Source organism: Homarus americanus, unplaced genomic scaffold, assembly GCF_018991925.1.
Source record: "Homarus americanus isolate GMGI-L3 unplaced genomic scaffold, GMGI_Hamer_2.0 scaffold367, whole genome shotgun sequence".
NCBI classification, from domain to species: domain Eukaryota; kingdom Metazoa; phylum Arthropoda; class Malacostraca; order Decapoda; family Nephropidae; genus Homarus; species Homarus americanus.
The window spans coordinates 3,720,133-3,864,311 of record NW_024743709.1 but is presented as its reverse complement, the minus strand read 5'-3'; the positions used below and the strand labels follow the sequence as shown (position 1 = coordinate 3,864,311).

General features: G+C 41.3%; 9 protein-coding genes across 16 annotated transcripts in view; 5 read left to right on the top strand and 4 right to left on the bottom strand.

The window, feature by feature from the left end:
* Positions 1-10,136: 10,136 nt before the first annotated feature.
* Positions 10,137-18,891, top strand: LOC121877341 (probable glutamate receptor). The gene is made up of 14 exons (XM_042383052.1): positions 10,137-10,235; positions 12,603-12,686; positions 12,850-12,974; positions 13,180-13,296; positions 13,402-13,625; positions 14,119-14,238; positions 14,430-14,579; positions 14,804-14,894; positions 15,080-15,383; positions 15,716-15,933; positions 16,246-16,426; positions 16,763-16,862; positions 18,265-18,394; positions 18,496-18,891. The coding sequence occupies exons 2-14, from the start codon at positions 12,611-12,613 to the stop codon at positions 18,568-18,570; spliced, it is 1,911 nt and encodes a 636-aa protein (XP_042238986.1). The 5' UTR covers positions 10,137-10,235; positions 12,603-12,610; the 3' UTR covers positions 18,571-18,891.
* Positions 18,892-30,445: 11,554 nt separating this feature from the next.
* Positions 30,446-38,000, top strand: LOC121877448 (probable glutamate receptor). The gene is made up of 14 exons (XM_042383212.1): positions 30,446-30,516; positions 32,911-32,994; positions 33,158-33,282; positions 33,480-33,611; positions 33,734-33,957; positions 34,081-34,200; positions 34,383-34,535; positions 34,796-34,886; positions 35,238-35,517; positions 35,898-36,115; positions 36,347-36,527; positions 37,109-37,208; positions 37,602-37,731; positions 37,836-38,000. Exons 2-14 carry the CDS (start codon positions 32,919-32,921, stop codon positions 37,914-37,916), a joined length of 1,911 nt encoding a protein of 636 aa, XP_042239146.1. The 5' UTR covers positions 30,446-30,516; positions 32,911-32,918; the 3' UTR covers positions 37,917-38,000.
* Positions 38,001-38,624: 624 nt separating this feature from the next.
* On the top strand, positions 38,625-46,844 carry LOC121877383 (probable glutamate receptor). The gene is made up of 14 exons (XM_042383122.1): positions 38,625-38,696; positions 41,493-41,576; positions 41,740-41,855; positions 42,109-42,225; positions 42,374-42,597; positions 42,775-42,894; positions 43,071-43,223; positions 43,741-43,831; positions 43,959-44,238; positions 44,380-44,597; positions 45,113-45,293; positions 45,518-45,617; positions 45,875-46,004; positions 46,700-46,844. Exons 2-14 carry the CDS (start codon positions 41,501-41,503, stop codon positions 46,778-46,780), a joined length of 1,887 nt encoding a protein of 628 aa, XP_042239056.1. The 5' UTR covers positions 38,625-38,696; positions 41,493-41,500; the 3' UTR covers positions 46,781-46,844.
* Positions 46,845-48,316: 1,472 nt separating this feature from the next.
* On the top strand, positions 48,317-61,858 carry LOC121877381 (probable glutamate receptor). The gene is made up of 14 exons (XM_042383121.1): positions 48,317-48,661; positions 52,960-53,067; positions 53,377-53,501; positions 53,755-53,871; positions 54,656-54,879; positions 55,637-55,765; positions 57,664-57,813; positions 58,970-59,060; positions 59,270-59,573; positions 59,851-60,068; positions 60,453-60,633; positions 60,755-60,854; positions 61,070-61,199; positions 61,623-61,858. Exons 2-14 carry the CDS (start codon positions 52,986-52,988, stop codon positions 61,734-61,736), a joined length of 1,965 nt encoding a protein of 654 aa, XP_042239055.1. The 5' UTR covers positions 48,317-48,661; positions 52,960-52,985; the 3' UTR covers positions 61,737-61,858.
* A 2,288-nt stretch (positions 61,859-64,146) lies between these two features.
* Positions 64,147-89,228, bottom strand: LOC121877325 (probable glutamate receptor). 2 transcript variants are annotated; one of them, XM_042383022.1, is made up of 14 exons: positions 89,167-89,228; positions 86,970-87,053; positions 86,682-86,806; positions 86,264-86,380; positions 69,159-69,382; positions 68,655-68,783; positions 67,916-68,065; positions 67,236-67,326; positions 66,823-67,126; positions 66,476-66,693; positions 65,963-66,143; positions 65,450-65,549; positions 65,219-65,348; positions 64,147-64,417 (listed from the first exon to the last, which is right to left on the bottom strand). In XM_042383022.1, exons 2-14 carry the CDS (start codon positions 87,043-87,045, stop codon positions 64,301-64,303), a joined length of 1,962 nt encoding a protein of 653 aa, XP_042238956.1. In that variant the 5' UTR covers positions 87,046-87,053; positions 89,167-89,228; the 3' UTR covers positions 64,147-64,300. The 2 variants fall into 2 exon arrangements, with proteins under 2 accessions (XP_042238956.1, XP_042238955.1); XM_042383021.1 differs by lacking the exons at positions 86,264-86,380; positions 86,682-86,806; positions 86,970-87,053; positions 89,167-89,228 and adding an exon at positions 69,501-69,550.
* A 25,153-nt stretch (positions 89,229-114,381) lies between these two features.
* LOC121877330 lies at positions 114,382-119,147 on the bottom strand. Its single transcript, XM_042383029.1, has 5 exons — positions 118,323-119,147; positions 117,751-117,955; positions 116,637-116,829; positions 116,297-116,460; positions 114,382-115,073 (listed from the first exon to the last, which is right to left on the bottom strand). Exons 1-5 carry the CDS (start codon positions 118,643-118,645, stop codon positions 114,771-114,773), a joined length of 1,188 nt encoding a protein of 395 aa, XP_042238963.1. The 5' UTR covers positions 118,646-119,147; the 3' UTR covers positions 114,382-114,770.
* Positions 119,148-123,016: 3,869 nt separating this feature from the next.
* LOC121877306 (renalase-like) lies at positions 123,017-130,823 on the bottom strand. 6 transcript variants are annotated; one of them, XR_006090962.1, is made up of 9 exons: positions 130,770-130,823; positions 129,260-129,380; positions 128,692-128,797; positions 128,118-128,276; positions 126,811-126,962; positions 126,301-126,480; positions 125,992-126,161; positions 125,337-125,652; positions 123,017-124,278 (listed from the first exon to the last, which is right to left on the bottom strand). XR_006090962.1 is itself a non-coding variant. In XM_042382985.1 (9 exons), exons 1-8 carry the CDS (start codon positions 130,779-130,781, stop codon positions 125,500-125,502), a joined length of 1,053 nt encoding a protein of 350 aa, XP_042238919.1. In that variant the 5' UTR covers positions 130,782-130,823; the 3' UTR covers positions 123,017-124,278; positions 125,471-125,499. The 6 variants fall into 6 exon arrangements, 5 of the variants coding, with proteins under 5 accessions (XP_042238919.1, XP_042238920.1, XP_042238918.1 ...); XM_042382985.1 differs by having other exon boundaries at positions 125,471-125,652; XM_042382986.1 differs by having other exon boundaries at positions 125,516-125,652.
* A 2,885-nt stretch (positions 130,824-133,708) lies between these two features.
* The window catches only part of LOC121877478 (rabankyrin-5-like), a 71,930-nt gene continuing 61,459 nt past the window's right edge, over positions 133,709-144,179 (top strand). For both annotated transcript variants that reach the window (XM_042383243.1, XM_042383242.1), the window contains exons 1-6: positions 133,709-133,778; positions 134,934-135,112; positions 135,825-135,945; positions 137,204-137,348; positions 139,044-139,167; positions 140,648-140,797. In XM_042383243.1, the coding sequence (XP_042239177.1) occupies positions 133,763-133,778; positions 134,934-135,112; positions 135,825-135,945; positions 137,204-137,348; positions 139,044-139,167; positions 140,648-140,797 (735 nt within the window). In that variant the 5' untranslated portion in view covers positions 133,709-133,762. The remainder of the gene's footprint in view (positions 133,779-134,933; positions 135,113-135,824; positions 135,946-137,203; positions 137,349-139,043; positions 139,168-140,647; positions 140,798-144,179) is intronic.
* LOC121877479 overlaps positions 141,738-144,179 on the bottom strand; it is a 12,918-nt gene continuing 10,476 nt past the window's right edge. Inside the window, exons 2-4 of the mRNA XM_042383245.1 lie at positions 144,131-144,179; positions 143,547-143,714; positions 141,738-143,111 (exon numbers count right to left, since the gene is read on the bottom strand). The exon at positions 144,131-144,179 is cut by the window's right edge and continues 120 nt beyond it. Of these exons, the coding sequence (XP_042239179.1) occupies positions 142,855-143,111; positions 143,547-143,714; positions 144,131-144,179 (474 nt within the window). The 3' untranslated portion in view covers positions 141,738-142,854. The remainder of the gene's footprint in view (positions 143,112-143,546; positions 143,715-144,130) is intronic.

Here is a 144,179-nt window from a genome sequence, read left to right as displayed (position 1 = left end):
AGAATTTAGAGGAGAATGACAAGACTAATCCCAGGCATTATAGGAACCTTGAGTACAGAGACGGGTTAAAGCATCTTAATTTGCACTCCCTCGAGGGAAGTAGAGTGAGAGGCGATATGATCGAGGTGTATAAATGGAAGTCAGGGTTAAACAAAAGTGATATAATAAAGGTACTCAAACTATCCAACCAGGAGCTAACTTTTAACAATGGTTTTAAATAAGACAAATTTATATTTAGGCGCGAGATAGGTAAACATTGGTTTGGAAATAGAGTAGTGGATGAGTGGAACAAGTTACCAAACATCATCATTAACTCGAACACGCTGGATAGCTTCAAACATAGGTTGGATGGATATATGAGCAATAGGAGTTGGGTGTAAACAGGACTGCCCAGCATGAGACAATAGGCCCGCTGCAGTTTCCTCCATTCTTATGTTCTTATGTTCTTATGGGGGAGAATGATCTTACACAGTCTCTAACTCCACTGTTAATGTAAGAAGAAATTAAGCACCAGTAGATAAGAAAAAACAATATAATATAAGAAAACCAGAACGAGAGACTGAGAATGAACTAAAATCTTGTTGTCAATAATTTAACTTTTATAATATCGAATTATTTATATTTTCCATTGGATATTTTTAATAGTCGTCGAATTTTGAATTTCAGTTTGTAACGAATCAAATTTTCCAGGAGAACTTAAGAAAACAAATGTTAGAAGCGTGTTTATATTTTCCCGGTAAAGTCTTGTGTAAACTAATTAAACTGACAACACTAAACACAGAATACAGTTACCGTAAACATTAGTACATGAACAATACGGTAAACTAACTTAATACAACTTCATTAAGAATATTTTAAACGTGTATTTTCCCTTGTTTTCGCATGCAGAAAAAAATGAATAAAATAAATAGACAAATAAATAAACTTAAAATATACTGCACGTACTATTGAGTGTTCCAGAGATACACACACACACACATACACACACACACACTGGTTCCTTTTGTCATTGGTAGGTCACTAGCGTATTAATACTTTCTTCACGCTGTTGAATGTCACGTCTTTCAGAGTTGGAGGCAACAGTTAGTTACGGTTTGAGGATAATGAGTAGCTTCGTCAGTCACGCTAAATACCAGCCTAGTGTGTGTGCGGGTCTCTCATACCTCGCTTCATCTCTTATGCTCCACACAAACCCAATATGTTTAGCCGATCTGCCCGGGGCCACAAACAGGTCGCTTAGTAACCGTTGATGAGCTTTATTACATTTTATTCATCAGTAGCTTATGAGGGAAAATATTTGTATAATTTTTCTCTATATTTGAAGCGGAAATGTATTATGATAATGAGTTTAGTCATTATTGATGATTCTGATACGTAAATAAGTTGAAGTTTATGGTTGTTGTGGCTGACGTGGGGTCCTGGGAGTCTGGACCCCCCTTTCATAAAAAAAAATCCAATACTTCTTCTTTAATGCAGTATTGTACTCAGGCGCCTGTGTACAGTAAAAAATAATTACTATTGACCTCAGACTATCTCTTATATCAAGGGTACATGGCTTCAAAATGGCCTCAAAATCCCCATGATATTGGTCAGATTAAAAAAAAAATCTTAGGGGCTTACAGCACCACCCCCCAACTCCCTCGCTGGGTGGACTCGCTGTGCTCGCCACGTTCCCTCGCTGTCTCTTGGACCCCACCTTTTGATATTCCTTAATACGCCCCTTGTAACATCTTCACTCTATTGAATCCTATTTCATTCTAGTAATTCGTATTATTTTCATACAGAGAGTTGGTCTGTTTTTATTCAATTACATTTATTTTATTTTTCCATTAGTCAAACCACCAGATTCTTTTCCCCGCCAGAGGTAAATTAATAAATATCCTTCATTTTGTTACAATTTTGGATGGAAGACAAAGGTTACGAAGACGGAATTTCAGCTGAGATACAAGACATAAGAACATAAAAATGGAGGAAACTGCAGGGGGCCTATTGGCCCATACTGGGCAGTCCCATTTACACCCCAACCCCTATTGCTCATATATCCATCCAACCTATGTTTGAAGCTATCCAGCGTATTCGAGTTAATGATGATGTTTGGTAACCTGTTCCACTCGTTCCCTACTCTATTTCCAAACCAGTGTTTACCTATCTCGCGCCTAAATCTAAATTTGCCTAAAAAAACACATTGCTACGAGTTCGCTCCTGGTTGGATAGTTTCAATACCTTTGTTATATCCCCTTTGTTTAGCCCTGACTTCAATTTATACACCTCGATCATATCGCCCCTCACTCTACACCTCTCGAGGGAGTGCAAATTAAGATGCTTAAATTTAACCTGTCTCTGTACTCAAGGTTCCTAATGCCCGGGATTAATCTCACAAGCGCAAGATACAGTTTTAGGATGATCTCGCTAGTCTTGTAACTAACACTCCTTTGTATGAACCCAAGTACTTTGTTAGCCTTGTTTCGAGAAAATGCACATTGTTTACTTGGCTTAAGATTCCTACTTATCATTACTCTTAAATCTTTCTCACAGTCGGATTTCTCTATAACATCGTTGTTTATCTGATATCTGGTTTCTCTGTTAACATATCCTGGACTGAGTACTTTACATTTGTCCACATTAAATTTCATCTGCCATTTTTCAGACCATTCGAAAAATTTGTTTAGATCCTGCAGCTGGCCAGTGGCGGGTGTTGGCCAAACAACACTAATTTGAACTAAGACGCTCGGGCCCAAGGACTGTAGGGGGGGACAGCGGGCATAATACTCCTTTAAGGGATCACTCATGTAACAGGCGTCAATGTTAAACTGTACTGAATAAACTCATTTAAATATACAAACTCCCTCTTCGAATCTGTTGTTATTGTAACCTATCAACTGAGCAAAATTATGGAACTCTTAATTATGGATTTTGTTGTTGATAAATCAATTTTATTCATTGTGATTTAACATGATAGAGGTAAATTTAATAATAATAATGATCCCAGCTTCCAAAACGCCATAGTACAACACCTATATAAGGTCCATTTTTCCCTATAAACACCATATATGCTCCCTCTTCTGACATCTAGTTGTTATACAGTAACACGTAACCTAGTACAACTGAGCAACAATTATGGAACCTCTTACAGAAGGTTTACAGAAGGTTGACCACTACAGATTTTGTTGGGGACCACTACAGAAGGTTGACCACTAAATTACAAAATTTACTACAGAAGATGGGGACCACTACAGGTTTACAGAAGGTTGACCACTTTGGGGACCACTACAGAAGATTGGGGACCATAGAGGGACCACTACAAAATTTAATAAGGACCGCTGTAACACTATCAAACTACTACTACTTACAGATTTGAGAGAGAGACAGAGAGAGAGAGAGAACACAGAAGATTCCTGACCTGTAAGGAAGGTTGAGGACCACTACAGAATTGGGGACCACTAGAGAAGAGGAGGACTACTACAGAAGGTTGAGGACCACTACAGAAGGTTGAGGACCACTACAGAAGGTTGGGGACCACTACAGAAGGTTAGAGACCACTGCTACCATCACCATACACTGTCACTGTTCTTTTGGTATCACGTATAAGTACAGTACACCATCTGGAGTCTTATTACAGAAGATCTTGTGTCTCTCTCATGAGTCTTATTACAGATGTTGGGTATAGTTTACAAATGGCGCTATGACTTTGATTTAATTTTGTTTTTAATTGTTGTTTCTGTAATTATCTGTTTATTATCGATATAACTTTAAGGTAATACTGAACAGTTTCTACATTCAGTATGACCAGAGCCACACCGTTATCTCTTATACACACCCAGTATTACCAGAGTCACACCACCACCACCACCCCCTTCATTCATTATTGCCAGAGCCACATCACCATCGCCTGTACACTCAGTATTACCAGAACCCCACCACCCAACACCTGTCACCTCACCCGACGAAGGTTTGGGACTCCTGAGAGACACCAACACCTCCTCACACACCTATAATATTTAACACCCCATAATACTCCAGGTGTTTTCCTCCAGTAATTACTAAGTCAATGTTCTTCAGGCTTTTTGACCCATGACCTAGTGTAGGAAGGTCAAAGACGACTATGACTTTCTTCTTGTATGAAAATCTCAAGAAAATTAATCGATATGCGAATTTGGATCACCTGAAGAATCTCCATCCGATTTTATTTCAGTTTATAATTAATCACCCTAATGCTAACCTAACCTAACCTAACGTACAACCAACCTAATAACCTCACTTAAACATAAAGCATAAACATTAACTTAAAATAATTATGTTCTAGCAAATACACAGCAAAAAAAAGTAAAACAAAAGAAAACGGTTTAACATTTAGCTGTTCAGTATGACGACTTAAGACAGCGGTACACCGGGCGCTTTCCTCCAAACATGTTGGGCAAACACCGGCCAGCCAAACGAAGAGACGTTTTGCAACACACTGGAATCATTGGAACATTTTGTTGGAGCGACTGTCCAACACAACAACAAAGCATCTAGGCGAGGTTCACCATGGATCCCGTTACTACAGTTGGGGCCTTGAAGGGTTATGCTATAGTTCTTCAATTGCTGAAGCAAGTTAGGCGTCTGCAAAAGCTAAAGAAAAGACAATGGGTGTGACGTGAAGTTTATTTAAAAGTGGCGGCAGCTGGCTGGTCAAAGAAGACCCTGAATATTGATTAATAATATTAAAGAACTTTTAAAGTGACGAATACATAGAAATATGTCACCATTTATGGGTTATATTGTAAATTATTATTGTTTTATGATTTATTTCAAATTTTAATTGAAATTATATGAAGCTCACTTGAGCACTAATCCGGCCAGCAAAGGTCCCCACGAAACCGTTGTCCATTTCTAGCAACAGCCGAAATCCTGCTGCTTACTGGGAGTTTAAGCCAACGGGCAACACGTTTGGAGGAAAGGGCTCGTGTGCCACTACCTGATCTGGTTCACACGATGAGAGGCTACACGGATATTAACTGTGTTCCCTTGACTTTCTACCTTTCGTTTTTCACCTTGAGTAGAGGATCCAATTTTACTCTTGTAAGTTGTTGTAGATGAAATGATGTTCAGTCACAGGTGAGGTGAAGCATCTCGTTGTCTCGTTCAGGCGTCATCCAATGTTTCGAACTTGTATTTGTCATTCAGATAGATCAGTTTACTAAGAATTTCTGCTGATAACTTTAATTCCTGCTTCCTTCTTTTGGAAATAATTATTCAAGAGGTTTATCAAAGAGTTGTACATGATTTGTTTTCAAGTGTCTCTTTAGATCAGATATTTCAAAACCCTCATTGGTAAAAACTCCATTACAAATAATACACTGTGGCCCGAGTGCTTAGGTTCATTTTACACAATTGATACAGTTATCCCTAAATTATCATCACTATACAGGACTGCGTTTTCTATAATTTTGTTCGTTTTCTATGGGCAAGTGGTTGGTGTGACGATAACTTATGCCTTCCATTATTACTAACATTTTCTACTGCAGCTTAACTAAATTATTTTCGTTTTCGGACTCAATTGATAGAGTATATCAGCAATTTCTCTGGTAAGAAAGCGATCCATTCTTTTCTTGGTGTGGGGTACAGTTGTCTGAATCAAGTAGCAGCCGCACACTCACCTCCACAACATAAACAAGAGTTAAAAGACATAACCCGCAGTACATAAGAGTCTTAAACATACACAATATGATTCAAGACTGAGAATGGCTTCCGTGTTGCCTGGTGTTAGTGACTAAATTGACTACATTTATAGCATTACCTGATAAGCCTAATGTATTCTAAGAATATTTATGGGGAGATAATTAAGATTGAATAGTAATATTATAAGAAGGTCGTTCAAGAGTGAGGTGCTTCCCCGCCTGGAGTCTGGTCCCCAAGATATACTTGGGACTGTCAGTTGATTGAAAATGTCCAAAGGAGAGCCACCAGACAGCACTTCGGCACCTCAGCTACCCTGAGAGATTAGAACGCCTGCAATACAGACGGGCAAGGGGAGACCAAATTGAGGTGTATAAACATCTCAAAAGGCACTACTCAGTCGAGTGTCCATACCGGGAGCTGGCGGACGCTCGCCCCACAAGAGGTCACAACTCAAGGTTGAAGAAGCCGCAGGTCCAGAAAACTGTGAGGGCAAACTTTTTCGGAGTGAGAGTTGTGAACTCTTGGACCAACCTGCCAGAGAGTGTTGTGGCGGCACCGAGTGTGAGCTCTTTCAAGACCAGACTTGACCAACACTGGAGCAGGTTCAGATACATTCAGGAGCCGGTGCATGCCCAGTACTTGCCAACAGTGCGTAACAGAGACGTGACCGATCGCCTAAGCGGCTAACGAGCCGATCAGTGGTGAAGAGGATAAAAGTAAAAAAAAAAGTGCCACTTAACGTTTGAAACAGAAGACAGACGCTAAAGACGATGTTTGTTGACACCAAAATCAAGAAAATCTCGAAATATTGAATTAATGAGAGAGATTTAAATATAGGAAATAAATAAAGATGTATAGATGATTGGAACAAAATTATTAACTTTTACTTACGTTTATCCTCTTCACCACTGATCGGCTCGTTAGCCGCTATGGCGATCGGTCACGTCTCTGTTACACACTGTTGGCAAGTACTGGGCATGTACTGGCTCCTGAATGTACCTGAACCTGCTCCAGTGTTGGTCAAGTCTGGTCCTGAAGCTCGCTCACACACGGTGCCGCCACAACACTCAGTATTTGAATTGAAAGTTGGACAGATTTAGGAGTGATAAATGTTGGGTGTAAGTGAAGCTGCTACGTTATAAGCCAGTAGACATTACAACATATTTCTTAATCAATAGGTTATTAAATCACAAGCGTCTTAGACAAATTCGACCTCAATTTGACACCCCAACAGCCACCTCCAACTGAATCACTGGATGAGAAGGATTACATGAGGTCAACACGAAATAATTACTGACACTGTTTTTACTGTATTAGGACAGGTCATGTGAGGTCGATAGTCATAGTGGGAGGTCGGTCATTCAAGGCTTAACCAACAAAGAACGACGCTGTGATCTGAGTGGGTATAAGGAACATCAAGTTGCATCTGCTCGTAAGGATGAAGAACGTCCCTAAAACACATATTTGTTTTTATATTTCGTAAAACGATTCATTCTGTTTTTAATACGAATTGGATATAATTTGAACTGGATTATATTTATCGTCTCACTGTGATAAGGATAATGATGTGTAAGAAGATCACATTGCTCCACCATGGTCAACAAAGCTAGCCTATTCAACTCTTTGTAAGGCACAACGAATGATTAATACCACAATCAACCACAACAAAGAAATCATACTATGATACTCATAAACCTGTTTAATTATAACTAAAAGAAAAACAATTGTAACCAATTTCCCAAAGCACACTACAATACACACACCTGAATTTACTAACAGCAATTTTAAACAATAATCCAAAGTTGATATTCTAGCACGTGATGATATTCTTCAACAAACACACTAACCTAAATAACAGCTTAACATCCTTGGGTCAGTTCTGAAGTTACTTGACATACGAATTGTAGAAAGGTTTTAATTCGCGTCTTTTGGGTCCCTTGTGGTTCAGTTCATTTTACTCATTGGTTGATATGGTGACACAACGAGCCTAAAATATGTAAAGAAATTCCACTTCTTGTATTTTATCTTTATTTAAGCTATTTTCTTCCTGTTTTTTTTTTTATTTTCATCACATTAATTTGCTTCATATTTTCCTTAAATTCACGTACTAGGATTTATTACTTGTTTTCAGAACCAACGATAATGTCATATAACCAGAAGCTGACTCGCCTGCCGTATACACTCAGTGCTGTTCGGTAATTCTCCACACCTCTCTCTCTCTCTCTCCCATTTTCTCACTTCTTCCTGCCACAACCATAAGATTATTAAACAGTCTGGGTTATTTCACACATCCTTGACACAGCCTTCACACAGGGAACTAAACATCTCTTTTCGACAACTCTTGGCACAAATTTCGTTCTTATACAAGCTCTGTATGTATGTATGTATGTATGTATGTATGTATGTATGTTTGTATGTATGTATGTAATCATTAAAACACCTATAAAAAAGGCAGAAAATATCACAAACTAACATTACAAGACGCCCAGGTAACAGCGTTCATTAGTTAAGACACCTGAGGAACACACCTCCACCAGACCAACACACACTATAACAATATAAATTACTATATATATCTCACTACACTATAATTTACATATATATAATCTGAAGACCCTCACCTGTTAGTTATAAAAAAAAATAATATGCACCGTGTTATTGTTAATCACGTTGGTATAGAAATAATATTAATACACAAGTAGGATCTTTTAACCAATTATTATTCACTGTACAGGATTATACACACACAGTAATACTCGTCAGTGCTGTGTAGGGGCGTCCATAAAGTAACCATCATTGTATAACCTTCCTTAACCCGAGGAGACACGCTGCCAATTGAAAAAAAAATATTTATAACATAGATACACTTCCTGAGAACAGAATTTTGAACATAATACTTGAACAGTGACACAGACTTTACCTATATATGTAACACAGTCGATCAAAGTAACAGGCATTTGAGAATCTGTAGAACTTTAAGAGGTGTTGGTGTTGTTACGTCAGGTGGCAGTGTGGTGAGGGAGGTCTTCTTCCCCTGGTTGCCTGTCATAGTGAGATGGTCGATGTAGGGGAAGACTTATGACCCGCACAGTTGGCTTAGTAGGATATCTGTTAATACTCACTGTAAACATGTTCTGTGTGGATATCTGTGGGTAGTGTGTGAGAGAGCCTTCAGGGGTGTTATCTTACAGGTCTAGATGGTCTTAGTGTGAAAAGATATATTTTTATCTATTGTATTTCTTAGTAAGATCCATGACTGAAGAGGCCTGGAATATAACATTATTTTTATTACAGTCTCAATAAGGAAATTCTAATTTATAAAACTCTCAACAATAATGTCTTCCCTCTTCTACACATGTTTGAGATCACGTCATGGCCCAGTGACGGTATAACTGTGAAAAGAAGTCCTTATGCCTTTCAACTGTGTTTTTCAGGTTGATGATACTCGTTCACTTAGTCCATAAACTATCAAATCACAAAGTCCGGCGTTGGTAGAGTTGTACTCCCTACCCGAGGACCCAACCAATGTTCCCGCCGAGACCGCAACAACGGGACAATAAGCATCTGTTTTATATTGACACTAAATTATAATAATCAATAATAAAGCATTAAATAGACCCTCAAACACGTTACAACCTCGTATCTGTATCTGGTACCTGGACTAGTTCACAACAGGAAAAGTAAAATATGACCCAAAATTAATAATTATTTGAAGGAAATTCTGTACTCTGTCAAGTGACATAACAAAGATTAGAATAACTATTTTTTTTGAGTGTTTCAGTATTGATGGCTTGTATGGGAGTGAATATTACTTGTATCTGAGGCCTTAAACAGGTCCCCAAATCAATTGTTTAGTTCCTGTACAAACATCCAGCGGCGGTCCTTGATTATTTCAGATATACAAATACATAAGTCAAACATAAACAATTTAACACAATAAACAAGTCATTAATTAAAGACCTGGAAAAAATAATAATCCTGTGTTTTATCTACGTCTCTTGCCATAGTTGTCTCACCCGCCAACCACAGTAGTATAGGCTGTAAGTGTCCAACAGGGGCGGGAGACATCTTTGGGGAGAGGGGAGGGGAGGGGGGGGGGAGGGGTTAAGGGGAGAGTCATAACCCCTCTCTCTCTCTCTCTCTCTTAGTTTACAGGTGAGAGAGAGGGACCACAACACATACTATATAACGTATCCAAAGTCTCTTCCCTTATTATATATTCTTAGAAAAATAATCAACAAAATATAAAAACAATAATAAACTTAAACTATAATAATAATACTTAAGAACATTAATTACCTTATTTAATTATATGTGACGTATACTCCATCTAATTAGCCTCATTGGTCGGTGATTTTTACAAGCTGACCAATCACAGTTCTTTCCTCACAGTGTCGACCAATGAAAGGCGATGTGGCGTGTATTTCATGACAATATAAGGAGGAGAGAGGGTGGAGGAGGGCTCAGTGTGCTGTTGCTGCTGTTAACTCTCACCTGCCAGACACACACACACATGTACGCCACCTCACCTGTAATCAGTCTTACCATATATACTGACAGATATTAGCCTACAGGTGAGTATTGCATTATTACCAACTACCACCTGGGTCTCTCTCTCTCAGTGTAAGCTATTTAGTGATATGTATACAACTGGTGATTGTTATTATAATTTGTGTGTATAGGAGTGTTCAGGTATGTGTATTGGTGTATGTATATATGTAAGAGTGTATGTATGTATATATATCGGTATGTGTGTATGTATACGTGTGTATATATATGTGTGTGTAGGATATTTACTTACCGACTTCTCTTAGATTATTGTGAATTGATTTCATTTTAAACTGATAACATATACTGTACAAGTAACTCCTATAGCTATATTATACCTGGTGAAAGGGGGGCAATAACATGACCTGACCTAACCTGACCTATCCTGACCTGACCTATCCTGACCTGACCTAACCTATCCTAGCCTGACCTGACCTAACCTAACCTATCCTAACCTAACCTAACCTAACCTAACCTGACCTAACCTATCCTAACCTGACCTGACCTAAGTCCTCATTTACTCCCTCAATTATCGTCACCTAAAACCTTAATAAAAACAAAGGAAATATATAATAAACACAAATAAACAGTAGCAACGGTGAAGTTAAATCTACCTGTTGAAACTCTTCCATTAGACTCACCTGAGGTACACGTGAGGCAAAACTCATTAAGCACAGGTAAGGTCAAACCAAAATAATCGACAATAGATAAAATTGACTCGTAATATTTGTCTAATTTTTTCGAGGAAGAAAATTAAGTGTTGCATTTTCTCTAGTTTGTGTTGCGTAGAATAAAATAATTGATCAAATCTATCTTTGTGTTGCTGACAATTAAACAAACGTGTAGACAAATACCACTACTCCCACTAGGATGATTATGTAAATGAACTGGTATTTATTTCCTTCCATACAGAAAAAACATAAAAAAAAAAAATATGGTCCGTCGGCGCGCATTCAGACCGACGGATTTAAACGAGCGGGTGAAGTTCGTGTTGATGTGGCTAGATGGCGTATCGGTGCGGAACATAGCCCAGAAGACGGAAGCTAGTATCTCGACTATCTACAGGTGGATAAGACGATGGCAACGAGAGGGGAATTCTGGCTTAAAACGACGTACCTGTCTCTCTCTGAAGGTGGTGAGGGACAAAGAAATGTGGCGTGAACAAGCAATCATCAATCCACCTCCAAAGATCACCACCAGAGTTGATGTTCCTCTACGTCAGGTTTACCCCACGCTAAATACCCCCTTCTCCCGTGGCAGCCAGACGAGAGGAGATAGTCACTGTAAATCTGTCTTCACCAACGGTATAAATCTCCACAATACAAACCGTAATTACCGATATAATATGGGGTATCCAGATATCACTTCCAATTCATGGGGTCACTTCACAAGGAATGGATTTAGTGATGTGCTGCCCATAATACCCTGGCAGGAAGGTGTTGGGGGCATCACATCTCCATGTACCCACTACAGGAGTCACCATAACTTACTCTCACAGACAAAACAAACCAACTGATGTGGAAACTAGACAGTGAAGGAAAGCAGATTATAAATTCGTGGGAGACTGCAAGATAAAAAAAAAATATGTTAATACTATTCAGAAATAAAATAATGCAAGAGAAAAGAATTTATATAAACAAATTCTACGCCCGAGTCTACGGTGTATTGACAAGTGCTCGTAGTGACTAAGGCATAACATTCCCTCAGAGTTTAATAAATGTTAATAAAATAGAAATACGTCTTCTAAAAAATTATAATTCCTGGTTTAAAAAATTACTGTATTATGATTGGCTACTTACCCTAAAATATTATTCCTTTAGTTTATAGGTTTGACTTAAATAACCAATGACATTAAACTTCCCCCCAAAAAGTATCCTGTGATTGGTTGTGAAGTTCCCTCAATGTTATAATTATAGAATCAAATGAGAATTAATTAATATAGTTTTGCTATATATAAATTTATTACCTATTTTATTATAATTTATTAATATAAGTACTTCAGTAGGGTTAAATTGGGTTAATTGATCTCTATTTAACATTTCATATCAACTTAATTGTTAATGTAACTTGTTGAATTGTGTAACTGCTGTGTTAATGTTTGGTAATATTTATATATAACTGTGATGGTAAATAATGTTGTCTGAGAATGAATAAAAATGATTTAATATTATTTTGTTTTATAATCTGTTGTCCTGATTCTGTTTATCGTGGTGTGTGTGTGTGTGTGTGTGTGTGTGTGTGTGTGTGTGTGTATTTCCTCATTTTTTGCTAATTTAAGAGAGTCTTAAGTCGGAACAGAAGAAAAGGATGTGATGTGTTGATAAACAGTCTAGTGGTGAGGGTAGAGGCAGTAGGTGGCGTTAGTGATCTGTGTCTGTGATGTGTCCCGACAGCCGGGGTGATGACGGCGGCTGCGGCCTCACTGCTGTTGGTCCTGACTGTCTGCCTGACTGTCGCCCAGCTGCCTCGCCCTCAGGGTAAGTTATAACCTCTGACTGATTGATGAAGTTAATTAATATTTTATAAGTTAATAAAGGTCTGTAGTTGACAACAGTTGTCTCTACGTGTTGGTTGGTCTTGTCCATAATAGCGTAAACATCTTTCTCATGTCATCATCATCAACACTGTTGTGTTCCTCAGGTGCGGGAGAGACGCTGAGCGTGGCGGGGGCGGCTGTGGCGGCTGTGGCGGCCACAGTGTGGCGGCCTCGCTGCTCCGTCATCCTCCTCACAGACGGCACCACCTCCTCCACCACTGTGTTCACGGTGAGTCAACACTACTGCACCTTCACCTGTGTTCTTATATTACCTGGCCACAGGTAACACTACTGCACCTTCACCTGTGTTCTTATATTACCTGGCCACAGGTAACACTACTGCACCTTCACCTGTGTTCTTATATTACCTGGCCACAGGTAACACTACTTCACTATAATACTGAGCTTCAGTTGGTGTTATTTTGTCACTTCAGGAGCTGGGAGGGCTGGGAGCCCCCTGGGGGGTGACGGTGTTCCAGGTGGCAGCAGAAGGCAAAAGTCCAAACATGACGGAGGCGCTGCTGTCCCGGCTGGTGGCCCAGGCTCGACGGGTAGGTCAATCACAGTACTAGTGAGGCAGGACAGTGAGGCAGGACAGTGGGGCATGCAGGCCAGTTAGGCAGGACACATAACTAATAACAGGTACACATCAACAGGTGAGACAGGTGTCGTGGTGCGTGACGGTGGTGGTGGTGAGCGACGACTCAGCCTTCCTCGCCGCCTCGGCTGAGTGGATCTTCAAGGGCCGCCTCCTGGTGTGGACCAACAGGCTCCTGGCCGTCACCCGCCGGCCTCTCTCTCACCTCCGCCACCTCCACACCTCCTTCTCCATGATGAACGCCATGTTGCTCCTCCTGGACGACACCTCCGGTTACCCCAGGTAATGACCAGCCGCCATGTTGCTCCTCCTGGACGACACCTCCGGTTACCCCAGGTAATGACCAGCCGCCATGTTGCTCCTCCTGGACGACACCTCCGGTTACCCCAGGTAATAACCAGCCGCCATGTTGCTCCTCCTGGACGACACCTCCGGTTACCCCAGGTAATGACCAGCCGCCATGCTGCTAAAGCTGCCTCCCTCTGGTATAATACATTACGGTTCACTGAAGTTCCTTTCTCGTGAAAAGTTGAGGTATAACATTGTTATATGCCTAGAGGCCTTACTGGGTATTTCTACTTGATTATCACAAACATGAATAATTATTCTTCAAATCACTGTAACTACACGAGCTAACAAGTTACGTCTCTTGTTTGAAACTTCCCCTGAGAAGCTTAGTGTGGTCAGCCGTCATGAGCACCTGAGACGCGAAAAAATACAGCAGTCTCTTTCTCTTCCACAACAAGTTCTCAGATTTTATAACCCCCGTGTACAGGTGTGTGGTGTACGTGCACCTGCCCTACAGTCCTCAAGTAGTGGAGGTGGCTCAGTGGTCGCCCCGCCGTGGCCTCATCCTTACCTCACACCACACACTCTTCCCTGATAAGTTCGCCAGGTGAGTAAGTTACCTGTTCCACCACTGAGTTATTATTTATATTATCCTAATTATGTTTACAAATTACTATGCTTTTATTACGTAGAAAATATCTCTTATTATCATTACTACTACTACTACTACTACTACTACTACTACCACCATCAACACCGTCGTGGTTGTTGTGGTATTCCCGTCACTCACCTGGTCAGGCTGGTGTACGGGCCGGAGTTCGTTGTAGCATCTGAGGAGTTCCCGCCGCATGTAGTCAACAACATGGCCCCGTCACCTCAACACCCTCACGTCTTCACGGGTCCTCTCGTTTACCTCCTCGACCTGTTGGCTCAAACTTGTAATTTTACGTGAGTTGTTGTTATTTTGTTTGGTGTGTGTGTGTGTGGAGTGATGGTATTAAAGTTGTTTTCTCAAGCATGTATACAAAAAGGGAGAATGTAATATAAACAATGTATATAAACAAACAAGCTAGAATGTATTTAAACAAACTATAATACTAAAAATACTGTAGACTTAACAACATAATATAAGCGTAGACGTTGGTAGGAGTAACACACATTCATCTCTTCAGGTACACATTCTCGCGGCCTTCTGACGGTGCGTGGGGAACTAAACTCCCAGACGGGTCCTGGACGGGTATGGTGGGCATGGTGGGTAGACAGGTGAGTGTGACAGACCCCAATAGGTATGGTGGGCAGAGCAGGTATGATGATTGTGATAGTGTCTAATATAGTGGACAGGTAAAGTGTAGGCTGAGCATTATTGATATTAGTCTTTTTAATTTATTACTAAGTCTCTCTCTCTCTCTCTCTCTCTCTCTCTCTCTCTCTCTCTCCGGGCGGTGCAGGAGGCTGATCTTGGTCTGGGTCCATTTGGTGTAAGTGCTACCCGAGCCGAGATGGTTGACTTCACGAGGTCAATACTCATCGACAACCTGAGGATCATGGGTGGGTTAGGGCATCCAGAGGTAGACCCATGGGGGTTCTTACTCCCTCTGGCGCCCCTGGTGTGGGTGTCCATCCTGGTGACGCTGGCGGTGGTGCTGGTGGCCGTGTTTCTGCTGTCTCTCTGTTTTCTTCCTCAGCGTCATAATCGACTCGAATGGTTCCTGGACATTTTCTTCTCATTCATTCGAGTTTTGTTCCAGCAAGGTAAGTTAATTAGTGTTAAGGTAAGGTAATTAGTGGTAAGGTAAATTACCATTATAAAATATAATCACAAATCATACTGGTGGACAGAAAAGATGTACAAAATAGATCACATCCCATTATTATTTTTTTCATTCTCTCTCTCATAAATAACTTCTAAATGGTAACGTTATGCAATAAGTCATATTATGTAATAGAGTCAACAACAGGATGTAATAGTATTAATACTTTTAATAATATGATCTTAGAGTTTAGAATTTTTTTAGATAAAATAAGAAATTTCAATTGTATTAAAATTGGTGTAAGTTGGACCTCACATGATGCCGCTATGACAGACGCCTGGGTGACTGGTGGGTGGTGGTGGGAGAGACTGGTGCTAGGGGCGTGGATGTTGATGGTGCTCGTCTTGATACGGAGCTACGCGGGCACCCTCATGTCTATTCTGGCGGTGAGATACATCCCTCAGCCCTTCCAGTCACTCAGAGAACTCCTCGACGACCGCTCCACCACCATGATCTGGGAAGTCGGCACGGTCTATATGCAGTACCTTCAGGTTAGGTTAAGTTTGGTTAGGTTAGGTTAGGTTAGGTCTCAGAGTAGTTTTATCAAGTTTCTATTTGTTATTTTGTCACTCATTATAAAAAAGTTATACCAACACCTCCATAAAGATACTTTTTTTTGAGTGTGTGTGTATGTGTGTGTGTGTGTGTGTGTGTGTGTGTGTGTGTGTGTGTACAGTGAAGAAAAACAAAATCGAATCGTAACTGGGTGTTATAATCTGTTTCTTCATTAAATATAATACTGTTTGAAACGGATTAGATTTAATTCATAATGCTGAAATACTAATTTACTGATAATATTCAAGGCTGTCAAGACTGGTATATTTAGTGAAGTAATGGCGTCTGAGAATGACGGCAGACTCAAGCTGGTGCTAACGACGGAGTACTTACACATGGCGGATACCCTAGTAACGGAGGGACGCCACGCCCTTGTTATTGAAGACCTTACTGGGAAAGTCATCATGGCGGATCATTTTTCTCTCATAGGTGTCCTGAAACTAAAATCGTTATTCAGTTGTTTTGCCGTTTGTATACATTTGCCTTGTGTCACTATATATTCCCTACACTTTGTATATAAACTCAAATATGCATTCATTCTCCATATGTTGTGAATTTTATATAATTTATCAATGATTTCTGAACATTACATACGATTAGCATTTGTCCTTATCATCTAAATCTGAATTCCTAAGTCTTCCTAAAATTAAATAAAAGAAAAAGGGAAATGTGATGTATTAAAGAAAACTCATACTACTAGTTTAATGAGTAACTATGATATTTTGGTTGATATGTAACTGACGTCATTATAATTATTCATGACAGGTGAGTGTAACTTCTACCAGTCTCGGGAGGTGTTCTTGCCTGTGTTCCTTAGCATGATAGGACAGAAGAACCACCCTCTTGTTCCTGCCTTGAATAACAGGTGATGAGTTTCTGTTGTGTTATGTCTGATCAATCCCTTCAACTGTTTTTCTTAATATATCTGTTGTGTCTGTCTGGTGTCTGTTGTGTCTGTCTGTTGTCTGTTGTGTCTGTCTGTTATCTGTTGTGTCTGTCTGTTGTCTGTTGTCTGTTGTGTCTGTCTGTTATCTGTTGTGTCTGTCTGTTGTCTGTTGTGTCTGTCTGTTGTCTGTTGTGTCTGTCTGTTGTGTCTGTCTGTTATCTGTTGTGTCTGTCTGTTGTCTGTTGTGTTCTCCGTCTGTTGTCTGTTGTGTCTCTTGTCTGTCTGTGTTATCTGTTGTGTCTGTCTGTTGTCTGTTGTCCTGTCTGTTGTCTGTTGTGTCTGTCTGTTTGTCTGTTGTGTGTCTGTTATCTGTGTATGTCTGTGTGTCTGTCTGTCTGTTGTGTCTGTCTGTTATCTGTTGTGTCTGTCTGTTGTCTGTTGTGTCTGTCTGTTATCTGTTATCTGTCTGTGTCTGTCTGTTGTCTGTTGTGTCTGTCTGTTATCTGTTGTGTCTGCGTTGTCTGTCTGTTATCTGTTGTGTCTGTCTGTTGTCTGTTGTGTCTGTCTGTTGTCTGTTGTGTCTGCTGTCTGTTGTCTGTCTGTTGTCTGTTGTCTGTTCGTTGTCTGTTGTGTCTGTCTGTTGTCTGTTGTGTCTGTCTGTTGTGTCTGTCTGTTATCTGTTGTGTCTGTCTGTTGTCTGTTGTGTCTGTCTGTTATCTGTTGTGTCTGTCTGTTGTCTGTTGTGTCCGTCTGTTATCTGTTGTGTCTGTCTGTTGTCTGTTGTGTCTGTCTGTTATCTCTGTGTTTGTCTGTTGTCTGTTGTGTCTGTCTGTTGTCTGTTGTGTCTGTCTGTTGTCTGTTGTGTCTGTCTGTTATCTGTTGTGTCTGTCTGTTGTCTGTTGTGTCTGTCTGTTATCTGTTGTGTCTGTCTGTTGTCTGTTGTGTCTGTCTGTTATCTGTTGTGTCTGTCTGTTGTCTGTTGTGTCTGTCTGTTGTCTGTTGTGTCTGTCTGTTGTCTGTTGTGTCTGTCTGTTATCTGTTGTGTCTGTCTGTTGTCTGTTGTGTCTGTCTGTTATCTGTTGTGTCTGTCTGTTATCTGTTGTGTCTGTCTGTTGTCTGTTGTGTCTGTCTGTTATCTGTTGTGTCTGTCTGTTGTGTCTGTCTGTTGTCTGTTGTGTCTGTCTGTTGTCTGTTGTGTCTGTCTGTTATCTGTTGTGTCTGTCTGTTATCTGTTGTGTCTGTCTGTTATCTGTTGTCTCCTTTGTGTAAAAAAAACTTTAAATACCATAAATGAGTAACTATCAACAGTTTTCATAGTAGACACTAAAAGATAATTTAACAAGTAATAAAGATAATAATTTGAGCTTTACTTAAAACCCAGAATAAAATCGGTGACTGAAGCGGGACTTTACGGGTATTGGATGAAACATCTGAGCATCAACTCCACCAGATGTATAAGACCTCCTACCAAGATTACCGTTAATAATTCCCTCTCCGTCGCTAACCTCTGGGTATGATCACCTAACACTCATGATATATACAATTATAAATGACTTCAGATTATTAATATATAAATAATGGAAAATATACTCTCTTTTTTTTAATATTACAGGGAATGTTTGTGATGCTAGCTGGTGGTCATGTCCTAGCCCTGGTGGTGTTAGGAATCGAGTTACTTTCTCTCTGATTCCTTTCCACCTAGAGTTCTTCACCTTCCGTCTTTCTGCCTTGATGATCACCCTATAACTGAGTCTTCAAGAGCTAACACAGCACTAGTAACCTGCAGTGGGTAGTGGATATACCTCACCCTTCTCTCTCTCTCGGTCAACATTTCATTAATTTTTCCATTTCCTCGTCTAATAAATTCCAATAAAATGATAATTGTTTACTTACTATAATAAATCCTTCTATGTTGATCTATTCCGGGTAATGTTGGTTATATGAGCCATGTGAGACGGTGGTTGAGTTATGGCTTGTGTCTGTTGTCCCGTCCACCATATTGACGAGACAGTTCCTAGTACAGTATGTATTTAATATAGACTGTAAATAAACGTAAATAAGTTAGTGTGGGCTGTAACTATCCTCGTGTGTGTGTGTGTGTGTGTGTGTGTGTGTGTGTGTGTGTGTAAAAACGCCTTGATCTCAAACTATAACAAACTGTGTGTGGTGTGGTGGGGTGTGGCGGGGTGGGGTGTGGTGGGGTGTGGCGGGGTGGGGTGTGGCGGGGTGTGGCGAGTCTTCCCGCCCACCAACCACAACAATAACATCATCCTCACTACAGTAAATGCCGTGGGTGTCTATCAGTGGGGGAGGGGGGGGCACGGGGACACCTAGCGGATTTATAGTGAAATTAAATCAAACAAACCCCCCAAAAAAAGAAAAAAAATCCTTCTAAAATATGTATGTCTCTCCCTCCTCCCTCCCTCCGCCACCCTCATCCTATTGACCAATCTCTATCATTTTCTCATACTACCGACCAATGAGAAGTGTTGTGACATTTAGTATTTGTGTAGTGAGGTAATAAAAGGAGGAGACGGGGTGGACTATGTTTTAGTTTAGACACTGTTACCGGGACCTCCTCACCTGTGGCTCCTCACCTGTACGGCTCGTCGACATTACCTTCCGACAAATAAGTGAGAATTCAGTACAAGTTATGATATAAGAATACAATACTTAATGAACTGAATTAACTGTAATATAGTCATGTTACAGGATGACTATTTCAGTTGACTGTACCCTGGGATATTTATAAATCTACTTAAATACTGTTATATATATTTCAATATCTATAAAGAACTAAAGATTATTACCTGAAGTAGAGTTCCTAAGAATCTCCCTCCCTCACCTGTATCACCCCAGGAGAAGTGGTCATTAGTCGACAATTAATTTACCTGTGTTGATTTCCTGTATTGTTAATGTTATATAGGAGTTTATTAATAGTCCTACCTACACTGAGCAGCTGTACAAGACCTCTCGTGAAAAGTGAGAACAAAATATGGCGTTACAGTTGTACAGTAATGGATAAACTGTAGCTGTTCTCCTCCTGTTATGAGATAATACTGGGTGTGTGTGAGAGAGAGAGAGAGAGAGAGAGAGAGAGAGAGAGAGAGAGAGAGGGAGGTTGACACGACTAACAAGGGATAAACAGATGTACCGCCACCGCCTCATAACAACAGTTGTATACCAGACTAATAAACGATATCTTTGTCTCTCATTAAATATAAACATTAAATAAATATCAATTACCTTCACAATATGTTATTAGAATCCTACAACTGCTTAGAATCACCTTAGGTCGTTTAGTAACCGAAATATAGGAATCATCATCAAGTCAATTTAGCGTCTATAGTATTGGTATATGTTTATGTAATCTATGAATATAAATAGTTTTTTTATTTACTCCCTCACAGACTAGATGATGGTCCGTCGTCAGTCGTTTAAGCCGACCAGCACAGATGATCGCTTGAGGTTCGTGATGCTGTGGGTGAATGGTGTGTCAGTCCGTGATATTGCCATGAAGACCAGAGCCAGTGTGTCGACGGTCTATAGGTGGATAAAGCGCTGGCAGGTCGACGGTAATGTTGGCTCAAAACGTCGGTGTCTTTCCTTTAAGATACCGGGAGTAAATAATCAAATGAGAGTCCAAAATCCAGAGATAAATGATACACTGAATTTAGATCAAAGTAGAGGAGTATGTTGTGGGAAAAATACGTCATTTCCCCAAGAGTTTCAACCAAGGCAAGACACTTACTACCCACCTGTGATCAATAACTATCTGAACGTACAAAAACAATGCGATTATCAATACAGAGAATACACGGATGGTTATTTCAACTCAGGAGGACAGACAGTAATGAACAGCACAAGAAAATCTTTTCCTCTTTACCCTGGAGCTGGACGATGTTGGGGGACACACACGACAGTTCCTTGAGTTACTACGAACATAAAAAGATTACTTAGAGACGAATCTGACCCCAAGTGTTATAATAAATCAAAGATCTGTGAAGGAACATCTGTAGAGAAGAAAAAATAAATTAGATTCTTGAAGTATTGTAGGAGGTAAATAATGTCCTTTTATATTAACCCTGGGAATAAACCATTTCTTTTAAACTATAAGATTTAACCTTTTCATCGTATCTAATAAATTGCATCAGGCAGTGAGAGAAGATATTATGTCTTATATAACTAAAATAAATTACATCAAGCTTTACATTATAAGCTAAAAACTTTATTGAATTTATTACTGCCTGGTACAATATGGCTGATGTGTATTTAGAAATAATATTCAATTTTAAGTCTTAATTCCTCTTGTTGTCATAGATTTTAATAAATGTCATTGAAGATATATAATACTTTTAATCTTGATGTACCTTTATATTGATAAGTTGTTTATTATTTACAGATAAAGGTGTTATAGTCAGGTGGGTGGAATGTAAAAAAAGCGAGACATTTATTTCTCACGTTTCCTCAGGTGTAAAGTTGTTTCTCTCACTTCTCTCACTTTGTTTGTTGTTTACTTTCCTACCACGTAAATATTTCTCTTGATAAATTCTATAAATATCTTGTGTTTATATAAATTTATCGAGTTCTATTTGGTATTTCCCTTCATCTCTACACTCACCAGCCGCCATGTTGTTCCGCCATCTTTAAAGTAACTACGAGCTTAAATATTATTAGTTATTTTGAGGTGTTAATTCCTCTATTAATTAACTTACACCTCGTCAAAACTACAATTATGAATTATATAAACAAGAACACAAGAACACAATAATAATCTAATATAAAGAAACATTACCTAGATATTAAAATCCTCCCCCCTCTCACCCCCTACAACCTCCATCCTACCTTTATTACATGACCCTGAAATAGATGCCGGATGTTATCAAGAAGAGTAGAGGCAATGTTATGTATACGGGTTAGGTTAGGTTAGGTTTGGTTAGGTTAGGTAATTTGTCGTCCATAGAGTGTCTCTCTTAAGGTCTGAGGAAACTAGAATTCCGACTTGAAACTGATTATAGAGATGAGAGACACACACTGTTTATATTTCTCACTCGTCTTTCTGTGTCGCCATGTTGTCTCCAGAACCTCGACACTCCACAGCTATTAACATTGTCAAACGGAAGCAAAAAGATGCCTTAGTATATATATCAAAGCACTAACTCGAGAAGAGAAGAGAAGAGAAGAGAAGAGAAGAGAAGAGAAGAGAAGAGAAGAGAAGAGAAGAGAAGTATTATATCATGAATTAGACAACGGGCAGGAAGGATAAACAGACTTAGGTCGGTCTTATACACGTTAATCCACCTTAATGATCAATAAACAATAATATTCGTGGATGTAAACAACTAGATATATAATATAGATGGTTGGGCAGGGGGAGGGGTCACTGGTAGGTCACTGGAGGGTCACTGGGGGGTCACTGGGGGGTCACTGGAGGGGTTCACTGGTAGGGGTCACAGGTAGGTCACTGGGGGGTCACTGGAAGGGGTCACTGGTAGGGGTCACTGGGGGGCCACTGTAGGTCACTAGGGGTCACTGAGGGGTTCACTGGTAGGGGTCACAGGTAGGTCACTGGGGAAATGTACTGGTAGGGGTCACTTCGGTAGGGGTCACAGGTAGGTCACTGGGGAGTCACCGGTAGGGTCACCGGTAGGGGTCACTGGGGGTTACTGGTAGGGGACCACTGGTAGGGGTCACTGGTAGGGGGTCAATGGTAGGGGCTCCTGAGGGTGGTGGTGAGGGACAGGGGGTCACCTTGCCCATGGCTGCCGGCCTCGAACTGCTGTCTGTCAAATTACTGTCCTGAAAAGTTCCCGTGTATTTTCCAGCTGATAATATACTGTAAGTCTGTCTGTCTGTCTGTCTGTCTGTCTGTCTGTCTGTCTGTCTGTCTGTCTCTCTCTCTCTCTCTCTCTCTCTCTCTCTCTCTCTCACTTTTTCTCCCTCTCCCTTGGTCTGTCTGTCTCTCTACATAATAAATCTCCATAGTATTTAGTATCGCTGTTTGATCTGTATATAACATCGATATAAAAATACAAAATATAATGAAAAAAATAATGGTTTTCTTTCACACGAGTCATCCCCTAAGAAGCTGTGACCACGAGAGTAAAATCTACACTATACCTGTTTGGCTAATTAGATAAACAAACAAATACCTTTACCTTTATACACCTGTAACTAATTAACATATAAATAATTAAGTAAAAAGTATATTGTTACGAACCCTCCACCCAGCACCTACGAACCACGCCATCTATTGTCCTGATCTACCTACCCAGCACCACGAGCAACGCCATCTAGGACGAGACACGAGTATGACTCGTCTTAGTTAACACCCTGTTTCTCTCCATATCCTGGTTGTTGCGTCACTTCCTCCAAGTCTTCTTTGTGAGCTCCAATTCGAGGAGAGAGACTACACTCTGGGAAGTGACCACAGGATCATCTATCCTCTAAACCTACGGTGCAGTGACTACCTACCGTCTTCTACAATACTCAGCCTACTCGTCAGCCATCTCAGCTCCTCACTTAAGTATTTGTATCTTGTATTGCCTCCCCCACGTCCACTTGCTTCAAGATTGTTTTATGTTTTATTAATATGTATACTGTTAATGTTTAGGTTAAGTTTAAGGGTAATTTATAAGCTGAATATTTTGTTAAGGATTTATGGTACTTTATTATATACAACGAAAAGTCGCATCCTTTGTCTACCCTTTTATAGTCCGATTGTCTTTGTTTTGTTTTTTTGTTACCTGTTGGGATCTGGGTAGACGTATAACTATATTCTAAATCCCCAACTCGTAACAATGTAAACAACTGATGAAAAGCAATTAAGAAAACAATTTTACTCGTCTTTACCTGTATATATATATGTAAGTGAGATGGCGAGTCATATGTGCCACTATACTAAGGACAGAAATCATCTTTAACTCGAGATAGACTGATATGCGAGTCCCTAGTTCAGACACCACCTCCAAGAACTGTTAAAATGGCTAGGTCAACACAAACACGGATTTCTCACTAATAACTAACTCATTATCTCATTTAATTCCACAAACTTAGTATAATCGTGATAATGCTTAATGTATTTATAGATTTTTTTAAAGGGTTGATATAATGTTGGATGTAAATTTATATACATTTCATGGAAAATATGGGAGTTTGTTTTAATCATGGTAGGAGAACTGTTTTTAATCATGGTAGGAGAACTGTTTTTTAATCATGGTAGGAGAACTGTTTTTAATTATGGTAGGAGAACTGTTTTTAATTATGGTAGAACGTTTTTATCATGGTAGGAACTGTTTTTAATCATGGTAGGAGAACTGTTTTTAATCATGGTAGAACTGTTTTAATCATGGTAGGAGAACTGTTTTAATCATGGTAGGAGAACTGTTTTAATCATGGTAGAGAACTGTTTTTAATCATGGTAGGAGAACTGTTTTTAATCATGGTAGGAGAACAGTTTTAATCATGGTAGGAGAACAGTTTTAATCATGGTAGGAGAACTGTTTTTATCATGGTAGGAGAACTGTTTTAATCATGGTAGGAGAACTGTTTTTAATCGGTAGGAGAACTGTTTTAATCATGGTAGGAGAACTGTTTTAATCATGGTAGGAGAACTGTTTTTAATCATGGTAGAGAACTGTTTTTAATTATGGTAGGAGAACTGTTTTTTAATTATGGTAGAACTGTTTTAATTATGTAGAACTGTTTAATCATGGTAGGAGAACAGTTTTTAATCGCGGTAGGAGAACAGTTTTTAATCATGGTAGAGAACTGTTTTTATCATGGTAGGAGAACTGTTTTTTATCATGGAGAGAACTGTTTTTATCATGTAGGAGAACTGTTTTTATCATGGTAGGAGAACAGTTTTTAATCATGGTAGAACAGTTTTAATCATGGTAGAACTGTTTTTAATCATGGTAGAGAACTGTTTTTAATCATGGTAGGAGAACTGTTTTAATCATGGTAGGAAACAGTTTTAATCATGGTAGGAGAACTGTTTTAATCATGGTAGGAGAACTGTTTTTAATCATGGTAGGAGAACTGTTTTAATATGGTAGGAGAACTCTTAATCATGGTAGGAGAACTGTTTTTAATCATGGTAGGAGAACTGTTTTAATCATAGAGAACTGTTTAATCATGGTAGGAGAACTGTTTTAATCATGGTAGGAGAACTGTTTTTAATCATAGTAGAACCGTTTTAATCATGGTAGGAGAACTGTTTTTAATCATGGTAGGAGAACAGTTTTAATCATGGTAGGAGAACAGTTTTAATCATGGTAGGAGAACAGTTTAATCATGTAGGAGAACAGTTTTAATCATGGTAGGAGAACAGTTTTTAATCATGGTAGGAGAACTGTTTTAATCATGGTAGGAGAACAGTTTTTAATCATGGTAGGAGAACAGTTTTAATCATGGTAGGAGAACAGTTTTTAATCATGGTAGAGAACTGTTTTAATCATGGTAGGAGAACAGTTTTTAACTTAGAGAACAGTTTTAATCGTGGTAGGAGAACAGTTTTTAATCGTGGTAGGAGAACAGTTTTTAATCGTGGTAGAACTGTTTTTAATCGTGGTAGGAGAACTGTTTTTAATCGTGGTAGGAGAACTGTTTTAATCGTAGTGAACTGTTTTAATCGTGGTAGGAGAACTGTTTTTAATCGTGGTAGGAGAACTGTTTTAATCGTGGTAGGAGAACTGTTTTTAATCGTGGTAGGGAGAACTGTTTTTAATCGTGGTAGGAGAACTGTTTTAATCGTGGTGGAGAACTGTTTTAATCGTGGAGGAGAACTGTTTTAATCGTGGTAGGAGAACTGTTTTAATCGTGGTAGGAGAACTGTTTTAATCGTGGTAGGAGAACTGTTTTTAATCGGTAGGAGAACAGTTTTAATCGTGGTAGAACTGTTTTTTAATCATGGTAGGAGAACTTAACATGGTAGAACTTTTAACGGTAGGAGAACTGTTTAATCGCGGTAGAGAACTGTTTTTAATCATGGTAGGAGAACTGTTTTTTAATCATGGTAGGAGAACTGTTTAACATGGTAGGAGAACTGTTTTTAATCATGGTAGAAACTGTTTTTAATCATGGTAGGAGAACTGTTTTTAACGTGGGTAGAGAACAGTTTGTAACATGGTAAACAGTTTTAATTATGGTAGAACAGTTTTAATCATGGTAGGAGATCGTTTAATCATGGTAGGAGAACATCTTTTAATCATGGTAGGAGAACATTTTAATCATGGTAGGAGAACAGTTTTTAATCAGTAGGAGAACAGTTTTAATCGGTAGGAGAACAGTTTTTAATCAGGTAGGAGAACAGTTTTTAATCATGGTAGGAGAACAGTTTTTAATCATGGTAGGAGAACAGTTTTTAATCATGGTAGGAGAACAGTTTTAATCATGGTAGGAGAACTGTTTTTAATCATGGTAGGAGAACAGTTTTTAATCATGGTAGGAGAACAGTTTTTAATCATGGTAGGAGAACTGTTTTAATCATGGTAGGAAACAGTTTTTTGTTATGGTAGGAGAACTGTTTTTTAATTATGGTAGGAGAACTGTTTTTTATTATGGTAGGAGAACTGTTTTTAATCATGGTAGGAGAACTGTTTTTTAATTATGGTAGGAGAACTGTTTTTTAATTATGGTAGGAGAACTGTTTTTAATCATGGTAGGAGAACTGTTTTTTAATCATGGTAGGAGAACTGTTTTTAATCATGGTAGGAGAACTGTTTTTTAATTATGGTAGGAGAACTGTTTTTTATTATGGTAGGAGAACTGTTTTTAATCATGGTAGGAGAACTGTTTTTTAATTATGGTAGGAGAACTGTTTTTAATCATGGTAGGAGAACTGTTTTTAATCATGGTAGGAGAACTGTTTTTTAATCATGGTAGGAGAACTGTTTTTTAATTATGGTAGGAGAACTGTTTTTTAATTATGGTAGGAGAACTGTTTTTTATTATGGTAGGAGAACTGTTTTTAATCGCGGTAGGAGAACTGTTTTTTAACTGCGGTAGGAGAACTGTTTTTAATCATGGTAGGAGAACTGTTTTTAATCATGGTAGGAGAACTGTTTTTTAATCATGGTAGGAGAACTGTTTTTAATCATGGTAGGAGAACAGTTTTTAATCATGGTAGGAGAACTGATTTTAATCATGGTAGGAGAACTGTTTTTAATCATGGTAGGAGAACTGTTTTTAATCATGGTAGGAGAACTGTTTTTTAATCATGGTAGGAGAACTGTTTTTAATCATGGTAGGAGAACAGTTTTTAATTATGGTAGGAGAACTGTTTTTAATCATGGTAGGAGAACTGTTTTTAATCATGGTAGGAGAACTGTTTTTAATCATGGTAGGAGAACTGTTTTTTAATCATGGTAGGAGAACTGTTTTTAATCATGGTAGGAGAACAGTTTTTAATCATGGTAGGAGAACTGTTTTTAATCATGGTAGGAGAACTGTTTTTAATCATGGTAGGAGTCACGTAAGATGCAACAGGTCGTGAGGCGTTGTGTTGGATCACTACCTCACCCCTCACTGATCTCTCCTCCTCACTAAACCTATTGAGGGAAATAATCTACACACTTTCCTCACTCACTCGTAACTTATAAGCATTCAATTTAATAGTTACCTCAATAAATGTCTTTCATAATTAAAAATAAATAAATAAATGTTAGTAAATTATTTTTGAATTAGAGAATAAAGTTTCTTCCTTTCCCGTAGAGGTAAGGTAAGGTAAGGTAAGGGAAGGGAAGGTAAGGTAAGGCAAGGCAAGGTAAGGTAAGGTAAGGTAAGGTGGAGCGCGTAACCGCCTATGTGTGTTTTATACTGGACAGTCCCGTTTACACCCAACCCCTATTGCTCATATGTCCACCCAACCTATGTTTGAAGCTATCCAGAGTGTTCGAGTTATTGATGATGTTTGGTAACTTGTTCCACTCATCCACTACTCTTTTCTAAGCCAGTGTTTACCTATCTCGCGCTTAAATCTAAATTCGTCTAATTTAAAACCATTGCTACGAGTTTGCTCCTGGTTGGATAGTTTGAGTACCTTTGTTATATCACCTTTGTTTAGCCCTGACTCCCATTTATACACATCTATCATATCGCCCCTCACTCTTCGTCTCTCGAGGGAGTGCGAATTAAGATGCTTTATCCTGCCTCTGTACTCAAGGGTCCTAATGCCCGGGATTAGTCGTGTCATCCTCCTCTGAATGCTTTCTAGGGATTCTATATCCATTCTGTAATCCAAGTGAGGTCTCACTAACGCAAGATATAGTTTTAGGATAACCTCGCTAGTCTTGTAACTAATACTCCTTTGTATGAACCCAAGTACTTTGTTAGCCTTGTTTCGAGCAAATACGCATTGTTGTCTTGGTTTAAGATTCCTACTCCTAAATCTGTCTCACAGTCTGATTTCTCTATAACAAAGTTGTTCATCTGATATCTGGTTTCTCTGTTTACATCTCCTAGGCTAAGTACTTCTACTACTTTGCTGTCACTCTGATTCGAGTATGACGATCATCCAGCTGTGATACATTGATTTGAGTTATTAAGGATGTCACCTTCGTTGGTGAGTTCTGAGGTGACTAAAGAGGCCGATACGGGACCGGCAGTATCGTTCACAGATGTTGCACATGTGAAGGGCTACATCTAGTGCGGGAGGGGCGGCGGCAGCGTCTTTCCGGCGTTTGAGCTTGTCTGCCTCGTTATGCCACCTTCTCGTGTGGTGCTCCTCCAAGCGTTACGATGTTTAGTATTCGACTCCCAGGTGAGGGGGTCGATTTGGCACTTTTTCAGGTTTGTCTTAAGACTATCCTTATACCTTTTCAGTTGCCCGCCAGCGTTACGTTTATTATTCGTTAGGTGACTGTAAAGTAGCTGCTTTGGCAGTCTACTGTCTTCCATGCGGGTAACATGGCCAGTCCAACGTAGTTGTTCATGGATAATGGTAGCCTCGCTGCTCCTACAGTTGATATCAACGAGAATACTGGCATTTGTTCTCTTGTCTTCCCACAATTTCATCTGCCATTTTTCAGACCATGCAATTTTTTTAGCTCTTTCTGTAGTTTTGCGGAGTCCTCGTCAGATTTAATTACACGCCCTCTTTTAGTGTCGTCAGTAAATTTACTTATGTTGTTATTGCTGGTGCTGCCGCCTCGAGAAACACTCCCAGAAGTAGTACTGTTTATACCGGAGTCAGTTGGTTATACTGAGCGCCATCTAGCTTGTTTACATATGGGCGCCATATTGTTTGTTTACATATGGGCGCCATCTTGTTTGTTTATATATGGGCGCCATCTTGTTTTATTCGGCCTAAAAGAATTTACTGTTTGATCAAATAAATAAACAGGATATTTTTCCCTGACTTCTGCAATAAAAAAATAAAATAAATACATAATAATAATAATAATAATTATTATTATTATTATTATTATTATTATTATTATTATTATTATTTTAATTAAACACCTGAGAGTTACCTGGGAGTTGGCTAGGATATGTTATGTTAATAATTTTGGTTAGGTTAGGTTAGGTTTTATCAAGTTAGGTTAGGTTAGCTTTAGGCCAACGTTAGGCTAGGTTGGGTTATGTAGAGTTAGCTTAGATTAAGTTATCTTAGATTAACGTCAAGTTAGGTTATGTTATGCTATGTTAGGTTAGGTTAGCTTTAGGGTGGATAGTCTTAAGGTGACATAAGTTAGGTGGGCTAATCTTCATGTGATCACTACTAACTTAACTGGTTTATAACAACTTGACCTGGAAGACTAACACGTGACCTCATTTATGACCTCAAATTACCTGTTATTTAGCATATAGTGATGCAATGACCTGATACATAATATGAGTTGTGATTTGCGTGGCGTAGTGGTGAGGGGTGTGGTGTGGTGTGGTGTGTGGTGTGGTAGGTGGTGGTAGAGCTTGATGTAGAATCACCCTGTGTTGTGTAGTGTGACGTGGCCTGACCCAATGACTCATAAATGACGTAATCTCAAAAAAAATTATATCAAAATTACGAAAAAAAATAACCTTATATATTTCTGTGATCTATTTTATGTTTATTTTATCTTATATAATAAAATCCCAAAGTACAATCGGTAATCTTTATCATCGTACGTTTATATACATTATTGTTTAACCTCAAAGTACGATAGTTTTGTTTACTCTCTCCGTACATCGTATCTAGTAATATTATCAAAGTTTTTCCACAAAGAATAAAGTTTTCATTGTGTTTGAGATGTTCCAGCGATGAGGAGATGACTGGTATTACACGGAGAGGCATGATAAAATATAAATAAACTATCCCCTCACTCGTATTCTTCTTGTGAATTATCGTACGCCAATGATAGTAAACAGCGCGCGCACCAAACGTCATCTTCCCTCTATCTTCCCGCACCTTCCTGCCAACCAATCACGTTCGTCAGAGTAGAGACAACGGTGATGTGTGTGATGGCAACCAATAGCATTTCTCGGTTTACACAATGGACCAATGAGAGACTAGTTCTTAGTTGATGTGTGTGTCGAGTTTAATAAAATGAGGTGGTATGGTGGAGAAGGGGTTAGTATGGTGCAGCCGATCACCCCGTGTACATCTCTCTCTCTCTCTCTCTCTCTCTAGCTGTCTGGTGACTCTGCTGTAGCCGTGAGTGTTATTGTTGTTGATTTTGTAGGAAGCAGGAGGGTGGGAGGAACACAATGACTAAACGTAATACTTCAGGTGTCGTTGTTTTCCATGTTATTGTAGAATTTATATATATACATACACAAAAAACAAGGAAATTTCATTCTTTTTTCTTGATTCGACTCAATATTTTGTTTGGGGTTTACCATCGGAAGTTTTTTTTTTTAATTTTAGCTCGAAATTTGGGGATAGAATCAGTGGGTCGTGTGTGTGTGTGTGTACGTGTGTGTGTATGAGGAAAGTACAGGAATGTAAACAAAATGCCAAGAGATGAATAAATGTTGAATAGGGAGATAGAAAAGGGGGAGGGGAGGGGGGGGGAGGGGGGAGAGAAGGGAAGGGTTGTGGAAGGTTGGGGAGAGGAGAGGAGGGTTGGGGTGAGGAAGGAAGGGGAGAATAATGAACACAGGAAAAATATAACTGATGTGAAAAATGTATCAGATCTTACTTTCTTGGGTGAGGTTATGTTAGGTTAGGTTGGGTTGGGTTATGTTAGGTTATGTTAGGTTTGGTTGGGTTGGGTTAGGTTAGGTTAGACTCGTGTTGGGGGATGTGGTCACTGTTCTTGTATAGTCTATCCTGGTGTAGGTTCAAGCCTTGGTCCTACACTTGTCTGCGGCTCTGACCTGAGGCGGAAGATGGTGTGTCGGCTGAAGGAAATGTTAATGTGGAAGTGAAGGATTTTAAGTGAATCTTCAGGTGGTTTATTGTAAATTAGAAGTGAGAATAATATTTTAGCGTATTTTTTTTCTTTGCAAGTAATAAGAAAACTCATTTATATTTTCAACATATCCTGAGGGGAAAATTTAGTCCGTGTAGTGCGCAAAATTGTCATGGAAATTTACCTGTGTATCGGAAGCCATTAATGAGTTTGTTTTTTGTCACCTGCGAGGATAAAACTTATTGTATTTCTGTCTCCTCACAGCGTCAATGTGATGAGGGCAAGCCCATTCAGACCCACGGGGGTAGATGAACGCGCCAGGTTCGTCTGTATGTGGGTAGACGGTTTACCTGTCCGTACGATCGCTCAAATGACAGGAACGAGTGTCACGACCGTCTACAGGTGGATTAGACGGTGGCAACAAGAGGGCAACGTGGAGAACAAAGCTCGTAGTGGAAGACCTCGACTATCGCTACGAAAAGGAGAGACCACAAATCGCCAAAGCATCAACACCACCACCACTCACTCGACCCCCTCAACTGACGACGCTCTCCCCTACTGCAGGACACCCAACACAGCAGACCTTCGACGTCACCAGGATAGAACACACTACACCCTACTATCTCCACACATCGATCCTCTAAACCAATCTAGAAACACTCAGGATTTTCGTTTCCCGCTAAGACACTCAGCAACCATGTCAGCGTTCAGGGACTGTGAGGCGGTGAATGAGGGACAGCACCAAAACACCTGGAGCTCGGCGATGTTGTGGCCCCCCAGTCAAACACAGTATACGGGCTACTGAAGAAGGTGACACGAAGAATACAAGTGGTTTATTAACGTCAACACAAACAAACTGAAACACACACACAAGCACAAACTAACACCACGACAAAAACATTTATAATACTCTATACAAACAAATGGATTAGTTAACAAAATTACCAATATAAATTTAATCTTATATAATACACACTTAACATTCTCACCACAACCAAACACAGACTGACAGACTGCCTTAAAATACTATACTTAAAATCCATATGACTCATCACATGACGATTATAAGTGTGAATATTATTACTTATTGAATCTCTTGAGTATTTTGTGTTGTAATAAAATAATCTGTAATGCCTACTAAGATTATCAACCTAGATAAATAAAATAAATTAATTAAAGACCTTAGCTATTTTACTTCCCTGGGTATTTTTAATTGTTTTAGATTATGTATTAAGAAAGATTATAATTTAATGAGGAAGAATAAAAAATACAGATGTTAGAGAAATATTTGGGGGTGATGAGGAAGACGGAAGAATGACCACTGAGGAATGATTCTGAGAGCGGCGGCGTTCTCACTCACCCACCAGCTAGATTAGGTCACTAAATCCTTCTCTCTTGTTTGTCGCTATCGTATTCGTTCTGAAAAATTTATATAACTGTGGATATATACTTCAAAAACCTAACCTAACCTAACCTAACCCAACCTAACTTTGACTAATATTAACGATGATATTATAAGTTATCTTTGTAATGGTCAAAACATTCCTTAGTACAACTGTGTGAGGTAAATGTTACGTAACTGATAATGTAAGAAATAGATTGATAAATGAATGAAAATATAATATTGTTTTTGATATATAGACATATAAGAGTAAGGTAGCCACTGAAGCTCGGGGTGTGATGTGTCCCGACAGCCGGGGTGATGACGGCGGCTGCGGCCTCACTGCTGTTGGTCCTGACTGTCTGCCTGACTGTCGCCCAGCTGCCTCGCCCTCAGGGTAAGTTATAACCTCTGACTGATTGATGAAGTTAATTAATATTTTATAAGTTAATAAAGGTCTGTAGTTGACAACAGTTGTCTCTACGTGTTGGTTGGTCTTGTCCATAATAGTGTAAACATCTTTCTCATGTCATCATCATCAACACTGTTGTGTTCCTCAGGTGCGGGAGAGACGCTGAGCGTGGCGGGGGCGGCTGTGGCGGCTGTGGCGGCCACAGTGTGGCGGCCTCGCTGCTCCGTCATCCTCCTCACAGACGGCACCACCTCCTCCACCACTGTGTTCACGGTGAGTCAACACTACTGCACCTTCACCTGTGTTCTTATATTACCTGGCCACAGGTAACACTACTGCACCTTCACCTGTGTTCTTATATTACCTGGCCACAGGTAACACTACTGCACCTTCACCTGTGTTCTTATATTACCTGGCCACAGGTAACACTACTGCACCTTCACCTGTGTTCTTATATTACCTGGTCACAGGTAACACTACTTCACTATAACACAGCACTACACACTGGGAGGGTGTCACGGTGTGTCCAGGTGGCAGCAGAAGGCAAAAGTCCAAACATGACGGAGGCGCTGCTGTCCCGGCTGGTGGCCCAGGCTCGACGGGTAGGTCACTCACAGTGCTAGTGAGGCAGGACAGTGAGGTAGGCAGGACAGTGAAGCAGGACAGTGGGGCATGCAGGACAGTGAGGCAGGACACATAACTAACAACAGGTACACATCAACAGGTGAGACAGGTGTCGTGGTGCGTGACGGTGGTGGTGGTGAGCGACGACTCAGCCTTCCTCGCCGCCTCGGCTGAGTGGATCTTCAAGGGCCGCCTCCTGGTGTGGACCAACAGGCTCCTGGCCCTCACCCGCCGGCCTCTCTCTCACCTCCGCCACCTCCACACCTCCTTCTCCATGATGAACGCCATGTTGCTCCTCCTGGACGACACCTCCGGTTACCCCAGGTAATGACCAGCCGCCATGTTGCTCCTCCTGGACGACACCTCCGGTTACCCCAGGTAATGACCAGCCGCCATTTGTTATTACTTCACTCATCAGGAACCAATAATGTGTTTGTTTACCTGCAGGTGTAGTGTGTACGTGCACCTGCCCTACAGCAGCCAGGTGTTACAAGTTGCCTCCTGGGCACCTCACCTGGGCCTCTCCCTTACCACCAACATCCCACTTTTCCCTGAGAAGTTCGACAGGTCAGATATTAACCTAAATTCGATATTTTAAAAGTTCTACCAAGTAGGACGATGTCTCAGCTCTCTACTGTGACTCAACACAACTTTATAATGTTCTAAAATATCCCTTTGGTCCTGGAAATATTTGACATCCGTAAGTATAATAAGACATTGCTGACCCGTGACGTGTACTGCTGCTTCAGGTTCCTACAGAGACCCTTGCTCAAGGTTACGGCTGAGGAGTTTCCGCCTCATGTTGAGGTTAGAGAAACAGCCAACACTTCTGGCCCGAGGTTCAGGTTCTCAGGCGCCATGACTCGGGTGTTGGAGCTCTTGGCCCTCTCTCTCAACTTCACGTAGGTCAAGAAGGAGCTTTAATTTATTTATATTTATAATTAAAGTTACTGTAACCACTAATTTTGTGTATTTTAAAGTGTAAATTAAAATAGATATGTAAATAGCATCTTAAATTGTACATCGTATATAATATTTGTCATTTCTACTAATTTGTTCATATTTGTTCTTACTGACATTATTATTTGATGTACTCGAGAAGTCTAGTAGTGTGGGAGATAGAGGGAGGACTAATTAACACAGGTAATATAATTCTCGCCAGGTACACCATCATACGGCCTCCTGACGGCTCGTTTGGTACTAAGTTGTCCAACGGGACGGCGACGGGTATGGTAGGGATGGTGGGAAGGAAGGTGAGTGTGTGTGTGTGTGTGTGTGTGTGTGTGCGTATGTGTACCTGGTTACTTCAATGTATGTTTTCTTCGTCATTTTTATCTTAAAAGTAATTAATTTATTCTAGACTTGATTTAGATATATATTAAGTAAGGATAATCATTTAGGCGTGTATAGTATTATGCTGAAATAAGTACAACACAGTCACTCAGTTCTCCTTCCTAAGTGAGAAATGTTTGGTACTTCTCAGAATACTTGTGTGTCAACAATACTTCCACAGTTACGTTGTATTTACTGTGTGATGTACAGTTTTCCTTTGCTATCATGGAGGTGTTGTCCCGGCCACTGATGTAGTATTTTCTCGGGTCTAGGAGATCGACCTTGGCCTTGGTCCCTTCGGCATCACAGCAGTCAGGGCCGAGATAGTGGACTACACGGCGCCCATCGTCAACGACTACCTGAGGATCTTGGGAGGGCGTGGCAAGCCGGAGGTGGACCCGTGGGGGTTCCTGCTGCCTCTGGCCCCGGCGGTGTGGGCGGTGATGCTGGCGTCTCTGGTGCTGTTGTTGACGACGGTGTTACTGCTGTCCTTCTGCTTCTCCGTCAGAGTGCCGATGTTGTCCATGTATTTCCGTGTGTTGCTACAGGAGAGTAAGTGAACAGTTAGGTCTTACAGCCGAGGAGTTTCAATACTGTATAGTCTTCAGTGTAAGTTGTTCCAAAAAGTATCTTTATGATTTTGCATGAGACAATATAACACAACAGACGAAGGATTTTGACAACCCTACCGAGACAACAGGAGTCACAGTGTTCATTTGAAATTCATCGTTCACCCTCTGTAGAGATACTTTTTGGGGCGACTACCACGTGTTTTTAAGAGATGAAAAGAAGGTGTTGTGATGTCCTTAGGCCACAACAAAAATAATACAAATTTAACTGAATGTAAAAAATGAGAAACTTTCTAATGAGACGATAACTGGGTGAGTGGTGAGCGGCTGAGTGGTGTAAGAAGACTCGAGGCGTCCTGACAGATACGTGGGTGTCGTCTGATCGGTGGTGGGAGCGGATGGTGTTAGGCGGCTGGATGATAGTGATGCTGGTGCTCACCCTCAGCTACTCTGGCAACCTCATGTCCCTCCTGGCGGTGAGGTACATCCCACAACCCTTCCAGTTCTTGAGGGACCTCCTGGAAGACCCCTCCACCACCATGATCTGGGAATACAACACAGCTTACGTCAACCATTTCCGCGTGAGTAACTTTGAGGAACATTGTTTTGGAGTTTACCTTCGTTTTGGCTTTACCTGTTAATTATCTCTAAGTGTAAATATCTCAAACCTTTACCCATTAACCATCTCTAAATGTAAATATCTCAAACCTTTACCTGTTAATTATCTCTAAATGTAAATATCTCAGACCTTTACCTGTTAATAATTATCTCTAAGTGTAAATATCTCAAATCCTTTTCTGTTTATTTTCAAGACATCAGAATCCGGGATATTCCAAGAGGTACAGAAGGCGGAGGCGGCTGGACGGATCAGCTTCGTTCTGGCGACGGAGTACCCGACCATGCAGGACCAACTGGTGCGTGAGGGGCCCTATGTGTTCGTAGGGGAAGACCTCACTATCAAGGTCCTCATGGGTCAAGACTTCTCCAATACAGGTTCTCTTCGTGTTGGATTTAAAGTGGTTCGTGTAATGTTGAATGAGGGCATTTTAATATATTTTCAATGATAAAATGACTTGGTTCACTTGATTAATCTACACTCTAGCTTATTTAACCTAACACTAACCTAACCCTAACCTAACACTAACCTAACCCTAACCTAACACTAACCTAACACTAACCTAACCCTAACCTAACACTAACCTAACCCTAACCTAACACTAACCTAACACTAACCTAACCCTAACCTAACACTAACCTAACACTAACCTAACCCTAACCTAACCCTAACCTAACACTAACCTAACCTAGCACTAACCTAAGCTAACTAACCTATAACCTAACCCTAACCTAACACTAACCTAACCCTAACCCACTAACCTAACACTAACCTAACCCTAACCTAACACTAACCTAACACTAACCTAACACTAACCTAACACTAACCTAACCCTAACCTAACACTAACCTAACACTAACCTAACCCTAACCTAACACTAACCTAACACTAACCTAACCTAGCACTAACCTAAGCTAACCAGACAAAGTTGAAGAATAATGTCATTTTTCGTCTCCAGGTCAGTGTGACTTTTACACGTCTAGGGAGGCTTTTATGCCCTTCTTGTACTGTATGATCGGCCCTAAGAACAGCCCCCTCGTACCTGCTGTGAGTAAAAGGTGAGACACAGGTTAATTAATGCCATAATCCAAACACGTGATGTAATATTTAATTTTCATTACATATATATTCAGATATACCAACATATATTTCATTATATATATTTGGACTTTTAGATCATAGATACATACATATACACATATTGTATTGATATGTATGTTTGTGCGTGTGTTTATGTATGTATGTATGTATGTATGTATGTATGTATGTTTGTGTAGATCCTAACCTCAAACACTTTACAATAATAATCAAAATAATATTAACTTCAAAACAAACTTAGACCCGACATATTAACGAGTGATAATAAAAAATATACAGTATTCCTAATAAAATAAACATATCCCACGATGTATTGAATAAATAGATATAATAAATGAATTTCTCAATGACAGAATCACCTGGATAACAGAGGCCGGGTTATATGATTACTGGATGGAAAGTCTGAACAGGAACTCGACCGTGTGTGTTCGTCCGCCCACCAAGATCACTGTGAGAACTTCCCTGTCTCTCTCTAACATCTGGGTAAGGTTGTTCTCTCTCTCTCTCTCTCTCTCTCTCTCTCTCGTGTCTGGGAATAGTTGAAAATACAGACAGACAGACACGTTCAGATGTTGTTTGTTTTCCAGGGAATGTTTGTGGTCTTCGCTGGCGGTAACTCGCTGGGGTTGGTGGTGCTGTGCCTGGAGTTGCTCACCGCCAGGCTATAAGAAGCTTCTCCACCACTGTATCTCTGCTGTGTTGATAACTGTTAAATAATAATAATAATAACAATAACAATAATAACAACAACTATTTCCCACATAACTACTATATATTATTTTTTCCATTATTATTCATTTATTCCATGTAAATCATAAATGAAGTTGTAAAACACTTTAAAGCAATAAATAAAATATCTTTGTTTTTAGTTTTAATCACCAACGAGTCTACCAGGATATCTCTAGCTAGCCATTGAGCTTAGTTGGGAGACGGTCACTTTACAGTTTAAACTAACCTCATTAAACTGTGGCAAATATGACTGTTTCTTTCAATGTGTAAAGTAAGTGTGTTGTAAATTATTGATTAGCCTTGATATGAGTTGATATTACAGGTGAGTTAATTAGTTATATCACAGGTATTGTAATCAGATGTGAAATGTATGACGATAGATGAAGCACAACAATATATGGATCACGTATAATATTCAAGCTAGAAAAAAAAATCCATTAAATATCGTACATCATCATGGTGGGATGTATCGTATATCTTGATGTGCTACTTGACTCACGCCTCTACCTGCGCCGCCTCATCACCCACCAATCACTGCAGTCCTTGAATCAACACCGACCAATCACCATTGAGGAGATGTTGTTGGTGGGGTTTTGAGGTTCATAAAAAGGAGTGAGATGGGGGTGAAGGAGGCATTAGTGTGGAGCCTCTGTAACTGTCAACATCAACACCATCATCAAGAGGAGGGGGACCTGCTGTGTCTTCGTCCAGTACTCTCTGTAAGAAACTATTCACGCTTTTTATATTGTTTTGAAAATATTGTAACATGAAATCATTTTTACGTATCTGAGTGTGAAGTGAAGATACGGTGTGTATGTGTGTCTGTCTGTTGGTAACGTTTTGAAGAGCACAGAAACACCATTTATTTAAAGAATCAACTGTATAATTATGGATTATGTTACAACACTACTCAAACTCTGGAGAAATCTTTTTTTTGTAGAATTTATGTTTATCTTTCAGGTGTGTAATAGGTTATACAGGTAATAACCTACGTATTAAGTACATATAGTATACACTGGCTGTATTGTCCATTAAGATATATATATATATACAACAGAACCGAAATCTTACGTATATTTGGTGTATAATTGGTGTATATTTATATTGACTTAACTCCTATCAAGTCCTGGGAAGATGGTTACGTTTATCACAACAAAACACAAGATGAAGTTGGTCCAATCAGGTGTTGTTGTCGTCCTGTATCTGTTACCTGTTACCTGTCAGCGTTAATGACCCCCGTCGATGCTATTCACCTGTGAGGATAAAACTTGTTATATATTTCTATCTCCTCACAGCACCAGGGTAATGAGGCAACACCCATTCAGGCCCACGGGGGTAGATGAACGCGCCAGGTTCGTCCGTATGTGGGTAGACGGTTTACCTGTCCGTACGATCGCTCAAAAGACAGGAACGAGTGTCACGACCGTCTACAGGTGGATTAGACGGTGGCAACGAGAGGGTAACTTGAAGAATAAAGCTCGTAGTGGAAGACCTCGGCTATCGTTACTAGAGATGGACTCAATCCCGTATGACTTCCTCTCACATCAGTCTTACTTCCCGCCGAAAACAACAACAGACCCTCGACGCTACCAAGATGGCTCCACCTACTCGTGCCTTCCTCTGTACATAGATCCCCTGAATCCTTTTAAAACTAACCCCAACTTGAGATTGACACTCGGACAGTCATCGACAAGTCCATCGTGGAGAGATTACGTGGTAGGGAGTGAAGGGAATCAGCGGCCGAATGAGGAGACTTGGAGTACAGGGGTGGTGATGCAGTGGCCTCCTAATCAGACACAGTACATGGGCTACTGACGAAGGTGACACGAAGAATCTAACTTTCTCCGGAAGATTAACACACAGACACACACACTCACACATACATACATTACACACAGTCACACACAAACAAACGCCATGACCAGTACATGAACAAAATCAACAAAAACACAAGCAACAAGCACAAACTCTCACCACAATAAACAATTAAGATTCATCCATTGTAACGTAGTCAACCTGAAGAAGAACTTACAGTGAGTCCCTTCATCTCACGACACCTTCATCAGTTGGTCAATATCAACACGACACACATACGGACGGACACTCTTAACTCCCTCTACATAAAAAAATATATACAACATAAACGTTACAAAAATTAATGTCATCACGAAAAATTAATCCCATTGTGTTAAAATTATACTTATTGACTAATTTCGAATGGTTTGTGTGTTTAAATGTTTATGTATTGTTACTCAAAAGTGTTTAGCATTAATAAAAGATGTTTATAATGTTTCTGATGTGTTTTATTTAACTTTCCAATATGTACTTTATGTTATTGTTGATGTATATGGTAATGAGGTGAACTGTTGTCTTAATTTGCGTTAAGTGATGTAGTACGGACCTATTATTATTATTATTGTTGTTGTTGTTGTTATTATTATTATTATTATTATTGTTATCATTATTATTAAAACCAAATAACACACAAGGAAAATGTAATAATCAAAGTATAAGAAATAGAAAATATAAATAATAAAAAAACGAAAGAGGTTAAGACTCAATTGAAACATCGTAAACCTAACCTAACCGAACCGAACCAGGGTACGATGCGAGTTCTATGTCCACTCAGCCACCACCGCATCCAATTGTTATGAGTGGAAGTTGATTTGTAAGTAATAGTATAAGTGAAGAAGTTGTTGGTGGACTTTAAATATAGTGATTGACTTCACGTGGTATATTAAAGGATCAGTGACGTCATGCAGTACAGTAAAGGATCAGTGACGTCATGCAGTATAGTAAAGGATCAGTGACGTCATGCAGTATAGTAAAGGATCAGTGACGTCATGCAGTACAGTAAAGGATCAGTGACGTCATGCAGTATAGTAAAGGATCAGTGACGTCATGCAGTACAGTAAAGGATCAGTGACGTCATGCAGAACAGTAAAGGATCAGTGACGTCATGCAGAATAGTAAGGATCAGTGACGTCATGCAGAATAGTAAAGGATCAGTGACGTCATGCAGTATAGTAAAGGATCAGTGACGTCATGCAGAATAGTAAACGATCAGTGACGTCATGCAGTATAGTAAAGGATCAGTGACGTCATGCAGAATAGTAAAGGATCAGTGACGTCATGCGTATAGGGATCAGTGACGTCATGCAGAATAATACGTCATGCAGAATAGTAAAGGATCAGTGACGTCATGCAGTATAAAAGGATCAGTGACGTCATGCAGTACAGAAAGGATCAGTGACGTCATGCAGTACAGTAAAGGATCAGTGACGTCATGCAGTATAGTAAAGGATCAGTGACGTCATGCAGTACAGTAAAGGATCAGTGACGTCATGCAGAACAGTAAAGGATCAGTGACGTCATGCAGTAAAGGAGCCACAACATTACGTCCAAGAGGCAGCAGGCCAGTCGTTCGTTATCTACTGATAATAACAGATTATATATTAACATATATTTCGCAGCGACGCTCTTAAGAGAGTTTAACATGTGATGTGTCCCGACAGCCGGGGTGATGACGGCTGGTGCGGCCTCACTGCTGTTGGTCCTGACTGTCTCCCTGACTGTCGCCCAGCTGCCTCGCCCTCAGGGTAAGTTATAACCTCTGACTGATTGATGAAGTTAATTAATATTTTATAAGTTAATAAAGGTCTGTAGTTGACAACAGTTGTCTCTACGTGTTGGTTGGTCTTGTCCATAATAGTGTAAACATCTTTCTCATGTCATCATCATCAACACTGTTGAGTTCCTCAGGTGCGGGAGAGACGCTGAGCGTGGCGGGGGCGGCTGTGGCGGCCACAGTGTGGCGGCCTCGCTGCTCCGTCATCCTCCTCACAGACGGCACCACCTCCTCCACCACTGTGTTCACGGTGAGTCAACACTACTGCACCTTCACCTGTGTTCTTATATTACCTGGCCACAGGTAACACTACTGCACCTTCACCTGTGTTCTTATATTACCTGGCCACAGGTAACACTACTGCACCTTCACCTGTGTTCTTATATTACCTGGCCACAGGTAACACTACGGCACCTTCACCTGTGTTCTTATATTACCTGGCCACAGGTAACACTACTTCACTATAATACTGAGCTTCAGTTGGTGTTATTTTGTCACTTCAGGAGCTGGGAGGGCTGGGAGCCCCCTGGGGGGTGACGGTGTTCCAGGTGGCAGCAGAAGGCAAAAGTCCAAACATGACGGAGGCGCTGCTGTCCCGGCTGGTGGCCCAGGCTCGACGGGTAGGTCAATCACAGTACTAATGAGGCAGGGCAGTGAGGCAGGACAGTGGGGCATGCAGGACAGTGAGGCAGGACAGTGGGGCAGGCAGGACAGTGAGGCAGGACAGTGAGGCAGGACACATAACTAACAACAGGTACACATCAACAGGTGAGACAGGTGTCGTGGTGCGTGACGGTGGTGGTGGTGAGCGACGACTCAGCCTTCCTCGCCGCCTCGGCTGAGTGGATCTTCAAGGGCCGCCTCCTGGTGTGGACCAACAGGCTCCTGGCCGTCACCCGCCGGCCTCTCTCTCACCTCCGCCACCTCCACACCTCCTTCTCCATGATGAACGCCATGTTGCTCCTCCTGGACGACACCTCCGATTACCCCAGGTAATGACCAGCCGCCATGTTGCTCCTCCTGGACGACACCTCCGGTTACCCCAGGTAATGACCAGCCGCCATGTTGCTCCTCCTGGACGACACCTCCGGTTACCCCAGGTAATGACCAGCCGCCATTTGTTATTATTTCACTCATCCGGAACCAATAATGTGTTTGTTTACCTACAGGTGTAGTGTGTACGTACACCTGCCCTACAGCAGCCAGGTGTTACAAGTTGCCTCCTGGGCACCTCACCTGGGCCTCTCCCTCACCACCAACATCCCACTTTTCCCTGAGAAGTTCGACAGGTGAGTAACTTACAGGAATTCGTGTCTGGAGAGGTGACCTATGTGACCCTATTTAAAAAAAATCATGTAATAACGAAATATCTAAAATAACAACAACCAATCAAAAGTCTGGTTATGTTAGGTTAGGTCAGGTTAGGTTAGTTCAAGTTAACCTTACTAAGTGTTTGGTGCTTCAGGTTCCTACAGAGACCAGCGCTGAAGGTAACAGGTGAAGAGTTTCCGCCTCACGTGAAGTTGAGAGAGACAGGTAACCCCCCCGGCCCCAGGTACCAGTACTCGGGCGCCATGATCAAGGTGTTGGAGCTACTGGCCCACTCCATCAACTTCACGTGAGTCTTAACAACACCAATAATGTTTGCTTATGTTTACGGTGAAAAAGGCTCTTGGGAGTCTCTTGATGGCGAGTTGCTTGATTGTCATCGTATAGGAAGTTATTAAAGACTGGTAGATAATGCATGGCCAGTGGGTCTTCCCAGCTGATAAACACAAGCTCCTTTAACTCTCGGCGTTGTGTGTGTGTGTCTGTGTGTGTGTGTGTGTGTCTGTGTGTGTGTGTGTGTGTCTGTGTCTGTGTCTGTGTGTCTGTGTGTCTGTGTCTGTGTCTGTGTGTCTGTGTCTGTGTGTGTGTCTGTGTCTGTGTGTGTGTGTCTGTGTCTGTGTGTTTGTGTGTCTGTGTCTGTGTGTCTGTGTCTGTGTGTGTGTGTGTGTGTGTGTCTGTCTGTGTCTGTGTGTGTGTGTGTCTGTGTGTGTGTGTGTGTGTCTGTGTGTGTGTGTGTGTGTGTGTGTCTGTGTGTGTGTGTGTGTGTGTGCAGGTATTCAGTAACATATGCACCTCCTCCCCCTCAGGTACACGATAGTTCGGGCTCCGGACGGGTCTTTTGGTAACAAGCTGCCTGACGGGACGTGGACAGGCATGGTAGGGATGGTGGGCAGGAAGGTAAGTGTATCAGGTTATGTTGACGAGATAAACTTAAGCTGAAGGAACTATAATGACGGATGTAACTTAGAGAATCCACCTCCTCCGTCGTTGATAAGTGAGATGTCCTGTGTTTATTTGCCTGTAGGAGGTAGATCTCGGCCTTGGTCCCTTCGGTATCTCAGCAGTAAGGACAGAGGTGGTGGACTACACGGTCCCCATCATGAGTGACTACCTGAGGATCTTGGGAGGGCGTGGCAAGCCGGAGGTGGACCCGTGGGGTTTCCTGCTGCCTCTGGCCCCGGCGGTGTGGGCGGTGATGCTAGCGTCTCTGGTGCTGTTGTTGACGACGGTGTTACTGCTGTCCTTCTGCTTCTCCGTCAGAGTGCCGATGTTGTCCATGTATTTCCGTGTGTTGCTACAGGAGAGTAAGTGAACAGTTAGGTCTTACAGCCGAGGAGTTTCAATACTGTATATGTGTTTATTAGTTACTGTCCTCCAGGTGTTTTCAAGACATTAAACCTAACCTAACCTAACCAAACCTAACCTAACCTAACCTAACCTAACAGATACGTGGGTGTCGTCTGATCGGTGGTGGGAGCGGATGGTGTTAGGCGGCTGGATGATAGTGATGCTGGTGCTCACCCTCAGCTACTCTGGCAACCTCATGTCCCTCCTGGCGGTGAGGTACATCCCACAACCCTTCCAGTTCTTGAGGGACCTCCTGGAAGACCCCTCCACCACCATGATCTGGGAATACAACACAGTTTACGTCAGTCATTTCCGTGTGAGTTTATACCATCTCTCTCGTCTACCTGTGGCGATTACTACTACAGGTGTTAAAGGGAAGAACGAGGAGATAGAGTGAAGAAGAATAATCACCTTACAGAAACATTTAATTGATAAAGAAAATACACAAGGAGCTAAACTAACCATTAGACAATAGTTCTCACCTGTGATGTGTGTTGTATGGAGGTGAGACGAGGCAGATGACCCCAACATCTTAACAACAGAGTTTAAATCCTGATACAACCCCCTAAGATACAAACTCCTCCCGTGTACTGTCTACTGTCTCTATTGTCTACTGTCTACTGTCTCTACTATCTCTATTGTCTACTGTCTACTGTCTCTACTGTTTACCATCTCAACTGTCTCTACTATCTACTCTCTACTGTCTCTACTGTTTACTATCTCTACTCCCTACTGTCTCTACTGTCTATTCCCTACTATCTCTACTGTCTCTACTGTCCACACAATCATCTTCCGTATATTTTTAACACCCTTTTCTCTGCACCTTTCAAGACGTCAACCTCAGGTGCTCTCCGGGAGGTGCGTGACGCGGAGGGGGAGGAGCGTATTGACTTTGTTCTGGCGACGGAGTACCCGACCATGTTAGACCAGCTAGTGAGGAAAGGACCCTACGTGTATGTAGGGGAAGACCTCACTATCAAGGTTCTAATGGCTCAAGACTTCTCTAACACAGGTTCTATTGCAGTGAATTCAAAGTCCAGTTTATGATAAGGACGTAGAAAAATATATAGAAAAAATCGATAAAAATCATAGTATTCTGATATAATTTTCTATATAGAGTTAATAGATTATAAATAGAATGTTTAAAAAAAAGTTTGTTTATGTCCAATTTGATTTATTTTGGTCTATATATAATGTTATAGATTAATTCACTGATGTTTATCTTATGGTCTTTAGGTCAGTGTGACTTTTACACGTCTAGGGAGGCTTTTATGCCCTTCTTGTACTGTATGATTGGCTCTAAGAACAGCCCCCTCGTACCTGCTGTGAGTAAAAGGTGAGAATATGTGGTCTTGTGGTCTCATTAACACACACACACACACACACACACATCACTAATATAATCTAGAAAGAACTTAATCAAAATAATATCTCATTAAGGGTTCAGGTAACTCTCTACACCTGACATTTCAATTAGGAATTCATGGACAGGTGTGTTGGCCATTAAACAAATAAAAATAAATAAAATTAACTGAAAAACATTATATCCTGTGTTTAATATATATATGTAGATAACTAATTTCTCTATGACAGAATCACCTGGATAACAGAGGCCGGGTTATATGATCACTGGATGAAAAGTCAAGACAAGAACTCGACCGTGTGTGTTCGTCCGCCCACCAAGATCACCGTGAGAACTTCCCTGTCTCTCTCTAACATCTGGGTAAGGTTGTTGATATTGAAACAGTTCATTTAGCCAGAAGAACACAGATACAGAGTGGATAATGATAACAATATTAACATGGCTGAGCCAGTTGAGAACCTGAGCTCTCTGTTAGGCACCTGATATATACTATACATATATCTCAAGGAAGTATTATGTAACATTTAGTATCATCTGGAATAGTACAATAGTATGGTGGTAATAAGAACATATCAGAATGTTACCAAGGTTATCACTTCAATATTTATTTATTTTATTTATTATTTGTTTACATTTATATTATGAGTATATACACACTTTACAGTGGAGTTGTTATACATAAATATGATAAGGGAGGGAAGCAGTACAACACGGGCTGTATTAAGGTGGAACAAGAGGACACAGCTGTTAGTATCACGTCAAGTTTGCAAATATATTTATTACAATGGTAATTTCTGTCTATCAACATGACAATTTAATAATGGTTTTGGTGGTACAATAAAAACAGGAATATTAAGTAGGAATTACAAGATTATTAATACTTAGACAATAGATACTTTTTATGAGATGATTTAAAGGAAGGGAGCGTAGTATTTGCTCGGATTGGCATAGATAGGAATCGTTGAAAAGACAGAGACAGACAGACAGACAGACAGACAGAGAAAGAAAGACAGAGACAGACAGACAGACACGTTCAGATGTTGTTTGTTTTCCAGGGAATGTTTGTGGTCTTCGCTGGCGGTAACTCGCTGGGGTTGGTGGTGCTGTGCCTGGAGTTGCTCACCGCCAGGCTATAAGAAGCTTCTCCACCACTGTATCTCTGTCTCCGTGATCTCCTCCTCACCCCCCCCACCACCACCACCACCACCACCACCACCACCACCCACCACCACCACCACCCACCACCACCACCACCACCACCACCACCACCACCACCACCACCACCACCACCACCACCACCACCACCACCACCACCACCACCACCACCACCACCACACCACCACCACCACCACCACCACCACCACCACCACCACCACCACCCACCACCACCACCACCACCACCACCACCACCACACACCACCACCACCACCACCACACCACCACCACCACCACCACCACCACCACCACCACCACCACCACCACCACCACCACCACCACCACCACCACCACCACCACCACCACCACCACCACCACCACCACCCACCACCACCACCACCACCACCACCACCACCACCACCACCCACCACCACCACCACCACCACCCACCACCACCACCACCACCACCACCACCACCACCACCACCCACCACCACACCACCACCCACCACCACCACCACCCACCACCACCACCACCACACCACCACCACCACCACCACCACCACCACCACCACCACCACCACCACCCACCACCACCACCACCACCACCACCACCACCACCACCACCACCACCACCACCACCACCACCACCCACCACCACCACCACCACCACCACCACCCACCACCCACCACCACCACCACCACCACCACCACCACCACCACCACCACCACCACCACCACCACCACCACCACCACCACACCACCACCCCACCACCACCACCACCACCACCACCACCACCACCACCACCACCACCACCACCACCACCACCACCACCACCACCACCACCACCACCACCCACCACCACCACCACCACCACCACCACCACCACCACTTCCCGATATATAAATATATTTTTTTTATTGATACTAAATGAAATAAATTAACTTTACTTTTTAAACTTTATTAATTTAGTTATTGTATGTCTTAAATAAATCGATCTACAATTTAATAATTTTTTGGGTTACATTATTTACCTATTGTAGTGATGTTTAACCATACTCATCTAGTCGATACACACACACACGTACACACACATACATACATACACATACACACATACACACACACACACATACACATACATACACACATACACATCCCCCTTGACACCATCTAGAACTCATGTTGAATTTAAAAAGACAACAGTACATATAATCGTATGCCTTCCTGCTACTGATGTATTATGTATGGACACACCATATGCACACGTACACCAGATACACACATACACCATACACAGAGAGACATACACAAGTAATGTGACCTAACCTGACTGTACATTGGTGATCTGTAATTTGACTCAACATGCAACGAGAGAAGTTTCTGTTGAGGAACGCAATTAATATGAAAACTAAATAAGATATGAATTCCTTACAGTTCATACGATTATAAATACAAGAAATATATTTAAATAAACCTTTTCTAATATCACCTTAGATGTTTTTTTTATGAGCGAAGTGAATCATGTTGGGTTAAACAATAGACAATTAATGTACGATAATTTAGATTTTAGTTCGGTGTTGGTGTTTATTATCGTACTTTGGCAGCGTGTGTATAGACTCCCGCACGTGTCATCTTCTTCAACACGTCAGTACTCAGTACCTCACCTGAACCAATCACAGCATTGGTATTCTGGCTACAGCGACCAATCATCCTTATACTATAAAAAAATCGACCAATAGGGAGTTAGGTGACGACTGTGTGTGGTGCTTATAGGTAATAAAATAGCGGAGCAGAGCGGTAAAGGAGGCACTAGACTGGAGGAGCTGCTGCCGTTAACACCGTCGTCAAGGACCGCTGCTGTAAGACCCATTATTGTTGTTCTTGTCTTTACAGTGAGTTTTGTATTTGGAGTTTTAGAAATTATGTCACATGGTACTCTTCTGAACATGAATATATATGAAACGAGTGTGTATGTGTGTGAGTGTGTGTGTGTGTGTGTGGGTGTGTGTGTGGGTGGGTGTGTGTGTGGGTGGGTGTGTGTGGGTGTATGTGTGTGTGTGGTGTGTGTGTGTGTGTGTGTGGTGGGTTTATGTGTGGTGTGTGTGTGGTGTGTGTGTGTGGGGTGGTGTGTGTGTGTGTGTGTGTGTGGGTATGTGTGTGTGTGTGTGTGTGTGTGTGTGTGTGTGTGTGTGTGTGTGTGTGTGTGTGTGTGTGTGTTTCTCTTCCCAAGCTTAGTGTTCATTTTCTGTTCGTATCACATATCCAGAAATACAATAAGATAAATTCTCTTGTGTTATTAAAAACTTTACTTTTACAAATTAAGAGAAAATCATCAATGAGAGGTACACTCACAATGGTCAGTCTTCACCAAATTTAACAGATTCATAGCTGATCACTTCATTAGGTTTGGTAACAAGCAGCGCGGTAATCCTAGTTATCTTTCATCAACAATTTGCACACAAGTAATACCTATAATACACTTTACTATTGACTGCCAGCAATGTTCGGAGTCATGCCCCAAGGAGTGCCAGCCCCAGTGCCCTCCTGTCTGCCCAGTGCCCATCCCTTTCCCCAGTGTGAGGACTACAGTGCCAATATTCCTGACACTCGGCGTTTCAGTTTGTGAGGCGGAGGTCAGGCCTCTCAGACAAAACGTTCAACAATCTTTGTATTCTCTCAACAGTTTGATCTCTCACCATCATTAAATTTCAAAGATGTTGTGAATAACCTTTTGTCATCTTGTGTGAACTAGAAATATAATATCGGAAGAAATCTACGAGTTCTTTACTCATGTATTTCACTGTTAATATTATTCTAAACTAATAATTTATTTCTATAAAATATTTATAATGAATAAAGCTAATATATTACTGTTCACGTTAACTGTACTAATTTTATCATCTTGTGCTGAACAAAATTTTAAATAGAGAAATACTTCTAGTTGATGAAATCCAATATTATTATAATTTACCGACACAAGAAACATACCGTTGGTGATGATTACATGAGCCCCAAGCGCTCTGGCGTAGGGTCCCTCCCCCCCCCTCCCCCCCAACCTTAACTAGACCCTGACTGTATATATGTAGACACTGAGCGATAAAGTGGTTTAACTCAGAGGTGGGTGGTAGATGAAGAGGTGAGGGTGGTCCAGGCAGTCGGGGTGAGAGTGGATGAGAGAACTTGACAGGCGTTGTTCTGGCGGGTGGATGACAGTATAAACCAAGTCGATATATAGAGTCGACACCCGGCGGCCAGAGGTGAAAAATGTTCACCTTCAGACTGTACCAAGACGAAGCCATTAGACTTTGGCCAGAGACTTCACAACGACTGTCTGTGTTAAATTTACGATTATTTTACAAGTCTTATTTAACACCTAATCATCATGTACGGATAAGATGAATCAATCTACTTTTGATGTTTTACACAGAGCTATGATGCAACGACACCACTTCCGGATAACAGACTTACAGGACCGGGCTAAGTTCATCTGGATGTGGAAAGACGGCTTCTCTGTCCGGATGATCGCGAACGAGACGGGAACGAGCGTGACAACTGTGTACAGGTGGATCAGGCGGTGGCAACGAGAGGGTAACTTATGCACCAAGACTCGCAGTGGAAGACCTCGCTTACTACTGAAGGAGGAGAACCCACAAGACCAGCAGCAGAATAACCCCGGTCATACCTCGAGTAGTTCAGCCCTAGATGCTTCTTCATATCACCCTTGGTTACCTAACGCCGTTCCTCCCCGTAGTTACCTGGAGGGACAATATCACTCCTTGCTTGTAAACACTGATCGCTTCAATAAATACACGAACACTCAAGATAATCTCCTGCAGGTGAACCAATCGCCCACAGTGTCCGCTTTCAGGAGATACGTCGCCAGGAGTGATGGTTCTGACGGGAGGAGGTTGTCTCTCCGTTAGTCGTGGTGACCGTTAGTGATGGGCGCTACAAGGACGATACGACGATACCCGAATCACCACAAACGATACCCGAGTCAGTGATGGGCGCTACAAGACGATACGACGATACCCGAATCACCACAGAGAGAACACCAGCAAGATTCATAGATCCCAAATACGTTTTGCTGGGATACCCTAAACATTAGGGCGACTCTGATAACTATTGTATAAAACTGTATCTTTAGTATCAAGTAATATGTCGTGGAATATCATTAACTTTCTTACTTTCCTTAACATTATTTTCTTTTGTGTAACTTTGATTGTGTGTGACTGTATGTGTATGTTTTTTGTGTATGTGTGTATTTGTGTTTGTGTGTATGTCCTCATGAACCAGAACACGGTCGGCCCCAAACACACATCCTTGCCTGAGTAGAACAACATCATCATTCATCCTAAGACGTGTTGCCAGACGCTAAAAGTCAATATTTAAAGGAACTACTTAAGTCTACCCTCGTATCTTGTCTGAGAACATTGGCTCTATTATTCCCGTTTTCTCTCTTTATATGTACAGTTGACTACACTTATATCTGGTACAGTGGCTGGTGTATTTTGTGAGATGTGGCAACTGTGTGTTTATTTACATCGTGCTAAAACTTAAGTAATGGTAGACAGACTCAAGATGCTAGATAAGTATTCCACAGAGTTGCCACGTCTCACAAAATACACCAGCCACTGTACCAGGTATAAGTGCAGGTGACTGTACAGTGAACGAAGATGAATCAATTTGATAATGAAAAAACAAAAACAAATATGAGACGAGGTATAAAAATTCATGAAACCAAAATCAAACAAACAGTGTGTTGATGTTCTATGACAGGCAGTGAGGATACAGTACACTGCATACTAAACTACGGTACAGAAGGAGGCAGCGAGACCGGCACTGTACTTGACAGCCTTTGCTTCACTAGCTCTAAGGTCAGATACTGTACCCATTAACAGGTTGGGGGGGGGCTAAGGGTGCGAACCAGTGGACCACCAGGAGAGGTAGTGTGTGTTGTAACCACTCGGCCACCGCACATTTGGATATTCATAAGTAAAATGTAATTCATAAATTATTCAAAGCATGAGAAAAAGCACTCTCGGGAGTGCCTAGTGAGGTGTGAGGCAATGTTTGTGTTTAATAATTCACGAGGGAAACACGAAGCAGAAACGACATGGGAAGTGAGAGGGAGAGAGAGAGAGGGGGGGGGGTTTCTGAGAGAGAGTGAAGGAGAGAAAGAGTGAAGAAGAGGAAGAGTGAGGGAAAGAGAAATGGAGAGAGAGCAACGAGAAAAGAGAGAGAGAGAGAGAGAGAGAGGTATGTAAATGGGACACATTAACTTAACAAAGTCAACTAATATTAATTGTCAATGAATATGCAAAGAAATAATCATACAGTAATAGACGTAAAGGAAACATAATGTCCTTTCATGCCACTTTAGTTCTCTGACAAATCGTTTCACACCTTGTCTAACCCACCATATCATCTTCAATTCGTTCTTTAGTCCAACCACTACAAAGTACGATAGTCAATTTTCAAAGGTCCATGTTTGACTAATATTTAACCCTTGGTCCTGGTAATATTGGTCGAAAGTACTGTACCTATATCCTATTATTCCTCTCCCATACACCTAAGAAACTTTTTTACCCGTGTACCGTCTTGTCTCAAATGTCTCCTCGTTTTTCTAGTTAAACCTCAAGAGAGCCCAGGATATCATAGTTTCCCCATTAACACTTTCCATTTTCTGCGATTAATATATTATAGGGGATACTCGTACATTTTATTGTTACGGCATAATAGAAGACTAGACAGAACGATTTAATTATTTAAGAGATTCATAGCCAGAAGTCTGTACCCACACCATCTATGGAGAACACAACACACTAACCTTCTACGTGCGTTATAGGTGGCGTGAACGTGTATATTTGGGTACAGAATCTTTTATTACAGATTTTTTTCCAATAGATGGCATGTCAATGTTTAGTAATTTTTGTTCCTCGTAGCATAACTACCACTAGGGCTGTTACAAGACAAGTGTCGCTACAGAGAGTCACGAATTACTAGGATAATTACAGGGACTCGCGCTGTTCTCTGCAATGCGTCTCTCACTGTACCTGACACAACTAAAAAAAGGGAAATTTTTATTATGGCACTTATAGTCTCTTCTGAGTACCTGTGAATAATTTTTAGTTCTTGTTGTGGTGTGTCCTGACAGCCGCGGTGTGGACGTGGAGGACATAAATGATGTCGGGTGTGGCCTCACTGCTGTTGTACCTGATTGTCACTGTCTGCCTGACTGTCGCCCAGCTGCCTCGCCCTGATGGTAAGTTTTGTTACTGACTGTCGCCCAGCTGCCTCGCCCTCACGGTGACAACACAAGCAACATACACGTCTAGGTATTGTCAGTAATGCTCAGTGATACCACACAGATGGTGTTCATCAACTTGATTGCCACTGAGAATTTTCTTACAGGTATAATACTCACACCGAGATAATTTATTCACACAAGACTGATATACTCTTTTAGCCACAGAGAACCATGTTGGCTCAATACAGTCTTTCTAGACGCAGATAAAGTGTTGCCCCTTTTTCTCTGTTCAGTGAAATTACTTCAAGTTATTGTGTTCCTCAGGTGCGGGAGAGACGCTGAGCGTGGCGGGGGCGGCTGTGGCGGCTGTGGCGGCCACAGTGTGGCGGCCTCGCTGCTCCGTCATCCTCCTCACAGACGGCACCACCTCCTCCACCACTGTGTTCACGGTGAGTCAACACTACTGCACCTTCACCTGTGTTATTATATTACCTGGCCACAGGTAACACTACTGCACCTTCACCTGTGTTATTATATTACCTGGCCACAGGTAACACTACTGCACCTTCACCTGTGTTCTTATATTACCTGGCCACAGGTAACACTACTGCACCTTCACCTGTGTTCTTATATTACCTGGCCACAGGTAACACTACTTTACTATAACACTGAGCTTCAGTTGGTGTTATTTTGTCACTTCAGGAGCTGGGAGGGCTGGGAGCCCCCTGGGGGGTGACGGTGTTCCAGGTGGCAGCAGAAGGCAAAAGTCCAAACATGACGGAGGCGCTGCTGTCCCGGCTGGTGGCCCAGGCTCGACGGGTAGGTGTTTAATACAGGTGTGGGTGTAGTAACAGGTGGGTGGGTGCAGTGGCAGGTGTGTGGGGCTAAGCATCCAAATATTTTTCACACGTGTCTAAGTGTACCACAGCTGCCTCACTCACCTCGCTGTCTATTGGTGTGTGTTTGTATGAGTTTTATGAGACATATCTGTGAGTGAGGAATGACAAACACCTTTTATCAACTTTGTGTACCAAGAAACTTTCGCTACTTTCCACTGCAATTTTCAGATAATAAAACCTAACCTAACCAAACCTAACCAAACCTAACCTAACCTAAAGTCACACTCCTGGAGACAGCCAAGGAATGTAATAAGACAATTAAATAAACAGCAACTTTCCAGCATGATTAACTATTCAGGTGTGTGTGTGTGTGTGTTGTGCGCGCGCGCGTGTGTGTGTGTGTGTGTGGTACCAAGAACTGGGGACTGTCATAGGTTATTCATGCAGACAGTAATGCAGAGATTAAGTATTGAAATTACTTTATGTTGCATCAAGTTGGATAATGGAGAATATTGACGAATACTAAGACGCACTCACACACAGATAATATGGTAGGACAGTGAGGTAGGGCAGTGAGGTAGGGCACTGAGGCAGGACAGTGAGGTAGGGTAGTGAGGTAGGATAGTGAGGTAGGATAGTGAGGTAGGACAGTGAGGTAGGATAGTGAGGCAGGACAGTGAGGCAGGACAGTGGGCGGGCAGGACAGTGAGGCAGGCAGGACAGTGAGGCAGGACACATAACTAATAACAGGTACACATCAACAGGTGAGACAGGTGTCGTGGTGCGTGACGGTGGTGGTGGTGAGCGACGACTCAGCCTTCCTCGCCGCCTCGGCTGAGTGGATCTTCAAGGGCCGCCTCCTGGTGTGGACCAACAGGCTCCTGGCCGTCACCCGCCGGCCTCTCTCTCACCTCCGCCACCTCCACACCTCCTTCTCCATGATGAACGCCATGTTGCTCCTCCTGGACGACACCTCCGGTTACCCCAGGTAATGACCAGCCGCCATGTTGCTCATCCTGGACGACACCTCCGGTTACCCCAGGTAATGACCAGCCGCCATGTTGCTCCTCCTGGACGACACCTCCGCCCCAGCCGCCGTGATCCTGGACGACACCTCCGGTTACCCCAGGTAATGACCAGCCGCCATGTTGCTCCTCCTGGACGACACCTCCGGTTACCCCAGGTAATGACCAGCCGCCATGTTGCTCCTCCTGGACGACACCTCCGGTTACCCCAGGTAATGACCAGCCGCCATGTTGCTCCTCCTGGACGACACCTCCGGTTACCCCAGGTAATGACCAGCCGCCATGTTGCTCCTCCTGGACGACACCTCCGGTTACCCCAGGTAATGACCAGCCGCCATGTGCTCCTCCTGGACGACACCTCCGGTTACCCCAGGTCCAGCCGCCATGTTGCTCCTCCTGGACGACACCTCCGGTTACCCCAGGTAATGACCAGCCGCCATGTTGCTCCTCCTGGACGACACCTCCGGTTACCCCAGGTAATGACCAGCCGCCATGTTGCTCATCCTGGACGACACCTCCGGTTACCCCAGGTAATGACCAGCCGCCATGTTGCTCCTCCTGGACGACACCTCCGGTTACCCCCAGGTAATGACCAGCCGCCATGTTGCTCCTCCTGGTGACCGTCAGCTGTGCCCTCCAGGTAAATAATAACACGATATTTGGTGTAATATAACAATGCATAATCCAGAAACACTATTGACGTACCCTCTGCCCGTACAGGTGTAGTGTGTACCTGTTCCTGCCCTACAGCCCACCAGGAGCCAGCGGGGTGAAGGTGGCAACTTGGACACATGAACGAGGCCTCCAGCTGACCTCACCCCTCCAGCTCTTCCCTGATAAGTTTACCAGGTGAGCTGATACTCTTATACTCCTAAAACATCGGCAACATTTATACGTACCGGGGATAATAATAATAATAATAATAATAATAATAATAATAATAATAATAATAAAATCTACCTGGTAACAACCCACACTCACCTCAACACCAGACCACACCTGTACACCTTAGATAGTCCAGGTTAATTGGCTCTACTCGTAAAGAACCATTCACCTGTAATAGACTGCGAGTGATAAATTCCCCTCATAGTGATAGAAGCCATTTCCTCACCTGTAATAGCCAGGATGATGACACTCACTCGACCCAGGGTTAGTGGAAAATCAGTATTAACGATTCAATATAAATTACTTAAAGGTTTTGCTAGTTATTCATATATTGTACATTACTGAACAATGACGTAGAACTTAATAGGAACAGTAACACTTAATAGTTAGCAAGCAGTAGGCATCACGAAAATTGTGACCAAGTCCCAGGTTGCTGATCTGACTTTCTGTCTCATTTACACACAATTGCAGGTCTCAATTGTTTCTCTTACTTTGACAACACAACATACATAATATATATCGTTTCTCACTCTTTGTGGTTATCAGCATATACTTGGATCACGCGCACCTACATTGATTTATTTGCACACACACACACACACACACACACACACACATATATATATATATATATATATATATATATATATATATATATATATATATATATATATATATATATATATATATATATAATATTTTTTCTTTTAATATTTGTATTAATTGATATTAATTTATTATTATTATTATTATTATTATTATTATTATTATTATTATTATTATATCCCCCCCCCAGGCCCTGATATGGGTAGTGTGAGAGGTGTGTTGTGGTGGCAGGTTAATGATGCAGGTATCAACCAGGTAGTGTGAGAGGTGTGTTGTGGTGGCAGGTTAATGATGCAGGTATCAACCAGGTAGTGTGAGAGGTGTGTTGTGGTGGCAGGTTAATGATGCAGGTATCACCCAGGTAGTGTGAGAGGTGTGTTGTGGTGGCAGGTTAATGATGCAGGTATCACCCAGGTAGTGTGAGAGGTGTGTTGTGGTGGCAGGTTAATGATGCAGGTATCCAACCAGGTAGTGTGAGAGGTGTGTTGTGGTGGCGGGTTGTGAGTGCGGGTATCCAACCAGGTAGTGTGAGAGGTGTGTTGTGGTGGCGGGTTAGCTGATGCAGGTATCAGCCAGGTAGTGTGAGAGGTGTGTTGTGGTGGCAGGTTAATGATGCAGGTATCACCCAGGTAGTGTGAGAGGTGTGTTGTGGTGGCAGGTTAATGATGCAGGTATCAACCAGGTAGTGTGAGAGGTGTGTTGTGGTGGCGGAGTTAATGATGCAGGTATCAACCAGGTAGTGTGAGAGGTGTGTTGTGGTGGCGGGTTAATGATGCAGGTATCAACCAGGTAGTGTGAGAGGTGTGTTGTGGTGGCAGGTTAATGATGTCTGAGTATCAACCAGGTAGTGTGAGAGAGAGGTGTGTTGTGGTGGCAGGTTAATTATACAGGTATCAACCAGGTAGTGTGAGAGAGGTGTGTTGTGGTGGCGGTTAATGATGCAGGTATCGAAAAGCCGGGTAGTGTGAGGGTGTGTTGTGGTGGCAGGTTAATGATGCAGGTATCCAGCCAGGTAGTGTGAGGGAAGGTGTGTTGTGGTGGCGGGTTAATGATGCAGGTATCACTTTGGGTAGTGTGTGAGGTGTGTTGTGGTGGCGGTTAATTATACAGGTATAAACCAGGTAGTGTGAGAGGTGTGTTGGGGTGGCAGGTTAATGATGCAGGTATCAACCAGGTAATGTGAGAGGTGTGTTGTGGTGGCAGGTTAATGATGCAGGTATCAACCAGGTAATGTGAGAGGTGTGTTGTGGTGGCAGGTTCGTCCATCGGCCGCAGTTGGTGGTGGCGGCGGAGGAGTTTCAGCCTCACGTGTTGGTCAAGGCGACTGAGGCGCCTGGACGGTCGCTCTCCTTCGCGGGACCCATGGCCGAGCTCCTCCACCTCCTGGCCAACACACTCAACTTTACGTGAGTTCATCTCTCACCCACACACTCAACTTTACGTGAGTTCATCTCTCTCACTCACACACTCAACTTTACGTGAGTTCATCTCTCTCACCCACACACTCAACTTTACGTGAGTTCATCTCTCTCACTCACACACTCAACTTTACGTGAGTTCATCTCTCTCACCCACACACTCAACTTTACGTGAGTTCATCTCTCTCACCCACACACTCAACTTTACGTGAGTTCACCTCTCTCACCCACACACTCAACTTTACGTGAGTTCACCTCTCTCACCCACACACTCAGCACGTGAGTTCATCTCTCTCACCCACACACTCAACTTTACGTGAGTTCATCTCTCTCACCCACACACTCAACTTTACGTGAGTTCATCTCTCTCACCCACACACTCAACTTTACGTGAGTTCATCTCTCTCACCCACACACTCAACTTTACGTGAGTTCATCTCTCTCACCCACACACTCAACTTTACGTGAGTTCATCTCTCTCACTCACACACTCAACTTTACGTGAGTTCATCTCTCTCACTCACACTCCAACTTTACGTGAAGGTTCATCTCTCTCACCCACACACTCCAACTGCACGTGGGTTCATCTCTCTCACTCACACTCAAGCAGTTCATCTCTCTCTCACTCACACACTCAACTTTACGTGAGTTCATCTCTCTCACCCACACACTCAACTTTGCGTGAGTTCATCTCTCTCCACTCACACCTCAACTGCATTAGGGGTTCATCTCTCTCACCCACACACTCAACTTTACGTGAGTTCATCTCTCTCACCCACACACTCAACTTTACGTGAGTTCATCTCTCTCACCCACACACTCAACTTTACGTGAGTTCATCTCTCTCACCCACACACTCAACTTTACGTGAGTTCATCTCTCTCACCCACACACTCAACTTTACGTGAGTTCATCTCTCTCACTCACACACTCAACTTTACGTGAGTTCATCTCTCTCACCCACACACTCAACTTTACGTGAGTTCATCTCTCTCACCCACACACTCAACTTTACGTGAGTTCATGTCTCTCACTCATACACTCAACCTTAGTAGTTTTGTTGATAACGATAGTTTAATAAAAACAAACAGGAATGCTTCAATAATAATGCCGCCATAACAGCAGGTGTCGTATGGCTCTCCAGGTACATCTTCAGACGACCTCCTGATGGATCCTGGGGAGCTAAGCAGCCTGATGGGACCTGGACGGGTATGGTGGGCATGGTGGGTAGGCAGGTGAGTGACACAACAAGGCCATTTTAATCCAGCAAATGAGACCCAGTAAAGGACATCTGACAACAACAGGGACTACAACTACCCCCTTAACTCCTGACCCTGAATGCCATGTTATACTGTATTTTAAAATCCTTTATATAATCTGTATATCAACTTTATTACCATTTACCATATATACCTCGTTAACATGTTATCTTTCTTGGTTACAGGAGGCTGATCTCGGTCTCGGGCCCTTCGGTATCAGCGCTACACGAGCCGAGATGGTTGACTTCACTCGACCAATACTCATAGACTACGCTAGGATCATGGCAGGTCGAGGGCGTCCAGAGATAGATCCATGGGGCTTCTTCTTACCCTTGGCGCCCTTAGTGTGGGTGTCGATCCTGATGGCGCTGCTGGTGGTGTTCTTCGCCAATCTCCTCCTGTATATCTGTTCCCCACCTCATGACGCACGCAATGGACTGTGGCTATTGAATACGATATACGATTATTTGTGTGTGTTGTTACATCAGGGTGAGTAGTGGCGACGCTATTACCTGTTTACCTGTTCCTCCTTCATAGCACTTCACAACTGTATGGGTTAATAGGAAACACACTCAAGCTAATAGGAAACACACTCAAGCTAATAGGAAACACACTCAAGCTAATAGGAAACACAGTCAAACTAATAGGAAACACACTCAAAATAATAGGTTAGGTTTAGGTTAGGTTAGGGCTAGGTTAGGTTAGGTTTAGGTTAGGTTAGGTTAGGTTTAGGTTATGATTATGTCCCAGTGTTACCTTCCTGCAGACGTCCAACAGCCTCTTGTCTGGTGGTGGGAGAGACTGGTGCTGGGTGGCTGGCTCCTGATGACTCTGGTGTTAACACAGAGCTACTCAGGTACTCTCATGTCCCTCCTGGCGGTGAGATACATCCCTCAGCCCCTCCAGACTCTGAGAGACCTCCTGAACGAACACTCCATCACCATGATCTGGGAGGCTAACACAGCTTATGTCCAGTACTTGAAAGTAAGTCCCTAGTGTTTAATTATTTACTCTCACTTTGTAAATATTTTTTATACTAATACTTTTACCATTATATCTGGCTGTTGGTGATTTGATTTGTGTTGGTAATACTTTCTGGGGTTGAGACGCAGTACCAAGTGAGGTGGTAGGAGAGTCGTGTACACATCACTTTCTCAACGTGATATTGATTCTGTCTTGGAATTTCCCTTGTACATAATTTTCTTAGTTCTATCTTACTGTCAGTTTTTATTTATTTTTTTTTGGGGGGGGGGCATTAAATCACCGCTTCCTCCCTCCCTTCTTCCCTCCGAATGTTATCCTTCCCTAACCTAACCTAACCTAACCTTTTACTAACACTATCATTATTATTATTTTCTTTATACTAAGTCAGCTGAGTCGGGCATCTTCCGGGAGGTGATGGACACGGAGAAGGCAGGTCGCATCATGTACGTGAAGAGCACCGAGTATACTTACATGCGGGACGAGTTGGTGAGGCTGGGCACACACGTCTTCCTGGGTGAAGACCTCAGTGGCAAGGTCCTCATGGCTCAAGACTTCTCCAATACAGGTCATCTTTAACTACACTATATACAGTTATTTTCATCAAGTGCTTTTACATGTTGGAGATACGTGTATACCTTAGGTGAGTCAAATTTGTAAGTTACAATATCTCTCTCTGGTATCTACAGGTCGGTGTGACTTCTACGCATCTAAGGAGATCTTTTTACCCTTCATGTTCTGTATGATTGGCCAGAAGAACAGTCCCTTACTCCTCTCTTTAAATGAAAGGTACACACACGCCACTAAACCAAGAGCATCCAGCATCTCTGTCTTTATTCTATGAGTTTTAAACATCATCTTTCTGTATAACATCTATATAAAATATCATTATTCGTTGTAGTTATTTATAAAACTTCGTCACATCATATAAGTTAGTCTCATCATAAGGGGAACCAAATGTATTGAGTCTCTGTTGTGTTTACTTGAATGTTTACGTCGTGTAGGATCAGGTCGGTGACGGGGGCTGGTCTGTATGGTCACTGGATGTCCTCTACCATACCTAACTCCACCTCCTGTGTCAACGCTCCCACCACCATCACCATCAACACCTCCCTCTCACTCACCAACCTCTGGGTAATATCAATAACCCTCATCACTTTAACTCAGAATACCAGCTTTACATTACACTATGGTAGACTATGGTAAGTAGGGTGTCCCAGAAAAATGTCCCTGCCTGTTCCTTACCTCCCTCCCTCCCTGCTTGCTCCCTGCCACTCTACTTCCCTCCCAACAACTCACAGTGTCTCAAGGAGCAGGCAGGGAGGGAGCAGGCAGGGAGGGAGCAGGCAGGAAGGAAGGGAATTTTTTCTGGGACACACTATACATTCCATCCCATTTAGCTGCTAATATAACGTAATATATAACTCACACATCCATATAGAAGGTTGATATATAATCCTGGTGGTATTTTAATAGTTATAAGTTATATAGCCATTGTAGTATAAGTGTTAGTTGGTAGTAGAGGTTTTTGTTGATATTTTGTCATGTGTGTTACAGGGAATGTTTGTACTGCTGGCTGGGGGTCATCTTCTGGCCCTGGTAGTGCTGGGCCTCGAGCTGCTCTCCGTCAGGAACTTCTACAATAGAGATCCTGTGAAGCTTTTTATCTAAAGTGAGGTTCTTCATTATACGACATGTTGTGATGAATAACCAACTCACAACCTCTCCTGAAGATAAACTCACTTTACATTACTTCCTCGTGACTTTGAACCAATAAATATCTTCCTAAGCAATTCGTGTTCCTTTTCTCGTCATTAATGTTTATTTATTTAAACTATATAAAAAATAGTTGTATCGTGGTACAAAAATCAGGGCGATGACAATCTATACTACCATGAAAAAAAAAATGACTGTAGAACTCCAGTAAAATGTAAACAAACCCTAGTGTATGTGATCTAGTATACACAATGTTTGGTGGATATGATCTAGTCTACACAGTGACCAACGTGTCTTAGGTGGTCATAATAAGGGACTAGATCTCTCGCATTGCTGGTTCTTTTTACCATGACTACACAACAAACTAGACGCACTCATAAAGACGTGAAAAGTGAGAGTGAAGGAAAGTTTCGTCTCTCTCTCGTTGGTACAGCACTACGTCATAAATAAACTTCTCCTTGACTCAATAATGTCTATGAACAGAAAAAAACACCTATAATTTATCACCATTATAGACCTGAAGACTATAACCTCATCTCTGGAATTATACCACAATAAATATATAAGAATATTTAACAATGTAATAAAAATATTAACTTGTAATGGCGGCGTTAATGAGTGTTTACATTTATACTTGTACAGGTAATTGATTCAATATTTAGAAACCGTTCAGGAAAATAAAACCAGTGAACTTTATTGTTTTTAAACTATGGTGAAAGGTTATACAGGATAATTGGGTTGTTAGGACTTATAGTACACAAGATGGTCTGCTTGTTAGGTTGTTCATCTCCTCCTCCTCCTTGTTCCGAGTGGGTTTGTTTTGTTAAGCTTATTATGTCAGGTTTGTGTAATATATCTAACTTAACAATATTGAAAGAAGAGGAAATGTTCAATAATAGTTTTATATGTTTGTGGTAATGTTTGTGTTTTGATAATGTTGATAGTGTTCCTTTATTTACATTGTTCAAAATGTTTACTTAGACGAAAAAATAATTATGTAAAATGTTCTCTCGCCGACGATCTTCTGATGTATGTTCCTCTCGTCGGGTAATGAACAACACTTTGAAGCCCCGATGGTTTTATGTCTCAGGTGTTTCAGAGGTTCGAATCCAGTGATGACTTGTGTAGAAAATATTACTCAGCAGTATTACACAAACATCACTTTATTAACATTTATCTATGTATACCTTTAATTATAACTACACCAAATAATACCATTGATCCTGAGTAACTGTGTGGCATAAAACTGAGGTAGATTGAGTCAAAATCCAAACCGTTTCACATGAATGAGACAATGGTAATCTCGACTACCTTTGCGGAAGGTTCAAACTGCTGCCAGTGTTGTTACTACCGTGGTCGCGTTAACACGTTGGGGTGGAGTGGAGTGTTTAGACCAGAATATGTGTGTGTACGATATTACTGTGATCCTTCATACAGTACAGGTGAGTTCAGGACCTCTTGTTATCCTAGGACGGATGTGTTTAGTATTTATATGATCGTAGGACAGATGTGTTCATTACCGGGACAGTTCACAGACAGGTGTTCTCCATGTTGCTGGTTATCTTGGTAAACTTCAGCTTAATGGATATCATCATCATTGTAAACACTATAGAACAGGTGTATCAGTTATTAGTGAAGCTCTTGGACAGGTGTTAAGTGTTATGATCAGAGGATAATAATCATCTTTGGGCAGTGAAACAACTAGTGGCATTTTTAATCTTTATTGAGAATGAAGATCTAAACCAGTGGTTCTTAACCTTTTTAGGGTCGTGCCCCCTATAGCAGTTAGCCCTCATCTGCACGTCACCCTCCCTCCTTCATATAAAAATCTAAATCTAAATATTCTTAAACAATTTCCTCTTGAATTAAATAGGAAAATTGATAAACTATTTTTTCATTCGTTACTGTAATAACTTTAATTATTCAAAAGAGTCTGTATAAGCAACTCGTTAATACACAACATATTTAGTGAGATTTTTGTCATTGCCTCTGAGCTACCAGATCCTGAATACGTGCCGCGTGCCAGACAGATCACAGCGCAAGTCCCCTTCAACGTTCAGCTTGTTTCTGTATTTGGTCTTGACAGCAAACCAGTGCAGGAAATGCGGCCTCACAAAGATACGTAGTTCCAAACATCGTCGGAATCCGAACAACTTGACGTACAGTTCCCGACATTATTACTACGTTAATTCAGTCACTTTTACTGGTATTTTACATTTTTATTGACGTAGTTACCATTTACGACTTTTTGAAGTATCTGTGGGGAGCGAAAATCCAAATAAGGACATACACACACCTGTTAAAGCCATTCCTTATTTTTGCTCTGAGTTCGCCCCCCTCTATATAAGTTACTCAAGGCCTTAGGGTGACGTGCTCCCCCGGTTAAGAACCGCAGATTTAACCTAACCTTGGGCTCTATCCTGTGCTGGAAATCGTATTAAGTTCACTAAGCTTATGTTCTTTCACTAAGTAAACTAACGGTGGTCGTGGGGTGTATCTCGTCCTAGCAGTGGGGAAGCTTAATCGTGGTCGTGGGGTGTGTCACTCCAGCTGTGGAGAAGCTTGGGTGTGAGCAACTCGAGGCCCAGCACCACCAGGGCCAGCAAGTGACCCCCAGCCAGCACCACAAACATCCCCTGTAATAGACAAAATGTTAGACACCAGATCTTCCCAATGCATTAAAGTGAATCTGTTCAGCTGTATCGTGTACGTCTGTGAATATCAATCTAGATGTATTACTGAATCAACACTGCGCAGCTCATGACTATATAGTCACCAGGCGGATGATGGTAATAGTTTACACCAGTGCTCGTCAGAATGACCAACTTTGGGAAATATTATATAGAAGAAAACTTGCTTCTTTCTTCCCGAATATTAAAAAAAAGTTTGGAGGAATTGTAACTTTTACACTTTTGTTTTTGTGATTTGCACAAGCTGAAGATGAACTTAGTCATGCGCCTTACGTGATGCTGCTGTTACCAGCCGACCACAGACCAACTGTTTTTCATAACTAAGATAAACCAACCAATCAAACCTTTCCCAAACTCTTAACATATTTATCCTATGATGGAACTGCATTATTTTTGGTTAGGTTATATAGTTTTGTTTGTTTTGAGTAGGTTAGGTTATATAGGTTTGTTAGTAAGTTATTTTGTTAAGTTAATATGGAATGGTTTCTGGAAGGTGTTTGGTTGCTTAACCTTAGGAGTGCTCACTGGCAAGTATATCAACAGTTTAACCATAAATATAACATCTGCGCTTGAACAAATTAAAATAACAACAAAAACAAAAGATAGAAAGTTTCAATTCCTCCAATAATTTTTGGGATATACGAGTGGTAAGAAACAAGTTTTCTTTTATGTAATATTTTCCTACAACTGCTCATTCTACCGAGCGCTGACATAAAGTATTACCCATATCTTAAAAACACCTCATACCCAGACGTTGGTGAAGGTGAGCGACGTCTGGACAGTGATCTTGGTGGGCGCCCGGACACACGAGGTAGAGTTAGGGATCATGTTTTCTAGCCAGTGCCAGTATAGTCCTGCCTCAGTCACCACCTTGATCCTGTGCCATATAAAAACTTCATAAATTATCACATTTAAGGTTGTTTTGTTTCTAAGATTATTGAAAAAAGTTAATACCTATAGGACAGTGAAGGAGAATACCTTTTACTTAAGGCCGGAACCAGAGGGCTGTTCTTCTGGCCGATCATAGCAAACATGAAGGGCAGAAACATCTCCTTTGATGAGTAAAAGTCACACGCACCTGTCAGATACAACCACCAGTGTTATGACTTATTTTGATAATTTTATAAGGTTGGTAGTTTAGCTTCTCTTTCATTTAAGTAAAAAAAAGTGCCATAAAGATACAACTTGTAAGATGATGAAGTGGAATGGTTGGGATATTTCACAGTGGATGTGTCAGCAAGCGGGGCAATTAGGGATGAGGTAAAGAGCCTTTGCTGCAACAAAGGTGACAGTGATAGAGTTGTACAGGAAATTCTTGAGTCATAATTAACAAGAGATGACTCTAGACGTAAGACGAAGGAAGAAATCGGAATCAACAGAAATATTCTCGATAACAACAAGTGAGATAAACAGGAAGTTTAGAAAACAACCCGGACATATTTCTCACATATAAGGGCTTGGAGAACTGTATATAGTGTACTTAAAGATGACCTGTATTGGAGAAGTCTTGAGCCATGAGGACCTTGCCACTGAGGTCTTCACCCAGGAAGACGTATGTGCCGAGCCTCACCAACTCATCCCGCATATAAGTATACTCGGTGGTCTTCACGTAAATAATACGACCTTCCTTCTCCGAGTCCATCACCTCCCGGAAGATGCCCGACTCTACTGACTTAGAAAAGACATTCAGGAAATATTGAAAGAGTTAGTGAGATTCAGATTTAACTTGAAATTTCAAGTACAAAGTTTTTATTTTAGCTTGTTAAAGGTTATGCCATACCACAACAGTTATGTTTCAGTTTACATACCGTTTTTGTAGAGCGATATCGAAGGTCATTACTTAAACCAATAAAAATTCCCAATTGTGTAGCCTCATCCGAAGGCTCTTTGCACTTGTTGGGTATTGTTTAATTATGAAAATATATTTTTCGCAGACATACAGTTCTTGAGGAGGAATACCTCACCAGAAATGATTTTCAGTAAAGATTAAACATATTTACTCACACGAAGATACTGCACATACATGGTGTTCGCCTCCCAGACCATGGTGGTGGCGGGGTCGTCCAACAGGTCCCTCAGGTACTCATAGGGTTGAGGGATGTATCTCACCGCCAGGATGGACATGAGGGTGCTAGCGTAGCTTCTTGATAACACCAACACCATCACCATCCACCCCCCTAGCACCAGCCTCTCCCACCACTGTACACCAAGCACGGATGTGTCTGTAGGAACACCAGATTCCCATCGTGATTTCCTGAACGACAGTGATAAAGAATGGACTTGGAAAACCTACTTGGATATCCCAGCTTAAGTGAGATTAATAATTTGAATCCATCGAAGAAGTGACTTACCCTGTTGAAGCAACACTCGAGAGTAGGAGAAGACTGTTTCTGTCATCCAGGTATCCCGCTGAGCTGTCTTGGGTATGAAACACAGGTACAACAGAACGGAAATAGTGAATAACAGCAGCAGTGTCGCCAGAATGCCTGTCCACACTTGCGGGGTGAAGGGCAGAAGGAAGCCCCATGGATCCACCTCTGGTAAGCCTCGACCTGCCATGATCCTGCCGTAGTCAACCAGGATAGGGCGGGTGTAGTCGACCATCTCAGCGCGAACAGAAGTCACAGCGAAGGGCCCGAGCCCCACGTCCGCCTCCTGCGTGTGTGTGAACAGGATTGTTTCTTGTGACACTTAGCAAGACTCAGATGTTTATTACTGTGTTTTCCATACTGCCCATACCTGTCTCACGACCCACCACACCTACCTGCCTACCCACCATGCCCACCATGCCAGTCCATGCACCATCTGGCAGCTTGACGCCCCAGGAGCCATCAGGAGGTCGGAGGAAGGTGTACCTGGAAGAGAAATTGTGAAAAACTGTTATACGGTTTTGCCTTTCAATTAGATTTCATTCTTTGGTGATTTATTGTCGAATTACATTTGTTATGAGGCGAATTACTTTAACCTGTAAGGAAAACTAATGTGTGTGTTAGTGGGGTTGATATTGTGACTGTACATGGAAGTTGAAATGTGGGTGAGAGAGGTGAACTCACGTAAAGTTGAGTGTGTGGGTGAGAGAGGTGAACTCACGTAAAGTTGAGTGTGTGGGTGAGAGAGGAACTCAATGAAGTTGAGTGTGTGGAGAGAGGTGAACTCACGTAAAGTTGAGTGTGTGGGTGAGAGAGGTGAACTCACGTAAGTTGAGTGTGTGGGAGAGAGGTGAACTCACGTAAAGTTGAGTGTGTGGGTGAGAGAGGTGAACTCACGTAAAGTGAGTGTGTGGGTGAGAGAGGTGAACTCACGTAAAGTTGAGTGTGGGTGAGAGAGGTGAACTCACGTAAAGTTGAGTGGGTGAGAGGTGAACTCACTTAAAGTTGAGTGTGTGTGGGTGAGAGAGGTGAACTCACGAAAGTTGGAGTGTGTGGGTGAGAGAGGTGAACTCACGTAAAGTTGAGTGTGTTGGCCAGGAGGTGGAGGAGCTCGGCCATGGGTCCCGCGAAGGAGAGCGACCGTCCAGGCGCCTCAGTCGTCTTGACCAACACGTGAGGCTGATACTCCTCTGCCGCCACCACCAACTGCGGCCGATGGACGAACCTGCCACCACAACACACCTCTCACACTACCTGGTTGATACCTGTATAATTAACCTGCCACCACAACACCTCTCACACTACCTGGTTGACAACAGTATAATTAACCTGCCACCACAACACACCTCTCACACTACCTGGTTGATTCCAGTATAATTAACCTGCCACCACAACACACCTCCTCACACTACCTGGTTGATACATGTATAATTAACTCCACAACACACCTCTCACACTACCTGGTTGATACCTGTATAATTAACCTGCCACCACAACACACCTCTCACACTACCTGGTTGATACCTGTATAATTTACCTGCCACCACAAAACCCTCTCGTCTTCCGTAATAAAGTTATCATTCAAACTTTGATTACTTTTCCATATGCAATACTCTTACACCAATGTCTGTCTGTCTGTCTGTCTGTCTGTGTGTCTGTCTCACATTAAGTGAAAAACTTTACCACCAATCTGTTAAATCTTCAAATTTTTGCCATTTGTTTCTGGGATGTGAACCTTTGTCTCGCTAATTTACAATTCCACGGAGTGAAGATAACGAGTGTTGAGGTGTAGGTGTCGGGGCGTGATGACTTACCTGTAGAACTTGTCAGGGAAGAGCGGGAGGTGTGTAGTGAGGACGAGGCCGTGCCGGGAGGACCACGTCGCTATCTCTAACACCTGGGCGTCCTGAGAACTGTACGGGAGATGCACGTACACGCTACACCTGTCAACACAACACTACTGTACTGTACGGTAAGTAGAAGTACATGTTATAATCTAAAGTTTATTTTTGTGATCAGAATTATCTTGTGTTCACCTTATGTAATAGTAGTATCTTACATGGTACCTGAGAGGGAGGGTGACTGAGGGTTGGTGAGACGCGGGACAATCTAGCTATATTTGATACCTTTTTTAATTAAATGACTCGTACCTCAAACTTGATAGAGTTGTGACTTTTGCGATGATAGATTACTCACCCCGAACATGGCCAGTCATGAAATTAGACTCTTTATGACGAGCCATATACAGTACAGTAACAGTTGAGAATAAGCTAAGGGAAAGAGCGTCCAGGGGGAGCAACATGGCGGCTGGTCATTACCTGGGGTAACCGGAGGTGTCGTCCAGGAGGAGCAACATGGCGTTCATCATGGAGAAGGAGGTGTGGAGGTGGCGGAGGTGAGAGAGAGGCCGGCGGGTGACGGCCAGGAGCCTGTTGGTCCACACCAGGAGGCGGCCCTTGAAGATCCACTCAGCCGAGGCGGCGAGGAAGGCTGAGTCGTCGCTCACCACCACCACCGTCACGCACCACGACACCTGTCTCACCTGTTGATGTGTACCTGTTGTTAGTTATGTGTCCTGCCTCACTGTCCTGCATGCCCCACTGTCCTGCCTTACTGTCCTGCCTCACTGCCCTGCCTCACTAGTACTGTGAGTGACCTACCCGTCGAGCCTGGGCCACCAGCCGGGACAGCAGCGCCTCCGTCATGTTTGGACTTTGCCTTCTGCTGCCACCTGGAACACTGTCACCCCCAGGAGGCTCCCAGCCTCCCAGCTCCTGAAGTGACAAAATAACACCAACTGAAGCTCAGTATTATAGTGAATAGTGTTACCTGTACAGGTTATAAGAACACAGGTGAAGGTAGTAGTGTTTCCTGTGGCCAGGTAATATCAGGACACAGGTGAAGGTGCAGTAGTGTTACCTGTGGCCAGGTAATATAAGAACACAGGTGAAGGTGCAGTAGTGTTACCTGTCCAGGTAATATAAGAACACAGGTGAAGGTGCAGTAGTGTTGACTCACCGTGAACACAGTGGTGGAGGAGGTGGTGCCGTCTGTGAGGAGGATGACGGAGCAGCGAGGCCGCCACACTGTGGCCGCCAAGCCGCCACAGCCGCCCCCGCCACGCTCAGCGTCCTCCTGCACCTGAGGAACACAACAGTGTTGATGATGATGACATGAGAAAGATGTTTACACTATTATGAGAAGACCAACCAACACGTAGAGACAACTGTTGTCAACTACAGACCTTTATTAACTTATAAAATATTAATTAACTTCATCAATCAGTCAGAGGTTATAACTTACCCTGAGGGCGAGGCAGCTGGGCGACAGTCAGGACCAACAGCAGTGAGGCCGCACCAGCCGTCATCACCCCCGGCTGTCGGGACACATCAACAACAAATAGAAAAATCTTAAAATATGAACAATATATTTACAAAGAAATTGACAACTGTTTCTTAGTTAACAAATTCATTAACAAATCGCAATGTTTTTATCCGGTGAAGAGACCAGATAGCTGTAGTGTACTCTTATTGGTCAGCTGAAAAACATTACGATATTTTCCCTGATCTTAACTTTTAGTCTTGGAAATATTGGAATCTGAGTGACGTAATTAAGAATCATTTATATATATTTGTTCATATATCTGGCTATCGTTAGTACCTTTATCTTGATGTTATCTGTTGGTCAGGGTCCTGTTATCTTTGTATAGTTTGTGTATAAATTCAGGATAGAAGTGTGTTGAGTCAGGGACGAGGGAGGCGTATTTAAGTTCAGTTTAATCCTATCTTAGTCTTCTTCTTCACCTTTACTCCGCCATTCTCTCTTATCATATCCTCCTATTCTTGAGGTTTGTATTTATCTTCTTCCATTAAACGTAAAGAAGTGAGCGAAGATGAAAGAGAAGAGAGATATATAGAGGTAAAAGATGTTCTGTAGTTCGCCGCGTGTTGACATAATTCAAGGTTTGAAATGAAGGATATTTCACCATATATATATATATATATATATATATATATATATATATATATATATATATATATATATATATATATATATATATATATATATATATATATATATATATATATATATATATATATATATATTTATTTATTTATTTATTTATTTATTTATTAAGGTGTAAATATATATTTTTTTGCAGGAGTAATGAAATTATGTTGGAAAAGTAAAAGGTTTTAAATTGTAGCATCTTAACACCTGGCAGTGTACAGAGAATTCCAAACTTACAATATTTGTGACTTTAATAATAACATTCATAATAAAACCAACAAATATGGAGTCACAGTAAGAAATATTACGTCGTGCCAGTGTCGGTGCCCAGAGGCCAACAGACAACTCGGTATTATCAGTTCCCACAAGTGTAAACGGAGTTAGTGAATCCTCTGTCCAGGAAGAGTTCATGTAGAAGGCGCGTTTATGTTGATTTTCACTGAACACTTAGAACTATGGCCGGTGAAAGGCCCCAACTGTGTGGCCGAGATCTTGTGTCGTAAACAATGTATAGGCGAGAGGTTACTGTGTGGGTCCGTCAGCATCAGGCTCCATGAGCTATTATTTCCTTGTTGTTTCTGGGTTCGTATCCCTGAGAGCTGTGTTGATACTGGAACAGTTTAAAAGTAAACTTGAGGTCATGTTCACACAACATGGGTTTAAATATTGCATGGAGGAGGTCTGTGGAGGAGCTCTCTGTCCTGAACGCAGTGAGGCCCCGTGTCTGAGAGGCAGCAGGGCTGAGAGGCCGAGGAGGACCTTGTGCCGCTGACAAAAGTTGAAACTTGGTGAACCATAAGGTTGGCGCGTCCTTCAGCCATGGCCGGGGATGGTGCGAGGTCTGCCACTGCGGGGTCTAGTGTTGACGTTGCCTCCAGCTGCCACCTTCTGATCCACCTGTACACGGTCGTCACGTTGGTGTCAGTTTGAGAGCAATGTCACGGACAGACATGCCGTCAACCCACATCAACACAAACTTCGCGCGGTCGTCTGCGCTCGTCGGCCTGAACACTCGACGCCGCACCATAATAGTCTGAGAAAATAAGATTATTTTTGGGGGTGGGTGAGGCATCTCTGGACATCACTTGATATGAAGCTAAACTATCTGAATCCCTGAACTCTATAGGAGTCGCCTACTGATGCTTTAGTGCGCGAAAGTGTACGCGAGCTCGCCCTGGAGGAGCTGTGACAGTGTGTGTGTGTTTATTAATGGAAGGAGTGAACACAAACCTGGGTAGTGGCGGCGGACATACTCACCTCCACAGACACACCTCACCACAGCCTCACCCCTCACAACTCGGCATAAGCTGAGGTAAAAAAGGTCATGTTGTGTCTTACAGCAGTAGTGTGGGAAGCCTGGAAGCTGGTGTCAGAAGGTGTTCGTACCTACCTCACTGTACTTAACCTCCCCCAAACTATTTTTATTAATCTACAAAACAAATGATGGAGTAAAACTATCAGTCATTGGTTGTGAGATAAGAACTCTGATTGGTCGACTTTAACTGGGGAAAATAAATATGGTGACCTGAGATGCAACACTGGCTGTGATTGGCAAGTGAATGCTTTTCTTATCAACTTTGTGTAGGAGGATGACACTCAACAGAGGATGGTAAAAGATTTGATTAATTATACATCACACTAGACTAAAGTGCAGTATTTAATAATGATAGAAGGAAGAATAAAGGACTAGTTTGATATAGAGTTACAGTTAAGGATGATTAAAAATGAGACAGAAAAGAAAAGTAATTTTGAGAGAGAGGAATTTAAGTTGTATAATATTAATAAAACACAAAATTAAAACCAAAAAAGCAGGGATCTTTTGTTGGTGAGGAAGAATAGAGAAAGTTCTTTTCATGTTGTGGGACAAGCTGAAAGAGTTAGTGATCAAGACTTGGAAATACATTGTATCTCTGGCTGCATATCATCAACAAAACTATAATAATGGTGGGAACAACAAGGGGGCAGAGAAAAAAAAATGTGATAAAGAAGTAGTTAAATAAGAGGAAGTTGGTTTATAAGAGCATTAAACTTGGGAAAAAGGACTGTGGATGTTTGTCAGTAATTTATATTTTAAAAAGAAAGTGTCATATTAATAATATTAATAATAATAATAATAATAATAATTATTAAATAATAATAATAATAATAATAATATTAAAATAATAATAAAATAATAATAATAATAATAATAATAATAAACGGTTTATTAATAGGGTTTGCGGTGGCTGAAAATATACAGACTTACATTTGATTTAGACATAATGATATGTGTTGAATACATTTACAGGGCTGTACAGTACATAAATCAGGAGTTGTTTATTATTTTAACAATAGATGGGATGTGTGTGTGTGTGTGTGTTTCCCACGAGAATCTCAGAAACTACTTTACCGATCTGTAGTGATGATGGATGGTGTTATATGTAGTGATGATGATGGATGGTGTTATGTGTAGTGATGATGGATGGTGTTATATGTAGTGATGATGGATGGTGTTATATGTAGTGATGATGGATGATGTAATGATGATGGATGGTGTTATATGTAGTGATGATGGATGGTGTTATATGTAGTGATGATGGATGATGTTATATATAATGATGGATGGTGTTATATTGGTGATGATGGATGGTGTTATATGTAGTGATGATGGATGGTGTTATATGTAGTGATAATGGATGGTGTTATATGTAGTGATGATGGATGATGTTATATGTAGTGATGATGGATGGTGTTATATGTAGTGATGGATGGTGTTATATGTAGTGATGATGGATGATGTTATATGTAGTGATGATGGATGATGTTTATTAGTGATGATGGATGATGTTTATGGTGATGATGGATGTTATATGTAGTGATGATGGATGGTGTATATGTAGTGATGATGGATGATGTTATATGTAATGATGATGGATGGTGTTATATGTAGTGATGATGGATGGTGTTATATGTAGTGATGATGGATGATGTTATATGTAGTGATGATGGATGATGTTATATGTAGTGATGATGGATGGTGTTATATGTAGTGATGATGGGTGGTGTTATATGTAGTGATGATTAGACAATAAAATAATAACAGTTTAATGCCAAAAAATATACTTTGCTGTACCGTTGTAGTGAAAAACATGGTGGAACTTACATACACCGCTAATGAACTATTGATGGAAGAAGAAGTTTTGGGGACTGAACAGTGAGACGATGTGGAGCCTCCTGGAGGGTGGCGTCCTACCGTGTCCTAGCGGATGGCGCCCAGAGGGCGGCGATTCTGCTAGTGTGATATAAAGTAGAGTGATAAAGGGATCTATTGACACTTTGATAAACTGGAGAGGGAGGGAGGGAGGGATGGAGCGAGGGAGGAAGGGAGGAAGAACTATAGAGGGAGGGAGGAAGGGAAATTGTTTTGCGAAATAATGAAACACGAACATTTACATTGACAAATTTTGTTTGTTGGATATAATTAAAATATATAAAAAAATCAGTAAATTAATCTTACTTAGAGAATGCAAACCTCTCTTGGGTAATACTCTTTTAAAATTTACCTTTTTCAAGATATTCTTCAGTAAAACCAAAAGCCTTTAATTAATTTATCTTTTAGGGTATTAAGGGACTATAAATAAAGACAGAGACCAACCAAGGAAGGTTAGGGCTGAGGTTGTGTGACGCCAATTCCTGAGCGAACGGATGTTTGTTGTTTGTAAGGGCGGTAACGAGCAGGGGGGGGGGATAGACGGAAGTGAGAACGTCGCTGTTGCCTCGCCGTATACCAGACACTACCCAGCCAAAACCACAGCTGCACTTCCCTGCTGATCGTTCAAATTCTGGTTGTGTTCTCATCTGTGGTCTTGGACTCGTGGGCTGATTCCCCATACCTTCTCTATTCGGCTGTCAATCTCCGGACACCTACCCCGATTACTACCGCGGCTGCCATGTCATTGACACTTCCTCCACGCCCTATCTACCGTCCGTGCCCTGGCGTCTCTCCTGTGTGACAAGACCATCTCCCGCCGGTGCCAAGTGAGGAAGCTGCCTTGACCTTCCCCCTTGAAATGGTCACAGCAACGGCTGGTCTGTTTTAAAACCTGTTGATTCATATTATATTTCACGCCCGCAAAACATGTGGATAACTGGTTAGTTATCCCTAGGAAGAAACGCGTTTTACACCAAGGCTCCTTGTCCGTAAGTCCCACCCATTTGGGGAACACAGTTGTCAACACATACAGTATATTCCACTTTTACTGGCAAGCTCAATCCCTAATTAGTTTGTGTTAATCAACTTAAGTAATTCGCCAGACCCGTGTCAACTGAGGGTCATCCTTGAATGTGTAGCAACTCTCGGCGTGTATAAACCCGTGCGGGAAGGGAGAGCAGCCTTTCTTGACGCTTCTCCAAATTATCTCAGATCCAGGGTGTGGGTCATTTGAACACCCCACCGGCTGTCCGGGGTCGGTGGCTACCTGACAGTTAGCTGTAGTGGATGATGTCGTTGATTCGGCAGGAATGACTGCCCCAATCTGCATCTTGGGGCTGGACCCCAGGCTCTCGCCATGTGTCAGACTTCAACCGACCATAACAGCTATCTTCATTTGTCGAGACGCCAGTGTTCTACCCTGGAACACTCCATACAGTTATATGGTCCACAGTATTTGTTGTATATGGTTGGGGATAATTATCTGCGAATCTGAGTATCCCACTCATTGGAGTAGTGAACCCATAAGTTGTTGGTATCAGTAATAACGTGTTGTGTTGCGAGTGCATCTTACATATGTACTAACAACAGTCTAGTGAAGATGCCATATGTAAGTTTGATCCTTATGGTTATTATGTAATGCAATGTACCATCAATAGTGTTGTAGAAGCGAGTATCTGATTGGGTTGGCAAATAAGGGATGATCCTAGTAGCTGTATGTAATGTACCACCAGTAATGATGTAGAAGCACGAGTATCTAAAGTGGAACTGTAGTTGAGAAAGCCAGGATTTGAACCTTGTAGCTGTGTGTTAATACTTAATCTTTTACTTAATTTATTCATATTAATAAACCATTTCTTAGAGTATATATTAGAGGGCATCATTTCACCTCAGTATCACCTTTATTTCGTCCAAGAGACTTGATACCAAGTACCAATACCCATGTACCTACCCTCGCCAGGCTACCAAAGGTCGAGGTGATGAAAGTAACTTTGAAAGAAATATTTAGACAGAACAAATGAAGAACTAGACAGAAAGAAGTATGAAATAAAAAAAATAAAAGGTAGGTAGAATCCTGCGCACATAATGGTGGCATCAGTGGTTCTGATGGTAGAATCCCGCCCTTATAATAGTTAACGTGGATGTGTAATTTACATATTATCAGGTTGGGAGGAATGAATGTGATACTACCAGGTATTTTTAAGGGTAATTTATAGCAACCATTTCTCTGTACAGGCACCTAATAACTATATCACTGTAACTAATAGATATTTCATATTGCAAATAATTTTTGTTTCAATATTTTCCAGTGTACAGTACAGTATGTAATTCTGTGTTAATTAAGTAGGGACTTAATTATTTCATTGGGTACTGATTTTGTTGTGTGGAAACAGAATCAAGGAAATGTGCAAAAAAAAAAAATTTTGTGATTTTGCGGAGAAATTGAAATAACAGTCAAGGTAAATGCTTTGCCAAGTTGAAGCTAGAACAATTGCTATCAGAAACAGAAATCTTTTTTAAAGTAAAATTAATTGCAGTACATGTAATACTGTTGTGTGGAAACATGAAATGTTCAAACATTGATAAGTGTCTGAAGGACAAGGTCAGCTACCTAACTTGTATTTTTTTATTCTTTTTGTAGAAATCTCTCAAGAAATTATTTGTTTGTATACAGGTAATATTTTGTTTGCCTTCCTACACTGATACCATAGCAACTGTTGTGACCACTTAGTTAATACTTTGATGTTACAGACAATGAGCGAGCAGTGAACATCTGCCGTGATAAGAGTGTTGTGGGTAGTGCTCATTTCTGAGTGTCACCCAGAAGACCATAATTATTACTAAGGTTATGTAGCAGAGTGTTATTTGAAATTGTGACATATATTGGATGTATTTGTTGTGGTTTCAATTGGAAGTGTTTTAGTTCTCAGTTGACGTCAGTTTTGACAAGTGAATTTATTGGTATAACACGAGTTTGTCTTATATTTCCTCATCATTATATTTTTGTTTCTATTAGCTTATAATTTTTTAGTGCAAAAGGCATTTAGTTTCACCTACAATGTGAGCTTGGTGTTGTCAAATGATATGTTTTATCGTTACTTGAGATCTAATACATAATTTCATAGTGCATTGATGGGTTGAGGACTCTGTGGTGATATGGACATCTATAAAAAGAACGCAATCTTTGAAAATGGATTGTTTAATGCATGCAAGGACTGGTGTGAGTATGATATTCAAGTGAAATGTAAAATTAATTTAAAATCATTGCAATTGAAAAAGACAGTGAATACTTGGTGAGTACCGAGGGACAGTCTCGGAAAGAAGTATTATCAATTATTTTTGTGAGCATAACTCTCAGTAATGGAAATGTCGATGGTTCTCTTTAAAGTTGGTTGATTTTCTGAGTGCAATTGTAATTCGGGAAGAGTTCATACAGTGTTGCACCATACAGAGATTGGTAATAACAAAAATGCCATTGCTTGAAGGTTACTGGGGTGTCTTGAGAGAGTGACAAGAGTACAGTGATGTTTTTCCTCGTGTATTTATCAGTGAAGACCTAAAGTAAAGGATTCATATCAGTATTATCACTAGGGGTGAGTAATAATTTGAGCAGTATTTTGAACAGTATTTCCAAGTGTTTTTGTATTAGAAGGTCAGTTATTGCAGTAATCCGATTGTATTTGAAGGTGTACTTTTTATTGCCCGTGTTAATGTAGTTACAGTGAGTTGTGACCTCCAGGCATGATGGCCGTCTGAGGGGGACAGTTCAGAACTTTAGCTCAAACCTGTGTCCAATAAGTTGATGTGTAGAGTTAAAAACCTTATGTGGGTGGGGAACCCCTATATTCATTTCTGGGAATGACAGCTGGTCTACCACCAGTTGTCTCATCAGGTAAATGGCCTGATGAATGGTGTAGAAGGGAAGAAGAAGTGAGAATGCCTCTTACTAGTTAATGAGACACTGACATCAGTGTTGCCGAGATATCTTTAAAGGGTTGTGGGCCTTTAAGCTGGAATGCGATGGTTGTTGTTTTTGCATATTTGTGTTGCAAGTTAGAAGTACAACTGGTAAAGTGAGAGAGAATGTGTTGTTGCCTTGCATCAATAAGTTGTGGAAAGTGAGTATGTTGTTTGCCCATGTGGAGTTGTGGAATGTGGTACAATGGGAATGTTTGTGAGTATCTTGGGTATTTGTAGATTATATTCTCTTCATTTTTTTTTCCCGGCGAGGATTGTCAATTTGCAGTAAAGACATAGAGATTGGAAGACGGATTGGCTGTTATGCGATCAAGCTAGTGGGTATCTATTGCCTAGTTTCATCTTATCAGTTATGAGTTCTCAAGTTTTGTGTGTTACGTCCTAGCTAGGCTTGTTGTTGTGTATAGGGGTAGTGTTCGTGACTTTTAAGTGGGGTCGGGCATGGATGCATGGCACCGATTTCCGCTACATGGCAAATGCCATAAGTACAGACAGTTTTTGGTTTCGTTGTGCTCCCATAAGGACCGTTTCGTTTTGCATTGTATTCTTGGAAATACAGTGGCAGGTGCGGTACGATCACCATGGTGTGTCGCAGGAATAATCGCCGGACAGTTAAAGCGAAGAGCATAGCGTTGTGTACTATAATAATTGCTGCTATGTGCAAAAAGAAGAACCAAATGCAGAAGAGGGAATGGTGCAAAGAGTGGTTAGGTCGAAGAAAAGTATTGTGAAGTCATGCCACGATTTTACGTGAACTGCAAGATGGACATGAGCAAGACTTCACCAATTACATGAGAATGGACCCCAACACCTTTTACAAACTTCTAGCGAAAGTGGAACCATATATAAAAAAAACGGATACCAATATGAGGGAGAGTATATCTGCAGAGGCTCGTCTAGAGGCAATGCTCATATATCTTTCAACTGGGTGCACTTACACGTCACTTCAGTATAGAACGAGGATACCAAAACAAAGTTTGTCTCTCATAATACCTGCAACTTGTCAAGCCATGTATGAAGTACTCAATGAAGATTACTTGCAGGTGAGATTTGTAGTACATAAAAATTCATTGAATAATGTTAGAATTATGATATGCAAAGACAGGAAGTTATGGGACTAGAGCAGTGGTTCTCAACCTAGCCATGGCCCCCAAGGGAGCCACGGCGAGCTGTTATAAATTGTACGTTTCCAAATAATGTTGGGAATCTGGATTAAACAAAACTTGTATTACTTATTTTGACTTGGCAGAAGAGAATTTCCATTCTTCTTTTTTGTCATTTTGTTTAATCATAACGACAAAACAATTTTAAAATTTACAGACCTTGGTGCTTTTTACGGATTATTTAAGATTTCACAGGTCCAGTCCCTGTCTGTGTGACAGGCGCTGGGCCGAGCTGCTGAACTGACTTGTTCAGTACGTGTCCGTGTGTCATCCCTTTGCAAGTGGTGATAGGACCGAATGATCTCAGTCTGGCCTGGGATACCATCAAGAAAACAGTGGAGTGTATTGTCTCTGAACCATATATTGTGTTTGAGCTGACTCAAACATAATATACCCAATTGGTGTTACTTATTTTGTTTCATAATTCATGTGGTCGCTGCTTTACGTGGGTGAAATATTTGTACACTTCCTTTATTAATTATTTCCTTATTTATTGGTGCCATTGTTGTTCATACTCATTCTTACTTTATATAATCCTACCATTTTAGTGCTAAATTGGTATGACTCACTATTCTTCTCATTCTTCCAAGTTGGGCAGTGCTTGTCAAAGGAGGCGTGTTCTTGCTTACAGGAAGTACACTTCAGCTTGCTAGCTTGAGTGTGAATGTTTACTTGTGTGCATGTTTGTGTATGACTGTATGTGTGCTTTATGTGTGAGTGCATGGGCGTGTTATGTATGTGAATGTGTGTGTGTGTGTTTGCCATTCTAACTCTTGTCCTATTTATCTGTCCTTCTTTATCATTCTTTAGTTATCACTTGTCTGTTTGTCTGTTCTGGGAGAAAAATGAAGAAGGCCACGAGAATGTTGAAAATTCCTCAAAGGGGGAATGGAGTGAAAAGGGTTGAGAGCCATTGGACTAGAGTGAGGAGAGCGGCAGGAAAGAACACACACGAATGTCCTCATTACATAATACATAAACAATCTCCCGTGTATCAGTTATTAGTGAAGCTCTTGGACAGGTGTTAAGTGTTATGATCAGAGGATAATAATCATCTTTGGGCAGTGAAACAACTTGTGGCATTTTTAATCTTTATTGAGAATGAAGATCTAAACCAGTGGTTCTTAACCTTTTTAGGGTCGTGCCCCCTATAGCAGTTGGCCCTCATCTGCACGTCACCCTCCCTCCTTCATATAAAATTCTAAATCTAAAAATTCTCAAACAATTTAATCGTGAATTAAATAGGAAAATTAAGAAACTAGTTTTTCATTCGTTCTGTAATAACTATAATTATTTAAAAGAGTCTGTATAAGCAACTCGTTAATACACAACATATTTAGAGAGATTTTTGTCATTGCCTCTGAGCTACCAGATCCTGAATGCCTGCCGCGTGCCACAGAGACTACAGCGCAAGTCCCCTTCAACGTTCAGCTTGTTTCTGTATTTCGTCTTGACAGCAAACCAGTGCAGGAAATGCGGCCTCAACAAAGATACGTAGATCCAAACATCGTCTGAATCCGAACAACTTGACGTACAGTTCCCGACATTATTACTACGTTAATTCAGTCACTTACTGGTATTTTACATTTTTATTGACGTAGTTACCATTTACGACTTTTTGAAGTATCTGTGGGAGCGAAAATCCAAATAAGGACATACACACACCTGTTAAAGCCATTCCTTATTTTTGCTCTGAGTTCGCCCCCTCTGAAATTATTCAGGCCCCTTAGGGTGACGTGCCCCGGTTAGAACCGCAGATTTAACCTAACCTTGGGCTCTATCCTGTGCTGGAAATCGTATTAAGTTCACTGCTTATGTTCTTCGCTAAGTAAACTAACGGTGGTCGTGGGGTGTATCTCGTCCTAGCAGTGGGGAAGCTTAATCGTGGTCGTGGGGTGTGTCACTCCAGCTGTGGAGAAGCTTGGGTGTGAGCAACTCGAGGCCCAGCACCACCAGGGCCAGCAAGTGACCCCAGCCAGCACCACAAACATCCTGTAATAGACAAAATGTTAGACACCAGATCTTCCCAATGCATTAAAGTGAATCTGTTCAGCTGTATCGTGTACGTCTGTGAATATCAATCTAGATGTATACTGAATCAACACTGCGCAGCTCATGACTATATAGTCACCAGGCGGATGATGGTAATAGTTTACACCAGTGCTCGTCAGAATGACCAACTTTGGGAAATATTATATAGAAGAAAACTGCTTCTTTCTTCCCGAATATTAAAAAGTTTGGAGGAATTGTAACTTTACACTTTTGTTTTTGTGATTTGCACAAGCTGAAGATGAACTTAGTCATGCTACTCTTGATGCTGCTGTTACCAGCCGACCACAGACCAACTGTTTTCATAACTAAGATAAACCAACCAATCAAACCTTTCCCAAACTCTAACATATTTATCCTATGATGGAACTGCATTATTTTTGGTTAGGTTATATAGTTTTGTTTGTTTGAGTAGGTTAGGTTATATAGGTTTGTTAGTAAGTTATTTTGTTAAGTTAATATGGAATGGTTTCTGAAGGTGTTTGGTTGTTAACCTTAGGAGTGCTCACTGGCAAGTATCAACAGTTTAACCATAAATATAACATCTGCGCTTGAACAAAATTAAAATAACAACAAAACAAAAAGATAGAAAGTTTCAATTCCTCCAATAATTTTTGGGATATACGAGTGGTAGAAACAAGTTTTCTTTTTATGTAATATTTTCCTACAACTGCTCATTCTACCGAGCGCTGACATAAAGTATTACCCATATCTTAAAAACACCTCATACCCAGACGTTGGTGAAGGTGAGCGACGTCTGACAGTGATCTTGGTGGGCCGACACACGAGGTGGAGTTAGGGATCATGTTTTCTAGCCAGTGCCAGTATAGTCCTGCCTCAGTCACCACCTTGATCCTGCTATAAAACTTCATAAATTATCACATTTAAGGTTGTTTTGTTTCTAAGATTATTGAAAAAGTTAATACCTATAGGACAGTGAAGAATACCTTTTACTTAAGGCGGGAACCAGAGGTTTGTTCTTCTGGCGATCTAGCAAACATGAAGAAGAAAACATCTCCTTTGATGAGTAAAAGTCACACGCACCTGTCAGATACAACCACCAGTGTTATGACTTATTTTGATACTATTACAAGGTTGATAGTTTAGCTTCTCTTTCATTTAAGTAAAAAAAAAGTGCCATAGAGATACAACTTGTAAGAAGATGAAGTGGAATGGTTGGGATATTTCACAGTGGATGTGTCAGCCCGGGGCAATCAAGGATGAGGTAAAGAGCCTTTGCTGCAACAAAGGTGACAGTGATAGAGTTGTACATGGAAATTCTTGAGTCAGAATTAACAAGAGATGACTCTAGACGTAAGACAGAAGAAGAAATCGGAATCAACAAAATATTCTCGATAACAACAAGTGAGATAAACAGGAAGTTTGAAAAACCCGGACATATTTCCCACATATAAGGGCTTGGAGAACTGTATATAGTGGAGTTAAAGATGACCTGTATTGGAGAGTCTTGAGCCATGAGGACCTTGCCACTGAGGTCTTCCCAGGAAGGCGTGTGTGCCCAGCCTCACCAACTCATCCGCATGTAAGTATACTCGGTGCTCTTCACGTACATGATGCGACCTTCCTTCTCCGAGTCCATCACCTCCCGGAAGATGCCCGACTCTACTGACTTAGAAAGACATTCGAAATTAGTGAAGTTGAATGTACAAGAAATTTCAAGTACAAGTTTTTATTTAAAGCTTGTTAAAGGTTAAGCAATAAAACAGTTATGCTTCACTTTACTTACCGTTTTGTGAGGCGATATCGAAGATCATTACTTAAATAATAAAATTCCCAATTGTGTAGCCTCATCCGAGAGCTCTTTGCACTTGTTGGGTATTGTTTAATTATGAAAATATATTTTTCGCAGACATAAGTTATTGAGCAGAATACCTCACCAGAAATGATTTTCAGTAAAGATTAAACATTTTACTCACAGAAGATACTGCACATACATGGTGTTTGCCTCCCAGACCATGGTGGTGGCCGGGGTAGTCCAACAGGTCCCTCAGGTACTCATAGGGTTGAGGATGTATCTCACCGCCAGGATGGACATGAGGTGCTAGTGTAGCTTCTTGTCATACCAACACCATCACCATCCCCCCCCTAGCACCAGCCTCTCCCACCACTGTACACCAAGCACGGATGTGTCTGAGAAACACCAGATTCCCATCGTGATTTCCTGAACGACAGTGATAAAGAATGGACTTGGAAAACCTCTTGGATATCAGCAAGTGAGATTAATAATTTGAATCCATCGAAGTGACTTACCCTGTTGAAGCAACACTCGAGAATAGGAAGAGGCTGTTTCTGTCATCCAGGTATCCCGCTGAGCTGTCTTGGGTATGAAACACAGGTACAACAGAACGGAATAGTGAATAACAGCAGCAGTGTCCCCAGAATGCCTGTCCACACTTGCAGGGTGAAGGGCAGAAGAAGCCCATGGATCCACCTCTGGTAAGCCTCGACCTGCCATGATCCTGCCGTAGTCAGCCAAGATACGGGCGTCTGCGTGAGGGCCCAGGCCCCACGTCACGCCTCCTGCGTGTGTGTGAACAGGATTGTTTCTTGTGACATGGCAAGACTCAAATGTTTATTACTGTGTTTTCCATCACGCTCATACCTGTCTCACTCCCACCACACCTACCTGCCTACCCACCATGCCCACCATGCAGTCCATGAACCATCTGGCAGCTTGACGCCCCAGGAGCCGTCAGGAGGTCGGAGGAAGGTGTACCTGGAGGAGAAATTGTGAAAGACTGTTATACGGTTTAGCCTTTCAATTAGATTTCATTCTTTGGCGATTTATTGTCGAATTACATTTGTTGAGGCCAATTACTTAAACCTGTAAGGAAAACTAATGTGTGTGTTAGTGGGAGTGATATCTTATATACTATAGTACTAGCCGTGTGTCTGTCTGTTTGTGTGTGTGTCTGTTCCGGGCAGCTGAAATGGCACAATCGTTTTCCATCAAACTTGGTGGAAAAATCGCAAACATATTCGTAGAGAAGAACAAACCTGGTCCCATGTCGATGGTTTCTTTAGGAAGGCATTAATTACTAATTTTATTTACGATGGAAAACGATGCAAGTCACAAAAACCATGCAAGTCTACGGATTTGGCTCACCCTCATTCGCTGTACGCTGTCACGAGCGTTCAAACTCTCACAAGGGCACGAACGTTGCCTCGATCACTTGTTGTGACTATACATGAAAGTTGAGTGTGTGGGTGAGAGAGATGAACTCACGTAAAGTTGAGTGTGTGGGTGAGAGAGATGAACTCACGTAAAGTTGAGTGTGTGGGTGAGAGAGATGAACTCACGTAAGTTGAGTGTGTGGGTGAGAGAGATGAACTCACGTAAAGTTGAGTGTGTGGGTGAGAGATGAACACATAAATTTGAGTGTGTGGGTGAGAGAGATGAATCGTAAAGTTGAGTATGTGGTGAGAGAGATGAACTCACGTAAAGTTGAGTGTGTGGGTGAGAGATGAACTCACGTAAAGTTGAGTGTGTGGGTGAGAGATGAACTCACGTAAATTTGAGTGTGGGTGAGAGAGACTCACGTAAGTTGAGTATGGTGAGAGAGATGAACTCACGTAAAGTTGAGTGTGTGGGTGAGAGAGATGACTCACGTAAAGTTGGTGTGGGTGAGATACTCTAAGTTAGTGTGTGGGAGAGATGAACTCACGTAAAGTTGATATGTGGGTGAGAAGATGAACTCACGTAAGCTCACGTAAAGTTGAGTGTGTTGGCCAGGAGGTGGAGGAGCTCGGCCATGGGTCACGAAGGAGAGCGACCGTCCAGGCGCCTCAGTCGTCTTGACCAACACGTGAGGCTGAAACTCCTCCGCCGCCACCACCAACTGCGGCCGATGGACGAACCTGCCACGACAACACACCTCTCACACTACCTGGTTCATACCTGTATAATTAACCTGCCACCACAAAACCCTCTCGTCTACCGTAATGAAGTTATCATTCAAACTTTGATTATTTTTCCATATGCAATACTCTTACACCAATGTCTGTCTGTCCTGTGTCTGTCTCACATTAAGTGAAAAACTTTACCACCAATCTGATAAATCTTCAAAATTTGCCATTTGTTTCTGGGATGTGAACCTTTGTCTCGCTAATTTACAATTCCACGGAGTCAAGATAACGAGTGTTGAGTGTAGGTGTCGACGCGTGATGACTTACCTGTAGAACTTGTCGGGAAGAGCAGGAGGTGTGTAGTGAGGACGAGGCCGTGCAGAGGGACCACGTCGCTATCTCTAACACCTGGGCGTATAGAACTGTGGGAGGTGCACATACCGCTACACCTGTCAACACAACACTACTGTACTGTATGCAGTAAGTAGAAGTACATGTTATAATCTAAAGTTGATTTTTGTGATCAAATTATCTTGTGTCAACTTATGTAATAGTAGTATCTTACATGGTACCTGAGAGGAGGGTGACTGAGGGTTGGTGAGACACGGGACAAACTAGCTATATTTGATACCTTTTTAATTAAATGACTCGTACCTCAAACTTAATAGAGTTGTGACTTTTGCGATGATAGATTACTCACCCCGAACATGGCCAGTCATAATTAGACTCTTTATGACGAGCCATATACAGTACAGTAACAGTTGAGAATAAGCTAAGGAAAGAAGCGTCCAGGGGAGCAGCATGGCGGCTGGTCATTACCTGGGGTAACCGGAGGTGTCGTCCAGGAGGAGCAACATGGCGTTCATCATGGAGAAGGAGGTGTGGAGGTGGCGGAGGTGAGAGAGAGGCCGGCGGGTGAGGGCCAGGAGCCTGTTGGTCCACACCAGGAGGCGGCCCTTGAAGATCCACTCAGCCGAGGCGGCGAGGAAGGCTGAGTCGTCGCTCACCACCACCACCGTCACGCACCACGACACCTGTCTCACCTGTTGATGTGTACCTGTTGTTAGTTATGTGTCCTGCCTCACTGTCCTGCCTGCCTCACTGTCCTGCCTGCCTCACTGTCCTGCCTCACTGTCCTGCCTCACTAGCACTGTGAGTGACCTACCCGTCGAGCCTGGGCCACCAGCCGGGACAGCAGCGCCTCCGTCATGTTTGGACTTTTGCCTTCTGCTGCCACCTGGAACACCGTCACCCCCCAGGGGGCTCCCAGCCCTCCCAGCTCCTGAAGTGACAAAATAACACCAACTGAAGCTCAGTGTTATAGTGAAGTAGTGTTACCTGTGACCAGGTAATATAAGAACACAGGTGAAGGTGCAGTAGTGTTACCTGTGGCCAGGTAATATAAGAACACAGGTGAAGGTGCAGTAGTGTTACCTGTGGCCAGGTAATATAAGAACACAGGTGAAGGTGCAGTAGTGTTACCTGTGGCCAGGTAATATAAGAACACAGGTGAAGGTGCAGTAGTGTTACCTGTGGCCAGGTATTATAAGAACACAGGTGAAGGTGCAGTAATGTTGACTCACCGTGAACACAGTGGTGGAGGAGGTGGTGCCGTCTGTGAGGAGGATGACGGAGCAGCGAGGCCGCCACACTGTGGCCGCCACAGCCGCCACAGCCGCCCCCGCCACGCTCAGCGTCTCTCCCGCACCTGAGGAACACAACAGTGTTGATGATGATGACATGAGAAAGATGTTTACACTATTATGGACAAGACCAACCAACACGTAGAGACAACTGTTGTCAACTACAGACCTTTATTAACTTATAAAATATTAATTAACTTCATCAATCAGTCAGAGGTTATAACTTACCCTGAGGGCGAGGCAGCTGGGCGACAGTCAGGCAGACAGTCAGGACCAACAGCAGTGAGGCCGCAGCCGCCGTCATCACCCCGGCTGTCGGGACACATCACAACAACAAATAGAAAAATCTTAAAATATGAACAATATAATTTTTACAAAGAAATTGACAACTGTTTCTTAGTTAACAAATTCATTAACAAATCGCAATGTTTTTATCCGGTGAAGAGACCAGAAAGCTGTAGTGTACTCTTATTGGTCAGCTGAAAAACATTACTACGATATTTTCCTGGATCTTAACTTTTAGTCTTGGAAATATTGGAATCTGAGTGACGTAATTAAGAATCATTTATATATATTTGTTCATATATCTGGCTATCGTTAGTACCTTTATCTTGATGTTATCTGTTGGTCAGGGTCCTGTTATCTTTGTATAGTTTGTGTGTAAATTCAGGATAGAAGTGTGTGTTGAGTCAGGGACGAGGGAGGCGTATTTAAGTTCAGTTTAATCCTATCTTAATCTCTCTTCTTCACCTTTACTCCGCCATTCTCTCTTATCATATCCTCCTATTCTTGAGGTTTGTATTTATCTTCTTCCATTAAACGTAAAGAAGTGAGCGAAGATGAAAGAGAAGAGAGATATATAGAGGTAAAAGATGTTCTGTAGTTCGCCGCGTGTTGACATAATTCAGCGTTTGGAAATGAAGGCTATTTCACCATATATATATATATATATATATATATATATATATATATATATATATATATATATATATATATATATATATATATATAATATATAATATATATATATATATATATATATATATATATATATATATATATATATATATATATTTATTTATTTATTTATTTATTTATTAAGGTGTAAATATATATTTTTTCGGGGTGCAGGAGTAATGAAATTATGTTGGGAAAAGTAAAAGGTTTTAATTTAAGTTGTAGCATCTTAACACCTGGCAGTGTACAGAGAATTCCAAACTTACAATATTTGTGACTTTAATAATAACATTCATAATAAAACCAACAAATATGGAGTCACAGTAAGAAATATTACGTCGTGCCAGTGTCGGTCTCCAGAGGCCAACAGACAACTCGGGTATTATCAGTTCCCACAAGTGTAAACGGAGTTAGTGAATCCTCTGTCCAGGAAGAGTTCATGTAGAAGGCGCGTTTATGTTGATTTTCACTGAACACTTAGAACTATGGCCGGTGTGAAAGGCCCCAACTGTGTGGCCGAGATCTTGTGTCGTAAACAATGTATCAAGGGTGAGGTTACTGTGTGGGTCCGTCAGCATCAGGCTCCATGATCTATTATTTCCTTGTTGTTTCTGGGTTCGTATCCCCTGAGAGCTGTGTTGATACTGGAACAGTTTAAAGTAAACTTGAGGTCATGTTCACACAACATGGGTTTAAATATTGCATGGAGGGAGGTCTGTGGAGGAGCTCTCTGTCCTGAACGCAGTGAGGACCCGTGTCTGAGAGGCAGCAGGGCTGGAGAGGCCGAGGAGGACCTTGTGCCGCTGACAAAAGTTGAAACTTGGTGAACCATAAGGTTGGCGCGTCCTTCAGCAATGGCCGGGGGATGGTGCGAGGTCTGCCACTGCGGGGTCTAGTGTTGACGTTGCCCTCTCGCTGCCACCTTCTGATCCACCTGTACACGGTCGTCACGCTTTTGTCAGTTGTGAGAGCAATGTCACGGACAGACATGCCGTCAACCCACATCAACACAAACTTCGCGCGGTCGTCTGCGGTCGTCGGTCTGAACACTCGACGCCGCACCATAATAGTCTGAGAAAATAAGATTATTTTTGGGGGGTGGGTGAGGCATCTCTGGACATCACCTTGATATGTGTAAACTGTATATCTGAATCCCTGAACTCCTACTGATGTTTCTTTAGTGCACAACGAAAGTGTACGCGAGGCTCGACCCCTGGAGGAGCTGTGACACTGTGTGTGTGTTTATTAATGGAAGGAGTGAACAGACCCGAACACAGACCTGGGTAGTGGCGGCGGACATAACCTCACCTCCTCACACACACACCTCACCCCTCACACCACAGCCTCACCCCTCACACACAACCTCACCCCCTCACAGCACAACCTCACCCCCTCTCACCACATCCTCACCCCTCACAACTCGGCAGTAAGCTGAGGTACAACAAAAGGAGTCAATGTTGTGTCTTACAGCAGTAGTGTGGGAAGCCTGGCAGCTTGTGTCCGGAGAGGTGTTCACGGTACCAACAGCTACGGCTCACTGTACCCTTAACCTCCCTTCCAAACTATTTTATTAATCTTCAAAACAAGTGGTGGAGTAAAACTATCAGTCATTGGTTGGCTATATGAGATAAGAACTCTGATTGGCCTACTTTAACTGGGGAAAATAAATGGCGGGTGACCTAGCGGAGATGCAACACTGACTGTGATTGGCAGAGTAGATGCGCGCGCTTTTCTTATCAACTTTGCGTAGGAGGATGACACTCAACAGAGGGATGGTAAAGGTGATTTGATTAATGCATTTACACCTGTACATCACACTAGACTAAGACGACAAGCTGAAGAGTTAGTGATCAAGACTTGGGAAATACATTGTATCTCTGGCTGCCACGTATCATCAACTAAAAACTATAATAATGGTGGGAACAACAGGGAGGAACGGAGAAAAAAATGTGATAAAGTTGAAGTAGTTAAATAAGAGGAAGTTGGTTTATAAGAGGCATTAAACTTGGGAGAAAAGAAAGACTGTGGATGTTTGTCAGTAATAAACTGGAGAGGGAAGGAGGGAGGATGAATTGGGGAGGGAGGGAAGGAGAACTGGGGAAGGAGGGAAAGAGGGAGGAAGAACTGGAGACGGAGGGAGGGAGGAAGAACCGGGGAAAGAGGAAGGGAGGGAGGAAGGGAAATTTTTACCCGAGAAATGAAACGCGAACATTTACATTGACAAATTTTGTGAGAGAAGCCTTCCAGTTTTCTTCTATACTTACAAATATTATTGCTAATTTGTTTGTTGGATATAATTAAAATAAAATAAAAAATCAGTAAATTAATCTTACTTAGAGAATGCAAACCTCTCTTGGGTATTACTCTTTTAAAATTTACCTTTTTCAAGATATTCTTGAGTAAAACCAAACTCCTTTAATTAATTTATCTTTTAGGGTATTAAGGGACGATAAATAAAGACGGAGACCACGAGGAAAGGTTATAGGGGCTAAGGGGTTGTGTGACGCCAAGTTCCCAGCGAGACGGATGGTGTGTTGTTGACCAAGCGCCGCCGAAGAGACTACCTGTAGGTTTCTCAAAAGATTAACTAATTACATCACAACTCCCAGACGACGTTGAGATTTCTTTCTGGTACACATTGTCGACTGTGAGTACATTTAACAGTGTAGTATAGATCCTGACATTGTGTATATATAAAGGGATGTGGTAAAGATATGGTAGAATGAGAAGAATTAACAAATGTCGTGTACAAAACTTCGATCGAGATTTCCAGACCATTATACCTTGATGCAGGGGCGGATCCAAGGAGGGTCCAAGAAGTTGCGAGTGGAGTAACATGGAGAACGCAGCGAGCTTACCCAGTTGGGAGGTTTGGTGAGGGCGCTGTAAGCCTCCCAGAATTTATATTTTATATTTTTTTTTAAATCTGACCAATATCATGGGCATTTTGAGTCCATTTTGAAGCCATCTGCACGTGATATTAGGAGATATTCTGAGGTCAACAGTAATTACTTTTTACGATACAAAAACGCTTGAGTACAATACTGATTAAAGAAAGTGTATTGGAATTTTCTGGTGAAAAGGGGGAATCCGGGTAAAATAATCAAGTCTCTGTAAAGGTTCAGAATGGGAAGACTGTTGATGGTCTAGCCTCTGGGATAATTCACTTAACTCGTCCGTCTGTCTCACACACCGGATTACTCCTCCCGTGAGGCAAAGATAATATATACTCTTGGTTCATATTACAAGCCTTAACAATTTTAGGCTCTGTTGGTCGGTAAACATTTCATTTTCACCGAGACGAGTTGGGATGTAAAAGGCGAAAGATTTACGCGTTTTAAAAGGAAATCAGAGCTATTGTGTAGATATATAGGAAGGGGTTCTCCTACACTCGGTGCATAATGAATCGGTAATAAGAACATAAGAACATAAGAAAATAAGGAGTCTGCAATAGGCCGGTTGGCCTGTGCATGGCAGCTCCTGGCGAGAGTTACTACCACTCTCTATCATCCATGAATCTATCTAGCCTCCCTTTGAAACTTTCCAGCGTTCCAGCACTTACTACAAAGTTGCTAAGCTTGTTCCACTCGTCCACCACCCTATTTGTAAGCCAGTTTCTTCCTATCTCCCTCCTAAACCTAAACTTATCCAACTTGAATCCGTTGTTCCGAGTCCTATCCTGCTCGGATATTATAAGAGCTTTATCTATATCACCTTTATTGATTCCTTTCACCCACTTGAATACTTCTATCATATCTCCCCGCACTCTTCGTCTCTCTAGGGAATGCAAGTTTAGTTTCTTTAACCTATCCTGATATGGAAGGTTTCTAAGTCCCGGAATCATTTTCGTCATTCTTCGCTGCACCGACTCTAGTGATATCCATTCTATAATAAGGGCACCAGAACTGAACCGCATAATCGAGGTGCGGCCTGACTAGCGCAAGATATAGCTGCAATAAGACCTCTGCACTCTTATTACTTACACTTCTAGATATAAAACCCAATACTCTGTTTGCCTTATTTCGAACATTAACGCACTGTTTTCTAGGCCGTAGGTCTGGGCTTACAAGTACCCCTAGGTCTCTTTCACAAGTCGACTTCTCTAGGTTGATGTTGTTAAGGCTGTATACATTGACAGTATTTGTTCTTCCAATATTAAGTACGCTGCACTTGCTGGTGTTGAATTTCATTTGCCATTTGTCAGACCACCCCTGCAGTTTATTTAGATCCTCCTGTAATGCATTTGCATCCTGCCCTGAATTAATCTGCCGCCCTATTTTGGTGTCATCCGCAAACTTGCTTATGTCACTGCTGATCCCAGTATCTAGATCGTTTATATAGATTATGAACAAGAGTGGGCCTAGTACTGACCCCTGGGGAACCCCACTGGTTACACGACCCCACTCAGATTTAACACCATGATGATATAAACAATTAAATTAATATATATAACTAATACCTACTAGATAATTTGAATGAGTTGTATATGTTAATTTAATTGTCGTTGTTTATATTAACTGTTTGGTTTCTACAGATGCTAGCTGATAAAGGACTATTTCATTCGTACATGTCAGGTGCTCACATTGAAACAATTTTGCTTTAACCTCCGTACAAGAGACAAGGAATATAGATGGTTGCAAAATTAGACAAGTTTAAAAGTTTTGGACCCACTTTTATCATAAGCACTATTAATGATACTATATACTGATAACTGTATTATAAAAATGTAAACACAAGTATTGTGTGAAAGAACTTGGAGTCTAACGGATCTGTGGTACCAAAGAAAACGTACTAGCGCCAGGGTAACTTTACCGGAGTAACTCTAATATATTCCAAGAGTACTTCCTGATGCTCCTGGTCTTTAAAGATCATTATGTTTCTGGTATTAAATAAGAGATGAAATAATAATCCTGGTCATAAAAGAAGGATTTATCAAAGTTTATGTTTAGTACTGTAATATATATAAGTGATCATAGTTAAATATTCAGTTTATTTAGATCTTAGAGAGAGTTGTTGCGCCTGTCACTACACACAGATAAAAAAAAATATTTCCAAAATCCTTGATATTCATTCTGATAATTTTAGTTTAATGATACACAAAATCAAGTCTTAACATAATTAATATTAAATCTAAAGTAATGTCAGATTATTAACAAAATAACAAGCTTTCAGGAGTCTTAATAATTTGCATCTACTTAACCAACTGTTCCCGTGGTAGAAGTCTCACAATCTATTAATTACTACAAGATGAACCAATTAAAAACAGGCAGACTAATAACACATACACCATAATATATATATTTTGTCAATACTTATTCCTTCTTTAATTATTTACCTTCCCTTCTTTACAACAGTGGAAGAACATGACAGCAGACACACACACACACACACACACACATTGTCTCCAGGATCTCGCCAGCTGAAGACGAATCTACTTGTGTACTTTGAGACGACCACAACACCTGTGTTTTAGATGACGCTCAGGTTAATTGGAGAAGGGCGTGACTGTACCGTCAGAGTCACCTGAGCTGGCGGGAGGTGTGAAGAATAGCGAAATGAATGACGGGAGGACTTGATACTGTGTGGGGTGTAAAGGGGAAGACTTGTTACTGTGTGGGGTGTAAACGGGAAGACTTGATACTGTGTGGGTAGTAAACGGGAAGACTTGTTACTGTGTGGGGTGTAAACGGGAAGACTTGTTAGTGTGTGGGTTGTAAACGGGAAGACTAGTTACTGTGTGGGTAGTAAACAGGAAGACTTGTTACTGTGTGGGTAGTAAACGGGAAGACTTGTTACTGTGTGGGTAGTAAACGGGAAGACTTGTTACTGTGTGGGTAGTAAACGGGAAGACTTGTTAGTGTGTGGGGTGTAAACGGGGAGACTAGTTACTGTGTGGGTAGTAAACGGGAAGACTTGTTAGTGTGTGGGGTGTAAACGGGAAGACTAGTTACTGTGTGGGTAGTAAACGGGAAGACTTGTTAGTGTGTGGGGTGTAAACAGGAGACTAGTTACTGTGTGGGTAGTAAACAGGAAGACTTGTAGTGTGTGGGGTGTAAACAGGAAGACTAGTTACTGTGGGGTAAACAGGAAGACTTGTTAGTGTGTGGGGTGTAAACAGGAAGACTTGTTACTGTGGGTAGTAAACGGGAAGACTAGTTACTGTGTGGGGTAGTAAACGGGAAGACTTGTTACTGTGTGGGTAGTAAACGGGAAGACTTGTTACTGTGTGGGTAGTAAACGGGAAGACTTGTTAAACGGGAAGACTTGTTACTGTGTGGGTAGTAAACGGGAAGACTAGTTACTGTGTGTGGTGTAAACGGGAAGACTTGTTGGCGTGTTGTTCTTGAAAGCAGCGCGAGGAAAAGGGATAGCGGGCCAGAGACGCTATAGGGAAGTGTGCAGACTAAAAGCGAGGATCAGGTCTTTAAAGATTATCGAACAAGTAAATTGGTCGCTTAATCTCCGTTTTTATTGTCAGTATAAAGCCCTCAGGAGAGCAAGATAAGGACGAGTAAGTTACTGACCAAATAAGAGGAGCTATAATCTACACCTGGAGATATTCAACTTTCCGTCCGATTCGCGTTATCTCCACACACACACATTTGAAACTCCGTGTTCCATCACGCACTGTACCAGACACGGACTGGTGTTGTTCCCCCACTTCCCATGAGGTATATAATGACGTTATATATCACCAGCAGTAATAATTACCCCTTATAAATTTCACACCTGTTTAGTTTCTTTACAAATATCATGGTGAGAAGGCGATTATCAGCACGTGCACCTAGCAACCACGAGAGAGATCCCGGTACGTCTGGCAGAACCGAACGTTACTATTTTTTTTTTATTATTATTTATTGGGCACCCCCCTACAGCCTTGTGCAAGGTGAAGCGCAGAAGCGTTTACAGCGCCCAACAGGGAAGCATGCTAAGTTCATGCTTGCCTTTATGTCTCATGAGTCAAGAGCGTAGAAGCCTGAAGAGTCAAGGGCATAGAAGCCTGAAGAGTCAAGGGCATAGAAGCCTGAAGAGTCAATGGTTTATGTCATCAAGTTATTGGAAGCTCCAACAACTTGTCCCTGAATACGAATTCGCAACTTTCGACAGGTACCTACTTTACTACTAGGTGAACAGGGACCAATGGGGGCTAGGAAGTAAGTCCAAACAACTTCCACCGGCCCGGGAATCGAACCCGTGACATCTCGCTTGCGAAGGCAAGAGCGGTACCACTCTACCACCAGCACCACCGAACGTTACTATTAATGTGCGGCAACTTGGAAATAAATAGACGGCATTTTGATAGAAAGTAGTGATAAAGAGGAAGATGATGATGGTGGTGGTGGTGAAAGTCGAGCTGGAGTTGTACAAAAAACCTGTCGGCCTTTAGATATTGGCAAGACGTTGGTGTGGCCCGAGCTGCTCGTACTGCTGAAGATACGTGTTGGCCTGCCGCTGCCAACCAGGATGTATTTATTTATTTATTTATTTATAATGGACAAATAAAAGACTACTGATGTTCGTATCTGTACTACATACGAGTAATTACGAAAGAATAATATCAATGCTGAATTATGGTTGCAAGTGAGAGTTTTTTTTTTAAGTTACTGTGAATATTGTGATTTTATTATTAGAGGATAATAAGTAGGTAATGGCCGCCGCTCGAGTTTGAGGGCCACCTGAGCGTGAATTTATTTTTCCGGTGTACAGTAGAAGCTGTTGGTGTGGCTGAGAACACATGGTCAAGAGGAAGAATAAACTGTAGGAAGAGAATTATAATATTTTTTCCTCCACATCGTAAGTGTATGTGTGTATGTGGTTGGTGTAACGGCCAGCAATACTCGCCTCGTAAGCAAGTGATCCAGGGTTCGATCTTTGATTTAGGTAAGACCAGTCAGTGCAGTATCTTCAGTAATAATGAGATAGGCCAAACTTTGCATACAAGACTATATCCATTTTGTACACCTCTCAGCGCTGTGAACGTTTCTGTGTAGTGGACTCCGCTTACTGAGGGTCGTCCACCGTCACCAGGGCACAAGAATAAGCTTAATTTTCTAACTTTTTACCGAAATTATTATTATAAGGCACCGATTTGTAAGCCGCAATTATCAAAGTGCAGGGGCAGACCCAGGTATATCAAAAGGGAGGTCCAAGAAGTTGTGGGTAAGGGAACATGGTGAGCACAGCGAGTCCACCTGGAGGGGGGGTTTTAGGGGAGCGCTGTAAGCCCCTCCCCACCCACCCCCGATTTTTTTTTAATCTGACCAATATCATGGACATTTTGAAGTCAATAATAATTACTTTTTACTATATAAAAATGCCCGAGTTCAATACTGCATTAAAGAAAAAGGATTGGAATTTTCTGGTGAAAAGGGGGGTTCAGGACCCCCAGGACCCCCCAGTGAAAATACACAACCATTTTACGGTGTTCGCCTCTGTTTACCTAGCAGTACAGTACTTAGAAACCTGGAACGTTACTCGATTAGTGGATCGTGTAGGGGTAATATTTAGCCAGTGCAGTTGGTGAGATGTCCGGTTTTTTTCAATTACTCATTGATAATGGTTCCTACAGCTCAGTGATTCATGTGTTGGTGACAGCTTCTAAACCTTTAATAAACTCTAAACAGGTCACTCCAGAAGACCTCCCTCAGTGCAGGTAATACTATACACCTTTAAAACATTTTGATAACCTAGTTCAAGTTGCCAATTAACCTTTGCTGAGGGAGACAGCGTGTAAAGTGAGGGAGAAAACGTGTAAAGTGAGGGAGAAAACGTGTAAAGTGAGGGAGACTGTATAAATTGAGGGAGACAGCGTGTAAAGTGAGGGAGAGAGCTTTTCGATTCCCCCCACCCCCTGTCTCAGTTATCTTGAATGTCACCTCTGAAAATTGTATCTCTCATTCTCCCCAGCACCGAGTGAGTGTGGGAAGACTGGAGACGTAATATTTGTTTACTTCTATCTGATGAGAAAGTTAATGTATAGTGGCAGAAAAAAAAAAGTGAAATTTTGCACAAAAAATTTCAAATTTAGCACAAAAAAGTACAAATTCAGCCAAATAAAGTAAAATTTAGCAAAAAAAGAAGTAAAATTAGAAAAAACAAAAGTAAAATTAGCACAAAAAGGTAAAATTCAGCAAAAAAAGTAAAATTTAGCAATAATTTTAAAAGATTCATATATAAGAGTAAGAAACACAATCAATATACTCAGGTACCGTGCCAGTCTATGTCTTACCTGTAATATCAAGGCGTATTATATCCTGTAAACACCTGAGTTATTGCATATATATATAAGAAAGGACAGTGAGCGTGAGGACAGTAGACAGTTAAGCAAGGTTAGGGATGAGAAGTTGAGGTGTTCATGGGTCTAATTACTACAGGTGTTCATGGGTCTATTTACTACAGGTGTTCATGGGTCTAATTACTACTACAGGTGTTCATGGGTCTAATTACTACTACAGGTGTTCATGGGTCTAATTACTACAGGTGTTCATGGGTCTAATTACTACTACAGGTGTTCATGGGTCTAATTACTACTACAGGTGTTCATGGGTCTAATTACTACAGGTGTTCATGGGTCTAATTACTACAGGTGTGGGTTACTACTACAGGTGTTCATGGCTAATTACTACTACAGGTGTTCAGGGTTCATGGGTCTAATTACTACTACAGGTGGGTCTAATTACTACTACAGGTGTTCATGGGTCTAATTTTACTACAGGTGTTCATGGGTCTAATTACTACTACAGGTGTTGGGTACTAATTACTACTACAGGTGTTCATGGGTCTAATTACTACTACAGGTGTTCATGGGTCTAATTACTACAGGTGTTCATGGGTCTAATTACTACTACAGGTGTTCATGGGTCTAATTACTACTACAGGTGTTCATGGGTCTAATTACTACAGGTGTTCATGGGTCTAATTACTATTACAGGTGTTCATGGGTCTAATTACTACTACAGGTATATCTTGCTGTAAAGGTGAAACAAACTCTTTTTATTTATTTTTATTTTACTTATTATTTGATATTTCTTTAGTCCTCCCATTATTTTATGTCTTCTTACTGCTATCTTCCTGATTAGTTTTTCTTCAGTAAAATCAAAATATTTATTTCATTTTTAGTCTGACTTAACATATGTATGATGGACTTTAGACTTTGATTTCAGACGTTCGGACTTTTTAGTGTTAATAGGGCGTCACTTTTATATAACACAAGGTCAAAGGTCAAAGTCTACCAAATTTTAGTCTGTAGGTCATTCATTTATTGGTCATTCAAATTCAAATATCAACAAAAAAGTCCATCACATCACCCTGGTTTAGAGACAACATTACTTTAAACATATTTATTTTTTAAATCTGTTTTACCAAGATGAAATATTAAAAACTGTGGATTTTTTTATTTATTCCATTGATTTTCGTTCGCCATTGAATTTAGATATTTCACATAAACAAACTCTATGGCAGCTCTTTGATTTTATTATATTATTTTTTTTAATTATTGGTGTTTTAATTCTTACAATTACCTAAAAAAAATTATATATAGTATACATATACTGGATACAGGAAAATTAAATCTACGTTGCTGTACTGGGAAGTTACTGTAATGATAGAGGAACAAGGGTGGCCAACCGCCCCACTCCCACACATCTGATAATGTCGCGTCCGTCTCTCGGTGGAACTTGTACATGTATTGTGAGGTAATGACGGGTGGCGTCACTCACCTGAATACTTAAGACGAACTACTTTCCCGTCACTATACTTCCCCGTCACGTGTCACTACTTCCCGTGTTACTACTCCCCCGTCACTACCTCCTTCCCTGTAACTACCTCCTTCTCCGTCACTACTTCCCCGTCATTACTTCCTCGTCACTATACTTCCCCATCACAACCTCCCGTCACTACCTGTTGTTGATCTCTTTCTCCTTCACTATTGTCGCTAATCATAATGTCTTACACTTTAGTTTACCATCTCATCTATTGATTAGTTTTCGTTTTCTATGATTAATACTTGTCATAAATCATGTAATTATCGGTTGAATGTATGGGTAAACTATATTATCTTTTGATGACTCCAATCTGTTCTTGTTTGTGATTTTATAAACGTTTGATAAAGATGTTTTGATGTCAGGAAACAGAAAATTGAGTTGGGAAGTTTAAGGAATTTTTGCTGAGGAATATATTGTGTTAATGAAGACACAAACTTGAAATAATAATATGTATTTAGAAACAACAGTACAATTACAGGTTTAGGTACAAATACAGGTACAGAGATATCCACTATGTAACACTACGAATAAAATGGTTCCTTAACTTAGATATTAGATAAAGTTAAAACCCAGAAGACAATAACGGAGTATTTTGATCAAATATATAATGTAGCCTTAACTCGCCTCACTTTGAGAGGTAAACAAGATGAGAATTAATGGAGTGTAAAAGGTTTTCTTCTCAACACATAAATTGAAATTAAGAGAACAGTACTATACACATTCACACTCTGTACTACTCCATGAAGACGAACACTTCCGCATTATGTGCACCATCTAGGGCACATTTGTGCTATCATGGCACGCATCAGTACACATTATTAGCTGAGCATCTGTAGGAATTATATAGAGGAAAGACTAGAGTACTATATATTTCCTCGCCTGCCTCACACCACCACACAGACGTTATGAGAAACCATTTTCACTCTTAGTTTGAGTCTGGGTGTTGACGTGGTCTGAAGGTGAGATGAGAGTGAGTGTGGCTTGGTGGTGACTGTGGGCTGGAAGCTGGTGGACGTCGGGTGAACCTGGCAATGTTGGAGGCGTGAGTGTGGGTTTTGCCTCACTTACACGGTGGATGTGGGCGCGGATATGATCGGAAAAATCTATATGAACATAAATGAACGTTGATGTGGAAATGGATATGGCTAGAATGTAGACGTGGGCATGGGCACAGGTGTGGACATGGAGGTGGACAGCAATGTAGCCATGGGTATGCCCACAAAACCTGTTTATGAGTATGGGAGGGGTGGCGAAGAAAGGCATGGGACACTTGGCTGGGTATAGGGAGACAAGGGTGGAGGTCTCTAGGGGCGGCGGCGGGAATCTCTGTTCATCTCTCGTTCTCTGTATCTCTCTCGGCGGGCACGACGCTCCTCCTTATCACGATTCAGCTGTTCTTCAGACAAACCCTTATTGGTGAGTAGCGGCCACGGTCTCTTGCTCACCTCCTCTCCTGTAGAAGCACGAAGGATATATTGAAGGAGCACATAGGATAGGATTGATCTAAAGCCGGGAGAGCATTACAGGACATATAAATACGGATGAAAGAGGCAGTGATGGAAGGCTCATGTGACGAAGAGTGAACAGACGACAGTGGAGGTAGACACAGAATGGAAGGACGAAATAAAGTCCAAGAAGAAGACGCAAAGGCGAGTGGATAATATATAGCATAGGAGAGAGAGAGAGAGAGAGAGAGATGATTACATATGGTAGAGAAATTGACTGAGAATGGAAGATCGGCAATGGATGGGTACATTTAGAAGAGAGGGCTGACACTACTTAAAGGAAAGACTAAAGGAAGGAAATAAATGCATATAACATTAATCATCTTATTAGTCACATCCTAAAATAATTATTAATTTATCATATTCCATAATCTAAACGAAACTGCCCGCTATGTCCTAAGATATGAACCAATATGTTTGTATTTTCTCACATAAGAACCAAGTTAGGGAAGGTGAATGTATTATTATTGAGGATCGAGGTTTGATTAATATTGTTTTTCCTTCGTAATTTTCCACCGTAATTGTCCCTTATTTTCTAATGCAGGAACAGCCAACGGAGGAACAAGGAAACACATACAGTACAGTCCCAAGAATTTGTTTAGAATTCGTCATACATACCCCGAAGCCTCGCCTTTAGCGCTTTGACAAATTAACAAGAAAAAACCACTAAACTTCATTTTATTTCAGCAAGAACGACATTTATTTACAGTTGCGTTCGACTTCATAGACAACGGACCAATTTAATGATTTCTAATTTATGGACTGATTTTTATAATACTTCCGTCTATGAAATAACTTTTTCTGATACTTCCGCCCGTTAGATATGAGTCATGTATCATTAACCAAGAAATTATTTAACTGTCTCTCCACTTACAAGGACAAAACTGACTTCTGGTGCGTTAGAAGCTCTTTGACCGCACCCCGAGGCGGCTCCTTTTAGACTCTAGGTCAAGTGTACCATTAATATTATGAATTATTACACGAACACCACCTCAAGCGACACCATTAAAATAATGAGTGTTTTATTGTCCAGTGAGATAGTTTGCATTGTGTTTACGTTTTTTTTTGTGGGGGGGGGGGCCATTTTCTTCTGCTTTCGATTTCTCTCCTGGATACAGACACGACATTCAAATATATAAACCATGCACAGTCTCTCTCTCTCTCTCTCTCTCTCTCTCTCTCTCTCTCTCTCTCTCTCTCCCCTACGGTACGCCTGGGTGTCGTCACTGACAGCTGTAATTGGTAAAGGTCACAACGGAAAGTAAAATGACAGTGAAAGTCGACGAGTCGAGGAACCTTCTGTTTTTACCTTGAAGACTTTCTCAGAGGGGAGGAGGAACAAGGGGGGCTGGAGGAGGGATCGAGAGAAGGGGAAGAAGTTGAGGAGAAACGGACACACGCCGCGTATGCCCATCAGCTGTTAATAATTTCCCTCGTTCATCACACGTAATGTAACAGTCATTAGGAAAATAAAAATGGACGTGTGTAGCCGTACCTGCGCTCCGCCCACTACCTGCTCCTCTCCACCCACTACTCGCCCTCTCACCCACTACCACTCCACCCACTTCGTCTTCCGCCCCTCTCCACCCACTTCCCGCCACTTCTCTTCGTCACTTCCCCCCCTCTCCACCCTTCCCGCCCTCTCCACCCACTTCCCCCTCTTCGTCACTTCCCGCCCTCTCCACCCACTACCTGTCCCCTCACCCTCCCTACCCCCCCCCTCCACCCCACTACCTGTCCTCCACCCACTACTCGCCCTCTCCACCCTACCTGCTCCTCTCCACCACTACACCCCGCCCCTCTCCACCCACTACCTACTCGTCTCCACCCACTACCTGCTCCTCTCCACCCACTACCTACTCGTCTCCACCCACTACCTGCTCCTCTCAACCACTATCTACCCCTCTCCACCCACTACCCGCTCCTCCCCCCTCTTCCACCCCCTCCCACCCCTCCACCCACTTCCACCCCTCTCCACCCCACACCCTGCCCCTCTCCACCCACTACCCGCCCCTCTCCACCCCTTCCACCTCTCTCCACCCACTTCCCCTCTCTCCACCCTTCCCGCCTCTCCACCCCACTACCTGCCCCCTCCACCCACTACCTGCCCCCTCCACCCACTTCCCGCCTCTCTCCACCCACTTCCCGCCCCTCTCCACCCACTTCTCGTCTCCCCGACTTTCCACCCAATTGGTCGTGGGAATTTACATGATGTATCACCATTCGCCAGTTACCACTTCCGCCGCCCCTGGTGTTGACGCTGCCAGTGACGTCACCGTACTCCCAACAAGGCCGTAATTGACTAAAGACCGTCGTGTGTTTGGCACCTTGACCACTGTTTTGGTTGGATTGGGTTGGGTTAGGAATCAACACAGTCAGTCACTCTAGGTTTGAGGAGGTCCACAGCTCGTATAGAGAAAGTAAATAAAGTAAATAGCCCCCGAGGGTATAGCCAAGGAAGGTGGATCTGTCTTTTTAGTAATCCAATGAAAGATAATCAAGGAAAAAAATCCAACACCACAACTACAGTACATATTATTAAGATAGATTCCTCCTCCACCTTAACCTGTGTCTTGTGTTGAGTTATAGTGATGCAAACTGAGGAAATATAATCGCTAAAAACCACCTACAAACCACTGTTGGAAATGTTATAATAAGAAAGAAAAGAAACCACAAACCTCTTACCGTCATGCACAGTTAACTCAACAATCAACATCTCATTATCACACAGAGTTTTTCAAAGTGGTAATAAACGACAATCATTCGTCTTGCAAGTTTCCCCAGGTGATGAAAATGAAACTTAATAACTTGTCAACTCGACGTCCAGTTCTTTGTATTACTTAGAAACAAAACATGACAGGGAATAGAAATCTTCGCTTTACACTGGGTTTATAAAGTAGATTTTCACGCTGATAGAACTCTTTTTTTTTAATCTACCTGCTGACAACTATTTTCACTGTAGCGATAGAATGAGTGTCAAGAGAGTAGACAGCACAAGTAAACAGAGACTCCCACCTCGAGGCTGAGACTTACCCTGGTATGTGTTGTGGTGATAACGTGGACAGCAGTAAGACCTCCTCCACCTACAGCAGCTTGCCGGGGAGAACCATTGGAAGAAGCCTCGTGAGGACACCACCAGGGGCATCGTCAGCGCCACTACCAACGTCAGTGTTAGCGTCTTCATTGTCAGCCACACCTGAGAGTCAGAAGTATACAGTATGAAGCTCCGGGTCGTCTATATACTAATCGAGGCTTCATCATCTATCGCTCTCTTCTACTCTAGCGTAACCCCAAGAGGCATTATATGTTTACCTAATTTACACAGTGTGAGTGAGTGAGTGTTTGTTAACGATAATAAGGAGTATGAACTAAATAATAAGTCTCCCAGACACGACCCCTTAGATGAAGCCATTGTACACATAATCCCTCCATCCTCCCTCACTCTTCCTTTTCCAACCTCATGCCTCCTCCTACTCCTCCTCCCTCACTCCCCCTACCTTTAAGCCTCTCTCCCCCTCTCACGCCTCCACCTCCCTCACATCCTTCACTCCCTCCTCAGTCTACTACGGGTATTGGGTCATAGAAACATCCACTTTCATAACTTTCACCAGGGTAGAGCAGCTCGCGTGACCCATCCTGTCGACAGTATCAGAGAGCGGTGTTGTGGCCTCTCTGGTGTTCTGAGTCTTGGTGAGGTAATGAGGTATTCCTGATATCTGTACCGTAGTTCGTGACCTCTTACACTAAGGTATACCGTAATTAATGTTTTCTATTTCCTTTTTTTTTTTTACAGAATTTACGAAGAAATTTATGAGAACTAGATTTTTTCTTTTGTACTTTTCATATATATATTTATTTATCTGTGTTTAGTGTTAGTAGTATAGGAGTTTATCAAAGCCTCTTGGTAGAGTTTTTCTAGTCACACACACACACACACACACACACACACACACACACACACACACACACACAACTTCTAGATAATAAACAAAAAGTAGATGACAGTAATGGTGTCCAACTTTCTTGTCTTGCAGTACTGTAGTTGACCAAAACAGTGAATTGCTTAAGTACTCAGAGGACTTTCTCCCGCTGTGTGTGTGTGTTTGTGTGTGTGAGAGAGAGAGAGAGAGAAAGAGGGCGGGGGGATGTTTTGATATTAGATGTTCTTTGTTATTCAAGTATAACCATACTTCACGTAGGTTAGGTTAGGTTAGGTTAGGTTCTTAAGCTATGTTCTCGCTGACATTATTCACTTATTGTTTGTATCAATTGTCACGGCGCTACACTCTTATAATCACACGGTGCTACACGCGTCACACAGTACTACATAAGAACATAAGAATGGAGGAAACTGCAGCGGGCCTATTGACCCATACTGGGCAGTCCCGTTTATACCCAACCCCTATTGCTCATATAAGCATCCAACCTATGTTTGAAGCTATCTAGCGGATTCAAGTTAATGATGATACTTGGTAACTTGCTCCATTCATCCACTACTCTGTTTCTAAACCAGTGTTTACCTATTTCACGCCGAAATCTAAATTTGTCTAATTTAAAACCGTTGTTGCGAGTTCGCTCCTGGTTGGATAGTTTGAGTACCTTTGTAATGTCCCCTTTGTTTAACCCTGACTTCCATTTATACACCTTATCATGTCGCCCCTCACTCTACAGTACGTCTCTCGAGGGAGTGCAAATTAAGATGCTTTAACCTGTCTCTGTACTCAAGGTTCCTAATGCCCGGGATTAGTCTTGTCATTCTCCTCTGGATTCTTTCCAAGGATTATATATACATTCTGTAATACGGCAACCAGAACTGAACTGCGTAATCCAGGTGAGGTCTCACAAGCGCTAGATATAATTTTAAGATGACCTCGCTAGTCTTGTAACTAACACTCCTATGTATGAACCCAAGTACTTTATTAGCCTTGTTACGAGCAAAAACACATGGTTTACTTGGCTTAAGATTCCTACTTTTCATTACTCCTAAATCTCTCTCGCAGTCGGATTCCACAATGGCATCGTTGTTCATCTGGTAACTGGTTTCCCTGTTTACATCTCCTATACCGAGTACTTTACATATGTCCACATTGAATTTCATCTGCCATTTTTCCGACCATTCGAAAAATTTCTTTAGATCTTCCTGTAGTTTTGCAGAGTCCTCGTCAGATTTAATTACACGTCCTATTTTAGTGTCATCAGAAAATTTACTTATGTTGCTGTCTATGCCGATATCTATATCGTTTATGTATATAATAAATAATAATGGTCCAAGTACTGAGCCTTGGGGAACTCCGCTAGTGACGTTGCTCCAATGCGATTTAGTGAAGTTTATGCTCACTTGCTGTTTCCTGTCCCGTAACCACGCCCTAATCCATTTAAGGATATTACCTTTGATGCCATGCGCTTCTACCTTTCTAATTAGTCTTTCGTGGGTGACTCTGTCGAAGGCTTTGCTAAATTCGAGATATATCACATCATAATTGTGCCCCTCGTCCACCAATTCGAAAACTGATGAAAAGAATGTTAATAGATTAGTTAGACATGAACGCCCGCTTGTGAAGCCATGTTGGGAATCATTGATCAACTTGTGCTTCTCCAGGTGGTTTCGAATAGAGTTTGAAATGATTGATTCTATTAATTTGCCTACTATTGATGATAGACTGATTGGGCGGTAGTTAGAGGATAGTGATCTATCCCCCTTCTTGAAAATCGGTATTACATTCGCTATCCTCCAGGATTCTGGTACTAAACCTGTTTTTAATGACATGTTAAACAACTTTGCTAAGGGCATACTAAGCTCTTCCTTACATTCCTTTAATACTCTGGCAAATATCTCATCGGGACCAGGTGACTTATTGGGCTTCAGTTTGTCTATTTGTTTATTAACATCGTTACTAGTCACTACTATCTCGCTTAAATTGTTTTCTTCACTATCTATGAATAGAGTCGGTGCCTCGGGTATCATGTTTAAATTTTCAGTGGTGAAAACTGTTGAAAAATATTTATTCAGATTATTGCTCATTTCTCCGTCGTTATCAGTTAGCTTGCCGGTATCTGAACGTATTGGTCCAATCTTATCTCGTGTTTTAGTTTGATACATTTGGTAGAATCCTTTGGGGGTTTGTCTTCGCCTCCCTTGCTATTTTCAGTTCATTATTCCTCTTTGCTTTTCTTATCTCGGTCTTAACCCTACCGGCCAATACCTTATAATACTCCCGGAGGTAAATTTCGCCACATCTCTATCACGTGGTGTTACACCCTCGTCACGTGGTGTTACGCTCTGGTCACGTGGTGTTACACCCTCGTTACGTGGTGTTACGCCCTGGTCACCTGGTGTTACACTCTAGTCACATGGTGTTACACTCTCGCCACGTGTGTTACACTTTTCTCACGTGGTGTTACACTCTTCTCACGTGGTATTACTCACTCGTCACATGGTGTTACACTCTTCTCACGTGGTGTTACACTCTTCTCACGTGGTGTTACACTTTTCTCACGTGTTGTTACACTCTTTTCTCGTAGTGTGACACTCTTCTCACATGGTGTTACACTCTCGTCACGTGGTGTTACACTCTTCTCACGTTGTATTACACACTCGTCACATGGTGTTACACTCTTCTCACGTGGTGTTACACTTTTCTCACGTGCTGTTACACTCTTTTCTCGTAGTGTGACACTCTTCTCACGTGGTGTTACACTCTCGTCACGTGGTGTGACACTCGTCTCACGTGGTGTTACACTCATCACGTGGTGTGACACTCTTCTCACGTGTTGTTGCACTCTCGTCACGTGGTTTTACATTGGTCACGTGGCGTCACACTGTCGTCACGCTGCGTCAAATTCTCTTCACGCTGCGTCTCACTCTCGTCACGCTACGTCACACACTCGTCGCGCTGCGTCACACTCGGCCTTTATGAACACTCAAGCACCACCATCCCCACCACCTGTTATAAACACCATTCTGTACGACTTGTTGTTCAACGTCTGTACTGTAATCTGTTCCACCTTGTTTGGGGCGTTTTACTGCTTAATTAACCACTTCTACCACCATCACTACCACCATCACCACCACTACCACCATCACCACCACCACTACCACCACCACCACCATCACCACCACCACTACCACCACCACCATCACCAACACTACCACCATCACCACCACTACCACCATCACCACCACCACCACCACCACCACCGTGTTGTCAGTGTATGTATATCATCTTTGTCTCCTGAAGGTGGGTGTCTTGTGTGCGTGTAGTCTCTTTTATTTCTGTATGGCACGGTGCAGTTTTCAGGTGTGTAAACGCCCCAGGATGTTTGCAAATGTCCCAGGGGGTTTGTAAATGTCCCAGGAAATTTGTAAATGTCCCAGGAGGTTTGTAAATGTCCTGGAAGGTTTATAAAAGTCCCAGGGGGGTTGTAAATGTCCTGGGAGGTTTGTAAATGTCCCAGAAGGTTTGTAAATATCCCAGGGGGGTTTTAAATGTCCTGGGAGGTTGTAAATGTCCAACGAGGTTTGAAAACGCCATAGAAAGTGTGTACAGTAGATACGTCAATTTAGGGGGGGGGAGGTGTAGGGGTGTACTCAGCGGTGTTAACACGAAATACACTAAATATTGTGTTATGGTGACTTGTATTGGTCTTTTATACAGATCTAATGCTTAGGTGTACTGTGTAGGTGTTCTGTTTAGGTATACTGTGTAGGTGTACTGCGGAGGTGTACTGTGGAGGTGTACTCACAGTGTGGTTGTGAACGTGTCCAGGGGAGTAACAATTGAGTATCTTACCTGTTACCTGCTTTATATACCTGCTCCACCCCCTTCCCCTCCCCTTCTCTTTTCACTATCACCAGCCCACACTCCTCCCTCCCTCTCGTCCCATCACCCCACCCTCTACCCCCCTTAACCCCCCTCACAGGACCTACACCACGGCCCCACCCCTCAATGTTTACGCCTCAGTATTTACAGGGTCGTGGAGTCCCTTGCGGCGGGAGGTAATAATAATAATAATAATAATAATAATAATAATAATAATAATAATAATTAACGGTTTATTGAAAAAATTCTGCAGCCCGAAGGCTGAAAATATACATTGGACATAAATGACTTATTATATATATTGGTGGTTTAACAAAAGCCTTCATTAGAGAAAGGTAAAGGAACATACAGTGAACATACAGATTAATGTAGGTGTTGAACAGCAAACTCGTAGTGTAGTAACTCCCTCCCAGATGGTGTTAGGAGGAACTCACGTGGTGTAGTAGTTCCCTCAGATGGTGTTATGCGGGACCTGGCGTGGTGTAGTAATTCCCTCGCAGATGGTGTTATGAGGGGCCTCACGTGGTGTAGTAATTCCCTCACTGATGGTGTTATGAGGGACCTCACGTGGTGTAGTAATTACCTCACAGATGGTGTTATGAGGGCCCTCACGTGGTTTAGTAATTACCTCACAGATGGTGTTATGAGGGGCCTCACGTGGTGTAGTAACTCCCTCACAGATGGTGTTATGAGGGGGCATCACGTGGTGTAGTAATTCCCTCACAGATTTTGTTATGAGGGGCATGACGTGGTGTAGTAATTCCCTCACAGATGGTGTTATGAGGGACCTCACGTGGTGTAGTAATTCCCTCACAGATGGTGTTGAGGGACTTGACGTGGTGTAGTAATTCCCTCACATATGGTGTTATGAGGGACATGTGGTGTAGTAATTCCCTCACAGATGGTGTTATGAGGGACATGTGGTGTAGTAATTCCCCCACAGATGGTGTTATATGAGTGAGGTGTGGTCTTAGGCCTTCCTATCGTAGACGGATTAACACCTCGCTGGTTGTTGTTGGGTCTCACGGGCCGTTATCACTGGGTACCTGGGACCTCACTGTGTGAAGGTTAACTTGGGTACGACTGTTACTGTTGAGTTGTTCTCACTGACTTAAGCACTGTTCACCACTGTTCACCTCTGTTTAACACTGGTTCCGTTCCTTTCCTAAATGAAATTGTAACTTCTCGCGAGAACTTGTTGATATTCCGGTGGGGAGGAGGGTTCAGGGGAGGGGGTTGGTATGGGCCAACTTAACAGTTGACTTGGCTGCTCCGAGAGGAGCGCCAGGTACGTCTTGACCCTTCTGTGGTCAAGGATGTGAGCTAATAAGCATGTTTTAATAATGACTGTGTTGGTAATCCAGGTGCGTGTATCAGCTGTTGTTATTTTTGGGTGGAAGGACGGGGAGGGGTGATGGAGGAAGAAAAGGAGAAGTAGTAATGAGGAGGATGAGAGAGGAAGGGGTGAAGAGGGAACAGGAGGAGAGGAGAGAAAAGGAGAGGAGAGGAGGAGTATTCAACAACCTCCTCCTAACTCTCCTCACCCCCACCTGACGTTGTTGATAATCACCCTCTCCCCCACACAGGTAATCACTCTCTCCCACACACAGGTAATCATTCTCTCCCACACACAGGTAATCATTCTCTCCCCCACACAGGTAATCACCCTCTCCCACACACAGGTAATCATTCTCTCCCCCACACAGGTAATCACCCTCTCCCACACACAGGTAATCACTCTCTCCCACACACAGGTAATCATTCTCTCCCACACTCACCCACACACAGGTAATCATTCTCTCCCCCACACAGGTAATCACCCTCTCCCACACACAGGTAATCACTCTCTCCCACACACAGGTAATCATTCTCTCCCCCACACAGGTAATCACCCTCTCCCACACACAGGTAATCATTCTCTCCCCCACACAGGTAATCACCCTCTTCCACACACAGGTAATCACTCTCTCCCACACACAGGTAATCACTCTCTCCCACACAGGTAATCACCCTCTCCCACACACAGGTAATCACAACACAGTCTTACCTTGACCAACTCAGCTATCCACACTTTACTTTCCTTAAGCTTCCTGTAATTACCCTGACTTTCTCTACCTGTGTGACATAAATTAACACCTGTCTCATGTTTCTCCAGGTATACGTGACGCTACTTTCTCACACGTCCACTTACTCACCTGGTTGTTGGCACCTTCTTCGTACATACACATATATACGCACTTATACATATCCACACATATACACACAAACATACAAACACACTCATACACAAAAATACACACCCATATGATACACACACACCCATATATAATCACACATATATATACAACACTTATACAGAATGGTAGATGACGCCCTCTTGCGACCTACAATGTGCAGGAAACATTGCTATGAAGTTTATTTTTAGTCTGCCACGTATAGTGTGTGTGTGTGTGTGTTACTCTTGCTCTCAGCACTAAAGTAATAACACTAATAATATTTTTGTCATTATTAACAATTTATTTTGTCTTAACTCTTTATAAGATACGAACACACTATTTATTTACGAATACTTACACCCACGCACACACACACCCACGCAAACGCATATGTCGACGACTCCACCATTGGGATCAGCGTCAACAATTCTGCTCCCGACTATACCGCCCTTCAGGATTTATTGAACAGTCTCCAAAACTTGGCCACCAACAACCATGTCACCATCAACCATACCAAGACCATGGTTTTGCACATCAACCTCTCCTCCGACATTGTCCCACCTCCTTCCATTACTTTAGGTCCGAACACACTCCAGGTTGTAGATTCCACGAAGCTCCTCGGCGTCACCATCGACAACAAACTAAATTGGAAACCTCACGTCAGTGAAGTTGTCAAATCCTCCAGTTTCCGTCTCCACCTCCTCCGCCGACTTCAGTCCCTCGGAGTTCCTGCACCCGAGCTCCTCAGTGTTTACACAACATTCATACTTCCCAAGCTCACCTATGCCTCCCCTACCTGGTCTTCCTCCCTAAATGCCACACAACGTAAACACCTAGAAAAAGTGCAAAAGAGGGCATGCAAGATTATTCTCTCCCCTTCCTACTCCACATATCAAGAAGCGCTCAACACACTGACCCTTTCGATTCTCACTGACCATCACCACGACCTCATCTGCAAATTTGGTAAGAAGCTTCTACACCATCCCGACACCGGCTCCTACTACCACCTGAGATCCCTAGTCCGAGAATTGCTGTTCGACACCACAACCGCATCCAGCCCATACGTGCACGAACTGATCGCTATAAGAACAGCCCAGTCCCAACCATTGTAAAAATTATCAATAACTTGTAATAAACCAGTGTATTCACTCCCAGTAAATACTACTTCTTGCACTGTCACTATGTTGAAATGCACTGTAGTTTGAGCTTTTCCCCATCTAGTTATTATATATCTTATTTGTATCACTTATGTTACTTGTATATTATTTGTAATTCGAAACCCATTCCCCAAATATGTAACTGTATATTTTCAGCCTTCTGGCTGCCAAGCTCTTTCAATAAACCGTTAATTATTATTATTATTTTTATTATTACACACACACGCGCACACACACACACACACACAGAGGTGATGAGGGAGGGAGGAGACAGGCCATTTGATCAAGCACAACAGCCTGGTCTCTGTAAGGAACACACTTACCGAGAGACCCAGGCAGTGTACTAACGTGACACCATACATTTACACTCATACATATACGCTAGACTGTGAGAGTAGTAAATATTGACATGACAGACACTAAATATTGTTTTCTTCGTGGGTGGGGGGGTGGAGGGGTGGGGGATGTGACTAGTACGCACATATATTAAGCCAGGGCACAAAAAGACCCCGTGTCCAGGGCACTTCCTAACTCTACAGTAAACTCCTGACAGTAGCTGGCACAGGCTGGTGCTCTTGCCCACAGGGTCCTGGTGACCTTGTCAATGTCACCAGGAAAGTGGTGGTGTGCGGCGGCTGTGGTGTGGACGATGATGTACCACTACCTGGCCTTCACCACCACCTGGAGGCCCTGGACACTTCAGCACCACCTCCCACTCACGCAAACCTTCACACGCAGTAACACGTCTCACGCAACGTTTACCAAAGAGTGTTACACTTACTCAGGTGTCACAGCTCGTAACACCTGCTGTAAACTACACGACTACAGGGACGGTCTGGACCTTCTGAACTGTATTAAAAATTCCCACCATCATCACTTTCCAGATTACAGGTGAATGAAATCTATCGTTTCTTTCACCAAAAAACCCCCACACTGATTTCCCCGCAGCGTCAACAGACAACCCATGGTAGCTTCTGTAACACTAACAAAAATTTTATCAAGCTGGCCTTTCAATAACCATAAGCTTTACGTTGTTTTGGTGATTATCTGGATAACTTAAGTGGATTCTCATTGATTGTTACAGCTCTAGAAATGTTGATGCTCCTGTATTGTCTGTCTAATTGTTTCTGGGGATCAGTATTATTGTTATTTTAAATCAGAAACATATTTCTATCAGATCTATAAGAGCTGGCTTGGGTGACGTCTCTCTCTCTCTCTCTCTCTCTCTCTAACATATCTATCGATGTATGTTCCAGTAAAGATCTTCCTCCTCCGTCGTTCCATTTATCCGAGGAATACTGGAACGATTGGCTATCATAGGCTAACGTCTCTCAACAACAGTTCCATCCACCCGAGGCCTCCACTGGGTCTTCGTCGGGGACTCGCATTTATGATATATCTTTGATCCCCTGCTGCGCCTCCTTGCCACCTCCGACCTCTCGTACACTCTGCCCAGCCTCAAGGTAAACTATGAATCACGTGGATGAAATAGAAGGTTTTAAATATGAAGATGTACCTGGAGTTACCTGTACGCCATCAACTTGACAGGGCGAGTGGCGGAAGATCTACCACCTGCTGAACGTGATGCGTGTCCACAGTATCCACGAAAATAATGAAGTTTGTCACTTAATGATTTATTTCTTCATTACCTGGTAGTACTGTGATGTGCGTCTACTCAAGCTGCCCAAGTTGATAGAGCAGTGGGAGGCAGGCGAACAACTCAAGCCCTCACTACTGATTTTGGGTGGGAATCTTATTGATGTTTTCTTGAGGTTTAGATAAGTCATGCATGTTAGAATAGTATTTACTCATTTACGTATAAATTATTGCATGAATAGTACAGTGGAAGACGGTACATACATTCAGACTTACAGCTCACGTTCACGTTTTTATACAACAACTCTACCGTGTTGCAGTTGTAACGGTGGGAGAGAGACCTTACTTGTACCTTTTGTTACTGTACTCCCTCTGTCTTAACTCGGACCTGTGGCAGCATGGCTCGAGGGCAGACACGTGGAACTAAAATAATGGTACCAAGATATGGGGAAGAAAATAAAGGTGGTCATTGCAGGAAAATAATACCCCTAACATACAATAAAAAAGGTTTATTACAAAAATGCTAGACTTCTGACTACTTCCCGTTCACACAACTGCATTATTTGAGACTGAATGTGAGAAGGACCTAGGTGTGTATGTTGTCAATGAGCTGAAATTCTCGGGCCATTGCGAGGAGAAGGTAAATCAGGCAAATAAATTATTGGGTCTTATAAGAAGGTCGTTCAGATATCTAGACGGTCTTCAGGAGTGAAGTGCTTCCCCATCTGGAGTACTGTCACCCCATCTGGTCCCCGAGATATGCTCGGGACTGTCAGTTGGTTGAAAATGTTCAAAGGAGGGCCACCAGACTGGTGCCTGCCCTTCGGCACTTCAACTACCCTGGGAGATTGGAGCGCCTGAACTTGCCTAGCTTATACTACAGACGAGCAAGGGGCGACCTAATTGAGGTGTGTAAGCATCTCAAGGGGCACTACTCAGTCGAGTGTCCTTAATTGGAGCTGCGGACGCTCGCCCCACAAGGGGTCACAGCTCAAGATTGAAGAAGCCCGCAGGTACGGAAAACTGTGAGGGCAAACTTTTTCGGAGTGAGAGTTGTTAACTCTTGGAAAGTGTTGGGACGGCACCGAGTGGGAGCTCTTTCAAGACCAGACTTGACCAACACTGGAGCAGGTTCAGGTACATTTAGGAGCCGGTGCATGCCCAGTACTTGCCAACAGTGCGTAACAGAGACGTGACTGATCGCCATTATATTACATAATCCTGTCTTGTGCATCCCAGCATCCCCCACACAGTGTGAGGCTCCTCCCACCATCCCCCACACAGTGTGAGGCTCCTCTCACCATCCCCCACACAGTGTGAGGCTTCTCCCACCATCCTCCCACCATCCCCCACACAGTGTGAGGCTCCTCCCACCATCCCCCACACAGTGTGAGGCTCCTCATCACCATCCCCCACATAGTGTGAGGACCATCCCACACACCATCCCCACATAGTGTGAGGCTTCTCCCACCATCCCCCCACACAGTGTGAGGCTCCTCCCACCATCCCCCAGTGTGAGGCTCCTCCACCCCCCCACACAGTGTGAGGCTCCTCCACCATCCCCCACACAGTGAGGCTCCTCCACCATCCCCCACACAGTGTGAGGCTCCTCCACCATCCCCCACACATCCCCACACAGTGTGAGGCTCCTCTCACCATCCCCCACTCAGTGTGAGGCTTCTCCCGCCATCCCCCACACAGCGTGAGGCTCCTTCCACCATCCCCACATACAACGTGAGGCTCCTCCCACCATCCCCCACACAGTGCGAGGCTCCTCCCACCATCCCCCACACAATTATTATAAGGCGTCATTCACAACTCCAGTAAGTACGTATAACCCTCCGGTCTGCTGTTGTGATAGAGACCCACGGTGTTCCTGGGTAAGTGTGCTCGTGTTCTACTTGAAGATCTTCCACAGTTGCCAAAATGTACAACATGTATGTTTGGTGACGAGTTACTCAGCCACAGGAACAATATACCCCTGTATATATCTTAGTGTGATAGTAATAAGCTCACTATGGACAGTACTCAGGTTTAAGGTTCATGTACTTGTTACAAACATCATTAAGGATCATATCAGCGTACTGCTCCACCACGATGTATCCCACATGATTCTCGTCAAAACACTTCCACGAGTAAGATGGAAACAACGACTTGGGCCTCAGAACACACTCGCTCGTGTAGGCCTGGGAGAGAGGGAGTGTACTGTCCCACAGGATCACCCCTGTCCCCTCCAACGACTCTCTCACTATGGAGTTGTATAGTTGTAGGTTCTTGAGGGTAAGCCAGTTTTTGTCGGAGTGTGAGCCATGGACAGCCTGAGGGAGGAAAAATAAAAACTCGGTAAAGTAATTTTTTTCCTGAAAAAAAAGGGAAACAGTTTGATCTAACTTTACAACTCAAACCAAAATTAAAGAGATACAATAGGGATAATATAATGTCCAGCAACACGTTCTTATTCTCCGATATACGTCAAAGTTTTCTCGGACTGTCGGGTGATAGATACAAGGGAGAGCGAGTCTTTATGACGAGAATTTAGTGCAGAAAAGGAGGTGTGTCCCAGTCAAGGTCATACACGGTTGGGAGGAGGGAGGGGGGGGTGGGGGTAGAGTGCTAGTACGTCTTATCTGGAGAAGGAAACACCAAGGTTAATGTCACCTGATGTAAGGCTTCTCATAAGAGCGCCACTACATTAGTAATTGTATCTTATTTACTGTACCGCACAGAATCACGCCACGCAGGGCCGGCGCTACCCACTAGGCGAACTAGGCGATCGCCTAGGGCGCCAACATCTGGGGGCGCCACAAATTCAGGGCAAACTTGGATAAAATTAAAAATGAAGGGAAAACTGTGGTGGACACTGTGGTGGAGCCGTGGAGGGTCGGAGCAGGATGTTAGAAGGGTGGGGGGTCGGAGGGAGGCGAGGGTAGGTAGACGGTAGCCGACTGTGTTTTCTTTTTTAATATTATTCGTTAACCCCCCGGAGGGACTAACCCGGGTCCTTATCTTTGGCGGCCTGGAGAACTGTCGAGCAGTGACCTGAAGGCTGACATCTGAGGAACCCTTCTCCCAACCCAACCATCCCCTCCCCTCCCTTACTGCCAGGGCGGCTGAGCCGCCCCTTCCCTGTCTTTGTCGGGATGAGGCAAGGTTACCTGACCTCTGAAGTTTACGTCAAGGATTTATTGACTTAATGTAATAACAATAATTGGTTATTTGCATGGGTGAAGTAATAAAGCCACAAGATGAAAACAATGTAGTCATGGGTTACTGTACACACATTAGCTTATCAAAACTTTCAAGGGGGCGCACATCTAAAGGCTTGCCTAGGGCGCCAAATCATCTTGCACCGGCCCTGACGCCACGTCATTCCATTGTGAGGTGTATACCGTAGGTTTACACGTCATTGGATGTACCGGTTAGTCGACTCTAGGAGGTGCAGGTTAATGCAATAATATGTGTATAGGGAAGGGGGTGTGCAGGTCAGTAGATGACAGGAAGTGTAGGACAGTGAGAGAGAGACGTGGATCAGTAAACTAACTGGTATGTCATCCAGCAGCTTGAAGATGATGGTGGTGGTGGCGGCCAGACGGGTGAGCTGGGGCGCCAGAGACCTCAGTTGCTCCTTATAAGGCACCGCCGCTGCCTCCTCTCCCAACTCCATTGAAATCTTATGACTTCTTACCATCCAATGAAGACCACAATCTGTGCCGGGAAGACAATGAAATTTTTTTTATTATGATCATAAATATATATTGCATTGGTGGAGTTGTACCATATTTTGCCAAGAAGTATGATAGTTTGATTGTATATATCTCGAGTGTTTAAATTCAGACAGACATAATATCAGCCACGCCAAATGAGGACACAGATGATCTAACCAAGAATGAGAAGTGTTGGCTTGAGCTGTTCCCCTGCCTCCCATTGTCTTATCAGCTCCGGCAGTCGCTGCAGGAAGGTGTCCCGGTACCAGGTCAGGTAAAAGGGAACCACCATATGACGAACTTCTAAATCCTCAGTATATACGCTCATGCGCATCAAGTTGAGGAGCTTGTACACCTCGTGCCATACACCCTGGACAAGTTTTTCAGAAGCATAATTAAACGTGAGTGGAGGCTTGGCAGTTGGCATATAAGGAAGGGAAGAAATAATAACTTGGAAACTCGAGAATGGAATTTGTTTTAGTAAACTTATACTAAAAGTTAGAGAAAACTAACGAGAATGTAATTTACAAAGTTATATTCATGTTTGTTATGAAGGAACTAAAGGATCTCATTTTCAAGCGAGAACAGAGAGGGACCTACGCAAAGAGAGATGACAGGGGGGGGGGCTAACGGAGGATGAATCTCGAATTACAAGTTGGAGGATGAACAACAAAGGACGTACACATTACCACTATCACGAAAGCAATTTAATAATGGTGTCAGCAAAATGAACCAAACACAGAGACAGTAAACGAAAATCAAAGGACTTGAGTTTACTAAATGTTATAAAATACTTCCTTGAAATAAATGTACAGGTGCCTATAAGAAAACTCAGGTCTCTCAACTGGCTCAGCCATGTTAATATTATGAGTTTTTTAATCGACGCTGTATCTGTTATTTTGGCTAAATAAACTGTTTCAATATCAAAGTTGTCTGACAATTATTTTAGTTAGAATAAGTCCACATAAATATATAATTGATCTGTTAACCGACGAGTCATACGCTACACCCACCGTCCTCATGTCATCCTTTGTGCTCGTAACTGGTGGAACGTCTGTGTCATTCATCCCAGTGTATCATTCAAAGAATTTGAAGTTGTAAGTATATATAATTGATGAATTAGTCCACATCTCGTGACAGTGACACACACACACACACACACACTCTCACTAGTCATTATAACACATCGGCTCCTGGGTAGTACGTCATTCACACACCTTTCTCCAATCTTATTTGTTTTTATATTTACTGCGTCAACTGTCAGAAAGTTTAACAATGAGCTAATGGTTACCTCGAAACTGCGTTCAGTATACTGTAGACCAGTGGTGGCCAGGCGACGTATGATAACATCTGTGATGTATCGGACGTGAGAGTCGCCCACCAAGGCCCAGTGAACACCTTCGGTGCTGTGGTGGACTGAGTCCGCGTTGACTCGCTCCTTGGCCTGAGAGATCATGCTGAACCAGGACAACTCTGCGACCTCGGACATATTCTGTCTACAGCACAACCAGAATCTGTTACTCTTGATGCATTCATATATATCGGAGTGAGAACAAGAATTAGAAATAAGGTCACCTGACATACGTAAATTTGGTGTTGATCTCAAAGTTTACTACGCGTTCCCCGGTTGCTGTATCAATTACCTTGTGTTTGGTGAGTACAAAACTATTTACAAAAAGGAATAGAGCAGTCGGGCAGTTATCACTGAGATTAATAATTCTAATTTTCAGAAATCTAAATTACCTCAAAGATCACTCTCCGACGTTTGTGTTATTTTATCAACTAGAGTGAAATATGACGTCATCATTCAATGTTTGTATAAAAGAAAAATGACTTGCGTAAGGAGACGAACACCCAGCTTACCTCTGATGCAGGACGTGATCAACATAAGAACTTTTAATACAGTTCAGAAGGTCTAGACCGTCCCTGTAGTCGTGCAATTTACAGCAGGTGTTACGAGCTGTGACTCCTGAGTAAGTGTAACACTCTTTGGTAAACGTTGCGTGAGACGTGTTACTGCGTGTGAAGGTTTGCTTGGGTGGGAGGTGGTGCTGAAGTGTCCAGGTGATGTTGGAGGCCAGGTGGTGCCAGGGCCTCCAGGTGGTGGTGAAGGCCAGGCGGTGGTACATCATCATCCACATTATCCACACCACCGCCGCCACACACCACCACTTTCCTGGGGACATTGACACGATACTCTTACCAGGACCCTGAGGGCAAGAACACCAGCTGCCAGCTACTGTTAGGAGTTTAATGTAGTGTTAGGAAGCACCCTGGACACGGAGTCTTTTTCGTTATCTAACAGCCGATATCCCACAAGACGATTTTATTCAGCTGAAGAAGTTCCATTTCGTAGTCAAGGGGTTAAACATAACTTCGCTGCTTCTGCAAAATATAGATTCAAACATATCCAAAGTCCATTTGCTCATAAATGCCCACTTTTGCAAAGGAACACCTTACTTAAAAACATGAATTCATCCCTCTCATCCTATTGTAACTTTAGTATGTTAGTCTGTTTAGCGCTAGACGATTATACTCAGCTGAGGAAACCCCTTCGTTATTGTCGAGGCGTTATTCTGCATTATTATCTTACCCAACTGATAGTGATATACACTTTCCGTCCTCACTTGCTATTTGCTAGCCCACACTGATCAGTCTTCAATTAGAATATGACGTCCAATGTATATGAACCACTGTCTTGCATGGCAGCGAACAGTGACATCACCCACATGACTCTGACCTATATATACTGCTAATGAATATGATGTATTTCATTGTGTACGAACCTCTGTCCTGCATGGCAGTGAACAGTGACATCACCCACATGACTCTGACCTATATATACTGTCAATGAATATGATGTATTTCTTTGTGTACGAACCTCTGTCCTGCATGGCAGTGAGAAGTGATACCACCCTCAGTGTCAAGACCTGACTGAATTACTCAGAATAAGCAAACTGTACTCCAAGCTTTGTCAATAAATTTGTTAAACTAAAAAACGTCCTCACTTCTAGTATACCGTCTCCTCCGCACTAAACGACACCTACCCTGATACACCCCTCTCCCTCACGCTCACTAACTAATGTTTAGAATTCACACTTTTGAGTTCGGGGTTCACACCTCAGGGAGAGAGAGGATTGGCAACACTAAAGTAACCAACCTAGAAGTGGAGCCAACTGTACCTTCTCGAGCAACAGTGTGAGATAGGACTGAGGGGTTAACACAGCAGTTGGGTAGAGGAAAGTAATTCTGTAATCTCCACTCGATTGTACTTATTTTTAGACTTCGCCCAAGGCTGACATAACGTGGCTTGGATAGTGGAGGAAAAGCGGACGCCTAAGAACATAAGAATGGAGAAAACTGCAGCGGGCCTATTGGCCCATACTGGGCAGTCCCGTTTACACCCAACCCCTATTGCTCATATGAGCGTATTCGAGTTAATGATTATATTTGGTAACTTGTTCCATTCATCCACTACTCTGTTTCCAAACCAGTGTTTAGCTATTTCACGCCTAAATCTAAATTTGTCTAATTTAAAACCATTGTTACGAGTTCGCTCCTAGTTGGATAGTTTGAGTACCTTTGTAATGTCCCCTTTGTTTAGCCCTGCCTTCCACTTATACACCTCTATCAGGTCGCCCCTCGCTCTACGTCTCTCGAGGGAGTGCAAATTAAGATGCTTTAACCTGTCTCTATACTCAAGGTTCCTAATGCCCGGGTTTAGTCTTGTCATTCCCGTCTGAATTCTTTCCAAGGATTCTATATCCATTCTGTAATACTGTGACCAGAACTGAACTGCGTAATCCAGGTGAGGTCTCACAAGAGCAAGATACAGTTTTAAAGCAACCGTTTTATAACTCTGGAGCAGAATGATATACCGTAAACAAATTTCTATAATAGTTCACTAACAACTATCTTCTACCTGATGATATAAAATTTGCATATGATTAATTCAGTTTGATTTTTATATTACCTTTTCTTAAACAGTACTCATATACAAGTAAAATTTCCAAAGTTTGACATTTTATCATTTTTCAAACAGTTGCCAGATTTAAAACTTCAATTATAATTTACAGTGAAGTTGAAGGGGGGTAATCATTTACAGGTCTGCCATACAGTCTGTGGCAAATTTTTCCCAAAGTCTTGGTCGATATTTGTATTTATTACCATTAAATGATTATATATATATATATATATATATATATATATATATATATATATATATATATATATATATATATATATATATATATATATATATATATATATATATATATATATAAAATCTCAAAGTAAAAAACTTTCTTCAGACATATATGGAAGTACGTGTGTGGGGAGGTAAGGTGGGGTGTGGGTAGTATGGGTTGTGAGAAGAGCGCCAGCACTGTTCTCGGCATCTTTCATTATTCTTTTTCATTTTCTAACATTTTAGGTGTCCAAAATACTGTACTGTAGCCACCCAACCATTTTCTTAATCCGTGAGAAAAAAAAACAATGGATGAAGTCAAGTTCCCAAATAAAAAACATATCCAATATAAATACTGTATTGCGCTAAAGTAATGAGGTATATTTCATCTCACTTAGCAAGGTAAGTTCAACACATGTGGTGGGGTCAATTTAATTATACGGTCAACAATTAGTGGGATATGTAGTAAAGTAGTGGGGTCATGTAGTAGATTTATTAAGTGGTGGGGTCATGTAGTAGATTTATTAAGTAGTGGGGTCATGTAGTAGATTTATTAAGTGGTGGGGTCATGTAGTAGATTTATTAAGTAGTGGGGTTATGTAGTAGATTTATTAAGTGGTGGGGTCATGTAGTAGATTTTTAAGCGGTTGGGTCACGTAGTAGATTTATTAAGTGGTGGGGTCATGTAGTAGATTTATTAAGTGGTGGGGTCATGTAGTAGATTTTTAAGGTGGGTCACAAGTAGATTTATTAGTGGTGGGGTCATGTAGTAGATTTATTAAGTGGTGGGGTCATGTAGTAGATTTATTAAGTGGTGGGGTCATGTAGTAGATTTAGTCATGTGTATTTAAGTGGTGGGGTCATGTAGTAGATTTATTAAGTGGTGGGGTCATGTAGTAGATTTATTAAGTGGTGGGTCATGTAGTAGATTATTAAGTAAATGGTAGATTTATTAAGTGGTGGGGTCATGTAGTAGATTTATTAAGTAGTGGGGTCATGTTGTAGATTTTTATGGTGGGTCATGTAGTTGTGGTGGGGTCATGTAGTAGATTTATTATGGTGGGGTCATGTAGTAGATTTATTAAGTGGTGGGGTCATGAGTAGATTATTAAGTGGTGGGGTCATGTAGTGATTTATCACAGGGGGTCATGTAGCAGATTTGTCATAGCAGGGTCATGTAGTAGATTTATTATGAAATATGTAGTAGATTTATTAAGTGGTGGGTCATGTAGTAGATTTATTAAGTAGCAGGGTCATGTAGTAGATTTATTAAGTGGTGGGGTCATGTAGTAGATTTTTAAGCGGTTGGGTCACGTAGTAGATTTATTAAGTGGTGGGGTCATGTAGTAGATTTATTAAGTGGTGGGGTCATGTAGTAGATTTATTAAGTAGTGGGGTCATGTTGTAGATTTATTAAGTGGTGGGGTCATGTAGTAGATTTATTAAGTGGTGGGGTCATGTAGTAGATTTATTAAGTGGTGGGGTCATGTAGTAGATTTATTAAGTGGTGAGATCATGTAGTAATATACAGTACTGGGATAAATAAACGATGGGGGTCAACATTTATTACTGTATGATTTTTTATCAATAATAATAATAATAATAATAATACAGTAATTTATAATTAGGTAATTCAACTGACTAATAGTAGCCAACACAACCATGAGATGTTGCCCTCTTATTATTTATTCAGTACTGTATTTAACTTTTACATGTATAGCATTGTCTTGTCATTAACATTTATCATTCCTCTTCCATCATCTAATAGTCCTGTCTTCTTTCATCCGTATATCATTAATTTTCTTCCTTATACAGTATTCCCTTTTAAACTCTATCTCATCTGCTTGATTTGGGTTCAGCCTTAAAGCAACAATTGGGATTACCTTTAAATTTCTTAGATCCTTATTCAATATGACCTCTCAAAAGACTTTATAATGTGAAGAAAAAATAATTACTTGACCCCAAAAACTGAATTGCAGTACATCAAAAAAACTCGGCAGCTTCCAAAGTTCCTCCAATTCATGATTGATTTACCACCTGAGGGTGTAGTGAGGTCTGTGTGTAAATGGGGATCAACTCCTGTCGTGGGGCTGAAGATTGAAGCAGTAATATCTATCATCATGGCTTGGGGAGTTTTATGAGGTGTATTCAAATTTCTGATTGAATACTATATATTTTGTTCATAAAGGCAACAGACTACTGGATATCTTTAAAAAGTCTCCTGGTGTTTTAGAGAAGAGCTGTGTTGGCAATAGATGCATTAATGTGTAAGAGGGGTGTGGTTATTTACTCTTGAATGGACATTAGAGCTAATCAGGAGAGGGACGAAGTAGTGTGAGATTAAACTGAAGGGGAAGAGATACAACACACAATTGCTAGATGCATTTACAGATCACCAAATTGTAGTTTATTAAAACAATGGGAGTTTGGGATAATTTCCATAATAAAGAGTACAATAGCATTCAACTTTAGTCTCCTCCGTGTAATGGGGGTTCAATTATGGTCATATCAACAGGAGAATTGAAAATATAATGAACAAACTTAATAGCACTGCAAGTTTGTTTTGTTTTAGTTCCGAGAGACAATTTCCCGTTAAAAAAACATTAAATAGATCCAACTCACTAAAAAAGTAAACATACATCAAGACCACTGAAGAGGGTATGGTGGTCACAATAGAACATATAACCCCCACCCAATGACACTAGACATGATGTGGCACTGTCCCTTAGGTTTATTTGTTATATGGTACAAGAGCAGCTGAGGTTCAAATATTATATTGGTGATTATGACAAGAGTGGGGGAGCATTGACTGGCCTAACTTATAGAACAATATGGATGTGGATTCTTGGAAAATGCAACTGGTGATATTAAATTTTTGCTAGGGAAATACATACAGTATCTAAGTCTGAGCCAGTTAGTTCAGGCACATCCCAGAAACCTGTACACATAAACCAAGGAGCACATACCAAAGTTAGGAAGAAATGTCAAAAGTTCCAAAAGATTGGTTGGTACTATTGACAAGCGGGACAGAAAGATGTATGCTAGGTCAGAGTGTGAAGGGGGAGAAAAGTGTATTCTTGAGGTGGATTGCCAAGTCAATACCCAAGTTTCTATCATTTCACACAATCAAAATTAAGGGCAAGTTGTGAGTGTACAATATAGTATCAGGTCGGAGGCTTGAAGATGGGAGTTATTTAGACTCCAGTCAAAACAAGGCAGAAGAATTAAATCTTTTTCTCATTATTCAAAAGGCAAGATGCAAATAACTAATCCACTTTTGAGGAAAGATAATTCAATACAGCCTTGAGGAGTTCAGAGTTCTCAAGAGTTTTTTAGAACTAAATTTTCTAATCTCAAGGTTCATAAATTCATGATCCTTGCAGTATGCACTTTTTATGGGGCAATAAGACAACCATTAAGCAGGTTACTAATAATGCTTTTAACTTCTCTCTTGAAAAGTGAAATGATAAACAACAACTATGAGTCAATTCTTCTTATACACATCATAAACTAAAGGAAAACTTTCTTGCATTTTGACATAATTTAAAATTCCAAAGACTTCAATCTCTTGTGCTTTATTACAGTAAGAGGAAACAGCTACATTTTGTTTTTATCTCTTCTATTTGACATTATCTGAAAAAAGAAAAAAAAGAAACAAAGTAAGTATTTTCTTTATATTTCCACCTATAGTCATTAGTAATTCCAGCTGTACAACACAATAAACAATGCACAAACTCCTCTATTCTGTACATCATTACATCTCTAGTTGTGCAGAGATTCCTTAACAGCATATAACACACGTCCTTGAGTGCTCTATCCTTAACTACTGTATATCCTGTGTGTGTTCATTACCTCTCATTTCATGTCTTGTATGAACAGGGAAGTAAAAAATATAAATGGTACAGTATTTTCATGATTATAAGCCACCCCAGTTGACGACCAGCTGTGAAGAAAACACAATAGACACACTTCTCAATAAATCATCCATTATCAAGTCTTGTATATTTCTTTTATGCATTGTTAAAATTATTACATGGTTACTGTAAAAAAAAAAAAAAAAGGTGTAGGTACTGTAGACGGGTGTGCTAGCTAGCTGATGCAAGGTGGTGGTGGTGGGTGATCAATAGGCTGTGAGGTGTAGATTATGTACATAAAGTAATGGTTATTTAATCTCTGCAAACTGCCTAAAATTGTCTTTAAATATACATACAGCACAGTACAAAATTAGCATGCAAAAATTAAGAGAGTGAGGCAACACGTCACCGTCTCAAAGGCTGGTAAAAGTAAGTGTAAGGTTGAAATTCCTCTACTCAAGTTGGTGGATTAAGTCTCAAGATACAGCGTGGATTAACCGATCAACTTAAGCGTTTTTCAAAGTATAGACAAGTCATAAGTGAAGGTCAACCTTCACTAGCCACTTTGGGAGGAAACTCAGAAATTATTTGATTGACTTGTACGAGGCTATAAAAGGAAAAACATTTTATCATTTACAAATACATGCAATTCATTTCTTACAAAAGTTCAATGACAACAGGATTGGTTTAGATTACTATAGTATTATAAAAATGGCAGGTACAGTATTGTATATTAAATAAATTATACAGTATATTCAATATTACAATTTTAAGTGATTGCATAAAGGGGTGTCACAACTTAAATGTTTAGGGTAGGATCTACTTCGATTAACTTACCAAAGAAATGAAGTACAGGTACTGTACTGTAACATTATGCTGTATTATAAGCTATACTGTACAGTACTATAATTTTTGCTTCTCATATTTCTCTTCATCACTGTTCAATCCTTAATTTGCTGAAGTGTACTAACCCAAGCAATGGACTATTAGCATGCTAACATCATTTACTGACGTACTGAACGACGGCAGCGACTATTGATTTTGCAGACTCTATACAGCCATCCATGTTGGAATGTGTAAAACCATCACCGCCAGCAACCAGTCCATCAGCTAATATTATACAGCCAGGAAGACCAGGATATGCTGATGTTACCTGTGGCAAAAAAGTACATGTTAAAACAATGATATAATAGAAAGGTTACCATAACTTAAAGTACAGTATGGCAGATAAATAAACAAACACAGCTTAAAAAACTATGTGTTCCATTTTCAATCAAGATACGAGGCGTCTAGAATAGTAGCGACCGTCTCACCAAGACCCAGTTATGAGATAATCACATTTAAGGGTTGTAAATGGGATACAGAGGTTAACTACTGATCAACATATGCACAGTTGAAGGCACAATAATACTCCACTTATTCATATAGTTAGAACTGTTTCCAACTTAAACATCAAAATCTTTTCCCACAATAACTTCCTTGTACAGTATACCTGAGAAAATCTCCACTTCTGGCATTTGACAAATTTTGGTTCCGGCCAATCTGGAAACATTTCTTTGACATTGTTCAGAAGTATTGGTTTAACTTGATCAGGCGTCTCCTCTACATGGGCTTTACCAAATGGCACCGAAGTGTGTAGAACGACTGATGAAGCCATACTCTCTGTAAAGACATACAGTACTTGTAGCCATATTATAAAATACAATAGTGATGGTAATAATGAGAAATATTATCCTTAAAGTTTATTAAGCAATTCTGTTACTATGGCAAAAATAATAATTAATAATAGAGGAATATTTACCTTGGCCTCTTTTTTTGTTGTCTATAGCAACAAATCGGAAAATAGAATCATTTGTAATATATTGTGCTGCTGCTTCATCTTGAAGGCTGATACTTGCATCTTCCTCGTAAAACAAACCAAGTGCATACCGGGAGCTATAATCAACAGACTGCAAGCTTGAACGCAGTTTTTCATCCTTCTCTGAAAAGATGAATTTCTTCTTAATGCTTAAATCATGGTTACACCTTAAAACTTTCCAATATTTTCCAGGTAAAAAAACATAACAATGCCTGGTACAGTAGTCATGAATCTCATCCAATTGTTTGCAAGTGTCATATTTCAAAAGTACTGAAACAATTACACTTTATTTTACACAAAGTACTCACTGGATCTTTATTTTGCTACAATATCAGATTTGAGAAATTAAAAACCTCTATATTATCTACATTCTGTTATGTTCAAATTCTTGTTTCATTATAAAAAATCGGAATAAGGAAAGACAAACAAAAATGTCTAATTTCCTATAATTACCTATTACATCCTTAACAGTGCCAGTTAATCCCAGTATCTGTGGTACAGGCATTGTCAGAACCACAGCATCAAAATGGTCAGCCTCACCTTCACTAGTTCTCACACTCCATCTACCATTATCCATATAAATGCTTCTTACATGATGATCAAATCTGTGAAAAAAGAAAATCTGGAAAATATTTAACAAAAGATGGATATGGAAATTCAGTACAGTACACAGAAGCCAGACTTACTTCATGTACCGCTACCCCTTAGAACCGTGATTAGTTACAGTCCTCACTCCCGTAAAGAAAACATTTATTAAAACTAATGAAAACCCATAAAGCATATCATAAGGTGAGAACTTGCAGCCGTGGTGATCATTAGGTAATAAAATATATCGGTCAATATATATATATAGGTGATTACTAACACTACACCTCACAAGTAAGTCTTAACATGAATTCCTCCACTAAACTTTTATTCATTTTTAATCTACTTACCTTTCAGGGTTTACTACAGTACATTATTAACACCATTAGTTTTTAAATTGGAAAAACATAAACAATATTGAGTGTTGATTTATAATACAGTCAACCCTCGCTTTACGCGGTCCCACATTCCGCGTTTCCACGTTTACGCGGTCCCACATTCCGTGTTTCCACGTTTACGCAGTACCCTGCCAAAACCGGAATGCTCACATTCCGCGGTGCGTGTACCCCTTTACGCGGAAAGCGGCTGGCAAGCCGCGCCATTTTTTGATCCAAACCTTCCGCCATCCGCCATGTTGTGTAAGCGGCGCAAGCAGGGTGCGCACAAGGTCGCCCAGTCATCAAAACATTACCGAGTTCTTCACCCACCACAGCCGGCCCAAGTCAGTGATAGTGATAATTATAGTGAGGATATGGACTTATATGGACTTTGAGGGGTTTGACAAAGAGGCCCTGCAAGCCTCTGTGGTGGATAGTGATACAATTGATACAAGTGATACAGGTGAGGGCCAATAATCTGCCCTCTGCCTCGGAACCAACCCCCATCCCCGTGTGCCCAGCCATCTTTTCTACTAATGTAAGTGTTAAAAACCTAATATTATTGATATTTCTCTTAATTATTAATTGTGTGTGCATACCATCATAAAATTAAGAAGTTATTTTTACTACAACGTAGGTATTGTGCCTGAAAAAGTGGAGTTTGGGGGTCGGCCCGGTCTCTATTTCAATTAATCCCATATGTTATGTTGTTCACTTTATGCGTTTCTCACTTTCCGCGGTACCCTGTGGGTTGAATTAACCGCGTAAAGTGAGGGTTCACTGTATACAAATGCATACCTTGCCGTGAGATTTGCTTCTTTCATAAAATGTTTTACTATAGATGATATTCCACGTGGAGTTACATAGTGCTTGGTACCTTCTTCACTTCTCTTCATACCAGCCACTTTAGTATTGAGTGGCGTCAACACTTCTGCATTAATAAGTTCTTCATAATACCTGGGGAAAACAATAAATAGAATTTTATGATTCAGTTTCCCATGACTGAAAATAGAAACACATGAATGATACTTAAATATCTGTAATGTACATTTATAGAGTAGCTTCACACATGGTTTACAGATCTTTCATACGAGTCACACTTAACACACACACATTCTCCTGCCTCTTCATGACTACGGCCATTCAGTACTGTACTCTTTATCTTAATCTAACAACACACCTATATCACTACATATTGTTTGGTTAGACTGTATACAAAATTATCACTAAAAACGAAATAGAAAAAAAAAAAGATTATCAGGGCTTTATGTGTTAATATCTCTGTGTACAAATAATGTAAAAAAAAAACTATTATTTCAACATCAACATATACTGTATTGTGTCAGACACTGGGTATGTCAGTAAAACATACAAGTTGTGCAGTTTAGCATATTCTGGAGTTGCTGAGATGTATTGAGCACCTAGATCAGCCGTACAGGAAGAGTCGTGTGGGCTGCGACTTGTTGACATACGACCTCCTGAAAAATAGAACAATCGTCAGATTACATTTTATTGGTTACAGTATCATAATGTTTCTACAGAACTACAGACAACATCTTGGCCATGGAAGGACAGAAGCCTGTCACTAGGAACAGGAAAATATTGTATGAAAATACTGTACAGTAAGTCAAAGTGTGGAGACACTCTAGAATTTCAACTTCTAGAGATGGAGCAAAAGTTAAAAGTATAAAACTAGGCAGCAGAGCATTTGTAACAATCCATTAGCCTGTAAACAGTAACACTCCAACAGAGTAATGGACAATTATCATGTTTACATGTACCAATTAAGCAAAAGCACACACATTTTGGATGTACACCGAAAAGTCATCTGGAAATTGGCTGTACTGTACTGTACTGTGTGAAGAGACACGAAATAAAGTACAGTAAATGACTGAATAATATATACACAAGATATACCACACAGTGTGTGGATATCTTACCAGCTCCTCGGGCTTTGTCCCACAAGACCAGTTCAACATGTGGAAGTTCTCTGCGAAGCATTGCACCAGTCACTGCACTGGTCAGCCCTCCTCCTACCAGCAGCACACGCGTCATCATGCTCTATGAGAAAAATTATTTATCATATATTTGCCCCCAATATAATCTGTAACATAGTTAATGGTAATATATACCAGTATTCTAATGACAGACAATTAACAAAGTTGCAAGCCATATGTAGTTTAAAAAAAAAATGTGGACTGTGATTCAACAATAGCAAGTACAGTAACAGGGTTAGTAACTACATCTACAGCTTTAAATATTCTTGAGTATGAAACAAAATCCATGATAACAGTTGCCTGAAGCTTAAGGAGTTATTCCTCCACTCCATTTGCTTTAATTTTGAAGAATAAATAAGTTTTCTTCTATATACACTGTACATTTTTCATGAGGTAGCTGGTTAACCCGGACCCACGTTCTAGAATGTTACAGTACAGGAGAGACGATCTTTGCCAGACTCCGGAGAGAAACAAATCAAATAAAAAGATCGCCCATTTCTCCTTTAAGTTTACTACAATTTATAAAACCATTTCCACCTCAATTATGATACTGAAGTTACACAGCAAAACCTGGACTCCTGTACTATCATCTGCATCTTAACCATATTATTAATTTTTGCTTTTGATTTCAGTTTAAATTTAAGAATCTGAACCAAAACTACTCAACAGTACCGGGGATAATAACTTACCTGCTGTCAAAGTGTAATTACCTTCCAATACAGTAATATCACACAGCTGTATGTGTACGCTCTCACATAGCAGCTGATCACTGTTTTGGTATGCTGTAAGCTGTTATGTAATAAAGATAGTGTAAGACGTGAATCTTTGTCCATGTTTATCCTACATATTAACAAACGAAGTCTCCCACCCTTAACTTCATCATCTAGTGGCTGAAAAAAGAACCACTACCAAAGAAAATGAGTTTATTTTACCGACTTGATCCTCCTCGTCAGGGATTGTGATACCACCACCGTCAGTGTCAAGACAGGAATGAATTACTCAGAATAGGCAAACTGTACTCCAAGATTTGTTAATAAATTTGTTAAACTAAACTAAAAGGGAATGTGACGTCCATATCAGAAGCCAATATCAAGGTTTACCGTGTGAAATAGTTAACTGCCAATTATTATTATTATTATTATTATTATTATTATTATTATTATTATTATTATTATTATTATTATTATTATTATTATTATTATTATTATTATTATTATTATTATTATTGTCCCCCCCAAGAGATAAATACAATATCGTATGCATCTGCTTAGCATCGTACGTACGGTAATCACACGTAAACAATGTGTGATCAGAGGTATGACACTAGATGGTGTGAAGGGGAGGAGGTTTGCCGGTGTGTGTGTGTACAGTACATACTGTATAGGTATACAGTATATGTATGTATGTATGTATGTATGTATGTGCCACAGCTTAAAAGTACACATTTCTTTACCTGAATCTGCATAATTTATTTACTTTTTTACTTTTACTTTTATCCTCTTCGCCACTGATTGGCTCGCTAGCCGCCCGGGCGATCGGTCACGTCTCTGTTACGCACTGTTGGCAAGTACTGGGCATGCACCGGCTCCTGAATGTACCTGAACCCGCTCCAGTGTTGGTCAAGTCTGGTCTTGAAAGAGCTCACACTCGGTGCCGTCACAACACTTTCTGGTAGATTGTTCCAAGAGTTCACAACCCTCACTCCGAAAAAGTTTGCCCTCAGTTTTCTGGACTTGCGGCTTCTTCATTCTTGAGCTGTGACCCCTTGTGGGGCGAGCGTCCGCCAGCTCCAAGTAAGGACACTCAACTGAGTAGTGCCCAGAGTGAGGGCACGCGGCTTGAGGGACGCCAAGGTCGCTGGCGGGAGCGGCAGCCGCAAGGCTGGCGTGGAGGAGGTGTTGCTTGCTGGTGGCACTGTGTAGAAAGAGACTGGTCACAGCGGTGTCAGGCCTTATAAGGCGGGGGTAGGCGTGGGTAGATAGTTGACCCCCGCTCCGTGGGCGGCGCTGGAGGCGTAGGCTGGGGAATTCGAGAAGGTTCGGTGCTTGTAGGGGAGGAATCCACTACACCAGTACATGCCCACAGTGCGTAACAGAGAGCCAGTACATGCTCACAGTGCCAGCAGTGTGTAACAGAGAGCCAGTACATGCTCACAGTGCCAGCAATGTGTAACAGAGAGCCAGTACATGCTCACAGTGCCAGCAGTGTGTAACAGAGAGCCAGTACATGCTCACAGTGCCAGCAGTGTGTAACAGAGAGCCAGTATATGCTCACAGTGCCAGCAGTGTGTCACAGAGAGCCAGTACATGCTCACAGTGCCTAACGGAAACGTGACCGACCTCTCAGGAGGCTAACAGGCCGATCAGTGGCAAAGAGAATAAACTAAAACAAACTACTCTTCAACCGCCTGGGAAGATATTGGAAGCATAATGTGTTGTCTAATGGTAGACCCTGCTGCCATATGGCATCACGAAAATTGTGACAAAGTCCCAGGTTGCTGATCTGTCTTTCTGCCTCATTTACACACAATTGCAGGGTCTCAATTGTTTCTCTTACTATTGACAACACAACATACATATATCGTTTCTCACTATTATTTTCGTGTTTGTATTTCTTTATAGTTCATTATTATTATTATTATTATTATTATTATTATTATTATTATTATTATTATTATTATTATTATTTTATTTTATTTTATTATAAATTTTATTTACTATGAATAGTTATTCCATTTTCGCCCCCCAGGCCCTGATGTGGGTCAGTGACCTGTGCCCGGGTGAGCTAATTCCCGCAAAAAAAATATATAAATAAAATAATTGCTGTATCTTACAATCATAATAAAAAGGTAAAGAAACCCCTCGTGTAAGAGTTTCATTTTCTTTAAGTGCATAAAAGAAAATGGACCTAAATAAACAGGTTCATGAATGAGTTTAAATAATGAGGGACTCAAATGACTTTGAATGAGATTAAACGCGGAAATTAAATGACTTTGAATGAGATTAAAGCGAGAATTAAATCATTTTGAATGAGATTAAAGGTCATGCCGAGTATCGGCAAGTCCAACACTGGAGCAGGTTCAGGTACATTCAGGAGCCGATGCATGCCCAGTACCTGCCAACAGTGCGTAACAAAGAGCCAGCACATGAATTATAATACTTACCAACAGTGAGTGACAGAGATGTGACCGACCGCCCGAGCGGCTAAAGAGCCGATCAGTGGTGAACAGAATCAAAGTAAAAGTAAAAAGTGAGGGAAACGTCATTACATTGAAGAAAAGTGACCTAGAATTGTCGGAACTATTGGTTGTAAAGAAAAAGTTCTCGATATTGAATTGGTAATAATAATACTAATACTAATAATAAATGCGTATAGAACAATTATAATGTAATAATAAAAATAATAATAATATAGGTCGTTTTTGAAGGAAACGTCATAGAAGAAAAGTGTTATAGAATTTTCTGAACTATTGATTGTAAAGATAAAAGTTTCGAGATTCGGTTAGTGGAATTAATATTAATAATAATAATGAGTATATTAATTATCATGTAGTTAATTCAGGACAGAGCTATGTTGAAGAAATTAACCTTGGCTATACAAAAATTAATAAAAAAATACACATATTAGAACTTTAGTCACTTTTGCTAAACGAATTTTACGTTAAAGATTATTTGCAAAAAATTTACAAGAATTTATAAGGATTTCAGGATTATTAGGAACTCTAGTATATATGATTGGTGAGGTTTGAGTAAGATATGTTAGGTTAGGTAGTTAAGGTTCAGTTAGATTATGTTTGGTTTGGTTAGATTAGATTAGATTAGTTCTATTTTTTCACTTATATCCTCTTCACCAATGATCGGCTCGTTAGCCGCTTGGGAGGTCGGTCACGTCTCTGTTACGCACTGTTGGCAAGTACTGGGCATGCACTGGCTCTTGAATGTATCTGAATTCTGAACCTACTCCAGTGCTACTCCAGTGAACAGCTCACAGCCTCACACTCGGTGCCGTCACAACACTCTGTGGCAGGGTGTTCCAAGAGTTTACAACTCTCACTGTTATCTTGCACATGAACATTTTATTAGCTATAAAGCATATATTATTTATATATACGCCTTAATTATATTTGTAAAATAACAGTACTGTATGGAGGTAGAATGTTAGCCGATTTGTAATGACTAGTTGTACACACACGATGAACCAGCTGTTTCTTCCAAACCGGTGAGGAAATATTGACACTGCTAGTACTGTAATGTCCCTTAAAGGTGGAAATTTATGATTATATACTTTTTTTTACGTACCGTAACTATTTGAAATAAATATTCATATTGGTCTTTACGATACTTTTTAAAGTTCGACAACTAATAGACATAGGTACGACTCGCACACATTACCACAACATTGAAAAGTTGATGGGCGTCTCGTGACCAGCTGCTGAATACTAATTCCATGGCTGCTAGTGACGGTAATTATTTATCCTGGTTAATGGCAATGGCGTAATATTAAATTAAAATCTGCCTTCTAAAGACGATGAATTTTATGTAAGGTGAATAATAGTAAGTGTTTCCCAAAAGAGCGTCCCAGGGAGAGGAGTAACGTACACAAACCAACAAGAAAAAGTTCACCCATGCTTAAAGATTATTTCATTTATGTGTTTATATACGTAAAAGCTCATGTGTGTGCAGATGATTATAGTGATTCGTCTGTATGCTCTTTTAATTTTGGATACCAATTGACAGGAGTATGTTGACTGTTAGCTCATTTAGCTGTGGGTGACCTTCAATTAAAGTTACAATACAATATCATTTAATATCTTGGAATAATTGACTTCTTAAAACTACATTATTAAAATAGAATTTGTCTAAAACAGAAGTTATGGTGATTTTCGTAGAATAGAATCATAACCTGTTTCTATTATGGCAGCTTGGATATTGTGTACATTTCATTTCACTTGACTGAACAAAACCTTCCTAACTTAACTTAAACCTGTTCCAAAATTATTATGTCAAGTCAGGTTTAGTTGGTTCATTTTGTCATTATATAAACAGTCTTTCAATATAGTGCAGTGCTGGTACTTTAAACCCATTGTAGACTTAACATCTGTGATTGTAAATAATGCACAAGTTATGCTTATGATATCATGTTTCTTAGTCATCATTATAGGATAAAAATCCAGAGTGGCTCAACAGACAAGCTGTGTCTGTCACACTACAGGACACCGAGACAATTTTAAAAAACTCATTGTTGAACTGTGTCCGATATAAGCCAGAATGAACCACTGAGCAGTGATCGGTTACTCTATGGTACATCATTGCCACCATCAACCACAGCTCAGTTATGGTGTAGATCTAAATAACTCGAGGGTTAATAAACACATGTGACCAAGGCCAACATGCTGTTTATGTTTGCTTTAGCTGTGTCTATAAACGAACGAATATGACAACAAGAAATAGAATTATTCTTCATGGTACTGAAAACTTTAAAAGGGATTTATATTATACATTTTTCATGATATTCCTTTATTATTTAGTTCTTCCAGATGCTGTATATAAAGAGACTTGTATAGGCAGTATTGTAGATTTTCCTGTTGTCCTTTTAATGATCTTTATTATGACTGCAGAATTGGGGAAGCTGCAACAGCATTTGTCTCTACTGCGTGAACAGTATGTGCGGCTGCAGGAGCGCTTTACATCCCTTGAACAGCAGCATGCCATCGCCACTGCCAACTCCCAGGCTACAGATGGCGAGGACTCATTTGTTACGAGGCTTTTACGATTTGTAGCTGATTTATATGACAAGGTACGTCCCAGTATATAGATTCCATTTATTTTATTATTTTGATTCCTTTAGTTGGAAGTTGGTGTCTTTATTTAACTTTTTGTACTGTATGTACATTACATAGTAAATCCTGTGCAGTCTGCAGGGTTAACTTGGGGCTGGTTAGATTCTGACAAACCCTGTGAAGTGTAAATCAGTGACACCAATAAGTGAGGAGTTACATTTTGGGTCACACAATGTTCCCATAGAATTTTTATAAATCCCTAGAGTAGCTTTAATTTCTGTTGAAGGTTAATCCTCCATTTTTTTTTTTAATAATTACCTGTAGGTTACAGTACTATACAGTAGATGTTATTAAATGCAGTAGTACTTATCCATTATACCTGCAAATTTTTTAAGGTTGTCAGCTAATTTCTTAACTAACCTAACCTAGATGAGACTGTTAGGTTAGGTTACACCACACCTTACCTGAGCTAACCTAACCTAACCTAGATGAGGCAGTTAGGTTCGGTAATACCAAACCTAAGCTTAGTTAACCTAACCTAACCTAGATGAGACTGTTAGGTAAGGTTATACCAAACCTAACCTAACTTAACCTAATGTAATCTATTTTAGTTGAAGTTAGTTGAAAAACTAATTTTTGAACTTGATTAAGTACCAATAAATACCATTGTTTTTCCTGATAAAATCAGTAAAGATACTTCTACTGTATTCTACTTTATTTTATCTCCAGGAAAAATACAGCGACATGTCTGTAAACCTTGGCAGTAGGGATGTTCGTGCTCATCGTTTTGTATTGGCTGCCCGCAGTGACAACTGGGGTGTCACCTCTCTTGCTGATGTTGATTCACTTGGTAAGTCCTTCATCATTTTCTTTAACACTGTATTAAATTCAAGTGGCTTGTTTAAAAGTCTCTTCACAGCACTCCCTGGTAGAGTCTATCTTACACACACAGAGGCAGGGACACTGACCTGTCACACCGTTTAAGTTGCTGCATAAACAGCTGCTCACCGGCCTGAACCAGGGTTTATGAAACAAACTTCAAGTCCAATACTTTGGTGCTACAGAAGCTGGCAAGGTTACAAGAACAACAGGATCTGATCTGCTTCACTCAGTCTTCATAAGGTTATGAACTTCATTCCACACACATTTCCTGCCTCTGGCTTACTGTCAACATTTGTTGCTTACACTCTCCTGTTCTCTGTATGGAGTTCCTAAAGAAAAGTTATTTCTCACTTTGTGTATTAGACTAGATTTCTGCCACACAGGCTAAATCTTTTTATGAGAGGATTGTGTTTTATGGCTGAGATGTCCTCTTGTTAATTCACACTGCAGTTGATACTTATTTTGTTTGCATGCAGCCCTAATCGCAGGGGCGGGTCCAGGAATATCAAGGGGGGGGGGGGTTCCAATATCAAGGGCATTTTGAGGCTATTTTGAAGCCATGTGCACTTGATATAAGAGATATTCTGAGGTCAATGGTAATTACTTTTTACTATACAGAAATACCTGAATACAATACTGTACTGCATTCAAGAAAAAGTATTGGGCTTTTCTGATGAAAAGGAGAGGTTCAGACCTCCCAGGACCCCCCTGGATCTGCTGCTGAATAGATGCCTCGGTGTCAGTAACAGGGATGGCATATACCAGTGTATGACCTTTTGCCATGCATATCAGCTCTGTTCTATTGCTGCCAATGTTCTGCACAAATTTTTTTAGAGCATTGTTAAGAGGGACTTAGATTATTGGTGTCATGAAAGACCTCGAATAAACTTAGTGGTTGTTTGATATGTAACTATATACTGGTAATTCGACCTTGACACTGACCTGTACACCCTGGAACCCAATCTGTTTTTCCCTAAGCTGTTAACTTCGCTTTCTATGGACATCATAACCACTCCTCCAGGAATGTAATCCCCATAGAAGTGGAGGATTTACTGTACAGAGCACTATATATATTGTATGTATTTCTTTATACTGTCCAGTAGTTCCTCATTTATGTATTCCATGTCATTGTCCATAATACTATGAATAATCAGAGTTAGTACTTGATATGTTTTTTCTTCATCTGATCCACCAGGCTGAGAGCATTATAAAGTTGATATTTTCAGATTGGAGTTCATTGGAGGAGGAAGTTGGAGAGGCAGTGCTGCGCTGGGTGTACACAGACCACGTCAGTCTCTTGAGTGAACACAACTTTACGTTAAATCTCATGCGAGCTGCTGCAGGCTTCTCCCTCAGTCCCCTAATGAAGAGGTGGGTGTGTTAGCTGAAGGGATGTTTCATCTTCCTTGAGTTCCAAATTTTGTGCACATGATGGCAGATTAGGGGATTCTTTGCTGCTGTTTAAGGGTTAATTATGCAGTACAATATATTGATCTAAGGATTCATTATTACACAACCAAATACCTGGGTTGGGCAACTCAAATATTACCAAACTAAGTTTCCGAGTTAAAAACACAGGATAAATTTTGACATTGGCGGTTGGAGTATACCAAGTATCTCAGAAATAAAGATGAATTCACTTTTGATGGCTCATTGATACTTGTGTAATAAAAGTATATGCTTTACAGTATTGTCGGGATATATCACGAGATAGGGTTCAACGATGTTCGCTATATACTAAATCGCGATATATAATTACATGTAATCAATGGGGAAAATAGGGTTAGGTTCTGGAGGCCAAAAAAAGTGACTGAAAGTGACTTAGAGTTCATTTTCTTACTAACTAAAGCACCAATGGACACTAGACTCAGGAACAACAGCCTATTTCAATATCAAGGAACACCAGACTCGGCAGCTGATGCACCATCCTGGGAACACCAGACTCGGCAGTAGACGCCACACTGCCACCCTCACTTGACAATCCCACACCTCCATAAACGAACACCATGTCACCAGCAACCCATTTACACTCGCTTTAGAAGTCGTAATCTGCACTATAGTTGGCAGCTGATGCGCCATCCCGAGAACAACAGACGACACACTGCCACCCTCACTTAACAATCATGAACAAACAAGCCAAAAATATTAGTTACAGTATTAAATCTTTTCCATTAAGCTTTCCATTATCTTCACGTTCTCTTTTCACATCACCAGCAACCCATTTACACTCGCCTTAGGAGTCGTAATCTGCAGCAGTCGGCTGCTTTCTCGCCACTCACTCGGAAAGACTGAACGGACGAGCGTATTGAGCAGCCACGGTGGTGCCTCTGGTGAGCAAATAACGTATTTGTTTGCCATGGTGGTACATTTGAAATATTTCTTGCCCGATTTCCCTCGTGAAATAAACAAATTTATCGCTATAATTTTGTTAGCCATGATATAAAAATATTTTTATATAAAGTCGCGATATAGCCCGACCCTACTGTATTGTACGTATTGTGCTCTGGTAGTTAAAGACTGTTACAGCTTAGAAGTCATGGCCGGACAGTATTCATCTTAGTACATATTCCCTCTTTGAAAGTTGAACATTACCTATTGCAGCATTTATTTTGTAGACAGTCCCTGACACTACACACTCATCTGGTGATTCCCTGAGGTCTCTTTCTTCAAAACTTGCCTTTTGAAGAAAGTTACAATCTGTTTATTGTGATATGTTAACATTATTTAGGTGGCTCCTTATTTATTTATTATAATTTTTTTATGATTTAGGAATCATTAAAATGAAAGGGCTTGAAATTGCATGATTTAATGTTAAGATGATCTGTATCTTGTGCTCAGTGCCTCTCTCCCATATGTGATATCATGGCTTTAAAAGTCATGTACATTAATTTGGAAAATATTGTCTTGTCAAGTTTTCCTTTAATTCCGAGCTTCACATATATCTGAAACATCACTAAAAGTAAATTTTCTTAACAAATTGTTGAATGATGACTGTTGTGTTTTATTATTGTTTCTTTTGTTTACTGTTTATACTGTATACATTTAATATTCTTTCATTTTCCCCAGATGTGAGAAAGCATTGATGGGTTGGGTAACAGTACGTAACTGTGTGCGTCTTTACACCACGGCAGATGAGATTGGTGCCGAGACTCTGCGGGACCATTGTTCTACCTTAATATCAACCCACTGGGTGAGTCTCATATTTTGATACTAAACTAACAATGTTTGTCTCAGGAAAACATTGTGTACCTCATTTCCAGCATTTGAGAAGTTAAGTAAACACTGACCTACATTAATAGATGTTTGCAAGTACAGTGGGGTATGCTATAACGAATCTAATTGGTTCTAGAACCTTGTTCGTTATAGCATTCGTTCGTTATAGGATTAATCCGTTCCAGGCCCCCAAATACACCCACTTAACACTGAAAAATATAATATAAAATTGTAAAAATTTTTAAAAAAGTGCATAAATATGCATCTAAACCCCTGAAATATAGAAAATCATTAATACTTGTAATAAAAAAACAATAAATTAGTAAAAAAAAAAAAAAATTATTTTTTAAATAATGTTCGTTGTAGGAGTTTTGTTTGTTATAGCATTCTCAATTTTATAGGTAAAACCGTTCGTTATAGGAATATTCGTAGTAGGATCCGTTCGTTATAGCATACCCCACTGTACAGTGATGATGTTTTTACTCCTTTATTTCTTTCCCAAGGTTGTGAGTTTATAAAGGAGTGGGATATATGGCTTACAGTGGATGATACATTGACTGTCACTTGTTTTAACAGAGAGCTTGAGGTGGGTGCATTATTTACAAAGAAGGAGAGGAGTCCTTCTCTTGGATTTGTTTTTAGTGGATGAAGCTTTATGTTAAGCAGTTCACTGTGGTTGGTAGCCACACATGCAAGCAGTAAAATAAAAAAAAAATTCAGGAAATTGTAATTGGGAATTTTTATGGCATCGTGGATATAAAACATTATTGCCAGAAACTGGTGGCCACAAGTTGATGTTTTGTGATAGACCACATTAGTGAGTCCAGCACCAAGGCTGAAGCCTCTACATGACTGCTATGTTGAACTCTCTTGTTTGAGGTCATCCTTACAGAGGGGGGGAGTGAATGATGCACAGTATCTAATTGGTTTAACAGTTTAACCCCAAGACAAAATTATAAGGGGCTGGTGGCAAGTGATACAATGCTCCCCAACTAGTCTCTGTGTACTGTGAGGTCTGGGGGGCTGTTCAAGAAGAAGGGATACTGTATAAGGATCAGTCTTTCAGTCTTCCATTTTATTGATTTTTTACTTTTTCTCCTAAACCTTTTTCAGACATCCAAGACAGTATTATCATATACCATTTATAACAGGGGTGGGCAATTATTTTTGATGGAGGGGTCACTTCATGAATGGTGGCACACTTCGCGGGCCACACACTTAATGTAGATGCAAATGTATTATATTAACACAAAGTAAAGCCTTGTATTTGTAAATACAAATGCAGTGGCGAGCCACAGAAATAATTTGGCGGGCCATACTTTTCCCACCCCTGATTTATAATGATGTTAAAATGTTAGTGTACAGCTTATATTAAATTATCATTTTTGTATGAATGTTGGATTTTTTATTTTGTTGTAAGTAAATATTTCTCATGCTTTTCGTTTTCTCTTTTTCAGAACGATTTCACCCATGATGACTTCTCACACATGTCTGCACCTTTGTTGTATGCAATGTTTAAATCTAAGACCAGACATCCCTTGCATGCTGCCATTAGACTCCAGAGAGAAGATGTTGTCTTCCTTTATCTGATTGAATTTGATGCCCAGGTAAGTGAATAGTCCTTATTTGTATTGTGTGTGTTAGAAATGGAACTCATCAAGTCTAATGAGTAAATAATGCATTAAGAATTCTTTGTTACATAGAGATGCTGTTCCCATTTCCAGATATTATGCTTTTAGAAAAGTTAATCATAAAGTGAATGATTATTTTTCTGGGGATGATTATCATGAGGGTTGTAATTAAGTGGTTCATGACAGATGACATGCATTGTATACCTAATTGAGGTCATGTGTTCTTGTTAGTTGTGTGTGGTGTTGGGGCTCTGTTCAGGGGGAACGAGGGGATGAACACAGGTGAAGACTTCTGACATGTCTTTGGGTTTATGTGAATATGTGAACTTCACCCATTTGGTCTTGGTGAACATGGCCACCGATAATATTTTTAGTAGCTCTTAGTGAGTGTGGACGAGGTGCAGATGTGTGGACGTTGTGTTGATACATCATCCTGGACAGACCTGTATGTGCGTCATTCACCTTCAGGTCCTGGCTCCTGGGATTCAGTTTTCTATCATATTTTCAGGAGTAGAGAAACAAAGCGATGTCTCTTGATTCATTCCCTCCATGACCTGCAAAGTACCGTAGTAATTTTTCTGTTTTTTTTTTTTTTTTTCATAATATTTCTGATTTGAACAATGTTATGTCATCAAAGAGAGACTGTATGGACTCTGTTGCTTCCTCCTTCTTTAGTTTGGGGACGTGGTTGGAGGTGGACTGGCCGCAGGTGGGGTCAGAGCCTAAGGTCGGGTGTGCTAGTTGGTATTTGCCCGTCTCACTTAATTCTTGAATGTCAGTCGCAAGTTTGGGAACATGGTGTTTAGTGTGTAGAATTGTTGACTATACAGAATGATCCAGACTCAGCCAGGTTAAGAAATAGGATATCAAGATCAGTCCTTCATTTACACACAGCAGCTGTAAGGAAAACAAATAGTGTCCTTATTATTCTTTATTACACTGTACATTCAAACACTATCATTAATTACACATAAACATTCACATCATATCACAGCCTGTAATGTAATTTTGAACTTACATTAAGTTCTGATAGGGAAAGGATGAACAGCATTGTTGCACTACAGTAAAAAAGAATTTTAATAAAAATCTACAGGGTGTACCAAAAGTCTGGTCCCATTGGGCTGTAACGGTGGGTTAATAGATGTTCAAACTGCTCCCAACGTTAATATCGTCATTCGTGTAAAGAGATAATAACATTGGTGAGCACTTTATTAGGGATAATTTTTTCTGTTCAATAGTAACATGAGATTTTGACATGACTGTTGTTCAGATGTGACGGCTCATCATTTCATATTTGAAAGAAATGTCCTTGAGTAGAGGAATCTGTGGCAGTAGTGCACATATGAGTTGGTCAGTGATTGAGAAGAGTATCCTGGAGGCTAACTCATGAAGGCCTCCAAATGGAACCAGAACGTGCGAGGGGTTACCGAGTTTAGAAAAGTGATTAATTGAACCTGTTATTCAATGATGTGTACATCACAAGTAGTTTTACACTAGTTTTGGACTTGGGGGAGGGAGGGAGTCCTCTGTTGAAGTATATGATGCTGTGGTGGTGTTTATGGCCCAAGGGAGATGTCCCCACTACATTGCCTTGGTATACACAGTATATACTTACACGCCCCACCACTGATCAAGGCTGTACAGTATTTGGATGGGTATCAAGTCTTAGTTAAGTGTATATCAATGTTTGAAGGATATTCGTTGCCCTGGTATTAACTGAACATTCCATGTTCTGTAAATATCATGAGGTTTTGTTTTTTGGACTTACAAAGAATTGTTCAGTGAATATTACAAAATGTTCTTTTGGTGTTATGCATCACAGTTAAATATATTCAAGCACAGCTAATTATTCATCACTAAACTGAATGAAAAACTTAAGGTCTGCTTTCAGGTTGAACAGATTTATATAAAACTAAAAATATGTCACAGCATAACTAGATAATAAACATAGACATGGTGTCTATAGGAACACAGCTCATAGTTTGTGTCTCTCTGTTGGGTGTGAGTTGACAGTATATACAATAATGATTTTGTCAAGATAAACTTTTCCAGTTTAAACAGTGAAGGAATATTGTAATAAAAGCGACAGCGATTAAAACTTGTAGCGACTGATGGCTGGACGAGGCATTGTTACAAAGGTCGTATCCACAGTAGCAGTATTCCGACGATGGAGGCTTGTACGCACTCTTGTGTTGGATGCATCCCTCTTTTACCAAACCAGCCTCAGCATAGCGAGCGTGGTCAGTGACGTTGGGCGTGCAGCCGTCCTTAGTGATTACCATTATATTCTCTGTTAGGAAAGGGGAGACAGGAAGGGAACACATTGGAGAGGATTGTTTAAGCTGTTCCTGTGCTTCAACTGGTCTGAGAGTGATGTGCTTATGTACTATATTTCAAAGGAATATTTAATATAATTGGGGATATTTTCAGTATATAAGAAGAGCTTAATTCGTAAATTATGGAGGCACCTGTGAAAGGCTTGCATCCAGCACTGGGTTGACGGAAGCTAATGGTAATGATAATGTAGTGGAAAGTTGCCAGTTGAGGAGATGAGAACATAAGACATTTGATAGGCACTTGGTGAGGAGGAAGAGGACAAAATAGACGACTATGGAAACATGTGGGAGGAGGCCTTCATCCAGACATGATGATGGTGGTAATGATAACTTAAGGTATATAGACTGTTGATGATGATGGTGACGATGACTCCAGATATGTGCCGTACCTGATGATAACGTGAGGGTGATCCTCTGGTATATACAAAGTCTTGAATCCGGGCAATTCATTATATAGCGGTTCGAGCCGTCAAATTCAGAGCAGGGATAAACAAAGCGGTTGTGACGCTTGACCCGTTGGTTGTTGTGGACGCACTCGTAACACTGGATACCACACGCTGCAAGAATATGTAAAAAAAAAAAAAGGTTCTACATTGTGACCTAATCATATTTACTATAGTTTGGCTTCAGAAGTAGACATACAGTAGGAAAGAAGTGCAGACATTCACACATGATGCTTTGACAGAAAGAAGCCTTATTTGACTGCCATTGGATATCAACACCTGTATTAAAAAGTGTATAAGAGGAGAAAGGAAGACATTGTGACTTTGTTTTGTTTTAGTTTACCTTTTGCATCTCATTGAATATATATCACCTAATGGCCAATTTAATTTTAGGAGTTATAGGGAATTAGAATCGTCACAAGAATTATTGATTAAAAAAGCAAACAAGATACTGTACTAATGATGTGATGGAAATTAGTAGTAATAAGAGTAGTAGTAGTAGTAGTAGTAGTAGTAGTACAAACACTTACCTGGTGCAAGTAGTGAGAGAGTGAAGAGAGTAAGTGGTAACATGAATCT

Excerpts from the sequence above, each read along its gene's own strand:
- LOC121877306 (XM_042382985.1), bottom strand. Across the intron at positions 128,277-128,691 it reads TATGCTAAACTGCACAACTT|GTATTATGAAGAACTTATTA; the intron begins GTATGTTTTACT and ends TGTTTTCCCCAG. Across the intron at positions 125,653-125,991 it reads AGAAGTGGAGATTTTCTCAG|GTAACATCAGCATATCCTGG; the intron begins GTATACTGTACA and ends TTTTTGCCACAG.
- LOC121877448 (XM_042383212.1), top strand. The coding sequence starts at position 32,919 with ATGACGGCGGCTGCGGCCTCACTGCTGTTGGTCCTGACTGTCTGCCTG. Across the intron at positions 33,283-33,479 it reads CCTCCACCACTGTGTTCACG|GTAACACTACTTCACTATAA; the intron begins GTGAGTCAACAC and ends ACCTGGTCACAG. Across the intron at positions 37,732-37,835 it reads TGTCTCTCTCTAACATCTGG|GGAATGTTTGTGGTCTTCGC; the intron begins GTAAGGTTGTTC and ends TTTGTTTTCCAG.
- LOC121877330 (XM_042383029.1), bottom strand. The coding sequence starts at position 118,645 with ATGTCCCCAGGAAAGTGGTGGTGTGTGGCGGCGGTGGTGTGGATAATG. Across the intron at positions 116,461-116,636 it reads GCCAACACTTCTCATTCTTG|ATTGTGGTCTTCATTGGATG; the intron begins GTTAGATCATCT and ends TTCCCGGCACAG. Across the intron at positions 115,074-116,296 it reads AGCTGCTGGATGACATACCA|GCTGTCCATGGCTCACACTC; the intron begins GTTAGTTTACTG and ends TTCCTCCCTCAG.
- LOC121877383 (XM_042383122.1), top strand. The coding sequence starts at position 41,501 with ATGACGGCTGGTGCGGCCTCACTGCTGTTGGTCCTGACTGTCTCCCTG. Across the intron at positions 41,577-41,739 it reads CCAGCTGCCTCGCCCTCAGG|GTGCGGGAGAGACGCTGAGC; the intron begins GTAAGTTATAAC and ends TGAGTTCCTCAG. Across the intron at positions 42,226-42,373 it reads TGGTGGCCCAGGCTCGACGG|GTGAGACAGGTGTCGTGGTG; the intron begins GTAGGTCAATCA and ends ACACATCAACAG.
- LOC121877341 (XM_042383052.1), top strand. The coding sequence starts at position 12,611 with ATGACGGCGGCTGCGGCCTCACTGCTGTTGGTCCTGACTGTCTGCCTG. Across the intron at positions 12,687-12,849 it reads CCAGCTGCCTCGCCCTCAGG|GTGCGGGAGAGACGCTGAGC; the intron begins GTAAGTTATAAC and ends TGTGTTCCTCAG. Across the intron at positions 15,934-16,245 it reads TCTATATGCAGTACCTTCAG|GCTGTCAAGACTGGTATATT; the intron begins GTTAGGTTAAGT and ends ATAATATTCAAG.
- LOC121877325 (XM_042383022.1), bottom strand. The coding sequence starts at position 87,045 with ATGACGGCGGCTGCGGCCTCACTGCTGTTGGTCCTGACTGTCTGCCTG. Across the intron at positions 68,066-68,654 it reads TTCCCTGACAAGTTCTACAG|GTTCGTCCATCGGCCGCAGT; the intron begins GTAAGTCATCAC and ends TTGTGGTGGCAG. Across the intron at positions 65,349-65,449 it reads GTTCCGGCCTTAAGTAAAAG|GATCAAGGTGGTGACTGAGG; the intron begins GTATTCTCCTTC and ends TATATGGCACAG.
- LOC121877381 (XM_042383121.1), top strand. The coding sequence starts at position 52,986 with ATGATGTCGGGTGTGGCCTCACTGCTGTTGTACCTGATTGTCACTGTC. Across the intron at positions 53,872-54,655 it reads TGGTGGCCCAGGCTCGACGG|GTGAGACAGGTGTCGTGGTG; the intron begins GTAGGTGTTTAA and ends ACACATCAACAG. Across the intron at positions 61,200-61,622 it reads TCTCACTCACCAACCTCTGG|GGAATGTTTGTACTGCTGGC; the intron begins GTAATATCAATA and ends TGTGTGTTACAG.